Consider the following 108,127-nt stretch of genomic DNA (forward strand, 5'->3'; position numbering starts at 1 on the left):
AGAAGATGCATGAGGAAAAAGAAAAAACTCCTGAAAACACGGAAAGAAGAATGATTGTTTACAAGGTAAAAAAATGAATGAATTATTGTTTACATTGCTTGTAATAGTTGTTAAAATGTAATTGACACGGTTATTGACACGATATGTACTGCAGTTGACATGATATGTAGTGTAGTTGACATAATCATATTAGTTATTGAAACAATTAGTGTAATATAGTTGACATGATTTGTAATTGCAACTAACATTAAATTCACTGACAACAGCATCTGAACCATGTTCCGATATCTGAGATTCCACTGGCTGAAGCTAGAGAGAAACGGACTCATGCTGAAATGCGTCCTAGCCCAGTGCTACGCTCACCATTTGAAATACGAGCCGTGCATATGAAAACAACCCTGAACCCAGACGAAAGAGATATGTACTACTACATAGTAGAAACTAAAGGAACAAAAGAGTATGCACAATTTAATTCTTTGAAAAATCTCTACAATCCTTTTATATTTACATGCAGTTGACATAATTTATGAATGATATTTAAATGTTGTCTGCACGCTTTCATTTCAGTGATTTATGTGTCTACACTAATGGCTTTGTTTGGGCAAGCAAATGAGTGTTTTCATCTCTGAAACCCCATTCAGAAATCAGTACAGGTATGATTGATGTATGGGCAGCACACCTGAACTACAAGGAAAGAGAAAGGGCAAAATCGTCACCTCCGCGCCTGTTTCTGACAACATCCTCATGCGTGAGTAATCTAAATTTCTGTGTCAACTATTTGGATGACAAATTTCACTAACAAAAAAATGTTAAATGCAGTATATGAATATAACAAATCGGCAGTCTCATTGGGATCCATTACAATCCCAGAACAACTTTGTGTTGCAAATTCAACAGGAGATTAGAACAATAGAAGATTTCGATTGGAGAAAGATTGATTTGGTAACAAATTTATTTTTGTGCAAAGATCTCACAGTTTCACCTACATAGTTTTTGACAGAAGTTGTCAAATTTTTTTCTCTAATTTTATCTAACATACAATAAGGGAAGTTCTCTGTTTTTAAAAGTGGCTATTACTATCTTGTGGTATTCTGGATGAGGATGAACAAAATTGAGATAATTGATAGTGCCAAACCACCTAGAGACAAGAATCCCTTGGAAAAGTATAGCTTTGATGTTGCAATACTGGTATGCTTTTTTAAATATAGCTAACATTATGTTTTGATTTTTGTTGACATAATTTATGTATCTTGCTAAAATGCATTGTATGCAAATTTTAATTTAGTTGTTTATATATTTGCAGAAAGATATGTTTGAGGCATACTTTATAGAGAATAACATGACAGATCTATCACAAAATATAAAGAAATCTCCTTACAAGGTTATTCCTTTAGATTGGGCCACGAGCACCAATAAAGAAGACAGCGGTGTTTATATGATGAGACATATGGAGACATACTTTGGCAGGAAGGGAAGGGAATGGGATATTGGCTTTACTCCACGCGGCTTGAAGATTCTACAGGTACTCAGAGGAAGATATTGCGAAGCAATGCTTACATCAGAGAGCAACAAGAAGTGTATGGATATGATATGTCATGCTAACATCTAGATGAATGCAAACAAGCAAAGATTATCTGCATTACAGAACAAGTACAAGGAATGGTTTAGCCGTAGAACCAATAAGTAAACAGCTGTTTTATTTTGATTTGAACAAAAACTCGTTTGAATATTTGATGTTATCATATTTTTTAGATGGATGTGTAAAACAATTATCATATATCGATTTGAACTATGCAGCCTGTAATAATATATCAACTATGAAATCAGTAAAGCAACTTCAATAGTAATGTCAACAACTTGAATTTTATGTCAATAGCTCAAAAACAATTGTTTTAACTAAAAAAATGTACAGCTATTTTTCTTCATTTTTTAATTTTAAATATGTACTGGCATCATTATCATAAAAAATATGTTAATAATTTCCATATAAAAACTCAACAAATGTGAACAGCTTGTCAATAGGCTTCATATAAAATTTCAGATAACTCAATATTTTGAACATATTGATGAATTATGGTCATACAATACATTTCAGTATAAAGCAAATTAAATGTGAAAAACAAAAAAGAAAATATAAATAAACTCTATGTAATGCCAATAACTAAATAATTGTCATGTCAACTGCCTTTTTTTCAAATATTAACAATGTCAACTGCCTTTTTTTATAATAAAACGGATGAAAAAAAATATAATTCAAAACCATCTACTCTACAAACTATTCCGCTAAGTCATAAAAAAGCAGAATAATAAATATTTCTCTAACACCTACTCTCTCACACATAGATTACCGCTCAAAGAAATTTCTGCTACTCTCTAATATTCAAACCCTTCGTCTAACCGATTTCATCTCTTTTCTAAGTTTCTAAATCGATTTAGAGTATTAGGAATGTCAACAGAAGAAAGAAACACAAGTGATTCAGTATCGTCGACCGTTCCTGGAAAAATGACGTCAGAAATGGAGGTCAACAGCAAATCAACAGATAGTACTGAAACGACTCATTCAGGTTAAAGATTTCTTTGGTTTATTAATTGTATGACTTCAATTTCACTTTTGAAAAACACAGTTTGATTATTCAAAAGATTTTATTTTTAGGTTTCATTATTTAATTATCTGATGAGTTCGACTTTTGCTTTTTTAAAACAGCAGCAGAATATTTCTGAGGTTAAGTAGTATGTATTTAAATTTTTATGATTATTGACATTAAAAGATGTCTGTTGACATAGTAGTATTGACATTTTATAAAATAAATGTTAACATAATGTATGCTTGTTTGAATTCCTGTTGACATAGTCATATGGTTCCTATAAAATAGATATGTTCTGTACAAACAAACGTGAATTCATATGTGAAGTGTAAGAAGATTACAAAGTATATCAATAGGTTATGATGACAATTGTCATATGTATGATTGTAATTGCTATAAATTTTGAAATGATAATACTGTATTGTTGACATTTTGTTGAAATAGTGATATTGACATTTTATACAATAATTATTGACATAATGTGAGCTTGTTTGAATGGTTGTCAAGATAGTTATATGGTTAACATTATATTACTGTATTTTTAACATTTTTATTATACTTGCTTTTAAACCAGAAAAAAAGAGCACAACAAAAAGAAAAAGAAGTACATCAATTGATGGGGATGAGTTGATTAGATCTGAGATTAGAAGTAAAAGAAACATTGACAAGAGACCATTAATTGCTTCTGAGATTAGAAGTAAAAAACAGAATGAAATGTATACAGAGGCTAAGGAACAGAAAAAGAAAAGTAATTTCTTTTCTAAAAGGCTTCTAGTTAAAAGGAAGACGTGGTATTTTATTGAAACACTGAGAAAATTGAATGAGGCCCAGATTAATGCTGTCAAGGACATGGGTTTTGGGAATGTTTTTCATTTCAACATCGATTACATTCCTACCTATTTGGCATTTGAATTGGTGAAATGTTTTGATGAAAAAGAGTGCAAGATAAAGCTAAATAATATGAGGAGTGTTAGTATAACAGAGGACGATGTGGAGCTGGTATACGGATTTCCAAAAGGTAGGATAAATTACTCCTAAAAGTAATGCGTCTTTCATGAGAGATATAGTCAAACATTGTGAAATAAAAGAAGGACGAAATGTTAGCCATAAAGCTGTGGAAGAGCTTATGTTAAAAGATAGTGAAGGAGGACCATGGTTCAAAAGATTGTTCTTGTTACTATTAGAATCAGGATTGATTGAGCCATCAACATGTGGAACAATAAAGTCTAAGATTGGGGAAATAGTTGACGATCTGGGCAATATTCGAAATGTCAACTGGTGTTCGTATACATTGTCTGTTCTGAAGTTTGCAAAGGAAAATTGGTCAAAGAAAAAGATGAATGCTTTTGCAGGACAACTTCCTTTGCTCATGGTATGTTTTACGTTTCACATTAAAGATTATTAATAGTGAACATAATTTTGTATATGTAGTTGATATAGCTTATAATTGTTATTGATATGTATTTTATGTGCAGCTCTGCTATATGGATAGAGTTTTACAAGCCAAACGTTCAGTTCCTCGCACATTCCCATTAATGAAAGGCTGGACAAGCACACATCTCCAGGCTAGGGAAGATAAGGAGATAGATGTGGGAATATTTGGTAACGGACTTATCTTCAGAAGATATGTCCGTAATCTGGAGCAGGAGCAGGAGCAGGAGCCTCAACAACAGATTCCACACGTAGTTGACAGTGGGGTTGGGTCTTCCCAAAACGTTGTCCCAAAAGATATCATGCAGAATGTAATGAAATACATTCTACTAATAAATTATGGGAAGACCAATCTAGTAAAAACCCTTGAAGAAGTTCCTACACATGTCAAAACTAATCATCTATTTGGATTAGTGTGTGATATTGCTAGATCTGCAATTAGAAGCCCAACAACTTCTGTTCAATCTGTGGAAGACAAGTGTGTAAAATTGGCAGAGTCATTTCTTCAAGACAAAAATGAGGAATTTGACAACTGTAAAACAATCTGTGAAGCACTAGTTACTGTTGAAAAGAAAAAGGAAGCACTTGAAGATTTGACTAAATTTCAAACTTTTAAATGGAGAGATTGCTATAACAAAGTAAGTACATCATTTTGTTTGCATACCTTTTCTCTAAGTTGAAATTAATTTATTATTAATTATAAATAACCTTTTCAATAGACTGCTGAAGAAGAAGTACGTGAACAACAACAAAGTGAAGGACAAGAAGAACAAGAAGGATCAAAAGAGGACAACACATGTGGCATCAATAATGAATCAGCGTCTCCTATATCACCTCCTGTACTAGAGTCTGATAACAAGGAGAGTGAGACAGAAAACCAGAAAGACCTTGAACAGATACAATTTACAGTTACTATCTTAAACTATACAGATATTCTGCATTTTATAGAAAAAAATATAATTAACATAACATAATGTGTTTCAATTGAAATAACAGGAAGATAAGGAGAACCAAGATGACACACATGGTGAACCGGACAGAGAAAATCCACTGGATAAAGGAGATAATATTGTTGAGGTAACTAAAACTAAGATTAAATTGTATATTATTTTTATAAAATAAGTGAAGTGTTGTTGACATGACTTGATAGTGTAGTTGATATAAGTTATAATAATTATTGACATGGCTTCTACGTATAGTTGACATGGACCATTTTATTTACATACATTTCTCAAAGTTGAAATTAATTTAATATTAATTATAAATTACTATTTCAATAGACTACTAATGAAAAAGTACATGAAGAACAAGATAATGAAGAACAAGAAGAAGGAGAAGCATCAAAAGAGGAAACAACATGTGGTGTCAATAATGAATCAGAGTCTCCTATGTCAACACTTGTACTAGAATCTGGTAATAAGAGGAGTGAGATAGAAAATCAGAAAGATCTTGTACAGGTACAATTTACAATAATTATCTTAAACTCTAAAGATATTCTGCATATTATAGATAAAAATATAATTGACATAACGTAATATATTTCAGTTGAAACAACTTGAAGATAAGGAGAATGAAGATGACACACATGTTGAAACGGACAGAGAAAATCAAATGGATAAAGAAGATAATATTGTTGAGGTAAGTATAACTAAAATCCATTATATTATTTTTATAAAATGAAAGAAATGTTGTTGACATGACTTGATAGTGTAGTTGATATGATTTATAATAATTATTGACATGGCTTTTACGTGTAATTGACATAACTTATAAGTGTTGTTGACATAGCCTCTATGAGTAGTTAACATATTATGTACTGTAGTTGACAAGAGAAAGAAACAAAATCCATATCCCTACATTGCCAGTTTCTGATTCTAAAGGGATGAGCCAAATCTCGTCTTTTGTTATTTAGAATTAATTATAAATTACTAATTTAATAGGCTGTTAAAGAAAAATAAGAAGAAGGAACAAAAGAAGACACAGTGGGTGATAACAATAGTAAATCAGCCTCTACTATTTCACCACCAGCTGCAAGTTCAATGGATGACGCACATGTTGAAATGAACAAAGCAAAGCAACAGGAGAAAGGAAAAGAGAAAGAAGAGAATATTGTTAAAGTAAAGTAACTGAAACTAAAATTAGATATTGTATTGTTTTTATGAAATGGTTTGAAAGTGTGGTTGACAGTTGTTTATAATTGTTATTGACATGATTTGTATGTGTAGTTGACATGTCTTATAATTGTTGTTGATGTGAATTTTATTTGCTGTTAACATGTATCTTTGTGTAGCAGACATAGTATGTACTGTAATTTATATAACTCGTATGTGCGGTTGACATGATATGCACCATAGTTGACATAATTATACTAGTTGTTGACATGATTTTTAATTGAAACTAACATGAATTTTATTTGCACTGACAGAAGACTGTTGTTCCATGCTCTGAGATTCCACTGACAGAAGCTAGTGCGAAAGAGTCTGATGATAAAACGCATTCCGACCCATTCCTAGGCTCTCCAGTTGACATAAGAGCTGTAGATACAAAAACATACCTGGAATCTTATGAAAGAACTGTCTACTACTATATACTAGAAACAGAAGGAACAGATGAGTATGCATTATTTAATTATTTCATTGATCTAAAAAGTATTTTTAGTTTTCTATGTAGTAAACATAATTTATAAATATTGTTCATATGTCATTTGTATAACTTCATTTCAGAAATCCATGCGTTTATGAAGATGATTTTACTTGGACGACCAAGAAATTGTTTTTATCACTGAAGCCCCATGTTGAAATTAATGTGGGTGTAATAAACGCGTGGGCTTCACACCTGAACAACAGAGAAAATGAAAGGCCAAAAACATCACTTTCACGCTTGTTTATGAGTACATCTCCATGTGTAAGTAATCTTAAATTATATGTAAACTGTTTGAGTCAGATGTCTCCCTAACCAAATATGTTAATTGCAGAACTTCAATGTAACAAATCGGCAGGAAAATTGGGATGCTTTGACAGCAAAGAGAAATTTTATTTCTCAGATAGATAATGAGGTTGAAAGAAGACCAGATTTCAACTGGAGAAAAATTGATTTGGTAATAAGATCTAAAAATGATATCTATGTTAGAATGTGAACAAGTATTCTATGTATATAATTATATATTTCATGTCATACAGGTCTTCTTCCCAATTTGTGCAGATAACCATTACTACCTTGTAGTATATTGGATGAAGAAAAACATCATTGACATCATAGATAATATAAAGCCACTTAAAGATACAGATCCGTTGAAGAATTATGACATTGATATTGGCTATTCTCTACATTGTGTTGAAATGCTTTATACATGTAGTTTAATTTAATTATTTATATATTTTGCAGAAAGATATGTTCGAAGGATACTTCATAGAGAAGAAATTGCTAGATCTTTCAGAAAATATAAACAAGTCTTCATTCAACTTCTGAATTTAGAATGGGCAACAACCACAAACATAAAGGACTGCGGTGTCTATTTGATGAGGCACATGGAGACCTATGTTGGAAAAAAGGGCAGTGATTGGGATATCGGCTTCTCTGCGCGTAGTCTGAAGATTATCCAAATACTCAGGGGAAGATATTGCTGCACGATGATTGCATCAATTTACAATAACCAGAGATCAACAATGTTACAACTAGCTCGTGATTGGATGGAAGCAAACATGGACAAATTGTATAAGCTAGACAACAAATACAAGAAGTTGTTTAGTTGTAGAAAGAGGAAGTGAACAAAAACAGATTTTAATGTTTGATGTTAACTTATATTTTGGATTTGTTTTAAAATGATTATTATGCATTCTGACTTTTGGTGACATGGCTAGTATTTGTAGTTGACATGACTTAAAATTGTTATCAACATGTTTTCTATGTATTATTCACATGGATACGTAAAACAGTTATCACAATATATTATTTTTATAAAATGAGTGAAGTGTTGTTGACATGACTTGATAGTGTAGTTGATATGAGTTATAATAATTATTGATATGGTTTCTACGTGTAGTTGGCATAATTTATAAGTGTAGTTGACATGGCCTCTATGAGTAGTTGACATAACTTATAAGTGTAGTTGACATGGCCTCTACGAGTAGTTGACATATTATGTACTGTAGTTGACATTACTTTTATGACAACATATGAACCGTAGTTGACATGGCAAGAATTTGTAGTTGACATGAATTTTATGTCCATTGAAAAAGAAAAGCCAACAACTTCAACATTTGAACAACATTGAAAAAAAACCTATGCAATCTTTAATAATATGTCAACTATGAAATCAGTACAACAACTTAAATAGAAATGTCAACAACTTGAATTGAATGTCAACAGCTCAAAAACAATTCTTGTAACTAAAAAATATTTACACCTATTTTTCTTAATTTTTAAATTTTAAATATGTACTGGTAAGATTATCATAAAAAACATGTTAATAGTTTCCATATAAAAATTCAACATTTTGTCTATACCTTAATTATCAAATGTCAATAACTTATTGGAAAAATTTGAACTTCTTATCAATAGGCTTCATATAAAATTTCAGAAAACTCAATATTTGGAACAAATTTATATAAAGCAAATTAAATGTCAAAAACAAAAAAGAAAATATAAATCATGTCAACTGCCTTTTTTTTAATTCAAAACCCTCTATTCTACAAACTATTTCCCTAGCTCACAAAAAAGCATAGTAATAAATGCCAACAAGAGAGAGATGAGCTACACTCTATTCTATCTTCTTCTCTCTCACAAATAGATTACCGCTCAAAAAATTTCGACTACTATCTCATATACAAACCCTACATCTACTCGACTTCATCTCTTTTCTAGATTTCTAAATCGATTAAGAGTATTAGGAATGTCAACCGGACAAAAAAACACAAGTGATTCAACTGGATCGTCGGGCTTTCCTGTAAAAACGACATCAGAAACGGAGGTCAACACCAAATCAACAAATAGTACTGAAACGACTCATTCAGGTTAAAGATTTCTTTCGTTTATTAATTGTATGACTTCAATTTCAGTTTTTTAAAACACAGTTTTATTATCTAAAAGATTTTATTTTTAGGTTTCATTATTTAATAATCTGATGAGTTCGACTTTTGCTTTTTTAAAACACCAGAAGAATAATTTTGAGGTTAAGTAGTATGTATTTAAATTTTTATGATTATTGACATTAGAAGATGTCTGTTGACATAGTAGTATTGGCATTTTATAAAATAAATGTTAACATAATGTATATCTCTGCAAATAGATATGTTCTGTAGAAACAAACGTGAATTCATATGTGAAGTGTCAGAGGATTACAAAATATATCAACAGGGTATGATGGCAATTGTCATATGTATGATTGTAGTTGCTATAAATTTTGAAATGATAATACTGTATTGTTGACATTTTATACAATAATTATTGATATAATGTGAGCTTGTTTAAATGGCTGTGAAGATAGTTATATGGTTGATATAAACTAGATTTGTTGTATTTAGAAAGGATTGTTTATGTTAAACAACATATGACTGCACTTGTCATATATAGGGTTGTAGTTTCTATTAATTTTGATATTATATTACTGTATTGTTGACATTATTATTGTACTTGCTTTTTAAACCAGAAAAAAAGAACACAACAAAAAGAAAAAGAAGTACATCAATTGATGAGGATGAGTTGATTACATCTGAGATTAGAAGTAAAAGAAAAAATGACAAGAGAAAATTAATTGCTTTTGAGACTAAAAGCAAAAAACAGAATGAAATGTATACAGAAGCTAAGGAACAGAAAAAGAAAAGTAATTTCTTTTCTAAAAGGCTTCTAGTCAAAAGGAAGACGTGGTATTTTATTGAAACACTGAGAAAATTGAATGAGGCCCAGATTAATGCTGTCAAGGATATGGGTTTTGGGAATGTTTTTCATTTCAACATCGATTACATTCCTACCTATTTGGCATTTGAATTGGTGAAATATTTTGATGAAAAAGAGTGCAAGATAAAGCTAAATAATAAGAGGAGTGCTAGTATAACAGAGGACGATGTGGAGCTGGTATACAGATTTCCGAGAGGTAGGATAAATTACTCCAGAGATAACTGTAAAAGTAATGCGTCTTTCATGAGAGATATAGCCAAACATTGTGAAATAAAAGAAGGACGAAATGTTAGCCATAAAGCTGTGGAAGAGCTTATGTTAGAAGATAGTGAAGGAGAGCCATGGTTCAAAAGATTGTTCTTGTTACTATTAGAATCAGGATTGATTGAGCCATCAACATGTGGAACAATAAAGTCTAAGATTGGGGAAATAGTTGACGATCTGGACAATATTCGAAATGTCAACTGGTGTTCATATACATTGTCTGTTCTGAAGTTTGCAAAGGAAAATTGGTCAAAGAAAAAGATGAATGCTTTTGCAGGACCACTTCCTTTGCTCATGGTATGTTTTATGTTTCACATTAAAGATTATTAATAGTGAATATAATGTAAACATATATCAACATATGTCGTGACATATGTCACTGATTTAGCATTTGTTGATATATGTTTCTCATAGTTGACACTGGATTACTCCTACAGTTTACAAAGTAAACACATAATGCTGTATATGTAGTTGATATAGCTTATAATTGTATGTATTTTATATGCAGCTCTGCTACATGGATAGAGTTTTACAAGCCAAACGTTCAGTTCCTCGCACATTCCCATTAATGAAAGGCTGGACAAGCACACATATCCAGGCTAGGGAAGATCGGGAGATAGATGTGGGAATATTTGGTAATGGAGTTATATTCAGAAGATATATCGATGAACCGGAGCAGGAGCAGGAGCAGGAGCCTCAACAACAGATTCCCCATGTAGTTGACAGTGAGGTTGGGTCTTCCCAAAGTGTTGTTCAAAAAGATATCATGCAGAATATAATGAAATACATTCAAATGATGAACTATGGGAAGACCAATCTAGTAAAAACCCTTGAAGAAGTTCCTACACATGTCAAAACTAATCATCTATTTGGATTAGTGTGTGATATTGCTAGATCTGCAATTAGAAGCCCAACAACTTCTGTTCAATCTGTGGAAGACAAGTGTGTAAAATTGGCAAAGTCATTTGTTCAAGATAAAGATGAGACATTCGACAACTGTAAAACAATATGTGAATCACTAGTTAATTTCGAAAAGAAAAAGGAAGCACTTGACGATTTGACAGAATTTCCAACTTTCAAATGGAGAGATTGCTATAACAAAGTAAGTACATCATTTTGTTTACATACATTTTCTCTAAGTTGAAATTAATTTAATATTAATTATAAATTACTATTTCAATAGACTACTGAAGAAGAAGTACACGAAGAACAACAAAGTGAAGAACAAGAAAATGAAGAACGACAAGGATCAAAAGAGTACAACACATGTGGCGTCAACAATGAATTAGCGTCTCCTATATCACCACCTGTAATAGAATCTGATAACAAAGGGAGTGAGACAGAAAATCAGAAAGATCTTGAACAGGTAGAATTTACAATAACTATATTAAACTATAAAGATATTCTGCATATTGTAAGTAAAAAATAATTGACATAACGTAATATATTTCAATTGAAACAACAGGAAGATAAGGAGAATCAAGATGACACCAACGTTGAAACAGAGAGAGAAAACCCACTGGATAAAGAAGATAATATTGTTGAGGTAACTAAAACTAAAATTAAATAGTATATTATTTTTATAAAATGAGTGAAGTGTTGTTGACATGACTTGATAGTGTAGTTGATATGAGTTATAATAATTATTGATATGGCTTCTACGTGTAGTTGACATAACTTATAAGTGTAGTTGACATGGCCTCTATGAGTAGTTGACATATTATGTACCGTAGTTGACATAACTTATAAGTGTAGTTAACATGGCCTCTATGAGAAGTTGACATATTATGTACTGTAGTTGACATTACTTTTATGACAAGATAAGAACCGTAGTTGACATGGCAAGAATTTGTAGTTGACATGAATTTTATGTCCACTGAAAATAGAATATTGCTTCATTATCTCAGATTGCACTTCCAGAAGATAAAAACAAATCAGAACTCAACACAGCAGAAGTAAATGATGTTGATATACTGTCATACCTCGAAGTTCATGAAAGAGATCTCTACTACTACATAGTAGAAACTGGAAGAATAGATGAGTATGTATAATTTAGTTTTCTAAACAGTTGACAAGATTTATGATTGTTGTTCATATATTATTTTTATAACTTCATTTCAGGAATACATGTGTGTATGATGATGATTTTACTTGGGCATCCGAGGAATTGTTCAACTCACTGAAGCCCCATGAAAAAATCAAATCTGGTGTTATTGACCGATGGGTTTCACATTTGAACAACATTGAAAAAGAAAAGCTAACAACTTCACCTGCACGCTTTTTCATGACAACATCTCCAACGGTAAGTAATCTAAAAATTTATATAAAATATTTGAATTACAGATCTCCTTAACCAAATATGTTAATTGCAGAATTTCAATGTTATAAATCGGCCATAAAGTTGGAATACTATGATGGCTACGAACAAATTCATTGATGAAATAGAGAATGAGATTCAAAAAAGACTAGAATTTGATTGGAGAAACATTGATTTGGTAATCAGATCTAACAATTAAATTTTTGAGAAAATATTAGGATGTGTTCTTTGAATGTAATTTTATCTTCAATGTCATATATGTCTTCTTTCCAATCTGGGAACACCGACGTTACTACCTGGTAGTATTTTGGCTGAAACAAAGTAAGATTGAGATCATAGACAACAAAAAAGTTAATGGCATAGAAGCATTAGAGGAGTATGGACATGAAATTGGTTTACTGGTATGATTTTTTTTTTATTATTGAAACAGTCTCTACATTCTGTTGATATAATTTATGCACAATGTTAAAATGTTTTTTATTTGTAGTTTTATTTATTTATTAATATATTTGCGGAAAGATATGTTGGAGGCATACTACAAAAAGAAGAACTTGTTAGAGATATTCAAAAATATTAACAAGTCTTACATCGATATTCTTTCCTTGAAGTGGGCCAGAAGCAGTAACATAAAGGACTGTGGTGTCTATATAATGAGACACATGGAAACTTATGTTGGAAAAAAAGATAGTGAATGGAATGTTGGCTTCTCTGCACACAATATAAAGATACTCCAGGTACTGCGTGGAAGATATTGCTACAACTTGATTGCATCAACTTACAACAACCAGAGAGTGCCCATTTTAGAAGTAGCTGATGCATGGATCGAAGAAAACAAGCACAGATTGAATAGTTTAAACAACAAATACAAAAAGTGGTTTGTTAATAGAAAGTAGTGAAATAAAATTTGGGTTGTATTTAACGTTTAATGTTGTTAACTTTCTTGTTTTGGGATGGATTTCAAAACAGCTACTACTGTGGTTTCTAACTTTTGAACTTATGAAAATGTATATTTTCTGTTAATTTTGTTATGATTCACATGACTTATTATTATTGTTGATATGGCTTATAATTGTTATTGACATGACTCATAATTGTTGTTGACATAATTCTATAGATACTTAAAATAGTAAATAATATAGTTGACACAACTTTAACGTGTAATTGACATGACATTTATGTATCATTGACACTATATGCACCATAGTTGATATAATTGTTATTAACATGACTTATAATTGGTGTTGACATGGCTTATACTTATTGTTGACACAGTTCTGTGCATAGTTGACATGACTTATAATTGTTGTTAAAATGATTCTGTGCGTAATTGACATAGTATGTAACGTAATTGAAATAGGTCTATGCGTAGTTGACATGACTGACATGATTCAATTTGTAGTTAAAATACTATGTAATATAGTATACATGCTTATATGTGTAGTTGACACGGCTCTAACGTGTAGTTGACATGAATTTTATGTACCGTTGAAACGATATGCACAAAAGTTGATATAATTGTAAAACTAATATAGTTAACATGGCTTAAAACATAGTTGACATGACTAGTATATGCCGTTGACACGAAGTTCACCATAGTTGACATAATTATATTAGTTGTTGACATGGCTAGTACGTATAGTTAACATGGTTTGTAACATAATTGACATAACTTGTACGTGTAGTTGACACGATATGTAGCGTTGTTGACATGACTGGTATGTGCCGTTGACACGATGTGCATCATAGTTGACATAATTATATTACTTGTTGACATGACCAGTATATATAGTTGACTTAATTTTTAAGTGGTTGACATGTGCACATTAAAAATATGAAGGAGCATGAAAGCAAGGCATGTCCAACTTGTATTGAAATGTCAACACTTTGTATAAAGGTGTACAACTCAGAAAACAAATCTTATAATTAAAAAAACAGAATCATAAATAGATGTCAATAGAGATTAAAATCAGATATAAACAACAAATGAGAAAATGTCAATAATTTGTAGTCTATGTCAACAAATAAAAAAAAAACCCTGACTATTAAAAAAAAAAAACAATCATGTCTCCTTTCTGCCACAACTTCTAGCATTATGATCAGTAACTTTGTGACACTTTCCACAACGCCTATGAGGTTTATTTGCTTTTTCAATTGCTTTCTCTATGCTTGACTTAATCCTGCTTTTCTCGTCACTTGCACCTCCTTTTGTACTAACCACATCTGGAGCATGGGCAGTTATTTCTTCAGGAACAGCAATACCATATATGTTCATGATTGAATCATTTTTATCAAGAGAAGACGATCCAGCACAGTCATCTTTAAAGATTTGAGGACCAATACCCGTAAGCAAATTATCCAAAGCAATCAAATGATCTTTATTTCTAAAAGCACGCTGATATAGACCAAAGTAACGACCATGACACCTGTTAGCAATCTTTAGTTTGTCATCTTTGTTAGAACCTGCGCACATATAAAATGTCAACAGCATATATAAGATGTCAACAGTCTATATAAGATATGTCAACAGCTTAAACAACACATGCTAAAACTTAAACTGAAATATGTATAGAAAACAGTTTGCATACCTCTGTCAGACGCACTTTCATCAATTGTGAGACCATGAACTGCCTTTAGTAATTCACTTTTAAGCCAACGGTTACCAACATATTTCTCTAGAATATTGTTGACATCTTTGTTTCTGAGGATGAAAAAAAGGTGGCTGCAGAGATAACCACACCTTAAAAATAGTTTACACTCACATTCATATGACTCAGTCTCTATCTCATGTCTAACTGTAAAGATCTTCTTTCTAGCATCAAAACTTTGAAGACCTCGATGTTCTCCAATGTGGACATGCTAATCATCCGACAACTCTTATCAGACTCAACAATCAAATCTTGTACCACTCTAAACATCCTATCTGTGTAAACAGATCCCAATTGCTTCTCAAATGCTAAATCAGTGACATATTTTGGAGTGATTACAGAATCATAATAGTCAAGCCTTTCAGTTTGATTCCTTTGAGCATCAATGGCATTGTTATACTGGAGAGTGAAGTCAGCAAAATTGAACAACGGTTTCGAGTACCTCTTAAAAAAACTGTTTTCAGATTCTGAAAAAGATGTTGTTCTCATTAAAGAACCCATAGGAACATCTCTAAAGAAGGTTGGGATCCACATCTGTCTGATCAAAAACATATCCTTAAACCACTTATGATCTTCTACACTATATTTTTCAACAATACTAGTCCATAATATATCAAACTCATCTGGATCTAACAACTCTGACCAAACACAAGACTTAAATTCCTTACTAAACTTTTCTCTATCAGAAATTGATTTAGGTATCTTCTCAAAATAACTTGCTCATAATATGCCACATACAGAAACGATGCCTTGTACCAGGTAATACCTTCTCAATGGCAAGCCTCATTCCCCAATCTTGATCAGTGATTATAATTCTTGGAGCAACACCCATGCATTCAACAAATACAGTGAAAAGCCATGAAAATGCATCACAATTCTCACCGGATACGAAACCAGCTCCAAACGCAATAGCACACCCATGATTGTCTTTCCCAGTAAATGGACCAAACACCATACAATACCTATTGAACAAATACATCAACACAAAACATCAATAATGTCAATTATAGGTATATGCTATGTCAACTATTAAATCAGAAATGATGCAAAGTACAAATGTATCATATGTCAACTACCATATCAACTACTATCTATGTCAATTACTAAGTATAATAAATAAACTACATGTTTGTTGAATATGTTGTATCAAATGCTACAACATCTCCAAACATGTGGTAATGCTTCCGAGACTCAGCATCAGACCAGAATAAGCTCACTAACTTATTATCTTCAGGTGATAATTGATATTTGTAAAAAAAGCCTTCACAAATTCTCTTCTTCTCTTGCATCTGATTTAGGATCATTTGCACATCCACTTCTTTTAATTTCTCTTTAATATCACGTGAACAATTCCTAACATCAGTCAACATACACCCAACAACATCATAACCACCGAAAAACTCTTTTAATAAGTTAAAAGTAGAGGTAGGACCGATGTTAGCTTTGGTGCAATCTTCAACAAACTTGTGATGAACATCATTCAAACTCCGATTACCTTTCTTAAATCTCTTATGATCTTTGACAACCATAGTATGATTGTGTTCCTCAACAAACTGATGCACAAGGTAATACTTATCACCAAAATCAGAAAAAAACTTAAAACTAATTCTCGCTACACATCCACACCTTTTGGTGCCACGTCTACGTCTCTTCTTTGAAGATACTACACATTACCATCCTCAGATACATTAACATCAACATCCAACGAATCTACTATATGAAATCCTTGTCTATTGCAAACAATATACTGAAAAATAATAACACCACCACTAGACCTATTTCCAAATCTTCGACAATCAAAACAACACTCCTGAGCATACTTTTCATAAAATGAAATTCCTTCCTCAAGAGAAGAAAATTTTTGACCTTCATAAGGCCTCAACTCAGGCTTGCAAATTGGAATAACAGACCCTACAACATAGAATATTTACCAAGGAACATAAATCATGTCAACAGATTTTCAAGTCATGTCAACAGAGAACAAATCAACAACATAACAGCTTTAGTTATCTCTAAAGAGGTGGCTGCACTCTTGTAAAATTCTTAGACAATTGTTATAAGTTATGTAAGCCAAAATATCAGAACATGCTTCAAATTACCAGGATCAAAATGTCCAGTTTAATTAGAATACACCGATTGAAACACATGATGTCAACAGAATAATTAACAAGTACACATAAATCATGTCAACAGAGCATAAATCACCAACATAACACAACAAAATAATGTTAATAAAACAGAAAGTGAACAAAGAGCATGACAACAACGCAGAATATTTACCAAGGAACATAAATCATGTCAACAGATTTTCAAGTCATGTCAACAGAGCATAAATCAGCAACATAACACAAAAATATCATCTTAATGAAAATCAAATCAAACTACCTCCACCATTCATAAATCATGCCATCAGATTTTCAAGTCACGTCAACGCAAATCAAAAGACTTACGTAAATTACCCCTATTGTTATCTCTAAAGAGGTGGCTGCACTCTTGTAAAATTCTTAGACAATTGTTATAAGTTATGTAAGCCAAAATATCAGAACAAGCTTCAAATTACAAGGATCAAAATGTCCAGTTTAATTAGAATACACTGATTGAAACACACAATGTCAATAGAATAATTAACAAGTACACATAAATCATGTCAACAGAGCATAAATCACCAACATAACACAACAAAATAATGTTAATGAAACAGAAAGTGAACAAAGAGCATGGCAACAACACAGAATATTTACCAAGGAACATAAATCATGTCAACAGATTTTCAAGTCACGTCAACAGAGTATAAATAAACAACATAACACAACAAAATAATGTTAATGAAACAGAATGTTAACAAAGAGCTCATAACCCATACTTTTCCCTTGAAAGCTCACAACTGATTAAGAAAAGAGGGTTAAATAGTCTACACCTAAAGTATCCATAGATTCCAAACTCAACCATGTTTCTCAACCTTCTAAGTATTTATGGTCTTTTGCTTAGCCAATAACTAACTGATTTTTTAAAGTCAAGTTAAGGACTCTGATTATGGTCATATCATATGGACTTTTACATTCAAGAAAATCCAACAAAACATTGATCCACTAAGACTAACATTTATTTCCTCGGTCAAGAATTATTGAGCTGATTTCTCAAGTAGCTTCAGATAAATCAGAAAATTACGCCTACAGTTATATCTAAAGACGTGGCTGCACTCTTGTAAAATTATTAGACAATTGATATAAGTTATGTAAACCAAAATATCAGAACATGCTTCACAATACCAGGATCAAAATGTCCAATTTAATTAGAATACACCAATTCAAACACACTATGTCAACAGAATAATTAACAAGTAAACATAAATCATGTCAACAGAACATAAATCACCAACATAACACAACAAAATAATGTTAATGAAACAGAATGTCCACAAAGAGCATAACAACAACACAGAATATTTACCAACTAACATAAATCATGTCAACAGAGCATAAATCACCAACATAACACAAAAAATTCATGTTAATGAAAATCAAACAAAACTACCTCCACCATTCGTCGACGTAGACTCGGAATAAGATGAAGAATCCATCAAATAACACTTAGCTGTTGATTATGAACTGAAATCGAACCTGGAGATGAGAAAATTAAAAAAAAAAACTAATTAGGAACAAATTTAACTGGGCATCAACAAATAAAGGATAAAAACAGAATAAAAGTGGGTATAATCGACCGAAAAACGTCAAAATCAACAGAGAAATCCGTCGAAAATCCGTCGAACTGGTCGTCTGTTTTTCGAAAATTGAATCGCAAATCAGATATCGTTGAAATCGTTGAAATCGTCTGAGTCAAATTTTGTGAATCAATTGAATCATAAATCGTTAAAATAGATTCAATCAGTGATATGATTGAATCGTTAAATTCTCAGCAGAATCGCTACTCTCACTTGAATATGATGAAGAACCCTAAATTAAAACGCGAAAAGACCATTATGCCCTTTCATATTAACTAATCTAATAATATTTATTGTGTGGCAAAATCTGGACCACTCATTTAATAAAAATGAGTGGCTGATATTGCATCTCATTTCTCAATTAGCCTAAATAATCTCAACTGATCATGATCCTATATATATATATATATATATAGGGATGTATTAAGATGACAACCCTCTTTATTGTAATACCATACCACCATTTTAGGCCATTGGATCTGAAAATCGTGTGCTTGTCATGCTGCCACGTGTAAAAACACGGAGGGGTAAAATAGGAAATTTATAATTTTACGTTACCAGATTGCAGTGCTTTTCATTAAATATTGCAGTCTTACCACAACAATATTGCAGTTTACCACGACTGCAATATCTAATACAGTAGACTGCAATATCTAATATTGTACACTGCAAACCCGTGTTTTTTCACGAAACTTAATCCTAGGCGTCCATAAACGAGATCTAACGGACTATATTGGTGGTATGGTGTTATCCTATCTATGGTGGCACCCTAGTGCACCCCTATATATATATATATATATGGTTGCGTTATATTGCTAATTATTTAAATTGCTAACTCTGCTAACTCATCAATGCAGTGTATTAAAAATGTCAACGCGGTGACATTAAAATGTCAACACATAATATCAACACGTTATATTGAAGTTCAACAAAATCGTGTGTTGACATTTTAATGTCACTGCGTTGACATTTTTAATACATTGCGTTGATGATTTAGCAAGTTAGCAACTTAAGAAAGTTAGCAATTGATCACACCACCTATATATATATATATACAGGGGAGTGTTACATTGCTAACTCATAACTTAATTGCTAACTACAACTAAATAATAGCCATTAGATATTCAAATTAAGGGCTTAGATCATTAATCCCTAAATGTCAATACGATCAACGAAAAACGTCAATAAAGCCATATGATTAATTCCAATAAATATCAATAGGGGTATTAATGTCAATTAACTACATGTCTAGTTATAACTAACTTTTAAAAAAAATCCCAAAACTTTAAATTCATATAACATATATCAAATTAAAGATAATTTCATAAAGATTCCAACGATATATATACATGCATATGTTCCGACGTCAAAATTTGAAAAAAAATTCAAAATTGTTTAATTTTTTCGTACAAGCAGGAATGTCAACATACTATATAAAATATGTCAATATAATACATGTAGAATGTCAATATAAGCAATGGGTTAACATTCTTAAAGCATTGTGTTGATATTCTCAAAGCGTTGCGTTGATATTTTCGAAACACTATATTGACATTTTTATACAAAACCCTAATTTAGGGTTTTTTTTATCTTTTTTGATTTTATTAATAAAAACGAAAATTACACGTGGCAAATTGTAGACCACACGTTTTCTAAAATCCTATGGCCTTAAATTAGTTGTAGTTAGCAATTAAATGATGAGTTAGCAATTGATCACTCCCCTATATATATATATATATAATAATTAAAAAAAAAAAGGGAGTACTAGTTTGTGATTCTTGATGAGGTTGAGATTTTGAAGAAAGAGATATGGCAAAAAAGGGCCCCAACATTTTTTACTTTTCTGATATAGTAGTAACAAGAATCAAGACAAATAATTTAAGAGTAACTAAGATAAGGTTAACATTTTCATTTGCAATATGCAGTGGTTTTTTAGCTCACAGAGTTGTTACTTGAAACATCCATTATTCAAAATTCAAATAAACCAGAACAAAGAAAAACCAATGTTGAAAGAAACATACAAACAAAAAGCACACAAACAGAAACAATAACACAAGAAAATGCGAAGGTTATTATGGATGTTTTGGGGGTGCAATTCAAAGTGGCATAGTGTCCCTCACATGAAAGTTGAAGTTGTAATAATTGACGCCAGTGTAAATACCATCAACCAGATCAGTATAAACAATCTTGCCATCAGTGGAACTCCTGTCTTCCTGAGTGTAATGATAAGGAATATTGCAGGTGCCCCTTGTTCCGACATAATCGACTGTAATCGAACTCTTGGCAGGCACCGGAACCGTCCCAGAGGCCGTAATCGACGTCGTATTTGTGGTGGTGTTATCCCACTGGAACGCCCCATTGATCTCATAACTCACCGTAACCGACGCCTTCTCAATGAAGGGCAGCCCCGCTTCGATGGTGCTGCTGATCCCTGCCTTTAGCGACACGCTGCGGCTGAAAGTATAAGATTTCTCGTCTGTATACGTTACTGACACCTGCATCGAAGCCTCCTCGTCTTTATCGTTTATAAGCGTGGATGAGCCCGCCAGGTAAGGCACCTCATCGAAGATCCTCGCGTACTCCATCTGATACACCACGTTGTAGATCTTCCTCCCCACCACGGACTCCTCCACCGCCATGATCGCTTCCTTCGTGATCGTTGAAGCTGACGCCGTTACCCCATTCCCAAAAATTCCAACGTTCGTATTATGGATGCAGAATTTATCGGTGTCAGCGCTGCGTAGCGCGATTGAATTTTCATCGATTTTGACCGGCCAGAAATTGATCCGAGGAGTAATGACAGGAGTGAAGCTGACCTGATAAGGCGACGTTGTATCTACTGAGCAGTAAACTCCTGGTGAAGCCCATTCCTGCGTCATCCGGACTTGTCCGTCCGGCATCATCTCCACCACGAAGCTGGAATATTCGTCGTTAGGATCTTCGGAAGCGAACTGCAGAATTTGCAAAACTGATGTCATATATTTACCGTTGTCTCCCTTAAAAGCGACCTTAGCCGGCAGTTTAACTAATGTGTTCCAATCCACAAAAGTTAGGTAACTTTTATCATCGTCACCGCTGTTTTCGCTCAAGTAGAAGGCCTTGCTCGAGCCATCTACAGACACGCGCCCTCCGCTCTGGACGTGCCTCAGGTAGAACACGCAATTGCTGTTGACCTCAACGGGCTCGAACAAGGTGCAGGAGGTCTTTGTCACGTCCTCCTCGGGCTGGTCGGATTTAGCAACGATGAATTTGTCGTTTTCTTTCCGCTGCCAGTACCTGTTGAAATAGCCGAATCGTATGTTAACGTAGTTGGTGTGGGTAGGAGAACGCTCGACTTCAATCTTGACGAGCGTGCTGAATACGTTGTCTTCTCCGAGAAGCACGGAGCCACCGTCGGCCTTGAAGTACGCATTTCCTTTGTCACTGTAAGCCTTTGATTTGATGACGACCAACTTTGGAAGCGTGGCTGCGAGTACACTAGTTGTTGCCATGTTTCTTCAACCAAAAATGTGAACAAAATGATACTCCATGTTAAATTAATTACCAAATTTTAACTAAAATAGCCACTTAAATTTATGTCAATTTTGGTCCTAAATATGAATATTTCACTTTTTTGGAAACACAGGTCCATAACAAACGAAAATGTCGACGAAGTAGTCCTTTTTTTTTGACGGCTCTGTCAAAAAACTAACAGTCAACTCTAATTGCACAATGTCATGACCGTTAGTTTTTCGACGGACACGTCCAAAAAGGACCACTCCGACAAGGATTTCATTTATTATGGACCTGACCTGTTTTCAAAAAGTGAATGTTTTGGACCAAATTCATATTTTGGTCATATGTTTAGGACCAAAATTGACCTTTTATGTCTAATAGTGTGAAAAATATACATATCTATAGATAGGGATGATCTGTTTTTAATTTTCTTAAGTTGCTAACTCTGTTAACTCATGAATACAGTGTATTAAAAATGTCAACACGGTGATATTGAAATGTCAACATAAACTTAATTGATATTTTAATACACCGAGTTTATATTTATATTTAAAATGTCAACACAAATTTGTGTTGACATTTTTTATACACTGCGCTGAAGAATTAACAAGTTAGCATATAAGAAAAAGTTAGCATTACAACTCACATATTCAATATATATGTAATAAATCGATCTCTAATTAGGTTCATTTTATTGTGAAAATGTAAATAATTGTTAAGTCGAGTTTGATGATTTTATAGATTACTATCCCTAATATAAATTGTGTTGATAATATTAAGTTAATAGACCTAAATGTATAAAATAAAACAAAAATACTAACATGAATTAAACAAGAATATATAGTACTACAACATTTCTGTATGCATGTATAAATATTCCAAAAATTAAAAGACTCACAAAGATCTTGAGTTGCAACAAGTATTTGGTTGTGCAAAGAAACTGTTTCGTCGACACTCTATTTGTAGATAAATTTGTGGGGACATTTCATCCAAGCCCATGCTTTTATTGCGGCTGCTGGACCATTTTAATAATGTGATTTTTAAATTATAATATTTTTTGTAAAGAAATAGTATAATATAATCTAATTGACACACGTGAACCTACAAATGAATTATATCTAGATCAGTTATTCTAGACCTCTCAATCTTACTGGGTAGATGGATATGTGATTAATGATCTTATCTACATAAATGTATTTATTAATCACTACAATGATGCGAATTTAGGATGAAATTATTGATAAATTATTAAGTAAGTATTCCCATCGTCTCGGTTTAAGTGAGACATTTTCATTTTTGGCTGAACAGATTTAGGTAGTGGTGTTAAGTGAATTAAATTATTATACTCCCTCCGGCCCACTCTTAGTGACACGTTTTTTTTTTTTTTTTTTGATATCTCACCCTAAATGACACATTTTTAAGTTTAGAAACATCACCCTATCTACTTTTCCTCTCTTTTACTTCATTTTCTTTACTTTACTCATAAAACAGCACTACATAAGATCTCGTGTCGAATTAGAAATACTCCACTTAGAGTGAGGCGAATGGAGTAATAATTTATGTAAGAGAAAGAATAAACTAAGAAAGAGAAAGAGATAATAAAGTCAAAGAGAGATTAAAGTACGAAAGAGAAAGAGAGAAAAAGTAGTAAAATATATACTCCCTTCGTTCCATAGTAATGGAGACGTTTCTTTTCGGCACGGAGATTAAGAAAAATTGTGTTAGGTGAATTAAGTAAAGGGAGAATAAAGTGGAAAATGAAAAAGGTAGAGAGATGGAGAGATAATAAAGTAACAGAGAGTAAAGTAGGTGTGGAAAAATGTGTTGACTTTTACTAAAAAGGGAAATGACTCTATTACTATGGAACGTACTAAAATGGCAAATTGACTTTATTACTATGGAACGAAGGGAGTATTTAAGAAAGAAAGATAGAGAAATAAAGAATAAAGTAAGAGAAAGATTAAAATAAGAAAGAGAAATAGAAATAAAGTAAGAGAGCTAAGAGTATAAAGTAGGAGAGATGAGTGAGTTAATTATTGCCATAAAAAGAAACGTCTCCCTTATATTGGTAAGTACCAAAAAGAAATAGGACTCACTTAGGCTGGGACGGAAGGAGCTTCGTCTATCGAAGTTGATCCACTTTCTTTTTTAATTTGTCTTAATCAAGATGATTCATTGCTAAAAATAAAAATACATTTATTTCTACTTTATTTATTATCTCTTACTTTATTATCTCCAATCAACACACAAAATTAATTGCATATAATACTTGTGTTATTTATATGTATGCGATATCATTACACTACATTAGGTGCTGGGTGCAAATTAAGCTGTGTATTACTAGTGTTTTATCAATTCAACCTTTTGGATGTGATAAAAAAACAAATTAATCTGGCGAAGACTTATTTCAATGAGGATTTCCTACTCCAATAAGACCTCTACACCACACCTAGATGAGCCATTGTACTACCATATCTGTATGTTGGTAAGAAAATTTAAAAAAAAAAAGAAAAAAGAAGAAGAAGATAGAGATGGATTAAAAATGTCTTGTCCACAAAATTAGTCCATTTTATATTTTTTGAAATATTTTTACTACAAATTAACTATTAATGGAGTAATAAAGTGAGATCCACCTAATGAATGGGAGAGATCGTGGTGCGCCGGGGCCCACCAGAGATTTGGTCTTTCCAAATTGGCCAAAACTATTTATAATTTTGCATATTAGGATAAAAGAACCCATGTCGAAAAAGGAAAGGTTGAGGATGATTCCAACCGTCAAATTTCAAAAATGTTAAATACTTAATAATATATACTAGTTGTATTTATTACAAATTGGACCATAGGCGATGTTTTATATGCTAAGTTGCTAACTATGACGCCAAAAAAATTGGACCACGATAAAAAAAAAAAAACAAAAAAAAAGGGATTGGGCGAAGGATGCCGACAACCACAGCCGATGGAACAGCTCATCTACATTTTTAATGTTGGATTTGATCGGAGATAATGTTGGTTGAAGATCGCAAAGATTGAGCAAGAATTGAGATGTGTATTCGAAATTGGGAGAGAAAAGAATTACAGCTCAAATTGGGGAAAAACACGTTTTTAGCTAGACTCTCTCTACTCACTTGCTAATTCTGTTTTAAGCTAAGCAGCTAAGTAACTAAAAACAAATCCTATGGCTAGGATATAATCCTAACTAAACAATCAATCTAACGGTCCATAGGCTTTCCCAGCTGATCTCCTCAACACTTACCATTTCCCTTTGTTTCTTTCTGCATTAGTCATTGCATCTAAGCAATTAACCTTTACAAATCTCCACCTTCATTGCTTGGATGAAAACATCAGACATCACAGCCTGCACAAACCCACCAACCTCAGACAAAGCTCAAATTTTTCCCTAGGCAGTGGTTTGGTCAGCATGTCTGCTGCGTTCACTGCTGTATCAACCTTGAACAGCTTCACCCTCCCGTTCTCTACTTCTTCCCTCACGAAATGCAACTGCACATCAATGTGCTTGCTGCGCTCATGGAAGACTTGGTGCTTTGCTAAGCTCAAAGCACCATTGTTATCACAACCTATGGCAACTGCATGCTGCTCCACCCCAAAGTCAGTAGCAATCCCTTTCAACCATACACTTTCTTTCAAAGCTGTTGTTAAGGCAATGTACTCTGCTTCGGTTGTGGATAGAGCCACCACATTCTGCAAGCTCGACTTCCAACTCACAGCTGCACCGAACATGGTGAAGATGTACCCCGATTGTGATTTTCTGGTATCAACACTTCCTGCGAAATCACTATCACATAAACCTATAAGAGCATCCTTCTCAGTGTAAGTACTGCTCTTGAACAGAATCCCAATATTTCCAGCTCCTTTGAGATATCTAAGGATCCACCTTAAAGCTTGTCAATGCTCCTTTCCATGATTGCTCATGTACCTGCTTGTGCAACTAATTGCCTGTGCCACATCTGGCCTAGTCCCAATCATGGCATACATCACACTCCCCACAATATTAGCATATGGGATAGTCTCCATTTCCAACCTTTCTTCTTTATTCTTTGGTGTTTGCTCCACAGATAGCCTGAAATGCTGAGCCATGGGAGTAGTTGTTATCTTGGAATTATCCATTCTGAATCTCTTCAAAACTCTTGAGATATAGTCACTCTGATCCAGCCACATTTCTCTCTTTTCTATGTTCCTCACAATATTCATGCCAAGAATTCGTTTGGCTCTGCCTAGATCCTTCATATCAAATGTCAAGCTTAAATCATCTTTAACTTTTTGAACTTCAAGCTTTGAGGCACCTGCTACTAGTATATCATCAACATATAAAAGCAAATAGGCAACAGTGGCTCCCCCCTTCTTCTTGATATACACACATTCATCATAGCTAGACCTCATAAAGCCATTGCTGAGCACATAGTCATCAAACTTCTTATGCCACTGCCTACTAGCTTGCTTCAAACCATATATGCTCTTTTTAAGTAGACAAACTTTGTTCTCCATTCCCGGCTTAATAAAACCTTCTGGCTGACACATGTATATAGTTTCCTCCAAGTTCCCATGCAAAAACGCAGTTTTCACATCCATCTGCTCAAGCTCCCAGTCCATCCTAGCCACAACCGCCAACAAGATCCTAATTGATGTGTGTTTTACAACTGGTGAAAACACTTCATTATAGTCAATACCATGCTCTTGTGCCCCGAGCTACCAACCTTGCTTTGAATCTAACTTTTTGGTTATCTGCAGATTCAAACTTCTTTTTAAACAACCACTTGCAGCTCACTAGCTTCCTGCCCTCCACCTTATCTACCAGGTGCCATTCTTGATAAGAGAATCAATCTCATCAATCATGGCTTTCAACCATTTGTCTCTTTCTCTACAATTCATTGCTTCCTAGTATGAACTAGGCTCTGAAAACTCAATCTCTTCTGCCACACACAAGGCAAAATACAACAATTCAGAATCTGCATACTTGGCTGGAGGTCTTATGTTTTTCCTTCTTTCTCTATCTTTGGTCAACTGGTAGTTCCTCAGATCAGGTTGCACAACCTCATTCTCAGCACTATCTTCATCAGACTGCAATTCCACAACTTCATCACACTCTTGAGTCTCCACCTCAAAATAAGAGGTCTGCTGAGAATTCTGGCTCTGCTTATCAAGCTTCTTGAAGGGCATATCAGCCTCTACAAAGGTCACATCTTTGCTCACCAAAATCTTGTTGTTCCCTGGCTCTATACACCAGAGCCTATACCCTTTCACTCCTTGTTGATAACCCAGCATTACACATCTTAGAGCTCTTGCATCCAACTTGGTCTGCTTCACATATGCAAAGGCTTTGCATCCAAATGTCTTGAGATGAGAATAGTCTCCATAGCTTCAATACCATCTCAGATCTGATCTGGAGTGTCCCCATCAATGGTGAAAGATGAGCATTTATTGATCAATTTCACTGCAGTAGCCACAGCCTCTGCCCAAAACCTTTTCTCCATGCCTGAGGTAAACAACATACACCTGACCCTTTCCATAATAGTTCTATTAGCCCTCTCCGCAACCCCACTTTGTTGGGGGTTCAGTGGGACAGTTCGGTGTCTTTTTATACCCTTGCTTTGACAAAACAACTCAAAATCTTTCGACAAGAACTCTAAGCCATTGTCAGTTCTAAGGCACTTCACCACACAACCCTTCTCTTTCTCCACCACAGCACACCAATCTTTAAACTTAGAGAAAGCTTTAGATTTTTCTTTGAGTATGTAGACCCAAAACTTCCTAGAGTAGTCATCTATTATGCTCATATAGTACTTCCCTCCTCCAACAGACAACACAGGGGAAGGTCCCCATAAATCACTATGAATATAGTCAAGAGGGGCCTTGGAAGTATGTTTACCTCTCTGATATGGGAGTTTCTTAGCCTTTCCCAAAATGCATTCCTCACAGGGTTTGCCATGCATCTCAGTTGTGCCTTGGATGACTTCCCTTTTTCAAGAGCTCTTTAATGCTCCCATCGGCTGGGTGCCCCAATCTCATATGCCAAACTTCCATTGAATCTGAGTTAACTGCATTGGATTGATTTTCAGCCTTAATAGCTAATCCACATAGGTAATATAGACTGCCATTCCTCTTTCCCTTTAGCATCAGAACTCCTTTTCTCAAGACTTTCATGCTTCCATCAACAGAATGGAAAGAACACCCTTTTCTCTCCAATAGTCCTAGTGAAATCAGGTTTCTTTTCACCTCGGGGATATACCTCACTTCACTTAAGATGGCAGTTGATCCATTATCCAATCTAAACCAGATCTTTCCAATTCCTTGAATTTGACAGACTTGATTATTGCCTAACACCACAGAGCCATCGGCCTCAGAAATCTCCACAAACAAATCAAGCCTCGGACACATATGAAGGCAGCACCCGGAGTCTAGAATCCAAGCCTCCTCACACAATTTCTCCATGATGTTCAGAGCGTGTGGAGACTCCTGCTCCTGCACACAATCAGAACTCAGCTTAGGTGGACCAGCTTCTTGCGCCTGCTTTCTTTTCCACGCAAAGCAGTCCTTCTTCAAGTGACCCGGCTTCTTGCACCAATGGCAAGAACGCGTCTCCTTTTGATCATTGCTACTAGCTCTGGGGACTTCTTTATCTTTCTTGAATGGCTTCTTGCCCTTGAATTTCTTTATATTCAAACTCTCTGGCGTTGCATCACTGGCCTTATCTCCATTTCGATGGAGCTCCTTGGCTCTCCGAGCGGATTGCACCTGCGACAAAATGACAGTCCCCTCCCTTCCAAACAAGATCGCGTCCCTCATCTGGTCATACATCTTCGGCAGAGCATTCAAGAGTAATATGGCCTTGTCTTCTTCATCGAGCTTAACATCGATATTCTCGAGGTCATCGACGGCCTTGTTAAAATCCTCCAATTGTTCCATGATGTTCTTCTCCTCCGTAAACCTATATGAATACAATCCCTGCTTCATAAAAAGACGATTAGCAAGCAATTTAGTCATATACAGATCTTTGCACTTCTCAAGAATACCCAACGCCGTGGTCTCCTTAGACACTTCCCGCAGAACTTTATCCCTAAGACTCAAAACCACCACGCTATGCGCTTTAGCGAGAACCTCCGCCCGCTTACTCTTGGCTTTGTCGTCGAGAACCACCGTCGGATCACCCTTATTCAATGCATCTGCCAATCCCTGTTGAATTAGCATCGCCTTAATCTTCATCCTCCATAGACCGAAGTCATTCTGCCGGTAAACTTCTCCGCTTCAAATTTGGAAGCCATTACAATCGATCTAGGGCTCAATCGATTAAGAACAGAACAGCACCTCCACCGTTCCCACAGACGCTGCCACTTGTTGGATTTGATCGGAGATAATGTTGGTTGAAGATCGCAAAGATTGAGCAAGAATTGAGATGTGTATTCGAAATTGGGAGAGAAAAGAATTACAACTCAAATTGGGGAAAAACACGTTTTTAGCTAGACTCTCTCTACTCACTTGCTAATTCTGTTTTAAGCTAAGCAGCTAAGTAACTAAAAACAAATCCTATGGCTAGGATATAATCCTAACTAAACAATCAATCTAACGGTCCATAGGCTTTCCCAGCTGATCTCCTCAACACTAAAAATTTCCCTTTGTTTCTTTCTGCATTAGTCATTGCATCTAAGCAATTAACCTTTACATTTAATATATTGTAGATTGAAATGAAGTTTGGAATAAAGTAAATAAGTTAAGATTTATCTTTATGCTATGTAATTTTTTAAGCAATATTAATATACTCCCTTGTCCCCATTATTTTTGCATTTAAAAAAAAAATTGGACTTTCCCTATTAAATGACTCATTTTATTTACTCCCGCCGTTCACAACAAATAGACAAAATTGCAAAAGGCACGAGTTTTAATGCATGGTAAAGTAAGAGAAAAGCGGAAAATATGGTGGAAGTACTGTTAGTGGATTGTGAGATCCACATTTAAAAATTAAAATGGTGTGTATGGTTAGTATTGGTTTAAAACTTTTCATTTTTAGAATTAGTCTAATTTTGGTGGACAGGCCAAAAATAGTAAAACTTGTCTATTTTTGTGGACGGAGGAAGTACTACTATTTTTAATAAAAGAATCATATACTTCTATTAACTTATTTCACTTACCTTTTATTTTAAAATTAATATTTAAAAATAAAATTCGCATTCCTGTAGCTATTTCAAAATAGCTATAAATCCAAAAGCTAAGCACATAAACTATTCTAATCTTTTTTCTTTGTTGTTGTGCATGGAGTCACTATTTAAATTGTGTTTGATGCATAGAAAATATTATTAATATAAATTAAATTATAGTAATCCTTTTCTTAATTGGTAGTACTCCTATAATTCCATTACATTAAAAATATTTTCATGAATCACTTTTATAGTACTCCTTAATTTTATCATTTTAGTTAATTCCATAAAAATAATTTTTTTTATTTTTGTAATATTCCAACGAGAGTTGGTTTCAGGCCCATTAATCATGAATTGAGGGTAATTAGTTATTGGGTCTAGAGGTGCCCACGGTTCAGGAACCAGTGGTTACGGTTCGAAATCATCGGTTCCGATTTTGGAAATTGTTGAACCGGAACCGAACCGTGAGGTTGTTTCACGGTTCCGGTTTCAAAACCGCCGGTTTCGGTTTCGGTTCCGAACCGGCGGTTTTCCGGTGGGTTTTTTCAGTTTTTCACGGTTCCGAGCCTTCGGTTTTTTGCGGCTCCGCTTGGTTTCACGGTTTTTTCGGCGGTTTTTCGCGGTTCCGGTTCTGAACCGCCCGAAACCGGTGGTTCCGGTACGGTTTCGGTTCGAAAATTTTTGAACCTGAACCGAACCACGGTTCAAAAATCGACGGTTTCGATTCGGATAAATTCTCACGGTTTCGGTTTTAACCACCGGTTCGATAAACCTTGGGCAGGTCTAAATATTAGTTAATATTTAGCTCTTCAGTTAACGTGCCAATTATTAATGAGGCAATTTTTTTTGAGGAAAATGTCTGAATTAAATAAGGGACCAATTATTAATGAGGCATTTTCCTCATGTTATTCTTTTCAAACATGACAAAAGATATTATTTTGTTTTCGGTATAAATATAAGAGCTGTATTTGTTATTTAGCCGTTGTATTAAGAAGCAATATTCAATAATAAAAGTAATAAAGCTAACATAACATTTCTGTATATATAAACCATCAATCAAACTAAACACTCCAAAATATTAAGAGACTTACAAGTTACAAAGGATTGAAACTGATTTGAGTTGCAAAGATGATTTGGGATATTGTTTTGTGGTTTATTCTTTTTCTTGAAACGCATCGACTATATGTATAGATAAATTTTCTGGGGACATTTCATCCATAATATAATAAAGTGATTTTTTAAATTAAATAGTACGTAATAGAATTATTTTTGTGAAGAAATATGAGATAAATTAATTTAACTGGCACACATGAATTTTATTATCTTCACAAATATTTAATTAATTAATTAATACACGCGCAACTACTGTGAATTCAATGATAATATATAGGGAACGGATCCTCTGCTGTGGTGAGAACACAGCAGAGGATGCTGTGCTTCCAAACGACGCCGTATAAGAGCTTTTTACGATTCAACTTTCTGCTCAAAACTTCTTTCTCCCTTCTTTATTTCTATATTCTGCAACGTACATAAGAAATCACTTCTCCATCTCTGTATTCTCTCTATAAAACAACTATAGTCCTCATCTAAAAACTTCAATAATATTACCTTTGATCATTCTCTATCAAAAAAGTATTTTTATTAGCTCCCATGGATTTTTTTTTTGTCTGATTATACAGTTGGACGAGAAAATCAGATGCCAAACTTTCAGCCAAATAACACCTATCATTCAATTGCTCTACGAAAACACTTGAGAGAATGGATACGTTTGGGATTTATTTAAAAAATAAAATAGTTGCTGTTCAATCAAAATTTAAAATTTGATCTTAGTAACCTCAGAAATTTGATCTTAGTAACTTCAGTTTTACTTCGTATCTTGCTTGATATGTATAAGAAGATCTTAGCATCTAATGAGTTTTGTTTATCTGCTTCCTACTTTGATCTCATTTCTATTAGCAAAAATGATTGGACAAAAATAATCCAAATATACTTGTTTAAAAACATGAATACTCTATATGAAAAATTACATTTGAGGCATGATCAGGTGTTTTGAAGAAAAATACATTTGTAGTAGAAAAATCAAACACCTGGACTTATCGGAAAGAGCGAGCTTTTGAAGAAAAAAGAAAAATATGGAGAGTACAGATTAAAGAAGATGAGATGTTTAGCGGTGGAAGAGATAAGATGAAGGTAATTATTCAATCTCATTAATGACGTATAGAAAAGAAAAAAGAAAGTAGGGAAAGAGAGTAAAATTGCTGTGCAGAATAAAAAATGTAGCAGCACTTCTATTAGTTCATTTAGTTGAATTGTAAAAAGCTCTTATACGGCGTCGTTTGAAAGCAAAGCCTCTGCTGTGTTCTCACCACAGCAGAGGATCCGTTCCCTAATATATATGTATGCGAGACCATTACAAGTAGTGGCAGAGCCACGGTGGGGCCAGGGGTGCCCAAGGCCCCCCAAGCCATTTGAACGTTTACTATATAATATATACTCCCTCCTTCCATAAAAAATAGATCACTTTGTGTATGACACGGGTTTTAATGTAGAATTGGTAAAGTAAGAGAGAAGAGGAGAAAAAATAGATAAAGTAAGAGAGATAGAGAGAAAAAGTGAGTAAAGTATGAGAGAGGGAAGAAAAAGTGGGAAAAGTATAAGAGATAAACTTTCTATTTTTAGAAAGTGATCTATTTTTTTGGACGTCCCAAAATGACAAAAGTGATCTATTTTTTGTGGACGGAGGGAGTATATGCTTTATTAATAATATCACTAGTCAGCCTAGTTGGTGTGAACATTGGTCATTCATTCGCGAGGTACCATGATCGATTCTTGTTCGTGTCATATTTATTCTCAAATGCTTAACTTTTGGATTTATATAATGATTTTTATAGATAATTATTTAACTCTGTGGCAGTATAAATATGTAATGATTTTTATAGATAATTATTTAACTCTACGGCGGTATAAATATGTAATAAAATAAGTAAAATCAATTTTAAAGGTATATTTAGTTCATTTGTAGCTTTATTTTTAAATATTTTAAATTAGTAATTCTTATTGATTTTTGTCATATTCATTTAGAGTAATAGTATTGATTTTCTGACAATAGTATTTTCATTGATTTTCTCTCTTGATTTTTCATAAACGATTTTCTCTCTAGTGATTTTTCATAAATGATTTAAATATGTATTCATAAAGAATGATATTTATAATTTAAGAATAGAAAATAATTCTATAGATATGTAAAGATATAATCTAATCCTAGTAAAATTAATATCAATGCTATGCTCTTTAAAAAAATATTCATAGTTTTCTCATTATCTATTTCTCACGCACAGACTTTTTCTGTAGCTTATGTTCGAGTTATTTCCGATATTGAACATGCTCAATAAATTTTAAAACTCTCTCCGTTAATGAAAAAAGTCTCATTAAATGTTCATAAAAAATAGTTACATTTATAAAAATGAAAATTTTCATCGCATACTTTACCTCATTTTCCCTCGTCTGTCTTACTCTACCCATATTTTTATACATTTTCTCTCTTATTTTACCAAGTTCTCATTAAAACTCTTGTCGTCTACAAATGAGCCTATTTTTTGCGGACGAAGGGAGTATTTGTTTGGGGCCATCGTTAAAAGTCTGGCTCCGCCATTGATTACAAGTGTTGATGCAAATTCAACTCATATATTGATGAACAATAAAAATTGAAAACAAGTATAACTATTAATGCAAGTCATTATTTGCACTGGTCAAATATGAGACGTCTATTAAAGATACAATGAAGTAATTGACACTCTGTGAATCTACAAACTAATTACTCGTTATATCTAATTTAGCTATTCTGGATCTCTCAATCTATTAGGCAGATGGATTTGTGATGATAGTATATCTTATTTACATAAATATTTATTTCTTTTCCAATTTTCCAAAGATAGGAACTTTTGAACGCTACCTATTTTAATGCTATGAGGATAAAAGGAAAAATGTGTCAGTGTGAAAAGACTCCTGCTTCATAAAGAGAGAGAATTTTTTAAATTGAAAAGTGTTTTTATTTTTAGAAAATAGGATAATTTTGAATACAAGTGTTGCAATCGAAAATAGTATGAGCTAAAGATCAATTTCAGATCCAATCCAAATTTAAGTCAACTGTGTATAATTGAATATCAATAAAACAGCCTACTTCAAATATGGGCCTAGGCTGGGTTGAAGCTCAATCTAGTTGGGCCTTCTTCGAATTATATGACCTACATGCATTAAATTTACCACTTATTTTCATTTTCGTCCGTCCTTAAAAATTTATCATATTTCACTTTTACAATTTTTAGTAGTGAACCTCTCATTCCACTAACTCATTCTTACGGATGTCAGTGTAGCCCGCAACCCGTGGGCTGACCCGAATAGCCCGCCAAATTTATATGGTTAGGGTTGAAATTTTCTAGCCCGATAAAATTAAAACCCGACTAGCCCGCACCCGATTAACCTGCAACCAGTTAGGGCCATACCCGAAAAAATTTCTATTATTCTATTTTTTTACTCTTAATTCAACAATTTATTGATTAATTTTATAATATAGATAACTCAAAAAATATCTTTCAATTTTATATTAAATATACAATTACATATTGAATTTTTATTAATATAATAATTGATAAATAAATTATAAATTTCAAATTCATAAAAATAATATTTAAATTTCTAAAATTTTACCTTAATCCAAACAATATGTAGTGTTGGATATCTTTGACTTAAAAGTTAAAAAATCATAATCTATCCAAAAGAGTAAAACACATTTATAGGGTGTAGTGAACATTTGAACTGACCCGTCAACAAACTCCCCATTTTTCTCATAAATTTCCACAATCACAACATTTCCATGGTGCGACGAAAGTGTGGCCACACTTTTCGTCCACGAGACCGGCCGACTAGCAAGGACGGCTCCCGATCCCCTCGTGTACACAGCCTGGTAGGGTTTGCGGCCCATACTCAGACTCGAATTCGTTTAACATATCCATAGCCATATAGCCCAATGGAGCGAACTCTCAAACTGGGCATCAGGCGCACAATATCACAACAAAACAGACATAGGCCTGGCATAACAGTTAAACCACCCTTATTTCTCCACATTCATAAATTTGCACATAAAAGAGTTTAAGAGTAAAGCCCACCTCGACTGCTTAGATTTCAAGTAAGTTCTTTCCCTTGTTATCCGGCTTCGCAACTGAGGTTTCATCTTTTTATTCACATAGGCACATATCACAAATCAGATTCAATACAAACTCTTAACTCATGCATGTCTCAACGTTTTTCCCTTTTCCCACCCACCGATCTATTTTAGCATCATTAATCAATCAAGGTCACGTTCATCGCATAAGTTCCATTCGCATCTCAAATCTAGATCTAACATCAACATATGTCACACAAGAGTATTTTGCCATCATACACACACCACACAAACACCACACGCACATACACACACATACATGTTCTCCGTATCCCCTTTATCCCACTTTCACTCAATAAGATGCATGAGAGTCCAAGAATACCGATTAATCGGTTAGAAAGAAGAGGAATCGAGTAGAAAGAAGAAGATAAATATAAGAATACCTTATGAGAAAAACGAACGGTAGAAATTAAGTATTAGACTCGGTTCTTCAAGATTCTTGATCAAACTTCAATTCTTCTTCAAAAGATGACAAAGTAGAGAAGAAAAATTGGATAGAGTGGAGAAGAAAGAGGGGGCGTGTAGTATGGGTGGGGGGCGAAAATTATGCGGGCTAGGTTTAGGGGTTTCTCTTATTTATAGAGTTCAATAAGATCTTTAGAATATTTGGTAAGATTTCATTCTCCACAATTAAATAAAACAATATTATGGAGTAGGGAAGAAGAAATACCAAAAATAAGCTCTAGGGCAAAATCCCATGTAATTTTCGAAAATTAGGCTCTTAATTAGCCAAGATTTCGTTTTTGAATATTTTACGGAGTAGAATAAAATATCACGGAGCAAAATAAAAATAAGAATTCTCCCAACTAGGGATTGAAATAGGCGTGTAGTAGCCTTTTTAAATAAGGCATGGATTTTGAATATTAACTAAAATAAGATATGGCAAGATCTTTTGAGGTATGGAAAGATTTGGTAGAATATTTTAATTCTAGGTATGGAAGGAGATCAAATAAGGGATCAATTAAAATAAAATAAATTCCTCCTTCCCAAAGCTAGGTGATTTTCGAAAATCACCCTAATATTAATAAGGCTCGATTTTCCCAATAAGAAATAGGAAAATAATTGGGTCTTGGATTTAATTTGGATAATTATCCCAAGAATTAAATTAAATCCGGAAAAATAGAATTCCTTCTCCAAAAGTCCAAGGGTTCGAAAATCTCATTATTTAGGTGGCTAGTATATATGGAAATTTTTCTCTAATATTCTCACTCACCCTTAAACAATTAATTTGCCTCATAATTTAATAAATCACATGCCACATCACATAGTCAACAATTTTGACTTTTCAAACTTCCCGGTCAAAGAAACTCATGCAATAAATTCAATTATCAAATAATTCACATCTCCCACGTCATCAATAATAAATTCTAGGGCTCTAAAATTAGGGTTCGGAAATTCGGGATGTTACAATGTATCTGGCAACAACATAGGGAAACCAAAGTTGAGATACGAAACAAAGCACACAGACAACAACACAAATAAAAAAAAATAAAAAGGCAAAGATGAGCAGTGGATGTTTTTGGGTAGAGCAGTGTTGTTGGTGATCAGAGTGGCTTAGTCTCTTTGACGTGAAAGTTGAAGTTGTAATAGCTGACGCCAGTGTAAATACCATCAGCCAGATCAGTATATATAACTTGGCCGTCAAAGGAACTCCTGTCCTCCTGAGTGTAATGATAAGGAATATTGCAGGTCCCTCTCGTTCCGACGTAATCCACTGTAACGCTACTCTTCCCCGGTACAGGAACCGTACCGGTGGCTGTAATCGAGGTAGTAGTCGTGGTGGTACGGATAGGACACCGAAGAGGGTTGGAGTGGATGCTGGTAGGTCTGCGGCGGCTGCTGGTATTGCTGGGGCGGCTGCCATGGATTGTCCCAGCATGTTGGCGGGTGTGGTTGGGCGATTTGCAGGGGCAGTGTGTACTCCGGATCTGGATAGGAGTACCCAAATTGCACGTCTTGTCTCTGGGGTTACCAACACGATGTGGGGCTCGGCATGGGCAGTGGCAAGGAGAACTGTCTGTCGAATTGGCGATGATGGTAAGCGGTGTAGGTGTATGACATGATGGCAGAAATATGGAGGAAGAGATTCGATGAAAGCACCAGATGATACGAGGTAACTCGTATCGGGGGATAACTGCGAGAGATCGCGGAGAAGATATTGGTTCGTTCGCCGGGAGAATCCCGTCGAGCAGCCAATTATCGTTCAACTAGGGTTGAGCAAGAAAATAAATTGCAGGAATGAAAGAGACGTTAAAAATAAGATAATTCTGATATATTCATTGGATTGAAGAAAATAACAATGTCACCTATTTATATTAGGAGTATTCTAAGTTAATGAGAAAGAAATAAATCTAACTTACTGAACAAGAAATAAATATGCTAGAAAGATATGATAGCTAAATAATTAATAAGATACGAGGGATATTCTTGAAGATATTCCCGTATCATGGTATCCCACTGTAACGTCCCGCTGATCTCGTAATGCACAGTAATCATCGCTTTTTCAATGAAGGGCAGACCCGCTTCGATGCTCGCAAACACACCCGCAGTCAAAGACACACTGCGGGTAAAGCTATAAGATTTCTGATCTTCATACGTAATCGAGACCGCCATGTTAGCCTCCTCCGCCTTGCTGTTGATAAGCGTGGCCGAGACGGCCAAGTAAGGCACCTCGTCGAAAATCCGAGCGTACTCCATCTAATACACCACGTTGTAGATCTTTCTCCCCACCACGGACTCATGCACTTCCATTATTGCTTCTTTTATGAGTGAGGTAGCGGAAGCACTCAGCCCTTCGATCTCGCTTTCCGGGCTCTGGCCTTTGAGACGGCGACAGTAGTTTTTGTTGTCCACACTGCGGATTGCGATTGATGTTTCGTCGCTTTTGATAGGCTGGAATTTTTTCCGATCAGGAATAATACCCATAACAACCCATGAACTAATCGTCTATGAGATGACCCAGTAAGTCCCCTGTTGGATAGCGGTGGTGCACACCCGAACTCCACATTGGGAGAATTCTTCTTTTGTTCTAGGGTGTTAATTGCATTCCATCTTAATGAAGAAGAATAGATTTGTTCCCACTCAGGGAGTGACGCATAAGCATTATGCGTCACTGTAAATGAAACGCATAACTCTCGTGCGTTTTTATAGGGTGACGCATAACACTGATGCGTCTTTTAAACCAAACACATAAGAATATTGCCTTTTATAGTGACGCATAACGATTATGCGTCTTTAAGTGGTGACGCATAACCATTATGCGTCTTTGCTTAATGACGCACAAATGTTATGCGTCTTTCAACTGTTTAAATCCGGCAGAAGCAGCGTGCAGAACACATCCAAATCGCGGAGCAAGAAGAAGCGGCGACTTTCAAGCTTTCACCGGCGAAATACTATCCTTTTCCGGCGGATTTCAACCATTTGTAAACATATTCCAGTAATTGTTCTTCTATTTCACTACATTCTTCTTTTATTGCTTTGTTTGTCTAGGTTTTCCCAAAATTAGGGTTTATGATGAAATTGATGAATTTAGGGTCGATTTTTGTTGTTTTGTTGCCTATTTGTGTGTTTTACATGTATATAATGCAATGGGGAGAAGTAATTGATTCAATTTTTGTAATTGTGCCCCTTTTTACAAAGCTAAAAATTGAATCTTGGTTATGTTGCAATTTATAGCTAAACACAATTATATATAGTACTATGTTGTTAAAAATCCAAGGGTGAATCCTTACGAGTAGGTGCTAAAATGCGATCCAAGAGTTGCTCTGCCATTGTCAAGAATCAAAAGTGTTATTAGTGATGAAATTGCATATCTTAATAAACATTGTAAACAATAGTTATTAGTTTTCTTACCCCATATTGTGGACTTTTTGAAATAAAAGTATTGGATTTCAAAGCCGTACAAGAAATATTGGAATATAGTTTTTTACTTTAATTGAAGTTGCAATTTAAGTTGGATTATTGAGTTTTTATGATAAAATTTGAATCTTGATTGTGTTTTACAATATTTTTCAAATTTTTGTTATAGTTACTCATTATTATATCTTACTAAAGATTGTAGTTATTGGATATGTAGATTTTCAACTTATGCCATGTTGTATGATTGATGATATCAAGCAGATGGCATCTTCAAGTTCTGAAAGATAGTTATGCTATGGACCTGAGGATCCATCACTACTCTTTCATCAAAATGAACACATTTCAGCCTCATGATATAATGCACACCTCCCTCTCGTACTTCACCACATGAGTTCTTACATGATCCAAAAACCACGACCAACTGTCATTGGTTTCTTCATCCACCACAGCATATGCAATAGGCAAGCATGTTTTGTTAGCATCAAAACCACAAGCAACAAGCAGCTTACCTTTAAATCTTCCTTGGAGGTGAGTCCCGTCTATTGTTAAAACTGGTGCTGCCTTCTGGAAAGCATGTATTGCAGGCCCAAATGCCCAGAAAACATAGTTAAACACATTTGTACGTCTCTGACTCAACAGCTCGTTGTGCTTCCACTCAACAATTGTGCCCGCATTATGTGACTAGAGTTCAAACATGTAGCTTGGCAACTGCCTGAATGATTCCTCCCATCCACCATATACAAACTCTATAACCTTTCTCTTTGCATACCATGCCTTCTTATAACTGATCGACACACCAAATCTGTCTTGAACATCAGCTATTATTGAGAAGACCTTGAAATCGGCACATTGTCGCACATGATGTCGAATACACAGAGCAATCATTGCTGATGAGAAGTTAGCATGATCTCTGTTAGCACGATGGCCTACACGAGTATGTCGACCCACCCACTTTCTAACTTCCCACGTATCGTCATGCGCCCTTTGTGTAACTGAAATCTCCCACTTACATTCCATCGATTTTTCAGCGTTGGTGGTGCTGATGATGCCTATACTTGTTGCTGTCGTTCCTGCTGGGAATTTGCATACGGCATGCCACCTTCTTAATTTGCTCTCGACGACCTTTAACTGTTTATCCTGCCACAAACTCCACATAGTTATAGCAGTCTTCACATGAAGCTTGGAATCAAATTTTGTTCCCAACACAATCCGATGCGGTTCTTTCTCATCCCAATACAAATCGATGTGTTCATTATCAACAACATCATCAGATACTCCAAAAGGATGACTTGGTAATTCGCGAAAGAATTTCAACCCCTTAGTGTTGTATTCCGAAAGTGGTTTTTCACCTTGTACAACAGGTTTACATGGTATTATCTCATCATCAGAAGAACCATCACCATCATCAGAAGAACCATCACCATCATAGAGATCGGGTTCTGGCTCAGTATCAGATAGTGCTGTTGGCTCATTAAGAACATCTGCAACATCTACCTCATCATTCAATCCAACACCAACATCAACAGCATCTACAACATCTCTCTGCTCATTCATACTATGATCAAAGTTCATATGTTCACCCTTCGCAGATGATCCAATACCACAGTCAGAGCTCATAAGTTCAACCCTCGCAGATGATCCAATACCACAGTCAGAGCTCATAAGTTCAACCCTCGCAGATGATCCAATACAACAATCAACAACCGGTGAGATTTCTGAACTTCTTACAGGTGAATACTCAACAAATAATTCAATACATCCACTTGAATTTTGAGCATTGTTGAACATAAACATTACACTTTCATCATTGCAAATCACAGAACATGTATAACTCATACCGGAAGCAAAGACTATACATTGTCTCCACAATACTTCAATAGTGTGTTGGTTCATATCTATTCTCATCGCATCAAATATCATTGCTATCAATTCAGAATAGGAAACACACGAATTTAATACGATGGAGCTCCTCGCACGAGTTGGATCATAACCAATACCCATATGTAGTAGTTGAACTACTCTACCACCCCAATACAAACTCACAAATACTTGCATGATTTCTGCATCAAAAACATTTTCCAAAAACAACAATTAGGGACATTTTTTCTATAAGCCCTAATTTAATAAATTGGGTAAAACTAACAAATGAAAACAAAATAAACATGAATAATGATGAATGTAGCTAAATTGAAGAACAATTACTGGAACTTATGGATAAAATGTTGGAAATCGACCGAAATCGCCGGACATCACCGGAAATCGCATACACCCGTGAGGAATTGGAAGCGAAATCTGTTCTGGTCTGCGCGCTGCTTCTGCCGGATTTAAACAGTTGAAAGACGCATAACAGTTATGCGTCATTAAGCAAAGACGCATAATGGTTATGCGTCACCACTTAAAGACGCATAATCGTTATGCGTCACTATAAAACGCAATATTCTTATGCGTTTGGTTTAAAAGACGCATCAGTGTTATGCGTCACCCTATAAAAACGCACGAGAGTTATGTGTTTCATTTACAGTGACGCATAATGCTTATGCGTCACTCCCTGAGTGGGAACAAATCTATTCTTCTTCATTAAGATGGAATGCAATTAACACCCTAGAACAAAAGAAGAATTCTCCCCACATTAGTATGATATTGTTAGCTTTGGGCAAAGCCCTCACGGTTTTGCTCTTGGGGTACACCCCAAAAGGCCGCATACTAATAGAGTTGGGGTAGCCATTATATATGCTTGCAACTCTTGTCCATTCTCCGATGTGGGATATGGTTTGCTCTACTACAATTCTTCCCTCAAACCAAGACCACCAGACCACAGACCACATGAGTGCCTCATGTTACAGGTCACCAGGTCACCCACATGTCTTGGTCGAGCTCACGCAGAGACATCGGAGAACTTGCAAGCGCAACCACCGAACCCCGAGCCACACAGGCCCAGCCCTTAACCAGGGCTCAGATACCACTGTTGGGTATCGGTGATGCACACCCGAACTCCACATTAGTATGATATTGTCCGCTTTGGGCAAAGCCCTCACGGTTTTGCTCTTGGGGTACACCCCAAAAGGCCTCATACTAATGGAGTTGGGGTAGCCATTATATATGCTTCCAACTCTGGTCCATTCTCCGATGTGGAATATGGTTTGCTCTACCACATCCCCATTACGAGACATGTAGATAGGGCTGTCAAAATGGTCGGGAATTGGATAGCCGAAATTTGTTTAATCTATTGGTTTTAAATTTAAGAAATTATGCATTTATTTTAATATTTAAAAAATTTAATTAAAAGTTTGTAATTAAAATTCAAAATCAAGATTGGATATCCGAATTTGACAGGCCTACCTGTAGATGACGTTATCTGGACATGCCCATCCGGGTGCTGCTCCACTAGGAAGCTGGAGTTTTCGTCGTTGGGATCGTCGGATATGAACTGCAAGCTTCCTGACTGATCACTGAGATACTTGCTGTTATCCCCCTTGAACGCCACCGCGGAGGCAGTTTAACCAATGTGTTCATATCCACAAAGGTTAGGTAACTTCTCTTATCAATATAGCCCGGATCTCCATTCGAGTAGAAGGTGAGGATCGGGCCCTCTAACATCACGCGCCCTCTGCTCTGGACGTGCCTCAAGTAGAAGGTCCCGCTGTCGTCAACCGGAAGTGGCTCGAACAAGGTACAAGTGGGCTTCGTGATGTCCTCTTCTGGCTGGTCGATTTCGCCAACAATTTCGCCCGTGGCAGGGTTCCGCCCCCAGTAGAGGTTGAAATAGCTGAACCGGAGGTGGACGTAAGTGCTGTTGCTGCCTGTGGAACGCTCCACTTCTATCTTCGCCAGCGTGCTAAAAACATCCTCATCTCCCACGGCTATGCTCCCGGCCTTATGCGCGCCGTTAAAGTATGCGGTGAGGTTTCGACTGTTGTCGTATTTCGATTTGAGCACGATCACCTTTGGAAGCGTGACTGCACCCAATACACTAGTTGCCATCCTGAAAATGAATAACCAAAATTTAATTACCAACAAAACCATAAATTAAACTAATTAGTACTGTAGTAATGGAGCTTAAATTAAATCAAATCAAAGAATGATTACAAAGATTTAGAGAAGATGGAATGATTTTCTTGATTCTTGCTCTCTGTGATTTTCTACAAATGGTACGACTCTATTTATAGATCAAGTTTAAGGCTCTTCTATACTTGGTAGTTAGATAATTGTGTTAAACCGGAAAAGAACTAAGTTGGTTTTCTCTTTCCAAATTTTGATGTTATTACCGATCTCCATTCTACTAACTTTTTTAACCTTCTTTTTTACTACTATATTTCTTATTCTCCGTCCCACAAAAATATGCACTCTTTCTTTTTAGTTCGTTCCATAAGAATATGCATTATATAATTTTGGAAAGTCTCTTCTCTCTAATGAGGTGGGACCCAGTCACATTTTGTTATAAAATTAATTAGTACTCCTTCCGTCCCCAAAGAATATGCACTTTGGGTTCGGCAAGATTTTTAATTTGCAAAATTGGTAAAGTAAGAGAGAGGTAGAGAGAAAAAAGTGACTAAAGTACTGTTATTGGAGAATGGGTCTCACCTCATTAGAGAGAAAATAGTTTCTAAAATTGGAAAGTGCATATTCTTGTGGAACAGACTAAAAAGGAAATAGTGCATATTCTTTTGGAACGGAGGGAGTACTACTTAAGGTATGACACACATTCCACAAACGTTTTCAACCAACTTTTCATTACATTCTTAAAACTCGTGCCCTCATAGAAAAATATGCCATATTCTTTTTTTATGGCCTGGTCTCATAAATTTAGTCAATATCTATTTATAAAAACTTTTTTTTTCTTTCTCTCCGTATTAATATTCTCACTTGAATCTATCATGGATTTTAAGAAATGTTAAGGGAAAGTACATGGATAAAAGTTAATGAAGTATGAGTCTCACTTACACTATATACTCCTTATGTATATCATTTAAAGAGTCCTTTTTGATTCGACACGAGTTTTAAGAAATTGTTTGAATTTGTGAAGAAAAATAAAGGGAGAAAGTGAGTGGAACGTGAGACCCATTTTTAATACTTCCTCCGTCCCCGATTAGGAGTCACACTTTTCCATTTCGGTTCGTCCCCAATTAAGAGTCACACTTCATTTTTACCATAAATAGTAAGTATGTCCTACATTCCACTAGCTCAATTTACTCACATTTTATTATAAAACCAATATTAAAAAAATAGGTCCCACATTCCACTAACTTTTTCAACCAACTTTTCTTTACATTTCTTAAAACTCGTGTCCGGTCAAAGTGTGACTCCTAATCGGGGACGGAGGGAGTTAGTTTTGTACTAATATTAGTAGAACTAGAATTTGGGATCAGCATGCTAAAAGTAAAATAAAGTAAGGGTTGGTTTGGTTTGCCATATAATATTGCTCTTGAAAAGGTATGGCCTCTGGAAAATGTATGCTTTACTGAAGCAGCCTCGTACATAATTATTGTTTGGTTTGTAAATTAGAATTTCATGATGCAGCCAATTTTGTGTTTGGTTTGGCGGCAATAACCTAGTGGGAAATTAAAATGACTTAGTTACTCATTAAATTGGAGTGCAGCGTGAGTGAAACCTTGTGAAGAAATGAGGGTATAAAAGTAAACTTATTTTACTAAATGGACCACTGTTCAAAACCAATTTAGGTATCGGAGGGGGTAGGTGCTGATATGAAAAGTGTGCATTTCAACATTTATTGCTTGGGCCTTCATCAATTAGGCAGGCCAAATAATTTTGTTTTATGACAATCCAAATGTAGGAAAAAAGGCCCTCTAGAATCAGCTAAATGCCCTTATGGCAAACCAAACACACCCTAAATGAATCTATTAACAATCCAAAATATTAATCCAAAATATTAAATGACTCTTTAAATAGTGAATTTTGAAAGTATTAATTTTAAAATAATTATGAATATAATGAATTAGCAGAACGTGGAACTTTCTAGTTATTACTATTTCTAGAAAATAAAGAATTGAGATTTTCACTCACGTACTAATTGAAATGAAAAAAGAACTTTTGTTTTTGCATAGACGGGTTTTAGTTTTCATTGTCAGGGTGGGGCCCATGGTACCAAAATTTTAAAACATTTTCAAAGTATATTTTAGTATTTTATATATTAAAGTTATAATTTTTGTATAGAAGTAATTTTTATAAAATTATTTAAATTTGAGAATTTGAAATTGTTACCTCTCGTAGCTTTTAATTTGGATCATATACGTGAAAGGTCTAGCTCGACCACAATATGGGCAAGTTTTCATTAATATAAAAGGAAAAAAAGTTTTCCACTGGATAATACTATCTCCGTTCACAAAAATATTAAGTTATTAATGATTAGTCTATTTAATGTTAATTAAGATTTAGTTACAATTTAAAATTAAGTAATTTTGCAAATCTATCAGCTTTCATTAAAATTTATTAAACAAATGGAAAAACCGTATTGCCATACTTATAAAATATTTATACAAAATTTAAGTACTTTTTGTTCTTTTTAATAAGTATTTAAGGTCATCCTTATTTTATTAATTGGCTTCTTATAATGTTATGCGAGTATTATTTATATAATAACTTTGTTTTATTGGTCTATTCTTCTACATATAACGTACTGTCGGCCGAAAAAATTAAAAATGTCATTGCTAACCTTTAGGAATTAAAAAAAAATACTACCGAACTGTATAAATAGCACTCCTTTGGATTAAAAAAATAAAAAGTTGTTTTGTCTTCGTTCAAAGTTAGCTTGTGCTCTCTCCTTGCATATATAAAAATTGCTTATCGTAGGATTGGATGAACTAATGAAAAATACAATAATATATTATAGAAAAATCTTATAATACTACAATTCAAGCGACACTACTATCTTCACATCAAAATTATCAATAAGCTTTCTAAATTACATTATATAGTACTCCCTCCGTCCCGCTTTAGAAGTCCCGGTTGAGTCGGACACATGTTTTAAGAAAAAAGTGTTTGAGTGTAATAAATAAATATTGTAGTGGATGTTGGGACCCACTTTTAATTGAGTGTCCAATAAATAAATGTTATAGTGGATGTTGAGACCCACTTTTAACACTTTTTTATTAGTTGTAGTGGATTTTGGGACCCACTTTTAACACTTTGTAGACATTTTTTATTAATTTATCTTAACCGGGACTCCTAAAGCGGGACGGATGGAGTATTATTTACTACTCCCTTCGTCCCATAAAAAATGTCACACTTTCCTTTTTAGTTTGTCCTACAAAAGATATCATATTTCCTTTTTTGGAAAAAGTTCTCTCTCATATGAATATAAAAGTTATATTTTATCTCTCTATTTAACACACAAAACAAAACCTCCTAAAATTTCGTACTGTCCCACAACTGTGACATCTTTTGTGGGACGGAAGGAGTATATATCAAATAGTAATATGTTAAGCTACGTCTAAATTTAAATAAAATATAGTACATAATTACAAGTTTATAGAGAATATCATGAGGAAACTGCATTAGTAAGTAATGGTCGGTCCCTTATTAAATTCAGACCTTACCCTCTAAACAAATTAAAAATTATGCACTTTTGTCCATTGTGGCAGCCCACTAGCCAAAATAAGAAAATGTGATCATGATTAATAAATACAAGAGGAAAATAGTTAGTTAAATCACGTTTAAAATCGTGATCTTTTGGATTAAAAACAAAAGATTGTTTTGTCTTCATTCGGCGTTGGTTTAATAAATTTTTCCAAATCTGAGAGTAAGAAACAAAAGCATCTTCGTTTACCTATTTTCCACTCGTTCATAATAATTGAGACCAACCATATTTTATTTATGTATTGCCTTCCACTCAATCGGAATGGTTTAAAATTGATAATAATTGAGGCCGGCCATAATATATTTATTTATACCTATTAATTTTAGGCATCTAGGGTTTATATAGGGTTGTTAAAGTGGTGACAGTAGCTAGATAGATTTTTATTCATGAATTATAATCATTTGGATTGAAAAACAGATGGTTTTTTGTCGTCATCCGGCGTTAGTCTCTCCTTCCATCAATAATCAATATTAATAGGTTTCATGTCGTGTGCTATGAAATTTAATTTTAATAAAAATGATTGAAAAAATTTAGATAAATAAAAAATCCAACTTAATAAAAATTTGATACATCCTGCTTTTTTGTGTTGTTTTTTCTCTCTTTTTAGGAGAGTCGGTAGTATCTAGGATTGGGCGAACATGTGTTTCTCTCTTGTGTTTTCTAACTTTTCTTTTAGTTTTGTGATATATTTTTTTGGTATTCACATTTTAGCAAAAGATTATAAAAAAATTCAACAAAGCCGTTTATTTTCATCATTTTAGAAATGAAAGGTCATTTATACGATGAAAGTGGAGATGACCAACCACATCACACTTGTGATTGATTACATAATCATAACAATAACCATATATTATATTTTTTGTGCTTTGCACTGTAAAAGTAAGAAGTCGGTAGTGAAAATGTTTAGTTAGTGTGCTTATAATAAAATTATTTTTAAATCTATGTGCAGTGAATCGATCTTATCTTGCTATATAATTTCTTAACATTTTCAGGTAGAAGAAAGAAAGAAACATGACAACTAGTGCAGTACTGTCAGACACGCTTCCAAGATACATCGTGATCAAATCCAAACTTCACAGCGACAAAGGCAATGCATACTTCAACGCAGACGGTGGCTCCGTGCTCGTCGGAGAAGATGACGTTTACAGCACGCTCGTCAAGATTGAAGTCGAGAAAGCAACGGTAAACGAAAAGTATGTTAACCTGCGATTCGGTTATTTCAACAGGTTCTGGCAGCGGAAAGAAAACGACAAATTCATCGTTGCTGAATCCGACCAGCCTGAGGAGGACGTCACAAAGTCCACTTGTACCTTGTTCGAGCCAGTCAAGGTTGATGACGACGGCGTCTTCTACCTGACACACGTCCAGAGCGGAGGGCGCGTGTGATATGAATTTGATTCCGATCCTAACTAGAATTTGATAAATTTGAGAGCTTCCCTAGTTGAGGTGCTAGGGTTTGAGAGAATTAGGGTTGAGACAATAGGTAAATTTTTATTACTTATTTCTCAAGACTCGATCTATGGGAATTCTATAATATATAGAATTCCCCCTGCTTGATTCGGACTTACGATTCGGGAAAGAATCAAGAAGAAAACCCGAAAAGATTTGACTCTATCTTGCTAAACAAAAAGAAGATACTAAATCAAACAAAAATATCTCTAAGAAATAAATAAACGTAAATAACTCAAGCTAATCACTTAGGCACATAATCCTTGTATTTGCTGGGCGGGCCTGCATTACGCTTCAGACGGTCTTTCTTGGGCTGGGTCTGCTTCTTCACGGTCTTGGCTCTTCCAGCGAGATTCTGGTTCGTCTCTGCACTAGCTGTCACGATCCCTTGACTAGTGTCTTGTTCCTCCTCTTGAACGATTGTTGGCTGAGGTCCGTTGCTCGACGATGAGTTCCTATCAACTCCCCCATCGACGAGAACCACCTTGTCCTCAAGGTGAAGATCCGGGAAATGTTCTTTGAGGAGCACAACTGACTCCCACGACGGAACGGCGCCCGCGTCCGACGACCAGCCGACCAACCATTGTTCCTGGGGTACCCCATCAACGAGGACTGTGCGAGAGGCCGTCGCACAGATCGGTGTGTCGCATGGGTCGCTGCGATGAAACACGGCTGGTAGAGATGCCGTGGCCGAAATAAATGGCACATACTTCTTCAAAAGAGATACATGGAATACATTATGGATCTTGCTATCCGCCGGCAAAAGCAGACGATATGCCACCTTCCCGATTCGCTCCATTATCTCATAAGGACCATAGTATCGCCGTGCTAGCTTGTTCGAAGTCGGCCGACCCACCGAAAGCTGGCGATAAGGCTGCAAACGCAGCAGAACACGGTCGCCAACATTGAATTCCACATCCCGACGACGGCTATTGGCGAACTCTGCCATAGAATCCTGAGCTCGCGCGATACGGCGCTTTAACTTCGCAAGAGTATCCTGTCGTTCAGTCAACAGCTCCTGAACTGCTGTGTTGTGTGACGGGCGAGGATACGTCGCAAACAGATTAGGAGGTTCCCTCCCATACAAAGCCTGAAATGGAGACATGCCAAGGCTGGCGTTGATGCTGCAATTTAGAGCCAATTCGGCCCAGGGAAGGAGATCAAACCACCGCGCAGGTCTGTCAAAAACGAAGGCGCGCAAATATTGTTCCAGGGCCCTATTCGTCACCTCCGACTGGCCGTCTGTCTGGGGATGGTACGCTATTGTAAACTGTAATTTCGTCCCACTAAGCTTCAGAAGTTCCCCCCAGAATTCGCTCATAAATATGGAGTCTCGATCAGACAACAGCTTCGCCGGGAACCCATGCAACTTGACCACAGTATTAACGAAGAGGCGTGCTACACGCGGTGCGTCAAAACCCGTCTTCAAAGCCCCAAAGTGGGCGTACTTCGACAAACGATCCACGACCACCATAACCGCTGTATAACCATTCGAGGGGGGAAGCCCGACGATGAAATCCATGGACGCGGCCTCCCAAACCATGCCCGGTATGGGTAACGGCTGAATCAGACCGTTCGGCTTGTCGCGGGTGTACTTCGTTGATTGGCACGTAAAACACGCGGCCACATAATCGCGAACGTCACGACGGAGGCCCAGCCAATAAAACACGGCGGACACGCAGGCTAACGTTCTCTGCACACCGGGGTGGCCCGCCGCGGGAGAGTCGTGACACTCCGCAAGGATAGCTGACCGCGCAAGGGAATCGCGGCTAACATAAACCCGCGTCTTGAAATAGAGGATGCTATCCCTAACAGAAATATGCGGTGGAGCATCTCCTGAAGCTACTGCCCGGTGGAGAGCCAGCAGATCGGGCAGCTGCTCGTTTTCACGGCGAATCATCTCAATCACAGCCGGAATAGGACGAGCATAGAGGGAGAACAACTTAGCGGCAGTGTCGGGGCTGTCATCATCCCGCCGCGATAAGGCATCTGCCACTTTATTAGACGCCCCCGATTTGTATTCAATGGAGAATTTGAAACCCATCAACTTGCGGACGTAGAATTGTTGATCGGGAGTCTGCACCACCTGTGCAAGGAGCTCGCGAAGGCTGCGCTGGTCCGTCCTGATAATAAATTCGCGACCCAAGAGGTACTGTCGCCATTTTTGAACCGCTTCCACGATGGCATACAACTCCTTATGGTAGGTAGATGCTACGCGTCGGCGAGGCCCCAACTTCTTACTAAAGTATGCCAACGGGTGTCCCTGTTGCATCAATACTGCCCCAACTCCAAAGTCGGATGCATCCGTTTCTATCACAAACTGCAGAGAGAAATCTGGAAGTCGCAGAACCGGGGTCGAACTCATTGCCTCTTTGAGTGCGGTAAAGCTCGCTGCTGCCTGCTCGCTCCAATTAAAGGAGTCCTTTTTTAATAATTCAGTGAGTGGTGCTGCGATGACGGAGTAGTTCTTCACAAATCTACGATAGTACCCCGTCAAGCCCAAAAATCCGCGTAGGCGTTTAACATTGGTGGGTTGCGGCCACACAAGCATAGCCTCGATCTTTGACGGATCGACCCAAAGCTCACCGGCCGAGATAATGTGACCCAAGTAGTCAATTGTCGAAACACCGAAAGCACACTTCGTCTTCTTTATAAAAAAGGAGTTATCCCTTAGAATGGCCAATACTTCGCGGAGATGGGCGACGTGCTCCTCTGCCGAGCTGCTGTAGACGAGTATATCGTCAAAAAATACTATCACAAAGCGGCGAAGGAGGGGCTTGAAGATCCCATTCATCGCTGCCTGGAATGTGGAATGGGCATTTGTCAGGCCGAACGGCATCACTAAAAATTCAAAGTGGCCGTCATGGGTACGAAAGGCAGTCTTGTGATGTCACCTACATGCATTCTAATCTGGTGATATCCCGAACGAAGGTCCAGTTTCGAGAAAACCACCGCTGCGTGTAGCTCGTCGAACAGCTCATCCGCTGTCGGGATTGGAAAGTGGTCTGGAGTTGTCGCCGCATTTAGAGCGCGGTAGTCGACACAAAACCGAAACGTGCCGTCCTTTTTGCGAACCAGGAGAACAGGGGAGGAAAAGGGGCTGGTGCTGTGTTGAATGACGCCCTGAGATAACATCTCCTTAACTTGACGCTCAATCTCTGCCTTCTGGAAATAGGGATAACGGTAAGGACGCACATTGATTGGCTTACCCGTACTCGACAAGTGAATCCTGTGATCCCAGCATCGGGCGGGTGGAAGACCCGACGGGGCGTCAAATACCCCAGCAAATTCATCGATAGCAGCCTGTAGCGCGGGGTTCACAGAAGGAGATGGTGTGGCGTCGGGGGTGGTGTCCGTTGCCGGTCCCATGTCCAAGGGGATAATCTCAAAAATATCTGATTCACGGTCCTGGCCAATGAGGGAGAACAGGCTGTTGTAGGATATCCTCTTAGGTGGAATGTCCTCACCCTGCAACAGGATCGACATATTTTTCCACATGAATTCCATGGAAAGATCGCGGAAATCGATCGCCACTTTACCCAAAACCTGAAGCCATTGCACCCCGAGGATGACGTCCGGGCCTTCTACTTGCAAAAGGAACAGGTCAATATCAAACCGATGGCCCTGCAGAGAGATAGGTGTGTTGAGACTAACATAATCGCATCGCAACGATGCACCATTGCCAACAAAAACCCGAAAAGGAGAAATAGTGTGAAGCGAAAGACTTAGCTTTTCCGCGACGGCGGGCTTGATGAAATTATGGGTGCTGCCGCCGTCAATCAACACTGACACCGGTGCCTCTTAAATGATGCCCGTCACTCAGATGGAACGGGGTCTGAGCTTGGGCCCAATAACCAGAATGCGAGAGACATCCCCTGAGATAACCATATTCTCGGCCTCCATGGTCTCAGGCTCTTCCTCGTCGTCGGATAATGGTTCCTCCACGTCATCCTCACCCATAAGAGCATAGAATTTCTTGCTGCAAACGTGGGATCTGGAGTACGGTTCCGGGCAATACCAGCAAAGTCCCCTTTTCGTGCGGTCAGCACGTTCCGCCTCCGAGACACGAACCACTGGATAATCAGTTGGTGCCTGCGAATCGCGCTGGGTTCGGGTTGGAGTTGGCGGCAGACGAGTGCTGTCGAGGGATTTCTGGGCAGAAGGCTGCTGTTTTTGGTTCAGCCTGAAGTCGCGAGGCTGCCAAGCTGATCGGGAACCGGTTGTTGTCGCGGCCTAACACGCCGCAAGCTGTTGCGCGAGCGCGATAGCGTCGCTGAGAGACGCAGGCCGGCGAGTCAAGAGCTCATGCTTGAGATTAGGCGATAAACCCGCAATAAACAAGGAGGTCAGGGTGCCATCCCCAACGTGTGATACCTTTCGGAGGATTGGCTCAAATTCGGTGAGGTACGTCTCCAAAGACCCTTTCTGGCGTAGAGTCGCCAATCGCCCGACATAATCCTCATACAAATCCGGATCAAAGCGGCGTTTGATATCGAGTAGAAACTCGTCCCATCCACGACCGTTATTGTTAGACTCCCACCAATCAAACCATTCCTCAGCCGCGTCATCCAATAGGAACTCCGTAAGGTACAAACGGTCCGCGAGAGACGTGAAAGTGTGATTATAAAACTTTTGGATTTTTTTGATCCACATGACCACACCCTCACCATTGAATCGGGGTGGGTCCATCTTCAGCTTAGGCCGAGAGTCTTGATTAAACCCCACCGGTTTAATTGTCGTCGATGTCGGCACTTGCCAGCCACGAGTGGTCGTAAGCGTCGGGCCAGCAGCCGCCGCTTCGGGGGGTTTCTTTCCCAGGTTCTCGACGGCCGTCAGTAGACGCGTCATGTGTTCATCCATCCTTTTATTCCACGAGGTCTGTTGTCGCTCGAAGGCCTCCTGAGTGAAGCGGTTGGACTGGATCTTCTTCTCGTCACCAGCGATACGAACTTTGATATCGAACATGCTCTGGCCAAGTTCCTCAATCGTGTAGGCCAGGGGGGTTTCCCTACCGGTGTGTGCTTCGTCGGATGCCATAGCCACGGTAGTAATCAGCGGGGGAAGAGAGGCTCAATGAAGCGCCAGTTGATATGAATTTGATTCCGATCCTAACTAGAATTTGATAAATTTGAGAGCTTCCCTAGTTGAGGTGCTAGGGTTTGAGAGAATTAGGGTTGAGACAATAGGTAAATTTTTATTACTTATTTCTCGAGACTCGATCTATGGGAATTCTATAATATATAGAATTCCCCTGCTTGATTCGGACTTACGATTCGGGAAAGAATCAAGAAGAAAACCCGAAAAGATTTGACTCTATCTTGATAAACAAAAAGAAGATACTAAATCAAACAAAAATATCTCTAAGAAATAAATAAACGTAAATAACTCAAGCTAATCACTTAGGCACATAATCCTTGTATTTGCTGGGCAGGCCTGCATTACGCTTCAGACGGTCTTTCTTGGGCTGGGTCTGCTTCTTCACGGTCTTGGCTCTTCCAGCGAGATTCTGGTTCGTCTCTGCACTAGCTGTCACGATCCCTTGACTAGTGTCTTGTTCCTCCTCTTGAACGATTGTTGGCTGAGGTCCGTTGCTCGACGATGAGTTCCTATCAGCGTGTCGGTAGACGCCTCGACCATGGCCTTTTACGTGGATGATACATCATCCGTCCTTGAAAAGTATGAACTATTTCCTTATTAGTTCATTTTATTTACAACTTATAGCATTACACTATAATACTAATGATATGGAACCTACTCTCCACTAAGAGCATCCACAGTGGTGGACTAGCCCAAGCCCTAGCCGCCGGCGAACGGCTAGGCCTTCTGCATGCTAGTTCACCATTGCGTGCCCTAATCGTTTGGACGAAAAAAAACACCCTAGAGCTAGGGCGTGGACGAAATCAGCTAGCCAATTATTTTTATTTTTTATTTTTTTAATTTCTATGAACTAAACTATGTTTTTTTTTTGTCTAATTCATTTTTTTTGTTGTAGTTTTTGTTGTTTTTTTCTCAAATTTATTTAAATTGCTAGGGCATTGGTTAGGCTACTGCTAGTTTATTGCTAGGCTGTTGCTAGTCCATGATGATGTGGCAGGAGGAGTTTGGGCTCGGCTATTGCTAGTACACAACCACCGTCGATGCTCTAACACTACTTACAATATATTATTTATCATTTTTTTACTTTACCAATTATACAATAAAATCTGTGTTGAAACATACGTTCATACTTTTCCGGGGACGAAGAGAGTAAAAGTAACCTAACTTTAGTGGATTGGAACACATTGGTGAAACTGCCCGCGCAAGTAGCGTTCAAAGGGAATAACGGCAAGTATCTCACACCAGGGTCGGGCGCGTTGAAATTCGACGCCCAGGATCCGAACTACGAGTATTCGAGCTGCACAGTAGAGCTGAGGCCGGATTGACATGTCCAAATAAAGCAGAACTCGGATGTTGGAAATCTCTACTGGGCGATAGAGTGGCATTCATGGCTAAATGCTATGCTTGACTCCGTTGACAAGAATATATTCTGGCCAGTCAAAATCGACGAAAATTCAATAGCGCTCCGCAGCAGGGAGACCAACAAATTCTGCCAGCGGCTCACGACCACAGCTGACTATATCGTGCATGGCCTAAGCGCGTCGTCCGCGACGATCACGAACGAAGCAATAATGGAAGTGCAAGAACTGGTGCGGGTGAGGAAGATCTACACTGAGATACAAGATGGAGTATGCTCGGATTTTCAACGAGGCGCCTTACTTGGTAGGCTCGGCCACGCTTACTAACGACGACGCTGAGGAGGCTTCGATGCAAGTGTCGGTTACGTACACGGATGAAAAATCTTATACTTTTAGCCGGAGCTTATCGTTGACAGCTGGGATCAGCGCGAGCATCGAAGCTGGCGTGCCATTCATTGAGAAGGCGTCGATTACAGTGAATTACGAGATAAATGGGACGTTTCAGTGGGATGAAACCACAACAACTACGACGTCGGTTACAGCCACCGGGACCGTTCCTGTGCCTGGGAGGAGCACGGTTATTGTGGATTATGTCGGGACGAGAGGCACGTGCAATGTTCCTTACTCTTACACTCAGGAAGACAAGAGTTCCATGGATGGCCAAATTGTTTATACTAATCAGGTTGATGGTATTTACACTGGCGTCAATTATTACAACTTCAACTTTCATGTCAGAGATACTCTGCCACTCTGAACTCCTAAAAGCATCCAATCTTTGCCTTTTTATTTCCTGAAATTGTTGTTCATGTTTGTGTGCTTTGTTTTGTAAGGTTGTTACACCCCTTTGGTTTCCTTTCCTTTGTATGAATAATGAATCATTCTGGTTGATTTGGATCGTGGACGCTGTCTGGAAATTCCTTTCTAGCTTTTCATCAAACAGTTTCTGCCTGAATGTAACTTACCAGTTATGATCCCGATTCGATGAGATAACAGCGCTATCTATAAATTAAATAGAGAAGAAACGAGATTTGAGAACCAACTAAGAAAAAGGATAAATTGTGCAGCCGATATTAAGTTTAGGCGTGGAATTTGTTCGACGAAATGCTTCAAACGAAGTGTTTTTGTACAAAGACTGCGAAATGGGCCTTAAATTCCTAGTCGATTAAATAGAAAATACTGTGAAAAATACTGCAATAAAATAAGCAATTAATTAAAAACAATTACTATATAGTAATAAACTGAATGATTGTTTTTGACGAAATGAATTGGCACATAGAAAATTATTTCGAAACAAATGTTTTCTTTATTCAAATCATTAACTTTAATTTTAACTCACTTACGAAATTCCATTCGAGCATTTCATCGAACAATTTCTGGGCTAGAATGTGAGTAAGCAGTATTACATTCAAGAGGACGTAATCCCGATTTGATGGTAACACTTTTATCAAGAAAGAGAATCTTGGAGAAGAAAGACTTGGATTGGAACCAACCAACGATAGAGTCTGGGCCCCGAGAACATATATTTACACCAAAAGAATTTACCTATATATGTTCGATCAAATGCTTCAAAGGAATTGTGTATTTTATTGAGCGAATGGGCCTTAATATTCAGTGAGTTATAATGGGCCATTAACTGCAATGGGCCTGAATATGAATATCTATAATGTGTTTCGCTTTTGTTAATCTATCCCTTTATTTTTGCTATTTTGATCCGTTCATAAAAATTATTCCATAGTTAACTTATATCATTTGAAATTCTTATTATATTTAATGATGTTAGTTCAATATCTATTTACTTTATTTTAATGTTTTTTTCTCTTAAAATTTGTGTCGATCTCTAAAATATTATTTTTGAAAACGTAGACGAGAGAGTATTAACTTCCATAGTAGTCTATAATTAATTAATCTAGAGTGATCTAAATAACAAATTAGTCCTAGTCAAGCAAATCATTGTTATACATCGCTTTATACCAGAATGTGACAGGCCAATTTGCATTTTTCATTGGAAGATCATGGGTGTTAGAGCATAAAATTAATGAATAAATATTTAATATTTTAATAGGATAGAGAATAAAATTTAAGAGAAAAATCAAATAAAAAAAAAACAAAAAGAGAAGATAAAATACAAGAAAAAAAAAGTAAAAGAGATGAAATATGTTATTTTTTAAACATTAATAAAATTATCCTAACATGGCACAACCAAATTAGATAAAATATAATCATCGATAAAAATTCATTAAAATTCTCTGTAAATAATTTCTGATATTTCCACATTTTACACAAACTAAAAATTAATTATCCCACAAATTTTCTTATATTTTGTTTACACTATCGGAGCTCATAAGTCTAAATCATCGAAATTATATTACTCCAATATTGTCAAAAATCTCTTCAATCATCCGAATATCTTAGCTCACAAAAATTTGCAGATTTTACACATTATATTTTAATTAGAAAATTAAAATATACAAATAGTTTCTGTAAATTTTATTATATTACTATGTTTTAATTGATTGTACATCTTATATATAATTAAAAGAAAATTTATGTACTAGTTTGCGGTTATTGATGAAAATAAAAATTATACGTATTCAATTTAGTGTCATGAATATTCATGAAAAAATTAATGCGAAATCGAGTGCTTCCTTTTTCCACTAAATATTGTCCAAGTTGTTTTTTTTTTCCACTTTTTAGAAAAAGACCTCACTTTCCAATAACTCATTACACTCACATTTTATTATAGATAAAATTAATATTTCATCTGTTCCAAGATAAGCGAGTCATATTCCTTTTTGGAATGTCCCGCTATAAGTAAGTCATTTCCCTATTTAGCAAAAAATACGTTCTCTTACTTTATTCTCCACCTACTTTATTCTCTTTTACTTCTCTACTTTTATCTCTCATACTTTACGATTAAATATCAATTTCTTAAATCTCGTACCCATAAGAAGTGCTTCGCTTATATAAAAGCGAGACTCACATTGCCCTAACTTTTTTCCCATCCTCTTTCCTTCATGGAGTATATAGTTCTTAAACTCAATCAGTCAAATGTGGTCAATATTTTACGGACGAAAAGAGTAATAAAAAACTAAATAAAAAATTAATTCTAACTGCAAGACAACTATAAAAAGTTATCGAATAGAATCAAATCAAGCATTGAAAAGTCACATAAACAAATGTAGTAGGAGTACACAAGTAGGAAATATTCAAAATTCAAATGAAGCAGAACGATGCATACAACCTGGGATCATCAGATACATTATATGTATCTGGAAATTATTATCAAAGCAACAACGTACGGAAACCAAATTAAGTCGAAACAAATCACACAAACATAAACAACATGAACAACATAAAGAAAAAGGAAGCAAATTAGATTGATCGAGTTATTGCCATCTTTCTTCACCTGAAAATAAATCAAAATCAATAACCCATAATTAATGCATATTTGGAGTATATAAATAAATTGCAAAGTACTAGGTTCAGCCACAAAAGCAGTAACGAAACATAGCTAATTCATATACTACTACTACATAGCTAGCTTGAGTAAAAGATAGTAGTAAGGAATTACTGAAATTCTGAGGTATGAAGCGCTGATTTTCTTGTTTCAAGTTATGTCGTAATTTTACAGAAATTAGAGGACGCTATTTAAAGATAACAATCTGAAATTTTTAAGCTCTTTCTTTAATTTACGACGTGGGACCGGATATTTGCAATTAAACTAAGACCATAAACTCTCTTCTTTCTACAAAAATCAGATTGAATTGAACACTAAAAACAACAAGGCGGCCTCCAATTATTACTCCATCGTCCCCCAAATTTTGCCATAGTTTGACTGAACACGGGTTTTAAGAAATGTAATGCAAAGTAGGTTTAAAAAGTTGGTCGGATGTGTGTTTTAATTTTAAAGTATTAGTTTTATAATAAAATATGAATAAGAATAAATTAGTGGAATATGGAATCCACTGCCAAAAATGGTAAAAAGTGAAATGTGACAAATTTTGTGGGACGGACGGAAATGGAAAAAATGTGACAAAATTTCAGGGACAAAAACTTGATCAGTGCCGAGTCAAAGTGGGACAATATTTGGGGAACGGAGGGGGTAGTATCTAAAGACTAAAAGAGACACCCTCATAGACAAATGAAATATTTTATAATTTTGTAGTTCAAGTGGACTTTCACCTAACTTTTATCATTTTAAACCGGCCATAAAAAATGTACTTACATTAGTACAAGAATAAAGCGATTTCTAATTTCAACAAAGCTTTATAGGTTTGTTCAATTTAATTAGTTTAGAGTTTAGCATATAGCCCCATCATATTTGTGATTATGTGCAATTTACAAATAGAGTAATCCACATTTCGTGGCTCTGTACTTGCAAAATATCTTTTGCGGTCCCTAGATTATTCCATTTGCTCGTTTCAAGTGATTTTTCACTTTTTGACCAAATTTTCGGACAAAAATGCCCCCAAAAGTCTATAGAGCATTTTTGTACACTCACTCTCTAAAAGTAGAGCTTAAAAATGTACTCCCTCCAGAGTCCCGTTTTTTCCATTTTAGTCCGTCTGCGCATAGAAGTCCCGGTTTATTTTTACTATAAATAGTTAAATGGTCTCATCTTCAACTAACTCATTCCACTCACTGTTCATTTAAAACTAATATATACAATTAGGACCCCTACTCCACTAACTTTTTTCCACTCACTTTTCTTAAAATTTCTTAAAACCCATGCCGCCAAGAAATAGGACTCCTAATAGCAGACGGAGGGAGTAATTCACTCTCTAAAGTGCATATTTTATTTATAAAATCAAATAATACATAGGGGTGTGTTAAGGATGAAGTTCCTTAAAAAAAAAAGGATGAAGTTCCTTAGCTCGGATAATTTGCGTCGAACGTCGCAGGAGCTGTTGCCCAACGATCACTCCGGCGTCAAATTTAGGGATAAACGGTAGTCGCGGGAGCTTTTCCCGTCGATCAAACCAAACAAAGAGAGTAGAACACAATAAAAGGAAAATAAGATAATTTGATATTTCTTGAATGCTTGAGAATAATACAATGACTCCCATTTATAAGACTAATACCATAATACCTAACTTAGTGACCAAGCAAATAATCATAAGCAAATAAGGAAAGATATGGAAAATAATTGATAGACAAATTAATAGAGATATGGAGATATCTCGTATCAACTCCCTCACGGTTAAAATCCACCTTGTTCTCAAGGTGGAAACCACGAAGCAAGAGGCGGTGATTGGTTCTCCTTGAGGCGACTTTTGTTGATCCCATACTCTCATCGCACCTCGTAGATCTGATTGGTTTGGAGCTCTGAATAGAAACTGAGCTTCCCTTGAACTCAAGAACATGGGCCGATTCTTCATAAGTTTGGAAGATTCCGCAGAAATCAGAATTCCCCTCTTGAATCTCTTTTGAGGATCATAGTAGCTAGAGACAACCAATAGCATTCTGAGCTTCTCCATCATTAGAAAATGTAAGACTTCCCAAACGGAAGCTGAAGTAGGTAACATCAGGTTAGCAACTAACATCCCAATATTGGGTACCGGCCTTGAACTTATAGGATTCAGCTGACCTGATATGGTCCATTTTTTTAATACCTTCTGTATTATACCCTCTACTTTCAGATCATATGAATCATGAGTCGTACGTTTCAGTATTTGGTAAAACTCGCCGACTCCGGTTCGACCAGCTCCTTCAAGCCACAAGGTTGCCATGGATTTATCTCTCGAGGCACAATATGGGCTTGATAAATTCGTATTATCCATAACAATGCCTGTTGCGAGTAGAATCCTTGCCCGTGCAATATCTCAGTGGGAGTCTTCGCAAAATTTTCAGCAATTGAATTCAGGAAAGCTAGAAGGGCTTCATCGTAGTCCCCAGGATCAAACTGAAATCTGCTCTCATCAGATCGTATACTTTGAGTAGTTAACTCATCTTGCCGTGCAGTTGATATATCAAGAATTGCAACATCACCTAGCTGAAGTCCAACCACCTTTAAATTCTTGAAACCAACTTCATAAATCCATTTGACTCCAAGTGCAACATCAACCAATATATCATATTGCAAAGATTTCATTGATGAGTACAAATTCTCCATCTCCAAAAATTTAGTTGAAATATAGATTGAATCTTCCAAGGCTTCATCCAGGCTCTCCTCCAAGTTCCTTTTGAAGGTTTGAACTACATTAATAACCAAATTCTTCTTAAAAAACAAAGTGACTCCATGTAATAACTTGGCACTCTTCTCTGCGAACCTTGATAACTGTCTTGTTCCATAAACCTGTCTATTGAACAGTCTACCTTCGCAGTTTTTCTCCTCTGGATAGCAGATTCTGACTGACCAAGGATCAACAATACACAGTCTACCTTCGCAGTTTTTCTCCTCTGGATAGCAGATTCTGACTGACCAAGGATCAACAATACAGTCTTCTTCTTTGTAGTCCTCGACAGTGGCTCAATTGATGATTGATAAATTGCAGATTTATGTGCCTGCAACACCTCGCCAACATCCTCAACCTGCCCTGCCCGAAGATCGTGCTTGTTCTTATTCAGCGGCAAAACAGGGGGCTCGTCAACGCGTCCATGGATTCCCAAACACGGCGTGTCACTGCGAGGTGGGATCAACCGAGCATCGGGGTCGAGCATTGTTGAACGATTACTAATAATTGCATCATCACCGCCATTGGAGATGACCATGTTTCTAGGGGTATCCTCTGTTGAATTAATGTGGCCTTTATTCTTTGGGCTTGGTTTATTTGTGTCTGGGCTGATATTCTTATTGGACTTAGCCCAGAAGCCCAATCTCTTAGTAAGGGCAGCTGGATGGCTGCCACGTGTCTCCTCCACCCGGATTGAGTCTGCTGGCCGTTGGATTGAGGGATGGTGTGTTATGTGAGAGGAGAGCCGTGTGTTTCCTATTACTCTCATTCTTTACACTCTCTCTCTTAGAAACTCTCTGCCTTCTCTCTTCGATCTGCGATTGCGTTTGCCTGTTGATTCTTTGAGAATCTTCACCATTCTTGTGTGGATATTCAAGTGTGGTGGTGTTTTGAAGGCAACTGCTTCGGTTGCTTGTTGTGTGAGAACTAGGGTTTCTGTTCTGAGGCGTTCTAGTGACTTAATCCGGTGGAAAGGAGTGGTGTGGTGAAGGTATCAACGCTGTGAGGGTAGACTCCAGTTGATTCATCGTTGCTCCCTTGGATTTGATTTCTAGTAGAATAGATCTGGCTATGTGGCGGGCTCTGAGCCATACTTTGTGATCTATTCTTGTTCAGTTCCTCTTTTTGTGTGATTTACTTGTATTTGATCCGAGAGGATCTTGTGTTGTAAATCTAACACGTTTCTTGAGTGTGCAGGTACTCCAAGAAGTCAAGGTTCCTCAAGAACCCTAGATAGTTCTTGTTACTGTAATTGTAATAGTAGTAAGGGCTCCTTTGTTGTAACTTGTACCCATATCAGTCGCGTGGTTGGAGTTTGACTGAGCTCCCTTAATGAAGAACAAAGAGGTCTTGGTAATTAGTGAATCCGACCCTAATCTGATCCCTACAATGGTATCAGAGCCACGGGGGGATTAGGGCGGCACGCCAAGTCGCATAAGGAGGTGGGCAAGTGGAATCCTCCTTCGAGTGAGGGTTCGCTCTGGTAAATTGGCTTTATCTCCTGGTTTCTTTATTTTTTTTTATTTTTTTCGTTTAGTGCCACTATAGGCTTGGGATCTTGTTTTCTGGTAGATAGTCTCTGGCAAAGACTTAGGTCTTTCTGTGCTTTCTGTGTTTTTTTCTGTGTTGCTTCCGCTGGTTCTTGTGCTCTGTGATCTTGTGATCTCATTTTACTTGACCACCAAGCACCTATACTGCCCAAGTGACCCCCTGCGCCCTCCACAAGTGAGTGATTGCGAGCTGGGATAGCCTTGGCCAGTGTTGCTCGTGACAGTCAAGGATTTGAGGTCCTTTCTGTTGTGTGAAAGCTGTGTACCTGTTCCTGTGTTTGCTGGTGGATGTCTGTGTGTTCTCAGGTGTGTAAGTTTGTGTGTTTTAGCCTTGCCTCCTGTGTTCTTGCAAAACTTGTTGTAATAATGTCTCAGCCTGTGAGTTTGGTTCCTTATAATGGTAAAAATGATTTTGCTATTTGGAAACAGAAAATGAAGTGTGTTTTAATTCAACAAAAAGTTTTCAAAGTTGTTGATGACTCCTTACCTGAGGATACTGCTCAGGATAGGAAAGATGAAATGAATGAGTTGGCTAGGGCCACTATTGTGTTAAATTTGTCTGATTCTGTGATTAGAAAAGTTGATCATGTTGAATCTGCTTCTGAAATGTGGAAATTGCTTGATACTTTGTTTACTGAAACCTCTATATCCTCAAGGATGTATTTGCTTGAAAAATTGTTTAAGTTTAAGCTTGATCTTACTAAGGATATAGATGATAATGTTGATAGGTTTCAGAAGCTTGTTCAGGATATTAAAAGATCTGGTGACACCACAATAGATGCTTACACTAGTATTGCCCTAATGAATGCCATTCCTGACTCTTATAGTGATGTTAAAGCTGCCATTAAGTATGGCAGAGACTCTGCTCCTCTAGATTTAATTGTTAGCTCCCTAAAATCTAAGGAACTTGAACTTAGGGAAAGAGCTGCTGATAAGAATGTCTATAACAAAGTTCTTAATGTTAGAGGTAGGTCTAAAACCAGAGGGGGAAATGAATCAGGTAGTGGTTCTAACTCAGGTAATAATGGCAAGAAAAAGTATAGATCTAGGTCCAGAAGTAAGGATCCTAAGACCTATAGGAAGTGTTTTAACTGTGAGGATGTTGGGCACTATAAAAAGGAGTGCACTAAACCTAAAAAGAATAAATTCCAGAATAATAATTCCCAGGTTGAACCTCTTGTCAATGTGGCTACCTATGATAACATGAATGATTCTGTGTTCATGGTGCATGATCTGCCTCTTGTGAATGCTTCTCCTGCTTGCCCCTTTACTACTAATGAATGGTTATGTGACTCTGGGTGTACTTATCATGTGAGTCCTTTCAAGGAAGTGTAATCTGAGCTAAAACCTGTAACTAAAACTTTTGTGTCAATGGCTGATGACAAGAAATGTGAAATTCTTGGTATTGGCACTGTGTGTTTGAAGTTTGATAATGGTTATGTGCTTAACTTGAAGGATGTGAGATATGTTCCAGATCTGTGTTATAACCTTATGTCTTGTACTGCTCTTGAAAATGAGGGTCTGGGGGGAAAGTGGGGAGAAGGCTGCATGAAAATCTGCAAAGGATCTATGTGTCTGTTCAAAGCTAACAAAAAATGTGGTTTATATGTCTGTACTGCTGTGCCTCTTTCATGTGAAAAAGCTTATGCCAATGTTGTTAAAAATGATAGAACCATGCTGTGGCATAATAGGCTTGGTCACATGAGTGCTAAAGGTCTAAGTATTCTGAAAAAGCATGCCATCCTGTCTGATAATGATGTCCAAAGTGAGTTGCCCTTTTGTGATTCTTGTGTGCTGGGTAAACAGCATAGGGTTTCATTCCCTACTACTCCTGCACCTGCTAATATAAGTAAATGCATTCTGGAATACTTGCATATGGATGTTTGGGGTCCTGCTTCTGTGTCTTCTCACTCTGGTTGTGTATACTTCTTATCTGTGATTGATGATTTTTCAAGAAAAGTTTGGTGTTTTTTGATGAGACACAAGTCTGATGTCTTTGAAAAGCTTAAAACTTGGAAAATCTTGATAGAAACTCAAACTGGTAAGAAAATTAAGGCTATTAGAACTGATAATGGTCTGGAGTTCTGCAATAATCAGATGGATGACTTATGTGATGGTTTTGGAATTAAAAGACATAAAACTGTGCCATATACTCCCCAGCAAAATGGGGTTGCTGAAAGAATGAATAGAACTCTTCTTGAAAAAGTAAGATGCATGCTATCTAAGTCTGGTTTGTCTAAAAAATTTTGGGGTGAGGCCTTATTAACTGCTACTTATTTGGTGAATAGGTCTCCTTCTGTGCCCTTGGTTGGTCAGTGTCCTGAATATGTGTTCTATGGAAAACCTCTTAATTTTTCTCACCTAAGGGTCTTTGGCTGCTCTGCTTTTGTGCATCACAAGTCTGATAAACTTGAGCCTAGGTCTAGGAAAGGTGTTTTCCTAGGGTACCCTGAGGGTGTTAAAGGTTATAGGGTCTGGCTTAGGGATGAACCTGGGTTTAAGGTCATCATAAGCAGAGATGTAGTCTTCAATGAAGATGAATTCCCCTGCTTAAGATTGACAAGTACCCCAGATCCCATAGATGTGGACAATGAGCCTCTTAGTGAGGTGGAGTCCACAGACTCACTCACTGCTGTGAAGCCTCTCAATGATGCTTCAAGTGAGGTGGAGCAGTCCTTCTGGAACACCTATCCAGCCTATATGCCTGATGAGACACCTAATGAAGGACACCAAAATGATGTTCAAAATGATGTGACTTCTCAAAATGTTTGTGACAATCTGCCTGATATGCATGATAGTCCTGCTAGAAATTTTCCTCCTGTCCCTGTTCAAAATGTGATTAATAGCCCTGCTGGTATTCAGAATGCCATTGAAGTTTCTAACTTACAGGATTATGTGCTTGCTAGAGATAGAGCTAGAAGAACTAATGTTAAGAAACCTGTTAAGTATGATGGCTTTGTGGGTTTAGTTGCTCTTATAAACTTAGCTTTCAATGTTCATGAGTCAGATGGGGATGAACCCCAAACTTACAAGCAAGCTACTAAATCTAAATTTTGGAGTCAGTGGCATAAAGCCATGGTGGAGGAAATGCACTCTTTAAAAATTAACCTTACTTGGATTCTTGTACCTTTGCCTCCTGGTGTATCTGTGGTTGATTGCAGGTGGCTTTATAAATTGAAAAATGAGGTGGAGGGCCTTAGGTACAAGGCTAGACTAGTGGCAAAAGGCTTTACCCAACAAGAGGGGGTAGATTATACAGAGATTTTTGCCCCTGTTGTTAAATTTACCACTGTGAGATTAATGCTTGCCTTATGTGCTCATTTTAATTGGGAATTAAAACAGATGGATGTTAAGACTGCCTTCTTGCATGGTGAGTTAGATAAACCTATTTACATGAAACAACCTGAAGGCTTTGTTGACCCCAAATTTCCTAATCATGTGTGTTTATTGAAGAAGGCCCTATATGGTTTGAAGCAATCTCCCAGGCAGTGGAACATCAAGTTCAATAATTGTATGCATAAGTTAGGCTTTGTTAGAAGTACCTTTGATGCATGCTTGTATATTAAAGATCTTGCTTCAGTTCCTGTGTTTCTGTTGTTATATGTGGATGATATGCTTATTATGGGACCTTGTTTGAAAACTATTAAGGCTGTGCAATCTTCTCTGAGTGATAACTTTGATATGAAAGACTTGGGAGATGCTCAGAAAATTCTTGGCATATGCATTGTGAGAGATAGGAAACAATGTTCTCTTGTTCTGCATCAGGAACCTTATGTGTATAAAGTGTTGAAGAAATTTAACATGTTTGATGCTAAGCCTGCTTCTGTTCCCCTTGCTGCTCATTTTATGTTGAGTAAAGATATGTGCCCTAAGTCTCAGCTTGATATTGATGCCATGAAGAAAGTCCCTTATGCTAATGCTATTGGATCAGTGATGTACTTGATGGTCAGCACTAGGCCTGACATTGCCTATGCTGTGTCTTGCCTTAGTAGATATATGGCAAATCCTGGTTCTGTTCATTGGGAGGCTTTGAAGTGGCTTCTAAGATATCTTAAGCACACTGCCAAGTATGGGCTGTGTTACTCTAAATGTGATGATGGTGTTTTACTAACTGGTTTTGTGAATTCCAACTATGCTAATGACAGAGATAAGAGGAAGTCAACTACCTCCTATGTGTTTACTGTTTGCAGGTCATGTGTTAGTTGGAAATCACAGCTGCAGCATATTGTGGCCTTGTCTACTACTGAGTCAGAATATATTGCTATCACTGAGGCAATGAAAGAAGCTGTTTGGTTAAAGGGAGTTCTCTCTGAACTTAAGTTTGTGAATGAAACTCCTACTGTGTTTTCTGATTCTCAATCTGCTATTCAGTTGTGTAAAAACCCTGTTTTTCATGATAGGACAAAACATATTGATGTGAGATTTCATTACATTAGAGATATTGTTGAGAAAGGTGAAATTTTTCTACAAAAGGTGCACACTGACAAAAACCCTGCTGATATGGGGACTAAATGCTTGCCTGTTGATAAATTGCTCACTTGCATTAGGATTTTGCATTTTGATTGTGGTTAGCATGTGCATGTCCCGGGGGTAAGTCCTAAGTGACTCTGTGAGCCTTGGCTCTTTGAGATCACTAAGGCATGAAAGACCTACAAGACTAGTTGATTTACTAGTAGGTGATCTTCTTGTAATCTTGTTAGGCAATGCTTTGGTTATTTCCTTGACTAATGAGCATTAATGCTCTTTGGTGTCAGGATCTAACCTTGTGGGCTGTGATGAAAATGCCTAAGCTTTTAGTCCATGATTGGTTTTCTAGAATAAAAGTCCAAGGTGGAGTATGTTGAATTAATGTGGCCTATATTCTTTGGGCTTGGTTTATTTGTGTTTGGGCTGATATTCTTATTGGACTTAGCCCAGAAGCCCAATCTCTTAGTAAGGGCAGCTGGATGGCTGCCACGTGTCTCCTCCACCCGGATTGAGTCTGCTGGCCGTTGGATTGAGGGTTGGTGTGTTATGTGAGAGGAGAGCCGTGTGTTTCCTATTACTCTCATTCTTTACACTCTCTCTCTTAGAAACTCTCTGCCTTCTCTCTTCGATCTGCGATTGCGTTTGCCTGTTGATTCTTTGAGAATCTTCACCATTCTTGTGTGGATATTCAAGTGTGGTGGTGTTTTGAAGGCAACTGCTTCGGTTGCTTGTTGTGTGAGAACTAGGGTTTCTGTTCTGAGGCGTTCTAGTGACTTAATCCGGTGGAAAGGAGTGGTGTGGTGAAGGTATCAACGCTGTGAGGGTAGACTCAGTTGATTCATCGTTGCTCCCTTGGATTTGATTTCTAGTAGAATAGATCTGGCTATGTGGCGGGCTCTGAGCCATACTTTGTGATCTATTCTTGTTCAGTTCCTCTTTTTGTGTGATTTACTTGTATTTGATCCGAGAGGATCTTGTGTTGTAAATTTAACACGTTTCTTGAGTGTGCAGGTACTCCAAGAAGTCAAGGTTCCTCAAGAACCCTAGATAGTTCTTGTTACTGTAATTGTAATAGTAGTAAGGGCTCCTTTGTTGTAACTTGTACCCATATCAGTCGCGTGGTTGGAGTTTGACTGAGCTCCCTTAATGAAGAACAAAGAGGTCTTGGTAATTAGTGAATCCGACCCTAATCTGATCCCTACATCCTCACCACTATTTGTCTTGTCAGTGACGAAGTTCTTCTCTATTGCAGCGAGTATTCCGGTGGTGACGCAACATAAGACAGGCCCGGATCGGATGGGCGCAACCCCCACGATTGTTTGGTGGGCAGCTGCTGACGACCGTTCGATGGGTGAGTGATCGAATGCAACGATGGCTGCCAATCCTGGTCTCCCTGTTGGTGAGAGGGCGTAAGGGGTAAATAGACCTCTGAATTGTATTGCGGTGCACCATAAGGCAGTCCCGGATCGGGTGGGCGCAACTCCCACGATTGTTTGGGGGGAAGCTGTTGCCACTCCATGTAACTGTGCTGTCGCGGCTGTTGAATGGACGAATTGAAGCTCACATAGGGCTGTTGTCCATATGCCTCAGTTGGCGGCTGTTGGTCGCCAATGGCGTCAAATCTCTTGTTTAATCTGTTGCAGATAGCCATTATCCGGTCACATAGGGAAGATAGATAGATTTCTTCGTTGGAAGTCATTGATGGACGATGAGATCGAAGTGAAAGCAAGCACCAATTGTTAAGGATGAAGTTCCTTAACTCAGATAATTTGCGTCGAACGTCGCGGAAGCTATTGCCCGACAATCACTCCGGCGTCAAATTTAGGGATAAAAGGTAGTCGCCGAAGCTTTGCCGGTCGATCAAACCAAGAACGATATGATAAAAGCGTAAAGATAAAATAAAAGGAAGATTGATATTTTTGAATGCTTGAGAATAATACAATGACTCACATTTATAAGACTAATACCCTAATACCTAACTTAGTGACCAAGCAAATAATCATAAGCAAATAAGGAAAGATATGGAAAATAATTGATAGACAAATTAATAGAGATATGGAGATATCTCGTATCAGGGTGTGTTACGATGACACAAATTTTCAAGTGACAACGTACCACCAATCTCGTGTTGCTACGTGGTACGTTATCCAGCAATATTCATTAGTAGGCGTTTTAGATGGATTTATAGATTGCATGATATTAATAGGTGGATTGCAGTTTTTGTCCGAAAATCTAATAATAAAAGTGAAAAAACACCTAAAACGAACAAGTGATATAGTTTGGGGAAAGCAAAAGATATTTTACAAGTATAGGGACTACAAAAATTCGTTGCTGAAAGTATAGAGCCTCAAAATAAAATCCAGGTTTACTCTTACAAATATAACAACATTATTAACCTGCGTGGCTGCATCCTCGAATTATGTGACAGATTTTATAAGTTTGTCGTATGTATTCATAAAGACCAATACCACATGCATGAAAGAGCATCTCTACGACTACGAGATCACGTGACTGTGATTAAAATATAGCTAGTGAAATTTATTCGATTTATGCTTAGCTAGCTAGCTAGTGCGCCTACAATAAAATAGGAGTATGCATTTATATATAGTGGGTCGATCTTATCTTGCTATTTATTTTAGCTCTACGGTTAGTTAGGTTCATTTTCTCATTTAACTTCATGAAAATAATTGAGACTTCATAATATTTCAAAATTTTAAAAGTCATACTATAACATAAAGAACTGATCAAATTACATGAAAAATACTAACATTTGTTAAAATTTTGTGATTTTAGAGACCAATATCCCTTTAAATTATTGAGAGGTCTAATATATTCACAATGCTATTGATACATTTTAATTATTTAAAGATATAAAAAATAATGATCAATTTTTCATGATTTTATGAGAACTAAACATATGATAAAAGTTTTATAAGTTTGTCGTAGTCCGAGCTGATGTACGAAAATTACACATTAAACAAATATCCTAGGAAAAAAGTATAAGAAAGAAACACCCTCATTGAAAAATGAAATAAATTAAAGTTCAATTGGTCTTATATTAAACATAATTTAGTGTACGGGATCGCATCTTTTCATTATATTATGATCCAAAGTATAAATATTTCTCGTGAATTTGATTCCTTTAGTCGGAAATTAATGACAGATATTAGAATAATTCACGGAAAATAATAAAGACAAAAAACCATGTGCTTGTGTTTCGACATTGAAAACGTGTGCAAATTAGTACTAGGTAGTTTTTCCAATGAATAAAGGTGATTGTGGGTACATGATGCACTTAAAATTTAAATAAAATTATATTAATTTATGAATCAATTTTATTATTAATTATATTATACTATTATCAATTTTAAGAAAAACCCACCTATATTCTAAGCTTATTTGCAAATATTTATGCAATATTAAATAAGTAGTTAATCTTTACTTGAAAATATAAATAATTTAACTAACAAAAAGGATAAATTGTGCACCCGATATTAAGTTTAAGCGTGAAATTTGTTCAACGAAATGCTTCAAAGGAAGTGTTTGGGTATAGAGACAACGAAATGGGCCTTAAATTGCCCAAGTGTTTCGGAATGAACTTCGTTTTGACCCAATAAAAAAGAAAAAACAGTAAAAAGCTCAAATAAAAGAAGTAGATTAATGAAAATTAATTATAATAAGCTGAATGCTGGTTATTGACCAAATGAATTGGCACATAGAAATTCATTTCGAAAAAGGCGTTATCTTTATTTAAATCAATAAGTTTAATTTTAACTTAACTGCTTACGAGATTCCGGTTCGAGCATTTCATCGAACAATTTCTGGGCTAGGATGTGACTAAGCAGTATTACACGCAAGTGGACGTAATCCCGATTTGATGGTAACATCTTTTTCAAGAAATAGAATCTGAGAGAAGAAATAATCGGATAGGAACCAACTAACGACAGAATCTGTGAACCTGTATATGTTGAGCGTAGAACTTGTTCGATAAAATGCTTCAAAAGAATTGTGTATTGTATTGAGGGAGTCCGTAATGGGCCATAATTGCTTTAGTTCATAATGGGCCTTAAATTGCCTTAGTCTATAATGGGCCTGAATACTAATTTCCATAATGGGTCGCACTCTTGACAATTCATCAGTGTCTTTTTTCCTATTTCACTGTTCATCAGATTAATTAACTTTTATCGGGCAAAACCTTTTAACTACTCCCTCCGTTTTTTCACAGTTGAGTCGTTTTTCTATTTCAGGAAGTTTCTTCATAATTGAATCATTTCCATATATGGTAACTTTTTTCTCTTTCTTACTTTATTCTCTCTACTTTATTATACTTTATTCTCCCTACCTTTTTCCTCTCTCTTATTTTTTTATCTATTTATTTAACACACCCAACATTTATTTCTAAAACTTCGTGCCAAAAAGCTCCGCCTCAACTATGAAGAAACAGAAGAAGTATATAATTTCGATTATCTACTAGCACTATTTTTACTATTTTTTCTCTCTAGTTCTCTAATACGTTACCATTTTTGTTATAAACACTCGGATCATCTCCAAATTTTTTAGTTTTGGAAAGCATAGAGGAGAGAGTATTAACTTTCATAAAAGTTTAAGATTAATTAATATAGATTATAGAGTGATCTAAATGAGTAAATAACAAATTTGTCCTAGTCAAGTACTATATCATTGTTTTACGTCACTTATACCAGAATGTGACGGGCCAATAGTATTTTTCATTGGAACATAGTGGATGATAGAGCTCAATATTATTGGATGAGTAAAATTTTAATCTTTCTTTGTTCCAAATTACTTACTATTTCATTTTAGCACAATAATTAATAAATAAATATTTAATATTTTTAATGAACAAAGAATAAATATTTTCAAATTCTCTTCAATCATGCGAATTTAGCTCACAAAATTTTGCAAATTTTACATATTATTTTTATTAGAAATTTAAAATATAAATAGTTTATGCAAATTTTATTAAATTATTCAATAAATTTTAATTGAGTGTACATCTTATACTCCTTCCGTCCCCAAAGTGTATGAACAATAGATTCAACACAAATTTTAATAAATAAGGGGAAAAGTAAGAGACATAGAGAAAGAGTAGTGGGAATAATGTTAGTAGAAAGTAAGGTTCATATTATTGTAATTATAATGATATAAGTTTTTAATGGTAATGATATAAGTTATAAATAAAATGATGTGTAGGGTAGTATGTTGTTTGAATTTTTTAATATTAGAAAGTTATACTCCCTCCGTTCCATAGTAATAGGGGTGTTTTTCCATTTTCGTCTGTTCCATAGTAATAGAGTCATTTCCCTTTTTTACTAGTCAACACGTTTTTCCACAGCTACTTTACTCTCTCTTACTTTTTTCTATCTTCATCTCTCTACCTTTTTCATTTTTTACTTTATTCTCTCTTTAGTTAACTCACCTAACACAATTTTTCTTAATCTCCGTGCCGAAAATTTTTGCCTCCATTACTATGGAACGGAGGGAGTACTAGAGATGGACGAAAAAGAAAATAGTTCATACTCTTTGGAGACGGAGGAAGTATATATAATTATAAAAAAATAATTTATTAAGTATAGTTTGTGGTTATTGATGAAAATAAAAATTAGTGTCATGAATATTCATGAAAAAATTAATGCGAAATCACATGGATTTGCCGAGGATAAATAAATGCAAAATCTTTGTTTTCCCTACAATCGAAATGGTTTGAATTAAATAAATGCAAAATCTTTGTTGCCTAAAATTCAAATTTCCGACAAATCACTCAACAACACCTTAAACATGTCCTAGATTCTTCTTCTACTCCTCATCTTCCACCCTCTCTCTCTCTCTCATATTCAAGTCGTAGAGTGTTAGCCCAAGACATCGGTTTCATTTCAATCTCGAAACGTTGCATCTTGATGAATCATTAATTAGATTTCTTGACCACTCGCTCCAAATTTATTGAATGGCCACAGCATAAAAAACCTCACTTTTTGCTGCTGCAGAGCTCCAAATCGTCTTACTTTTCTTCATTCGCGACTTTGTCAACAAAATCAGCTGCAAAATCTTATCTTTTTGAAGCATTTTGGCTCTGCAATATTGCAAGCTCAGAACTTCTCTTTTGGTAAGTATACTTTACCTTTTTGCTTATTTGCTGATGTTTTCTGATTCTGATTTGTGTTAGATTTTTTTGATTGAATCTATAATTTTGTCAATTACATACATATGATATGAAATGCTGAATCTTTACTGATTTGTTCTTAGCTAATTGCTCTTGATTAGAAAGTGCTTTTAATTATTCAAGGCTGTGATTTTACTTTTTTGTAATTAGGGCTGATTTTGCGAAGGCAAGAGCAATTGCTAGTTCTTCAATTAAGGATGCTATCAAAATCTGGTCTTTTTAAAAAAGCATTTCTAATTCCAAATTTCTTGCCTTTTGGATTCTGTATAAAAAGATGTTATGCTGAATCTCTAGTTATTTATTCTTTGCTAATTGCTCTTGTATAGAATGTGCTTTTGATTATTCAAGGTTGTGATTTTATTTTTGTGCAGGTGCCTTACCTTAAATTAGGGTTGATTTTACCCAATTGTTGAATTGAAGATGCTACCAAAAGTGGGAAGTTCTAGTTTGTTGGAGGAAGGGAAAGAGTCTAGTGTTAGAGCCACAAACCAATCTCACCGCCCTTTCCCACTGCGTCTACTTCAGTTTCTCTTGCTCTTACTGGGATTAGGAATACTCGTTTCGTTTCTCAGTATGTACGCCAGCCGGCATCTCAAGTTGCAGAACGATGCTCCCGTGATTCACTCGAGTTTCCAGCCCTGTGTCGAAGAGCCATTGAGCCTAAGAAGCTGGATTAGACCTCCTGCTAACCTTTTGCACAAGATGAATGACACGGAGCTCTTTTGGCGAGCGTCGTTTGTGCCCAAGATTAAAAAGTACCCCTTCAAACGAACGCCCAAGATTGCATTCATGTTCTTGGCCAAAGGCAACTTGCCTCTTGCACCTCTTTGGGAGAGGTTTTTTAAGGGGAACGAGAAGCTGTACTCGATCCATGTTCATTCGTTGCCTTCCTATCAGCCGGATTTTCAACGCACATCAGTTTTTTATGGCAGGCACATTCCGAGCCAGGTATGATCTCATCAAAATCTGATTTTTGGTTCGAATATTTCCTGTTTTTTTGCTGAGATACATGCTAATTAGACTCTATTCTCTAATAAATCAATTTTTGATAGTTAGAGTGAAAATGAAACAAGTTCCTATAATGAACAATTAAACCTAATGGAAGTTGGCGTTATACAAAGTTGGGTTTTTTCTACATTTTCTGACCAATATAGATCAATGTGTATATAACAGAATAAAATCTTTTATCAGCACACAATTTTCCTTTAGTTCTTGCAATAAGAAGTACCGGAACTGCAGCTCGATGGCCCTTATAGTTCTAAGAGTAGTTTCGAACCAGGATTTCTCGTTGATCCGTTATACATTGCTGAATATGCTTGTCCAGAAATGTCAATTAGTATAGTCTTAAGAAGTAGTAATTGATGAATTTTCTCATTGTCATTCTTACAATTGGTTTCAGGTAATTAACGTATTTTACTCTATTATGCACCACTAAGCTACGAAGAGGCTTGAGGTCTCGGTCTCAGTATAGATGATGTAGCAAACACTTTGTTAGATTGACTCTGTTGATTCATATCCCTGCTTTTGTTTCTTTAGGCTGTTGAGTGGGGAAGGATGAGTATGTGCGACGCCGAGAGGCGTCTCCTCGCCAACGCTCTGCTCGACATCTCCAACGAGTGGTTCGTCCTTCTCTCAGAGGCCTGCATTCCTCTCCAGAGCTTCAGCATTGTCTACCGCTACATATCCCGATCCCGGTCCAGCTTCATGGGCGCGTTCGACGAGCCCGGCCCCTACGGCCGAGGCCGCTACAACCGCAACATGTCGCCCCTGATCAACCTCACCGACTGGCGGAAAGGCTCCCAGTGGTTCGAGGTCAACCGGAAACTGGCCGTAGACGTCGTCGCCGACACCACGTACTACCCCTCGTTCGAGCAGTTCTGCCGGCCGTCCTGCTACGTGGACGAGCACTACTTCCCGACAATGCTGAGCATCAAGTCTCCTCATCTGCTGGCGAACAGGAGCCTCACGTGGGTCGACTGGTCGAGGGGCGGGGCCCACCCAGCGACGTTCGGGAAAGCCGACCTAACGGCGGAGTTCTTCAAGAAGATCTCTGAAGGTCAGCCATGCTTGTACAATAACCAGCCTACTTCAGTGTGTTTCCTATTTGCTAGGAAAATTGCCCCTAGTGCTTTGGATCATTTATTAGAAAACTCTTCCAAATTCTTTGGGTATTGAGAGAATATTATTTTGTGACTCCATTTTTTTGATATTTTTAGATATAGGAGAGGATTATAGATGTGAGATTTAAATCAATAATCTAGCATGATTCTAGCTGAGATTATTTGTATTTTTGTCTTCTTGTAGTGAAATCATAGCATAGAGAGAGAATGATTTTAATGTTATGTTGTTTTGCCATTCTATCTAGTTTGAATGAGGATTTGAAATTATCATCTTTGTTGTTGTTTTTATTGCAATCTTTGTATTCTATTCAACAAAATAAATTAATATTTCTGTGGAGTATAATTCACATAAGAGAGTTGCATTTTATTTATTTTTTTGGCAAAAGACAATGTAAGAAAATTAAATTTATTTTGATTGAACACCTTGATTAATTCACTTTTATGAACTTTTTTCAAGTTTATTGTTCCCTAAATATCAATTTCTACATGAACTTTTTCTAAGTTGGTTTCTTGACTAAATATCAATAATCAATATTTACATGAACTGAACAGATCATCTTTGAAGTAATTATGAACCAATAAGGAAACGTCTTACCAACTATAAGTTGCTAGTTGGTTGCATTTATTTGTATCATGTTATCCATGGTTTCTTTTCTCAGTCTATACATTTTTTGAATTCATAATTAGAAAACCATGGCTCTGGTCCAATACAAGCCTAACCACAAATTTTATGCATCAACTAATCAAACACTCCTAATATCACAAATTTACACAATGAGGACTCAATCAAGGCTATATATCTTGCATCTTCTACACTTGCTCAGGATTATTGAAAAGATGTTACCTGCATTATTCGAGCCGAAAACTCAGACCGAGATTGTCTACGACTCATCGACATAGATCACAGCTCATCGTGGCGGTGTCCATTACCGGTAGGATTTCCCGTCTGGCTCTCAAGAAGGTACCTAACAGCCAGTGACGCGTGTAGGGCAGCGCCAACAGGAAGCGCGTCCTCGTTGAAATTGTAGTAGGGTGAGTGCAGCAGAGCTGACCGTTCCTGTGCTGCCTCGTCTTTTGTTCCGAGTATAAAGAAGTAACCGGGTATCCTCTCCTGGTAAAAGGAGAAATCCTCTGCTCCCATCACAGGATTGTAATCTGTAACTTTGGAAATGCCAAGCATGTCGACTGCAACTCGTTGGAAGTGTTTGTGGAGCTCTTTGTCATTCACGGTAGGGGGATACATGGGCAAGTCTTCGTTGTTGAAGGTGACGGTCGCGTTGCATCTTTGCACAGCAGCTTGCCCGACAATGACCTGCGATTTCAGACACAAACAATGACCGCGGAACGGATGGAGATGAAAAGAAACGCCCGACACGTTACCTCCTCGATTCTCTGCTTCAGATACAGTAAGCTCTTCACTGAAAAGGCACGAAACGTGCCACCAATGGCAACCGAGTCCGGTATGACATTGAATGCGCCTCCTCCTTGGAATTTAGCAACTGTAACCACCTGTTGAGACGACTCTTGTGTTAAACGGGATCATGGAATCTGAAGCTGGCGTTTGAGAGAATGTTGGAAGGTGAAACCAAACATTCAATTCACGCACATAGGAATCAGCTAGAGAGTACCTGAGAGTCGAGAGGATCAGATTCCCGGGAGACGAGCTGTTGTAAGCTGACTATCACATTTGAAGCAGCTAATATGGGGTCGATTGCCTGCTGAGGAATGGCTGCGTGGCCGCCTTTTCCGCTTATCTCAGCTTGAAACCTGCCACTGCCAGCAGCGAGCGGACCAGGCCTGCACGCCACCTGACCGAGAGGCACAAGAGGGTCGTTATGCAGGCCGAATATTGCCTGGACATTATCGATAGATCCAGATTCGATCATCTTCTTTGCTCCTCCACCTCCTTCTTCAGCTGGTTGGAAAACAAGAACAACAGTTCCCTGTGGCCTCCAAGTAGATCAACAGAACTAACGAACATCAGAATGCCAGAAGCAAGAATTCGAGCTCAATTCATATACAGATGCACAAGTTCTCTACTCGATTAACCTTCACCCCTTCTTTCTATGTTATACAGATCATCTTAAGAACATGCAATAGCAAATGAACAAAGACGAGATATACATGATTCGGTCAAAACCTACATCCACAGGAAGAAGGTAACAATACACATTGATTCACAATCCAAGACTTTACAAGAAGAATACAATCCACAAGATCAAGAAAGTAGAACTCTCACTATCTAACATAAAACCCCTCAAAATCTCGACTGATGTCTCACGCTTATAGCTCACCTATCTAAGCTCGGTATATCGACTTTTCTATGTCTATTTGAACCACATCACATCCATAATTGATAGATTATAACAACTATCACAAAATGCATCCATAATTTCTAGATTCAATTCATCTAGAAATAGATCCTTTCACCTAATGAACACTACTCCACATAACAGAGAAAACTATCAAACTGCAAATCAATCAAAGAGCAAAAACCTTCAACAAATGGTGATGCTCTTGAAGAATCCTCGCAGCTCCAAGAAGCATTGTAACATGACCATCATGCCCACAGGCATGCATCTTCCCGTCATTTTTACTCTTGTACTCAGATTCCACCATTTCCTACAAAATAAACCACCAAAAGTTCAATCTTTACCTGTGTGATCTCCCAAAACTTCAATCTTTAACTGTGTGATCTCCCAAAAATTCACTTTAACCATTCAACCTAAAATAATCCACCAAAAAAAAAAGTCAAAGATGGGCAAACCTGCATAGCAAGTGCATCCATGTCTGCCCTAATTGCAACAAAAGGGGGCTGCCCTGAACCGACAAATCCAAGCAAACCAGTTCCAGCAACAGGGTGCTTACATGAAATCCCCATATTCTCAAGCTCTTGCTTGATTAGATTACTGGTCTCGAATTCTTGATAGGCAAGCTCCGGATTCTGGTGTATTTTTCTCCTAATTCTCACCATCCAATCAAAGGTCTCGGCTTTTTTGGCGAAGTTGAGGAAATTTTGGGGGATTTCGGAGAGCTCTTTTGGAGTTGGATTCGAGTCTGCTGAAGTGGGTTTGTAGAAAAACAAGGAAGCAATGCAAATCAAGAAAGCCCATCTGGAGTAACTCATGGCTGTTTGATTCTTGTTTCTTGATAAAAAAGGAGTCTTTACGCCCTCCAACGATATGTAGAGAAGATGGGAGTGTGGAGTGTTTAACCGAACTTAAAATTGCTTGATTAAGGCATTAGCTGATGCTTCTTAGTCTTCTTTCTGCCACTCCATCTTTGGCAAAAAACAATAAATATTGTATAGTGCGGTGTTGTAGCTTTCATCACTTTTTAAATTAAAATATTTATTGAAACTCAAGTATATTTTGTACAGGCAACAAATATTTAATACTGTACGTTGTAATAATACTAGAACAGACACAACAAAATCATGTGCATCTATAGCTCGGCACGACAATTAATGCACGTGCGTCAAATAGTTCAATAAATTTAGGCTAAGATTTGACTTAGATATAGAATGGCTTGGAAGAAAACTTTGCGTAGGAAAAACAAGGTTTTCATCGGCATATATTAGAGTTATTTTTCATGTACATAATTAGTACTTCTTCTATTCTTTGTTAATGAGTCATTTTTCTATTTCAGAAAATTCTAAGATAATTGAATATCAATCAAAAATCCATTTTATCATTTGGAGTGTCCTAAATAAAGTCCCACTTTTTAAATAGAATTCACATTCCACAAAATCATTCAACTCACATTTTTTTATTTTTTATAAAACTACTAGTTTAAAAATAACTCAGAATTCAACTAAATATGAGAAAATGTGATTTTAAAAGAATTTGTAAATTTGATAATCTTGAAGCACACACTTATCTCAAGAATCAAGTATAAAGCATTAATACTTGGAACGAAACAAATACTATTGAAATAAGCACCACAATGATACAAATGACATACTTTTGAGGGTTCAAAACTAGTAGGGCCTCTTAAAAGATGTCAATACATAATTCTAGTAACAGAAAAGTCCACTCTCTTCACATACCAAGTCACGTCGTGTAGGCTTTGATCGAGACAAGTATAATTGTGCGGTAGGCCCAGGTTCCATCTCTCGCCAAGGCTAAAAACCATCTGTGTAGATTAGTTGCACATTTAATGAGCTAAAGAAGCAAAGCCTTACATGCCAATCGAACCGTCTTTAGCTTAATTTTGTATCCTTTAAGATTCTGTTTTGTCAGCCAAGTAGTGCTCGATCAAATCATCTTCATCCACTGCACGCGTAAAATGCATGTCAAACCATTTTATAGAGGGATGGGAGATGGGGAGTATGATTAAAAGGATGACTCACCTTCGAAGTCATCATCATCAAAGTCAATATCTTCGTCAATATCTTCATCTTCTTCAGTAGCAGCTGCACCACCTTTCTGGATGCAGCCAATTGATCCAAGAACAACTTGTTATTAATTTAATCTATGCATATGCCAACTAAAATGTATGCTTTACTGGTATTGTCTAGAACAAAAATTGCACACAAATACACTCACAAGTATAAATGTCTTGCATATTTAGATAAATAAAAAAGTTGCATTGTTATATGATGTCTGCAGAATATAGACAAATGTAATGGGCTGGAAGGAGAAAATACCGCAGATGCCCTTCCACTTTCAAACCACTGTCTGCCTGTAAGTCTCTTGTCCTTCGGGGCAGCAAGTGCAGAATCCGGGATTAGCCTAAAATGGTAAAAAGAAGAAAAACATATTTACATAGCACGAATATCCTTCTTTTAGAAGTGACTGCATTAGCAAATTACTAATTCCTCCATCTTAGGTTATCTTGTTATCGAAGTTATAGCCTAAGGCCCCCCCACCAACATCTTGCATCTGTATTTTCCTCTTAGGTGCAAGCATAGTGTACAAAAATACAGCCTATTCACTGGCTCTATTAAATACTCAGCTAAACTAAAATCAAGAGATAATCATGTCTTGGTAGCTTGCCCTAGAAGGCATTCACAGGATTCGAACTCATGATCCAATCATGAGATTGACCATGCCACCAACTAGACCACCAGAGTGGGGTCCCATAATTCATGTTTTCATGGGATTAAAGAGAGGTGTCAGATTATGAAACTCACTTGGCTCTTTCAAGAGCTAATTCTGCTTCAAATTTCTCCCGCCATACCAAAAATGAGTCAACAGTAACAGGTTCTCCATGAGGTATAATAACCTGAAATGAATCAGCACTAAAATATTAAATCAAATGTAGTAAGCAGGAGTGGTTTGATAAAAATTTCCCATGAGATTATTATTTTTCAAATTTTGACAAATTAATGATCCCTATAACAAGAAATCCAACATATCCCTAGTACATCGTTTTTAAATGGTTCAGTAGGCAACACAAGATTATGTAATTTACGTCAATCCTCAAAACTGACACTATCATACTCAAAGAGCACAGAATGAACTGCCAGCTAGTGTAAATCCACTATTTCGACTTGTAGCTCCCTTTTGATGGAAGATGCAAAAATCTTTAGAAAATACAGAATGCATGAGACCACCCTTGCAGTATGGCACGAGGAAGTATGAATCATGAAAAATAATACGGCATGAATGGCACAAGTTTCTGAAAAGAAGCGCTGTTTACAAACACATTTAGCTCAGAAAACAAGAGTACCTCATCTTTAGCTGCCTCATCCTCCCCATCATCATCATCCCCAGCATCTTGGGCAAATCTTTCAGAAAGCCATTCCTTAGCTGACGTGACCAAAGTGTAAACCATTGCCATACCAAGATTTTCTGCCGCCTGTGAAAAAAGCATTATAAAATACCTTGAGGTGCAGCCGTGGGTAAGAGTTAAGACTCAAAAATATATGGAGATCAAGATAGCAGTTTTCATGATTGAACAGAGTAGAAACATTGTCACGTTAAATTCTTGCATTCTCCCAGCACAGGGCTTCCACCTTTACTTTCATATAATCCGTCTAGTCAAGTTCTATGCATAATACTTAAACTCATCCGGTCACTTGTAGCTGAACTGAATGAAACTCCAGAGAGCCATCTTGATACGTAATATTTTGTGATAAAAACATATCATAAACATACATTAAATGATGTTACATGCAAGTTTAGGTCTCACCTCTTGTTCAAGCTTCTCTTTGAGAGCTCTAAGATCTGATGTCTGAATTCCTTTCAAACTGAAAAAATATCATTAAACTCTTCAGATATAGAGAATTTCAACTGAAATTGCTGGAAGTTTTGACAAAGTACGTTGACGTTGAAGGTGTAGACTTAAGTTCTACCAAAATCTGAAATATGATTGGGCATTTACTGCTAAACAAGTGAATCAACACAGACATAAAAAAATCCACAACATCAGATATACGTGACCTTTTGCAATTGAGAAGTGGAGGTTCATCGGGATAGTTTTCTGTGTGTGAGAAAATCAAGGCCAGCCGTACTGCCAAAAAAATGCAGGGAGTGTTTAGATTCTAATGAAAAAGTAATCATTGAGTTATGACCGCTAGCAGATCATCTTAACAAGAACAAAGGTGGCAAGGAAGTTTTAGAACCTGATGGGATATTTGAATCATCTGCCTCATCATCCTGTTGAAATAAAGTAGCAAACAGGACCAAAGCAATGAGCAATACAACTTAAAGGTTGACTCATTAAGGTTAACCAAGAAATGTTTACCTGAGGACAGATGGTTATCTCAAAGCAACGATTTGAAGTGTTCAGACCACTTTCACTTGAATGAATTTCTGGTAGAAGCAATTCACTAGAACTGATTAAGTTATAGGAATTAGGTGACTGGCTTACCCATAACAAAAGGGAAATGAAAAGGACAGCACGAAAAAAGACCTTTAAACTCATCCATAAGGATTGCTTCCAAGGCTTCAATTTCCATGTCCTGCTCCTGCTTATAGTCTGCTAAAAACATTGCCAAAAATTAAACCAGAAATTAGATGTTTTGCAAAAAAAAAAAGTCATAACTAGATGTCCAAACCAAACCACACCAATGCAAATTTAGAGAGTAATAATCATGTTCACAAAACACAAAATCCGAAGCCATTCTTTTGGATGCATTGCTTTAGCTGCAAATATATATACACACATATGCATATATTTTATTCCAACACAAGCACCATAACAGAGTAATAAACAAATTCCATCAAAATCTACCGAAACCAATTCATATTTCCCTATTTGATATTTTCCCCAGCAGTTGCACCAGCTATCCATACCCAACAAATTGGACAAATTCTGAAATTTCGAATTCACAAGAAAGAGAAAACATTCAAAATTGAACATAACGTATCATGTCACTGAGAGAGACAGCTCGCTCCTCAACAAAGAATGGATAGAACTATTAGCTCAAAGCCATCCCAAAACCTCATTGCATGAGGAAAAAGTTGAAACCATGGAAACAAAAACTATTCCCCGTAAAATAGCGAGAAATCAAGGAGTGACTCGGTGCAGAAATCAGGACGAACCCTAACATTCAATCTCCATAAGCAACAAAAGCTCGATTTAATTTCGCCGAACAGTACCTGTCATGGCTCCGTTGATGAATTGCCCTTCCAATTCCTTCAATCGCAGAGAAAAATAGCGAATAAAACTTCACGCACACAAAATTTTTGAGAGAGAGAGATCAAAAAACCCTAATCAGAACAGGGAAGAGGGGAGCGGGACCTACACACACTATCTTTCTAATCTGCTGTGGTCAGCTTCACAGAACCACATACCCAAATTCACCTGAAATCAATCACAGCCGTCCAAAAATATCTTGATGAGACAAATTTCTTGCATGTAAGACAGGTGTAGCGGAATTAATCTACAACTTGCCGTGCCTGATTACACCACTTCTCCTTTTCCTACTTCAAAATTAAAAAATGTAAAAAAGTTTTTATTAGGATTTTCATCAAACACTCTCTCTCTCTCTCCCTCTCTCCATGAGCACTGCTCTGTTTTTATTGTACACAGATACTAAAAAGGTAGCTGGCTGCGATTCCATTTTACAAAACAGCACAAGTATCTCTCTCTCTCTCTCTGCTATTGCATGTTTCATCATCCTTGCTGCCGTCACACACAGAGACACACACTTCTCTCCCTTTTCCAGTTGTTTCTGAGCTTCTACGAAGCTAATTGTTTGATGATAAAATCCGAACCGCTTTGGAAAAGGAACAGCAGAGCTTTCTCTTTGAATGTGAGCTGAAACAGTTAATTGATTCCGGTTTCCCATGAAAACGAGGAAACAAACTTTTTTCCGGCGAATTTCCATCGCCAGATCTAGCGCTCTCTTTCTTCTCCCGATTAGCCTGCGTTGTCGCTGAAACTATTGATCTAATTTTCCCCAAATAGCCCTTTCCAATCATTTCTAGCTTTCAACTAATTTTTGTTTCTGGTTCTGTTTTTATCCCTTCAATGTTCTAGATATTAGAAGTGATTTGGGGTTTGAGATTTTACTTTGAGGGCTTTGTTTGATGGTGTTTTGCTATTTTTTCAATTGGGTTTGAGTTGTGTAATTTTGTTGGGTTTTGGCTTCTGAATGGGGAGCTCCAGCGAGGAGCCTAGTAAGGCCATTGATATATCTGTGGGAGGGTTGGTTTGGGTTCGCCGGAGGAACGGTTCGTGGTGGCCCGGCCGTATTCTCGGCCCCGAAGAACTCCCCGAGGGTTGTGTGCCGACGCCCAGATCAGGGACCCCTGTAAAGCTCCTTGGTAGAGAGGATGCTAGTGTGTAAGTATCAAGTTGAACCCTAATTTATATTTCCTTGATTGGATTATATGATTATATTGAATGCTGATTGTGTGTTCAGTCTCATAAATGGTTCTGATTATGAGGAGAGGTTCTTATTTATATTCCTTGATTGAATTGTATGATATATTGAATGCTGATTGTGTGTTCAGTCACATAAATGGCTGTGATGATAATTGAGTTTCGGTGAAGTGATTTTATATGTGGCTTACTATTTCTGTTGATAATGGTAACCATGAAAGTTCCAAACTTTTATTTGACTGAGAAACAGACTTTTTTCTCCATTTTCTCTAGAAATGGAAAAGAAAGATAATTGGGTTATATATGATGTGGATTTCTCCCATTTGTTATCTTATAAGTGTAGTTGAAGTATATTGTTCATGTGTCAATTCACATTGTTGTCTCTTTGGTTATTTGTTGCTGTATCCACATGTTTTCGGAGGGTATTTAGCTAATGTGTTGTTAGGATTCTTGATTCAGTCACCAAAAGGTAATACTGTTCCTTAATGATTGTTTCACTCTATAATGGAGAAGATTATTTCGTGCTGTGGTAGTAGAGTTTTGGTCCAACAGATACATACGGCACTTTCATTTTATATAGCTTATAGTATTTGATGGTCTGTTGTTAATGTTTTTGTTACTAACCACTAATTAAGAATTTAGAATGGACTATCTGTGCTACAATTTGCATGTCTTATAAAGCACTGATTTTGCATTTCACAAACGCTCTAGTGTGTGCAAGTTCTTACATCAAACTTTTTCTTTGTGTGTTCATCGGCGCCAAAATTTGTTGTTTGCAACTTTTAATCAGAAACTGTAACTATCTTCATGTCTTTCATGCTGATTGTATATTGATCTAAGTTCTTGTCAATTCTCTTGCAGGGATTGGTATAATCTAGAGAAATCAAAACGAGTGAAAGCTTTTCGATGTGGGGAGTATGATGATTGCATTGAGAAAGCTAAGGCATCTGCTTCTCAGCTTTCCAAAAAGGCAGTCAAATATGCTCGAAGAGAAGATGCTATCTTGCACGCACTTGAACTGGAAAGTGCTCGTCTTGGGCAAAGTTTGCCTTCTGAACAAAATTCACAAGCTGGGGAACAACCTCATGCTGAAGAATCACCTTCTTCATCCCATCATGTTGAGGAAGATGTCAATGAGGATTTAAGTATTCCCGGAGATGATCCAGATTCACCCCCAGAACTATCACATTCCGGGGTTTCGTTTGAGGAACCATATCTCGCAGGTGCAATTAAGGAAAAGCGGAAGCGGTGGAGAACTCCAAATGATTCAGACGATGGAAGCGAAGGAGTAAAGCGCATGAAAGGGCTTGAGGACCTGGGGATGGGTGTGTCGTCTTCAACAAGAAGAAAGAGATCTCAGGTTGCACACGTCTCTGAATCCCTGAAAAAGAAAAACCGACGCCGCCCACTCTCAAAAGTTCTGGAATGTACTGAAATGGTATCTGCTCCTGTTGTTCCTGATCAACAGTCTAGTCCTGCTGGGTCAATAGTTCCTGAAGTATCCGAGAGCAAGGTTTCTGAACTAGAATCGAATGAATCAAAGATAAACAACTCTCTTGCAATGAATAACAATTCAGACAGTACTGGAGTTTCGTGCGAGAATGCGATGTCGTTGAGTACACATAGACATGCAGATGCAGATGCTTCCCTTCAATCCAAACCGAAGGAGAATGAAATTTCCAGCATGCTAGGGATTCCAGAGAATGGATCTTCAAACAGGTTGTCCGATGTGCCTCTCGTTGCTGAAGAAAAGCTATCTGCAGGTATAATATATGTGCTTTGTGTATAGCTATTGGTTTTGTTTGTCATTAGATTTATTCAACTACATGCGGATTGGTGACTTATACAACTTCAGCTGTGGATTCTTTGCGTTATCTATGGTTCTTTTTACTTCTGCAGGTTTATCCACAACTGATAACGGTGCATTGCAAAAGGCTCAGGTTGGCGCTGGAGCCCAGTCGAGCCAAAGTAGTCATGTTGAGACAGTGTCTTTGGGAAATGAGGAGCGCAATGAGACGGGTTCTACTAGTTCAGGGACTGTTGATGTTCATGACATCGGCCAGAGGATGGAGAAAGGTACCTCAGAGTGGCAGTTGAAAGGAAAGAGGAATTCTCGTTCGAGGAAAGTGGATGTGGACGATGAGGCTGATACAGAGGTGGCTGGTCTCAGGCGGGATAGCTTTGTAGCCAGCTCTAGTAGGAAAGTAGACCCTAACCGGGTTGGTGGATCTCTCATTTCAGATATGCAGCTCGAAGAATTTCGTGGGTGGAGCCGGAACGCTCCTCATAAAGACTCTCATACAAGAGGATCAACGACTGACCTTTCTGCGCCCCAGAGGCTGCTCCCCTATCGTCAGTCTCGTTCGACGGTTAACCCGAAGTATGACTCTTCCGATTTTTCTCTCAGGCACCATACTGCAGGTTCCGGCTTGTATGATGTCAATGTGGAGGTGAAAACCAGCTTCCGGCAGCAGGGCGTCCCGTATATCTCTCTGATGAGCAAATTACACGGCCAGCCCATCATCGGCCACCCACTGTCGGTCGAGGTATTGGACGATGGCTTTTGTGATGACATACTCGGTGTTTCTGAATGTCACAGCAGCAGCTCTGAGCTGGACGGCAAACTGAGTAACGGCCACTCTTTTCTTCAAAGTGACGACACGGCCTATGATCAGAATCCACGCGGGAGGCCGCCCATCAACCGTCGTTCGGGGACAAAGCGCCCAAAAGCAAGGAGGAGGAACGGGCTCTCGTCGAAGAAGATCAGGACTTTGTCTTCGCTAACTAGTGCTCACAGGCAAAGCCAAGCACAGAAGCAGCCGAGGGCTGGGAAGCTCAAGGCTCCTTCTATAGCATGTGTTCCGTTAAACGTAGTTTTCAGTAGAATAAATGCAGCCTTGAACAGCTCGATGCAGCCTGCGCCTCGTCTTGCTGCAACTTGCGGTGTCTGAAGATCATCGGGCGCGGCTCGGTTGGTCGGAAATGTAGCAATGGGGTTTGTACGATTAAGCTCTATGCATTGGTTTTTAGTGTGGAAATATACAAGGCTTTGGCTGTGTATAGTGTATTGATTAGATTCAGCTTGTAAAAGCATTCAGAATTATGGATTATTAACTGACTTTTTAATTTCTGCATTTCGTTCTGTAAATCATATTCCTCCCTTAAAAATAGCATATTTTTAGCATGTTTTATAGCAACCAATTGATTGATACAATTGAATCAATTAATGTCAATATTATCTTCAAAATTATGTTAACTTGACTGATGATATGAAAACATTAAAGAGGGAATAAGTGGATTGATATTAATGTTTTTTATAAAAAAAAATTTATTCACGTATAATAGTGTTTCGACCATTAAAAAAATAAAAAATATAAAAAAGCCCTCATTTAACTCATGTGTAAATATATAAAATGAGGAATTTTAGGGGTATTTAGGTAAATAATTTATAATTCATGTGTAATCATTTTTAAAGAATCGTAATGATAATCATTCTTAAATAATTCAACAATTGTAGGGATAGAATTAACTAATTTATTTTATTTTCCTATAATAACTAATTTATTTTGTTTTCCTATAATTAATCCATGAATATGGAATTAAATTTAATTAATTATTATAATCTATTCCAAAATGCAAGTGGTAGTTAAATAATTTATAATTCAATTATAATAATTTTTAAAAGAATCGTAATTGTAATCATTTTTAAATAATCATTTGTTGTTTTCATTTACAATTAATCCATGAATATGATTTTAATATAATTCAACTGTGATCATTTTAAAGAATCATAATTATAATCATTTTTAAATAATCATAATTTAACACAAATTTGAATTCCATAATTATAAGGATAGAATTTAACTAATTTATTTTGTTTCCCTATAATTAATTCATAAATATGGTGTTAAATTTAATTAATTATTTCTATAATCTATTGGCATGGGAATAATGGCTTGGCGTGATTTGTGGAAGGAGATCATGGGAAGTTGGAAACCTCCCATATTCTCATTTTTGTTGTTATAAAAGGCAAGAAATTGTAATTAAATTGCACATCAATAAAAGCATTTTCAATTTCCACTCAAGCTCTCTATATTTTAGAGTGTGTTTTAGGAGAGTTATATGCTCGATTCTCGGAGCTCCATCAACTTCATTGATGTCTAGCGGATTTGATATGCTTCTACGTGCTATGAGAAAGTAGTTTTATTTACGTGGACAATATGTTTCTCAAGTCAACTTATAGTTTGGTTTAATTTATTATTTTTATTGTAATTTTCATTCCACTAATTGTTATTTTTTTTCCTTCGATTGTAATAGTTAAAGTACCATCTTTTAATGATTTAAGAATTTTTTCTCGTTATATTTATAAACTTACTTTTACATATGTATAAATGTTTTATAATAATTCTAAACTTTCAATAATTGATAATATATTATTTGCAAATTTACTTCATTTATTATTATATATGTTTACAAGATTAAATTGTTGTATACATATTTATTTATATTATTTCTTTTTTTAGTTCAAATTAGTAAGTAATTAATCTCCGCGCTATGCACGGGAGTTATACTAATTTTATTAGTTTGTGTCTATTAACCAATAACCCCTAAATATAGATTGATACAATTGATGTCAATCTTATTTCAAAATTATGTTAGCCTTGTTGATTTATAAAAATCAACTTTTAAAGGGCCAATTGTTTAACTACAAAGATATAAAAGAGGGATTAAGTTTATCAAAACTAATGTTTTTAGTATGGTTTTTATAATTTTGTTAAGACTAGATTACAACTTTATGTAAGCTCGATTTGGTTCATATTCCTTTGTGTATTGGACTAAAAATTGCCAATGACTAATAAAAATCATGGTTTTACACTTAATCTAGATTAGGAAAATTACAAGAACTAATGTATTTTCTTCAAAAAGTACATATGTACATATTTATACAAACATTTCAAATCATAGGCAAACAACATAGACAGATTCACTATCTTTGGTACATAACACATCTCGTTGCATACAAAATTCTCAAATAACAATCAACATGTTATTTGATTTCTTTCTTCACACCTTGCACTATATTCTTCAACTATCAAGAGCATTAATTTACCCCTCTAATTAACATAAGCTATACTACAAAACAGTCTGTTCCGTGGCACCGGACACTCTGACCTTTTCCGGGCAGATCATCGGATATAGGTAAGAGTCGGATCGTTTGAACGACGAGGTCTCAGAACCGGCTCCGATTCTGGTGTATCTTCCTTCCTAGGCATCCTTTTTGGATTCTTGAGACCTTACTTCCTCGAACCATTTCTCGTCACCGGAAAGGTTTTTCAAGAGTTGTCTAGTACACACCTGTTCCGCTTGACTGGCATTTTTCATCCGAGCGGCTTTCACCCACGCGGGCTCCTGAATTCAAGCAAAAACGAGTTAGCGCAATCAGGAGGGAAAATGCACGTGTAGAAGTAGAAATCATCGGCCTACTTCTGGGACAATGCGAGAAAATCCAAATTTGATAAACAAGAGCGCGTGTTCCATGACTAGGATTGCAGCAAGCCCGGGCGATAATTTCCAGTTCCCTTCGCGGTCGTACATGCACACTAGAAGCGCGCTATTAGTGCAGATCGACATCACTATCAGAAACTGAAAATGGAACACAACCCGAGTTCAGAAATATCACGAGCCGATATAAGATGATAGAAAACGAAACATGTCATGATTCGGGTTGGCCAAGAAAAGAGTACTATACCTGAAAAATATTCAACCACGCCCCAAGCGTTTCTTCAGCGCGAGGTATGGGCCGTCTCATCATAGCAAGCAACTTCAAAGCATCAGCTCTAATTTCTGTGATGTTATTCTGAGAATCAACGCAAAAATAAGAGATCATAAGCAACACTTTCACACAATAAATGCTAAATTAATAACTACCATTGCTGCGAAGGCGAATGCAAGAGGAAATGCACAAGCAAACATCATGATCATTCCGAACTGCAGCACCAACTCGAGAAAATCTGCCAGAAGTTACTCATTTTTTAGTATCCGAAACAACTCAATCAAACTCGGGGATGTTCAAATAACCAGTAACGTAATCTATAGATATCATATATTACCGTCAAAAAGTCCATCTTCGATTTCCTGGCCTATACTTGCGTTATAAGCAGGTTTAAGATATTCCTTCTCGACCCGAGTAAAGGTGCGTGACTTGCCGGTTGACGACCCTTTGTCTCGCTTTACCTTGTTCCTTCAAGTGGTGATATGCAGCTCACTTGTTTCAGATACAAACTCGATTACCTCGGAGGTGGACTAGAAGGCTAGTAAAACATTAAGAAGGCGAATATACCTGACAGCTCTGTATTTCCTGAAGCTGTACGACAAATACGGAATAGAATTTTCCAGTAGATTCTCAATCACCTGAAACACAGTTACCCGGCCAGCACAAGAATAAGAAATCGAAAATGACTAAATAAAGCAAAATTTGCAGAAAGAAATATGCCGATTAATCGATTTTTACCTCGTACATAACCAGACGTTGGATTAGAACTTGCCGGAGAGTTGTTATATTGCGATGCAGTAGAGCATGATAAAATACTCCAATGTACGATTGCATGAAATAGAGGCCAAATACCTGCGTAGGACAAAAATAAGTGTCGAATAGCTTTCAGATGACAAAGACTGTGGCCATCTCTTTATATACCTTGTATACTAAGCTGTTTGTTTTGTTCTCTGGAGTGTCGAATTTTTCGTATTTAATAAGTTTCACGGCGATCTTGCCACCTATTCTTGTGAAGTACTGGATCACGAAGAGGTAAACTGCTGTTAAACCAAACCTGGGGAATAGCAAGAAAGGAGAACGTTAATAATAAAATCTGAATTCGAGGAAATTGGAGACGAGAGGGCACAAAAATTAGGGCAATATGAAAAGAAAATTTACTAATGATCGAGTATTCTTCATTCAACAACCTAAGTTCCTTTTTAATGAGGAACGGAAAATGCCCGGAGTTATAAAATAAAGCAATGAAGAAGCAATTTGATCAAGTGCTTACTTTAGAGCATCTGCTCCAAGAACCTCGTAGAGATGAGCATAAGTTAACTCGAAAGGTAGCTGGAGACATATGATGCTCAGTATAATGAAGGCGTCGTTTCTTACTCTTAGCAGCCAACTAAACCACTCATCCCTCTGGAAATTCGCCTTCTCTTTTATTCTGTCTGCGTTTTGTTTCCTCATGTGTTCCGAGGGAAACCGAGACAAGCTTGGCTCAGTTTTCATAGATCTATATTCGGATTCCGAAGAGTATGAATTATATATCTGCAGCCTGAACCACACAGACAAAGAAGATGTAATACGGGAAAGGAGAGATAATATGATGTCATTCGAGTAATACAGTATACACACCTCGCTGAAACGGCTGCGTTCTTACGTTTCCAGAATTGGAAAAACAGGACAACCCATGATATCAGGGACATGAAGAAAAACGGAAGAACAGCAAACTGCAACGATCTAAATAGAGGGAGAGGATTTGAGCTTCTCGCAGTTGATTTAAGTCGACAGAAGTTCAGAAACAGCACAAAGTTCCAGATTTTACCCGAAATCAAACAACTGCACAGCTAGGCCCATCGATGCCGGAAAAAGTAACCACCTAGTGTACATTCCAAGGAACGTAAAATAGGTGGCGATCTGCACGATATTCATTCCTTATTATAAATTCTGATAGAACGGGCCTCTTTGTATGATAAAGCAAAGTTATGTTCAACTACTGGGAATTAGCATTTACCTTCATCCCGTAATATGCACATATATCATCGATTGGCTGTTGCGTGACGTCTGACCAGTTCATCGCCCAACTCCTTAGAAGTTGCTTCCGCTTTTTTTCATCTAGGAAGAACATGGATAACAGTTGTTTGCAATATCTGAAATGTTTTCGAACAACTATAAACACATAAGATATAATAGTACCATGCAATGGGAATACTTCTTTGACGATGCCCATTGCCTCTAATTTCCGGACTAGAGATTCACCCGGTTTCCAGTGTTCCTCTTTAGTGTCAGATCTCAGCACCACAGCCGACTCTCCGGTGTTCACCTGCCACATTCTGCTTTAATCAGCATAGAATTGGAAGGAGATCGCAACTAGATTGAATCGATTTACATCAGAATTCAACCCTCTAACTTTTAGAACGAAAGGGGAAGGAGCTCAACGGAACTATCACAGTAGAGGCAAACCACGCGGAATTACTATATGAACAATAGATAACCCCTTCACGGAGTTACAGTAACATTGATTTAAATGAGTTTTAAGTAGATAAGGCATGTGTGACTTACAATCCCATATATTATGTGATTGTAGCAATGGAATCGTTCGCACCAACTGAACAAGGAGCCATCTGGTAGCTTAATGAAAGCTGCAGCCTCCTCCCATTCAAATGGAAGATCCATCCCTGAAGGCAGCAAGGGTCATTGCAGCAATAAAAGCCACAGGATATATGCTAAAATGAGAGCTAATCGAATCAATCACCTATACAAGTAGGCTTTCTGAACTGCAACGCAGCAGCAGCCCTTCCAATGACATCATCCGAAGTTGCCAACTGCAAACCAGTGCAAAATCAACCTTGTTTCGTATCACATGCAATTTTCGCAGACAATCACAAAGCCAAGAACTCCCAACTTATGCAGCTGTTTTTAATCAAAACATGCAAGTTTCGCAGACAATCACAAAGCCAAGAACTCCCAACTTATACAAATCAACAATGCAGCAAACTTTGGCAAATGCTATATCTACATTTCCAGACAAGAAATACTCATAAATCAAGCAAAATATGACTAATTAAGAACTACAAACTTATATAAATCAACAATGCAGCAAAAATTGACAAAAATCATCAACATTTCCTGACATGCAATACTCATAAATCAGGCAAAATGCGAGCAAGTCATACAATAGCTAATGAAAAGATTGAAACTTGGCAAGTCATACATTTATAATAAAAGCTTACAAAAATATTACCTTGAGGAATTCATTTTGAAGGCCAACATCTCTTTCAACGATGAACCCTCTTTGCCTGAGCTCTTCAACAAGAATATCAACACAATCAGCTCCCTCTCTCTCATTCTCATCCCCTCTGTTCTCACCCCATTTGGGAACCACCAGTGCTATCTCAAACAAACACCCTTCTTCTTCCCTATCAGTGTCGGTCATTTCAAACACCCCAACCAAGAAAAAAGCAGCACCTCTGAATAAAAATATTAAATTCCCTTCAATAAATCAACATACAAGCAAAAGGGGGGGCCCTCTTTCTCCTCCTTCCCTCTCATAACTACACATACTCCCTCCTCAAGAAATGTCAAAACCTACACGAATCTTGAGCAGCAGGCCTCCTTGTTTTTGTCAAAAACAGAAGAGATGAACAATGAGAAAAAAATGGGAAACAAACAGAAACCAGGTGTCTGTGCTACCGGAAACCAAGAAAATAGGTGTACTTGTAATAGACACACGAGCTCAGGGAGGGACAGGCCTACACGTGGCAATCAAGACTGCTAATTTTTGCCTCTATTAGGAAAATTAATGAAACCCAAATAACCAATTTGAGGGAAAGCTAACAATGCAAAAAGGGGGAGAATTGGATTTCAACACCATACCTCTTTCTGCCTCAGTATTGCAGAATGTGAGAATGGCAATGGAAAAATGAAACTTTTGGAGTAAAAAAATGTTCTTTTACAAGTGGCCCTTTTCGCATCTCGATCCATGCAACTGAAGGCATAATTTATGTTCAACCATTAAATTTGAGAATACGAATGTTATCAAGACGCCGCCTTTTTTTCATATAACCCTTTTTCAAAGATCGTTTTTTTAATTTTGGAGTCTTTCCTAATTTTCAAGAAGCTAAAATTATGGTATATTCCGAATCATTCAGAAATCAGATTTATGAAGGTAAGGCGAAAAAAAAAAATGAATGTGTCCTAGATTTCACGATTCAAAATTTCAAATTTTTGGTCCAAGCTTTGTTTTTTTCTGGTATTACTATTCAAATAATCCTACTTTTGTTAATCATTTGGAATTTGGATTATGTGGGATGAAATAATGATATGTTACGAGTCAAATCAAAGATTGAAAAATTTTGATGGCAAAAAATGATAAAATTAAAATTTAAAAGCTGGCTAGGGATGATAGAAGAAGTAATCTCAAATATACACATAATGAGGTTCATCTATACATTAGGTTATGCGTAGGTTAATAGAGTGATGTTGCTAATAATGTAGCAATGTGGTAATATGATGAAAAAAGCTGCTACATTAACATCAAAATTTAATGGAAATTAATATCCAATTAAATCGTGCGAAATTTAGTTGCACGCATCGTTTTATTGATTAATAATACCGCTATATACCACCGTCATTTTATTACTAATTCAAATCAGAAATGAAATAGTATTGCAAAAAGAATGTATTTACTCCATCCTATTTTTTAAAATATTTATTTTCAAAGTTATTTAGAATAATTTTACTTTGTCAATAATAAAGATGCACTAAAAATTCTTAAAAAGTAATGGACGCGGAGTATTTATTTGGCCGAGTAATTAGAAATAATTTGACACGCGTAAATAGGAAACAACTCACCAATTCAAATTTCAAAACACGCAGTTAGCCGACAATCCATCCAATCAGAGCGCAAAATTCCAAGCCCCGACCCATTTCATCATAATCCGGATCCAACATATCCCCCTAATTGGATGAGAAAATATCTTCCTCTGCATCCGTCGCACCAGATCACAACACCAAAAGCGAAGAAAATTTAAAGGAACCCCAGATTCTCCCCCAAAATTCAGAAATCCATCGATTCAAATCCCTAATTTTTTCAAATCATCTCTCTAGAAATCGCGATGGGCAACGCCGAGAAGCTGATGCAGCAGATCATGGAGCTGAAATTCACGTCGAAGAGCCTGCAGCGGCAGGCGCGGAAGTGCGAGAAGGAGGAGAAGGCGGAGAAATTGAAGGTGAAGAAGGCGATCGAGAAGGGAAACATGGACGGCGCCCGGATCTACGCCGAGAACTCCATCCGCAAGCGCAACGAGCAGATGAATTACCTCCGCCTCTCCTCCCGCCTCGACGCCGTCGTCGCCCGCCTCGACACGCAGGCGAAGATGACCTCCATCAGCAAGTCCATGGGCAGCATCGTCAAATCGCTCGAGTCAACCCTCGCCACCGGAAACCTGCAGAAGATGTCGGAGACGATGGATCAGTTCGAGCGCCAGTTCGTCAACATGGAGGTGCAGGCCGAATTTATGGAGAGCTCCATGGCCGGCAGCACCTCGCTCTCCACCCCCGAGGGCGACGTCAACAGCCTTATGCAGCAGGTCGCCGACGACTACGGCCTTGAGGTGTCCGTCGGCCTCCCCCAGCCAGCTGCGCACGCTGTCACCGTCAAAAACAGCGAGAAGGTCGACGAGGACGATCTCACCAGGCGCCTCGCCGAGCTTAAGGCGCGCGGCTAGGGTTTTGAGCTGGTTTGGGGATTATTTCGATGTTTATATACAATCAATGCTGGATTTCTCAAAATTATCTCATATAATGTGTATAATTTTCAAGTGACAATGCGTTTCTGTTGTGTGTTTTTGTTCTAATCAAATTTCTGTTGCTGATTTATCAATGGCTGATGATTGATTTGATATAATGTGTATAACTTGATCATCTGCCTTTTTAAAAATTTGTTTTTTGGCTGTGAGATTGTGGGTGATGTGAAAAGATTTTCCAGATTTTGATAAACTAGGAATTTATTGATTTTGATTGATGACTTGGGGAAAAAAATGGTTTCTTTTAACAATATTGATGCAGGTTTGAATTCTGTTCTGATGCATTGATGAATTTGATAACTTGATTGAATATGCTTTTTCAAAAGTCCAACATTGGCTCTTGATTTATTTTTTGGCTTTGAGATTGATGAAGGCCAAAAACAGAAAACAAAAGATCTTGAAAAAAGAATCAAACTTGGAACCAGTTTTTGTTCCTGTAATGTTTGTACAATTCTTCTTTATCTATTAAGAAACCACAACTACTTTTCATGGCTTGATGGTGAAGGAGAAGTAGATGAAGCTTCATTACCACCTTCAACTGGCTCATTGCAATGATCTTCCTGTCTTAGCATATGAAATAGTTGGAGCGCCGACCATGCGAAATTATCACACGTTGCATTTGCCTCCATTATTGTTGCCTCAGCCAAGGCCTGCTCACCAGCATCTGCACCATTTTGCACCAAATCTTGAGCTTCAATTAGGCCATGATGGAATTTTGGTCGGCAGCTAATCGGAGGAGGAATGAAGGGGACAAACGTATCATTGCGTTCATATGTTGAGGAGTTCTGACTTGATGATTGGTCGGCATATGTTGAGGCAGGAACAACAACAGGGTTCGGACTCGATTGGCACACATATGTTGGCTCACTGTGTTGATAAAGTAGTTGATCAGGTATGACAAGAGGGTGGTTCTGTCTTGATGATTCGACAAATGTTGAGGCAGGAACAGCAACGGGGCTCTGACTCGATGAGGCCACAATTGTTGGCTTACTGTTGATAGCCATATCATTGTATTGGTAAAGTCGTTGATCAAGATCATGACGGTGGTTCTGTCTTGATGAATCGACAAATGTTGCCTCGTTGATTTGATTCCCCTTGACACCATTGCTTGATGCTGGATCAGGAGACACAGATGAAGCTTCATTTGTGGAGAGCTGCGGTTGTGGGTTCTGATGCAAGGGAAAAACAGATTCATTAGTCGGGAAGGGCATGCGACTGAGCTCAGCCAGACGCCCATCGCTCATCAGAAGCTTCTCGTAGTGCTTATCAAGCGCTCCAGGAGGGAACGTAGCTTCATGCTTCCTGTTATATTCAATCCATTAGTGAAATGAAATACGAGATTGAAATATGTAAACACATACCTGCAAAGTTGGGCTTGGCCATTAGTGAAATCATCAGCCGGCTCCCATTTAGTTTGTTTTCGCGGCTGAGGAGAGATTTCGCGGAAGAAGAGAGGAGGCTTAGCCAACTGCATAGTACTTTACCAGTCATGTTCAAGCCATCACAAAGCTAATAAAGATGATATATGCGGAAAATGAGACCTCAACTCGAAGACATCCGGATTGATTAGGGATCATAACAGCCTCAATAGCAGTGATATCAGACAAACAAACTTCCATTTTGGTCTTCAAAGGCCCATTGAGAAACTCCCACACCAACTTCTTCATGCCATAGTAGAATTTGGCAGTCAAGTCTCCTTTGAGGTTAGAATCCCTCTACCAAGAACAAATGATATTTTATATTCCAAAATCATAGATTGAAGACATGTTGTGTTAGTGTGTAATACATACATATATACCTTCCAGTTTCCTACAATGAAGGTAGTGATTGGGGATTTGGAAGCCGCCATCTTAACCTTATGATGGTGAGATTCTGCAGACCGAGACCTCGGAGGAAGCTTCGAGTTAATCTCCTACAAACATCTTAGTTAGTCGCGCGCGCACAGTACATAAACTGCAAACAATACACTCACTCACACAAACAACTGAAAATATATGGAACAATGATGGAAATTTGGTTTATCTATATTTATGTTACCAAACAAACAATTTGAAATTAGAATGATCAGTTACTGAATTATATCAAATAAAACATCTGAAATGGAATTAGACTTCTCAATTCCAGTCACAATTTCAATTCCAATTCAAACTAACACTTGAAGAAATGGCTATCCTAATTCGATTTTCGACCGTGAGTTTCAAAAGGGTGTGAAATCATAGGCAAGAAAACACATAACATAAATTCCTTTTTCTCCCTTTCCATTCAAGATAAAACCCTGATTAATCCAACTCCAAATTCAAGTAATGATGGAGATAGAACTACAACATATCCACAACATATTCAGATCTATCAAAATCGGAAAATCCCCTAAAAATCATGATTCATTCACCTGAAATCACACACACGCACACACGAGAGAGAGAGAGAGAGGAACCTCCAAAGTAAAGGGACATTTAGTGCATTGAGAGTCATCCTCCTCCATGTTGAATTGACGATTGTATGCTTAAATTGGTGATCGATCAGCTCGTGAAGGAGAAGAAAGGCGAAGGAGAGCTTTGGGCTACCAGATTCTTGAATCTTGAGAGAGAGAAAGATAAGCACAAGGGCGTATCTTATCTGGATTGTGAGAGGATGATAAGTAGGCCTACTTATGTATACACTTATCGCCATTTTAATGATGGCGGGAAATATTTATTTAGTTCGTGAGTTCCACAACTAATTTTACTTTATACTAGTTCTTTTTAATTTCATATATAATAACTTAACTACAAATATGATTTTTATTAAAATAAAAGTTACACAGTTAAAATAAAGTAAAATTAGAAGAATATCAAAGTTAGTTATATAATCTACTTATTTTAATTAAATAGAAAAGTAGTAAGTAAATGTCAAAACGTGTTTTGAAGATTCTATTTTATAGAAGGAAAAAAAATCAAAACTAATTAAAATCAAATCATGCTTGCATCATATATTACTATAGAAAATATTCCTATTATTAACTCTTATTTAGATAAGTTTTATCCTTGTCATGATAATATTTTCCGCGGATAATATTTTCCGACGTCATTACAAAGGGTGATTAGTTTACTTATAAAAGTGAGCTACTTATTTATCCTCTTTTACTACGGTTATGAATCTCTTTTCTCTTTCTCCCTCTCTCTCAAAAATCTAGTAACCCAAAGGTCAAATCGATCACCAATTTACGCATACAATCGCAAACTTCGTATGGACGACTCTCAACGCACTTGTCTCCTTAATAATCTGATGGTTTCTCTCTCTCTAATCTCTCTCTATATTTATATATGTAATATATATATACACACGCGCGAGTGTGTGTGAGTTTAGGGGAATGAATCATTATTTTTCAATAGCTATCTCCCTGAATTTGAAGTTGATAAAGGAATTTATATAATGTGTGATTTACAACTGTTGTTTGAATTTGATTTTTGGGTTAGTCTAGTACCATAAAATTGGAATTGTGATAGCGTTGGAATTGAATTAACAGTGAATTCTAATTCAATTTCTTGTTCTGTTAATTTAAGTACTTAACACTTCATCCATCCCTTAAAGATAGCAATTTTAGGGGCGACACGAGTAATTTTAATGCGAAAGAGTTATTAGTGGATAATTATATCCACATCATTTATTAGTGACTATTTCATGGTACGAATTAAATAGGAAAAGAAGCTTAATTTTTTTGTTTAATAAGCTAAAAAACCATCCAAATTTTTACACTGACTTATAATTGGTGTTTGTTTATAGGACCCAAACTTGCTGCCCCTTGGATTGCGAATGGTGAGAAGCGACTCTTTGCTCAATTTGCCGCGATCAATAGAAGAAGACAATGTGCATATTGTGGGATCTCACCATGATAAGGCTAAGATGAAGCCTACCATACCTTCATATTTCCCCATCAACACATTTACTGTAGGAAACTGGAAGGTATATACTACACTTTCTGTTCCATAGCAGTAGAATCATTTTGCCATTTTGGTACGTTTCATAATAGTGAAGTCATTTCCTTTTTTATCAACTTTGATTTCGAATCCAAAAAATCTCTGTGTTCTTGGCAGAGGGAGTCCAGCCGCCAAGGCGACATGACCGCCAAAGTCTACTATGGCAAGAAGAAGTTGGTGTGGGAGTTTCTTGATGGGCCACTGAAGAGCAAAATGGAAGTTTCTTGGTCTGATATCACTGCTATCGAGGCTGCTACGAACCCTAATCAACCAGGATTTCTTCGAGTTGAGGTCTCATTTTCGGCATATATTCATCTATATTAGCTTTGTGATGAATTGAATATGACTAGTTGAACTAATGTGCAGTTGGCGAACCCTCCTTTCTTTTTCCGAGAAATCCCACCTCAGCCCAAAATGCATTGTACTTGGGAACCGGCTGGTGATTTCACCGGTGGACAAGCCAAAGTCTGCAAGTATATATATATATACATACATATTTCAATCTCGTATTTCATTCCCTAATCAGCGCATATGTTTATTAAGATTGAATAAATATAACAGGAGATATGAAGCTACTTTCCCTCCCGGGGCACTTGATAAACAATACGAGAAGCTTCTGCTAAACGATATGCGTTTAGCTCAGCTCAGCCGCAAGCTAACTTCTACCGTCATAGCATCAAATGGTATAGTAACTAACTAACTATCTATATATGAGTAGTTTTTAGCCATTTCTACTCATATTAATTATACCAATCCCAAATATATATATTCTCTTGTAGCACCAAGCTATGTTGTGGGCTCATCAAGTCAAAACCCTATAGTTATTTCGGATCAGCAGCTTTATGAATACGACGATATGGCTGTCGACAATGAGCCAACATTTTCCGGCTTATCATCAAGTGATCAGAACCTCTATGTTGTTCCTCCGAGTAGCTGGCCACCAATATTCCAACACGACACGAGTGAAACACAATATTTGATGCAAAATGGGAATGATTTCGATTGGGAATGAAGCAAGGCCATGAAGAGTTGCATATATTACTGAAATAGGTGTAGCAATTGTGATCAAGTTTGACATTCTTTAGTGTTATGGATGAATATACTAACTAGGAGTAGTTATGTAGACTTAGAATTTTAATTATGGAACTTTATTAATTATAATTGTTTATTTTAATGAAAATCATATTTTCTATCATATACATAAGGGCATTGGATATTTGGATTCAAAGAGTATTATATTCTTAATAGTAATAATTTTATTACTAACTTTTATTTCGATAAGGCACTTTCTCCAATTAATCTTAATTAAGCTTCCATTATTTATTTAATTGAAACGATTAAACGAAATCTAATTAAAATAATGAATGATTCATAACAGTAGAAGTTAATATAGTCTCTTAAAGAACTTAAAAAATATTTCCCGCCATGATTACACGGGCGATAAGTGCATATATAAGTAGAACTACTTATCATCCTCTCACAATCCAGATAAGATACGCCCCTTCACTTATCTTTCTCTCTCTCAAGATTCAAGAATCTGTTAACCCAAACCTCTCCTTCGCCTTTCTTCTACTTCACGAGCTCATCGATCACCAATTCAGCATGGACGAGGAGGACGACTCTCAATGCACTAAATGTCCCTATACTTTGGAGGTTTCTCTCTCTCTCTCTCTCTCTCTAGTGTGTGTGTCTGTGTGTGTGAGTTCAGGTGAATGAATCATGATTTTTAAGGTTTTTCCGATTTGATTTCTGAATATGTTGTGGATATGTTGTAATTCTATCTCCATTTTATTGGAATTTAGAGTTGGATTAATCAGGGTTAAATCTTGAATAGAAAGGGAAAAGAGGAATTGTTGTATGTGCTTTCTTGCCTATGATTTCACACCCTTTTATGATAGCCATTTCTCCGAGTGTTTTTTAACTGAAATTTGGAATTGTGATTGGAGTTGAGAATTCTATTTCAATGTCAAATAGTCTAGTATTTGTTAACATTAAGTAATTGATTATTCTAATTTCAAATTGTTTGTTTGATAAGCTAAATGTTGACAAACCAAATTTTAACATTATATTGATTTTAATGAATGTGTCTCTACATTATTATTCAATATAATTTCAGTGTTGTATTGTTCGTATTTTATGTATTGTGCGCACGACTAACTAAGATACTTGTAGGAGATAATGTCGAAGCCTCCTTTGGGATTCCGATCGGTAGCTACCGAGCCTTTTCGCAAATTGGTGGAATCCACACTCTCAAAATCAGCAGCAGACAATGTAGGTGTGAGATCTCAAAATAATAAGGATAATTTGAAGGCTTCCAATTTCCCAATCACTACCTTCACTGTAGGAAACTGGAAGGTATATTTACACACTAATACAACATTTCTTCAATCCATGATTTTGGAATATAAAAAATCATCTGTTCTTGGCAGATGTATTCTAACCTCGAAGGCGACTTGACTGCCAAAATATACTATGCCAGGAAGAAGTTGGTGTGGGAGTTTCTAAATGGGCCTTTGAAGAGCAAAATGGAAGTTTGTTGGTCTGATATCACTGCTATTGAGGCGGTTATGAACCCTAATCAACCCGGATGTCTTCGAATTGAGGTCTCATTTTCCGCATATATCATCTTTATTAGCTTTGTGATGGCTTGAATATGACTAGTTAAAGTACTATGCAGTTGGCTAAGCCTCCTCTCTTCTTCCGAGAAATCCCTCCTCAGCCGCGAAAACAAACTAAATGGGAGCCGGCTGATGATTTCACTAACGGCCAAGCCCAAATTTGCCGGTATGTGTTTACATATTTCAATCTCGTATTTCATTTCACTTACGGATTGAATATAACAGGAAGCATGAAGCTACGTTCCCTCCTGGGGCACTTGATAAGCACTATGAGAAGCTTCTGATGAGCGATGGGCGTCTGGCTGAGCTCAGTCGCAGGCCCTTCCCGACCGATGAATCTGTTTTTCCCTTGCAACAGACCCCACAACAGCAGCTCTCCACAAATGAAGCTTCATCTGTTTCTCCTGATCCACCATCAAAGCCATGAAGAGTTGTTGTGCTTTCTTATGAATGGTGAATAATATTGGAACAAACAAAACAGGAACTAAAACTGGTTCCATGTTTGATTCTTTTTAAATCTTGTTTCAAGTTTGAAGATCCTTTGTTTTTGTCAATTTAATTCCTTATGGCTTTTACATGAAGATGTCCTCAGAGAAAAGTTTGTCATAAAGAAAATCCTATCTATCTATACATATATAAAGAGGGAGTTTTAGTGTTATTTACAAAACTGCCATTTTAATTTAAAAAATAAAAATTTAATAGAATTGGTTTTTGTTAATAAATTTGTCCATCTTAATTTGCCGTTTCAGAAAATTATCATAATCTTAATTAGGCTAATGTTACATTATTTAAAAGGTCAATTTAATCAATCGACATTATTTGAAACGTCTAAACAATTACTACAATTGATTTAAGTTTTAATAGTGGACATACTAAAAGTCACTCTGGGAAGAATACCAAAAGCTATAAAGATCTTCTATAAATTCCAATGTAATTGTGACAAATTCACCAAGCCGATCGAGGAGGTCAGCACAGAAGCCAAGCTTTGTTTATTTGAGTGCTACAATAGCAGTGTGAAGGAAGCATAGATGAAGGAGGAAGAGAGAAAAGGGAGAGAATGTAGGGGCGCTGATTTCTTAATATTCTAACCCTAGAGATTGTATTTATATCATTAGGTTGTTGGTTGTTGGAGGAGAAATGAACAAATAAGTTTCTTGCAGCTTAATTATTTTTGTTTTTTAGTTTTCAACATCATAATGATTAATGAGTTTTATCTTATACTGTAGATGATTAAAAATTGCGTTGACGATAGTTTTTTTGTATTATGTATTTTAGGTACAAAATTGCAGGAGTATATTATTGATGGATTAGTGATTAACTTAAAAGTAAAGATATATTTAGCCATCAGTTAATTAAAAGCAAAATAATACTATATTTTTTATGTGTTTACAATTTGTGTTAGGTATCCAAAATATTTTAATTAATATCCATGAGTGTATTTACTATATAAGTGATTTTTCCCGTGCATAATTATTTTTAATGTCATATGGAGTACTACTCCCTCCGTCCCAAGGTATTAGATCAACTTTTCTTTTTGGGATGTCCCAACATATTAGACTAATTTCCTTTTTTAGTAAAAACATCTATCTTATTTTATTCTCCACCTACTTTTCTCTCTCTTCTCTCCCCTACTTTTTCACTCTCTCATACTTTACTCTCTCCACTTTAACTATTTAAATATCAATTCCTTAAATCATGTGCCCAAAAGAAATGAGTCTAATACTCCGGGACGGAGGGAGTACTACATTTTGGAATAAATACAATGTGTCATGTATATCATTGTTTTTTAATTTATTTAATTAATTTATAATTTTAATTATTGTTTGGAAAAATTAACAAAAATGCCATTGTTGTTAATTTAAATGCATATTATAACTTTTAATCACAATTAAGTTATAGCTAATAGAGTTATAAGGAAATGGAAGCTAATGGGGTTGCAACAAAGAAATGGAAAGCCAAAAGACTCAACGATCCCATAAACTATAATAATTGGTGGATTTGGCACTCACTATAAGCAATTACTAAATCATAAATGAGCCAAACGAAACGCATGTGAAGAGTTGATTTTCTTGCTTGCTGTATCCTATCAATTTCTAATTACACACTTCCTAGATCCAGTAAATCAACTAGATCACAAGGTCTAGAGACTCACAAGACTGGAAGTCTGGTCGTTGGTACGCAAGCAAACCTTCAAAACCCTCAACCACAGATACTAAACTAGCACAGGGAAGTAGGGATCGATCCCACAGAGATGGACTCGTAAAATACATGCGTAGAGAATTGGAAACTATTTTTGGGTTGGCTGCTGCCACGCATATTTTGGGTTGAGGAATTTAACTAAGTGAATTTGGAAATAAAGTATGCTATGCTAACTGCTAGATCTAGGCAAAAAATGAATTATGTATAAGAACTAAATCAAATCAACTACTAGATCTGGGACTTCTACGAACATCTCTAGACCAAGGAGATTAAAACAAGTGGGGACCAAACTCTGAAAAAGGTAAGTACGGACAGAATCGAATCTGCAGCCTAACTAACTAAAGCATCAACTGAAAATGACTTCATCTTCTTCAACGAACACAAATAAATGCAGAGATCGAGAAAAACAAACTCAGATGTAGATTGGAAACATAATTTTAACGGTAAACGAAACAACGACGGAAATCACACTACTAGACGAAGCAAACCAAGCAGAACAAAATCCCCATAATCTCATGCACAAATTTCACCTCCCCTGTTCAGATCCACACTTCGGATGCTAAATCCACTCCGGATCCAAGCATCAGAACAAAAATCCAACCGAACACAACTTCAATACCACGATTCTCGAATCTCCTAAAATATTCAGCAACAAATTCAAGAGAACATCTCAAATAAACAAACCAAAATAGCAAGCATCATAATAATCAACACGAAATCTAACTTCATCAAAGCAAATCAAATGTAAATAGAACGGATAAACTGATTCAGCAACAAAACAACAAGCTCGACTTCCAAACGTGAAGTTCGAGACTGAACTGAGTACCAAACAGAAATTTTAAAAGAACAATTGTTTCTTCGCCCTCAAGGGACGGTGATGCACTGATACGAGACTCCTGAAAACGAAAACCACCCCAAATTTCCCATATCCCTAGTGTGTGTGCTAAGAGCGTGACTGTGTGTGGAGTGTAACCGATCTGCCATTCTTGTTGCGCACTCCTTTATTTATAAGCTTCGAGGTGGGGCCCAGCGAGGTATTGATTGACTTGATTGCCCTCAGCTTTTGGCTTCCTTCCTCTAGCTTTTCCTCGTGATTCCGTTCCTGCTCCTCGCTAGATATCCTCCTCCAGCATCTCCTGGATCTAGCGCTACACACACACCTGGCTTAACAAAACTTGTTAGATCCAGCAGAAATGTGATGTTTTTCACTACATAACCAATGCATGAAATTAGCCTTATCAAACTGCTCACACTTAAACCATACTTGTCCTCAAGTATAAAGACAAGAAGAAAAGAAGAATAAGGCGAATTTCAAGCATGGTTATCCCCTTGACCGACTCTACAGACTCTAGACAAAACTCCTACACCTAGACACAACTGAGGCAAAGCTAGACACTAAAACAAAGAGTACATAATCACATAGGATGAAAACATATAAACACATATGCATGAACTGGTTTCAACTTTTAGACAACCGTCCCCACAAGATTAAGGTCAATCCAACAGGCTGCACTCCTCCAAATAGGCCTTTTTCTCCCCTCTACCTAGCCAATCTGTCAGCTCGTCAAGATAGCCTTTTACTTCCCCAATTGTTAGATTCACTCGATCGCTCATTCCTTACCAGGGATGTTAGGACCGATTCTCTCTTAAGTTATTGCCAAACCACTGAAACCTCGGGTTATGAGAATTCCTCCTTCTATCCTCCGTCACTATCCCCCTTTTTTTCTTTTTTTTTTTTTTTTCTTTCTGGACTTCGTCCAGCTTATACCTCCTTGATTTCCTGGACTTCGTCCAGCTTATACCTCCTTGATTTCCTGGACTTCGTCCAGCTTATACCTCCTTGATTTTTTTCTCTCTTTTTATTTCCTCCTCTGGACTTCGTCCAGCTTATACCTCCAGATTTTATGATTATATATTTTCTCCTTTCCCCCTTTTTTATTTATATTTTTTTTTTTTTCTTCTCTTTTCCTTCAGCATTCAGTGGCAGACTTTTGACATATGTTAGCTCTAAGTGTTATCACAGGCTTATAACTCACCTCTAGAGTAGGGCTTCACAACTGAGCAAGTAAAGGCATTTACTATCGTTCTCGCTTCATTCAGATTGGTTCGGCTTACTAAAGAATCAGGCTTCTAAGTTGGAATACCTCCTATTTTCAATTGCTCTCCCTAAGGGAATCTGCCGTATTATATCCACTAGTTCATGCGACACACCCCTAGACCTACGACTCCTCAAAGCATAATAACACTGCATTGATTCCTCTCCCCCTCCCACTTCACTCAAGCTTGTCCTCAAGCCATCGTCGTGAAGGGGGGAAAACAGAGAATTCAATGCAGAATTAAACAACAATTTCACTTCTCACACTTAGACCGAGCAACGGGCTAAGTGGGAGAAGAATAAACCAACAGAAAACATAGAACTTCTCACACTTAGACCAAGCATTGGGCTAAGTGGGAGAAGATAGCATAAAACACAGCAACGCATGGAAATAAAACACAGAAAAAGAAACACAAAAACTAAAATTTACTTGGTCTGGGGAAATTGCTCATTTCTGGGGCTGGCTCCCGCGAGAGCCAGACGGTGGTGGAACACTGGGGCGGTTTGTTTTCACTTTCTTCTTCGCTGGTTGCTCCAGCTCTTCCTTTCCTTCTGCAGCTTGATCGAGTCCTGGTTTCCTCATTAGCATTTTCGTCCTCGGTGGATTTGGAACTTTCTCGGGAATAGTCGGGGTGGTCAACTGCTGGAATGGCTTGATCGAGGGACTGCTGTGGATGATCTTCTGTGCCTCGCCACTTGACCCAGGAGTCGACTTCGACTGGGTCAAGGGAAGCGTCTGATGCAGCCATTTCAACATCCGCGTAGATATCTCCACAGCTTCCGCCACTCTTTCACTTTGTTTGGCACATTTCGTGGCCAAATCTGCTACGTTGCTGCTCAGAACTTTTACTTCTTCCCGACTCCCATTGAGTTCCTTCATCATCTCCTTTTTCATCAGTTGCATTTCCTTTTTCATGTCCTGCACCTCCTTCCTAAGCTCTTCCACCTCTTCACTTGGCATGGCCTCCTCAGCTTCCTCCGGCTCCGCCTTCGCTTTATCTCCCAGCGAATAGAAGTAAGTCTTGTTGCCTTGAGTTTGCAACAAGCCCTTGTTGAAGAAGTAGTCTACGCTGAAAACCTCTGGGCGGTCGCACATCACGACCTCGGGAGCAAGCTCGGCGATCTTCACCTCAATGTTTCGTTGCAGGTAGGCGCCGATGAGGTGGCAAGTATACATGTGGCGTGAGGGATTGCTCGTCATCTGGTGACAGGCCTGAGCCAGCCAATATCCCAAATGTACCTTGATGCCATTGGCCATGCACCAAGTGAAATATAGGTCGGTGGTTGTAAGAGCGGCATTTGCTGTCCCCATCAGATTGTAGCTGATAAAAGTTTGGGCGAAACGAAGGATGCG

The 108,127-nt window shown here is 37.0% G+C and overlaps 9 protein-coding genes and 3 pseudogenes across 16 annotated transcripts; 6 read left to right on the forward strand and 6 right to left on the reverse strand.

Moving 5' to 3' along the window:
- Nucleotides 1-20,732: 20,732 nt before the first annotated feature.
- LOC125206511 (uncharacterized) lies at nt 20,733-22,366 on the reverse strand. Its single transcript, XM_048105761.2, has one exon. It carries the CDS (start codon nt 22,347-22,349, stop codon nt 20,955-20,957), a length of 1,395 nt encoding a protein of 464 aa, XP_047961718.2. The 5' UTR covers nt 22,350-22,366; the 3' UTR covers nt 20,733-20,954.
- Nucleotides 22,367-37,265: 14,899 nt separating this feature from the next.
- Nucleotides 37,266-43,560, reverse strand: LOC148923494 (uncharacterized; annotated as a pseudogene).
- Nucleotides 43,561-48,184: 4,624 nt separating this feature from the next.
- LOC148923495 (uncharacterized) lies at nt 48,185-55,831 on the forward strand (annotated as a pseudogene).
- A 17,193-nt stretch (nt 55,832-73,024) lies between these two features.
- LOC125203784 (glycosyltransferase BC10-like) lies at nt 73,025-75,837 on the forward strand. The gene is made up of 3 exons (XM_048102227.2): nt 73,025-73,388; nt 73,817-74,393; nt 74,982-75,837. Exons 2-3 carry the CDS (start codon nt 73,866-73,868, stop codon nt 75,618-75,620), a joined length of 1,167 nt encoding a protein of 388 aa, XP_047958184.1. The 5' UTR covers nt 73,025-73,388; nt 73,817-73,865; the 3' UTR covers nt 75,621-75,837.
- A 307-nt stretch (nt 75,838-76,144) lies between these two features.
- Nucleotides 76,145-78,861, reverse strand: LOC125207659 (IAA-amino acid hydrolase ILR1-like 4). Its single transcript, XM_048107093.2, has 5 exons — nt 78,333-78,861; nt 78,062-78,187; nt 77,194-77,508; nt 76,946-77,074; nt 76,145-76,877 (listed from the first exon to the last, which is right to left on the reverse strand). Exons 1-5 carry the CDS (start codon nt 78,690-78,692, stop codon nt 76,467-76,469), a joined length of 1,341 nt encoding a protein of 446 aa, XP_047963050.1. The 5' UTR covers nt 78,693-78,861; the 3' UTR covers nt 76,145-76,466.
- Nucleotides 78,862-79,473: 612 nt separating this feature from the next.
- Nucleotides 79,474-83,249, reverse strand: LOC125207660 (uncharacterized). Of its 3 annotated transcripts, none has more exons than XM_089062074.1 (11): nt 83,113-83,249; nt 82,424-82,489; nt 82,256-82,323; nt 82,134-82,167; nt 81,952-82,021; nt 81,701-81,758; nt 81,239-81,367; nt 80,700-80,791; nt 80,214-80,298; nt 79,917-79,992; nt 79,474-79,839 (listed from the first exon to the last, which is right to left on the reverse strand). In XM_089062074.1, exons 1-11 carry the CDS (start codon nt 83,117-83,119, stop codon nt 79,787-79,789), a joined length of 738 nt encoding a protein of 245 aa, XP_088918200.1. In that variant the 5' UTR covers nt 83,120-83,249; the 3' UTR covers nt 79,474-79,786. The 3 variants fall into 3 exon arrangements, with proteins under 3 accessions (XP_088918200.1, XP_088918201.1, XP_088918199.1); XM_089062075.1 differs by having other exon boundaries at nt 79,917-79,988; nt 82,424-82,492; nt 83,113-83,220; XM_089062073.1 differs by having other exon boundaries at nt 82,424-82,492; nt 83,113-83,213.
- Nucleotides 83,250-83,471: 222 nt separating this feature from the next.
- LOC125207658 (uncharacterized protein At1g51745-like) lies at nt 83,472-87,474 on the forward strand. The gene is made up of 3 exons (XM_048107092.2): nt 83,472-84,301; nt 85,202-86,103; nt 86,240-87,474. The coding sequence occupies exons 1-3, from the start codon at nt 84,111-84,113 to the stop codon at nt 87,289-87,291; spliced, it is 2,145 nt and encodes a 714-aa protein (XP_047963049.1). The 5' UTR covers nt 83,472-84,110; the 3' UTR covers nt 87,292-87,474.
- A 1,761-nt stretch (nt 87,475-89,235) lies between these two features.
- On the reverse strand, nt 89,236-94,199 carry LOC125204279 (anoctamin-like protein Os01g0706700). Of its 6 annotated transcripts, none has more exons than XM_048102883.2 (18): nt 93,975-94,199; nt 93,610-93,713; nt 93,343-93,517; nt 92,854-92,923; nt 92,661-92,776; nt 92,295-92,421; nt 92,113-92,213; nt 91,924-92,015; nt 91,734-91,838; nt 91,384-91,653; nt 91,035-91,167; nt 90,852-90,965; nt 90,681-90,751; nt 90,451-90,581; nt 90,269-90,351; nt 90,090-90,197; nt 89,825-89,983; nt 89,236-89,749 (listed from the first exon to the last, which is right to left on the reverse strand). In XM_048102883.2, exons 2-18 carry the CDS (start codon nt 93,648-93,650, stop codon nt 89,606-89,608), a joined length of 2,040 nt encoding a protein of 679 aa, XP_047958840.1. In that variant the 5' UTR covers nt 93,651-93,713; nt 93,975-94,199; the 3' UTR covers nt 89,236-89,605. The 6 variants fall into 6 exon arrangements, with proteins under 6 accessions (XP_047958840.1, XP_088916384.1, XP_047958838.1 ...); XM_089060258.1 differs by having other exon boundaries at nt 93,610-93,850; XM_048102881.2 differs by having other exon boundaries at nt 93,610-93,885.
- A 944-nt stretch (nt 94,200-95,143) lies between these two features.
- LOC125206053 (ESCRT-related protein CHMP1B pseudogene) lies at nt 95,144-95,978 on the forward strand (annotated as a pseudogene).
- A 91-nt stretch (nt 95,979-96,069) lies between these two features.
- Nucleotides 96,070-97,754, reverse strand: LOC148923496 (uncharacterized). Its single transcript, XM_089061509.1, has 4 exons — nt 97,704-97,754; nt 97,447-97,620; nt 97,267-97,373; nt 96,070-97,207 (listed from the first exon to the last, which is right to left on the reverse strand). Exons 1-4 carry the CDS (start codon nt 97,752-97,754, stop codon nt 96,385-96,387), a joined length of 1,155 nt encoding a protein of 384 aa, XP_088917635.1. The 3' UTR covers nt 96,070-96,384.
- Nucleotides 97,755-98,404: 650 nt separating this feature from the next.
- LOC125206509 (uncharacterized) lies at nt 98,405-100,873 on the forward strand. The gene is made up of 6 exons (XM_048105758.1): nt 98,405-98,557; nt 99,668-99,847; nt 99,979-100,152; nt 100,228-100,334; nt 100,423-100,544; nt 100,641-100,873. The coding sequence occupies exons 1-6, from the start codon at nt 98,405-98,407 to the stop codon at nt 100,871-100,873; spliced, it is 969 nt and encodes a 322-aa protein (XP_047961715.1).
- Nucleotides 100,874-102,039: 1,166 nt separating this feature from the next.
- LOC125206508 (uncharacterized) lies at nt 102,040-102,906 on the forward strand. Its single transcript, XM_048105757.1, has 4 exons — nt 102,040-102,216; nt 102,291-102,464; nt 102,539-102,645; nt 102,705-102,906. Exons 1-4 carry the CDS (start codon nt 102,040-102,042, stop codon nt 102,904-102,906), a joined length of 660 nt encoding a protein of 219 aa, XP_047961714.1.
- The last annotated feature ends 5,221 nt before the right edge of the window (nt 102,907-108,127 follow it).

The sequence above is a fragment of the Salvia hispanica genome, chromosome 6 (genome assembly GCF_029641045.1).
Source record: "Salvia hispanica isolate PSC_SH4W2 chromosome 6, Shi_PSC_v1, whole genome shotgun sequence".
Classification (NCBI taxonomy): domain Eukaryota; kingdom Viridiplantae; phylum Streptophyta; class Magnoliopsida; order Lamiales; family Lamiaceae; genus Salvia; species Salvia hispanica.

Excerpts from the sequence above, each read along its gene's own strand:
- LOC125203784 (XM_048102227.2), top strand. The coding sequence starts at position 73,866 with ATGCTACCAAAAGTGGGAAGTTCTAGTTTGTTGGAGGAAGGGAAAGAG. Across the intron at positions 74,394-74,981 it reads GCAGGCACATTCCGAGCCAG|GCTGTTGAGTGGGGAAGGAT; the intron begins GTATGATCTCAT and ends TTGTTTCTTTAG.
- LOC125206509 (XM_048105758.1), top strand. The coding sequence starts at position 98,405 with ATGCTTAAATTGGTGATCGATCAGCTCGTGAAGGAGAAGAAAGGCGAA. Across the intron at positions 100,335-100,422 it reads GGACAAGCCAAAGTCTGCAA|GAGATATGAAGCTACTTTCC; the intron begins GTATATATATAT and ends TAAATATAACAG. Across the intron at positions 100,545-100,640 it reads TACCGTCATAGCATCAAATG|CACCAAGCTATGTTGTGGGC; the intron begins GTATAGTAACTA and ends ATTCTCTTGTAG.
- LOC125207660 (XM_089062073.1), bottom strand. Across the intron at positions 82,324-82,423 it reads CCTTATGGATGAGTTTAAAG|AAATTCATTCAAGTGAAAGT; the intron begins GTCTTTTTTCGT and ends TGCTTCTACCAG. Across the intron at positions 80,299-80,699 it reads TTAGCTCTTGAAAGAGCCAA|GCTAATCCCGGATTCTGCAC; the intron begins GTGAGTTTCATA and ends TTACCATTTTAG.
- LOC125206511 (XM_048105761.2), bottom strand. The coding sequence starts at position 22,349 with ATGGCAACAACTAGTGTACTCGCAGCCACGCTTCCAAAGTTGGTCGTC.
- LOC125207658 (XM_048107092.2), top strand. The coding sequence starts at position 84,111 with ATGGGGAGCTCCAGCGAGGAGCCTAGTAAGGCCATTGATATATCTGTG. Across the intron at positions 84,302-85,201 it reads GGTAGAGAGGATGCTAGTGT|GGATTGGTATAATCTAGAGA; the intron begins GTAAGTATCAAG and ends ATTCTCTTGCAG. Across the intron at positions 86,104-86,239 it reads TGAAGAAAAGCTATCTGCAG|GTTTATCCACAACTGATAAC; the intron begins GTATAATATATG and ends TTACTTCTGCAG.
- LOC125206508 (XM_048105757.1), top strand. The coding sequence starts at position 102,040 with ATGTCGAAGCCTCCTTTGGGATTCCGATCGGTAGCTACCGAGCCTTTT. Across the intron at positions 102,217-102,290 it reads TCACTGTAGGAAACTGGAAG|ATGTATTCTAACCTCGAAGG; the intron begins GTATATTTACAC and ends TGTTCTTGGCAG. Across the intron at positions 102,646-102,704 it reads GGCCAAGCCCAAATTTGCCG|GAAGCATGAAGCTACGTTCC; the intron begins GTATGTGTTTAC and ends TGAATATAACAG.
- LOC125204279 (XM_048102883.2), bottom strand. The coding sequence starts at position 93,650 with ATGAGAGGGAAGGAGGAGAAAGAGGGCCCCCCCTTTTGCTT. Across the intron at positions 92,016-92,112 it reads GTGCATATTACGGGATGAAG|ATCGCCACCTATTTTACGTT; the intron begins GTAAATGCTAAT and ends AATATCGTGCAG. Across the intron at positions 90,966-91,034 it reads CAAACAGCTTAGTATACAAG|GTATTTGGCCTCTATTTCAT; the intron begins GTATATAAAGAG and ends TGTCCTACGCAG.
- LOC148923496 (XM_089061509.1), bottom strand. The coding sequence starts at position 97,754 with ATGGCGGCTTCCAAATCCCCAATCACTACCTTCATTGTAGGAAACTGG. Across the intron at positions 97,621-97,703 it reads TCATTGTAGGAAACTGGAAG|AGGGATTCTAACCTCAAAGG; the intron begins GTATATATGTAT and ends TGTTCTTGGTAG. Across the intron at positions 97,374-97,446 it reads CCGGATGTCTTCGAGTTGAG|TTGGCTAAGCCTCCTCTCTT; the intron begins GTCTCATTTTCC and ends AGTACTATGCAG.
- LOC125207659 (XM_048107093.2), bottom strand. The coding sequence starts at position 78,692 with ATGAGTTACTCCAGATGGGCTTTCTTGATTTGCATTGCTTCCTTGTTT. Across the intron at positions 77,509-78,061 it reads AGCATCACCATTTGTTGAAG|GGAACTGTTGTTCTTGTTTT; the intron begins GTTTTTGCTCTT and ends TGGAGGCCACAG. Across the intron at positions 76,878-76,945 it reads TGAAGCAGAGAATCGAGGAG|GTCATTGTCGGGCAAGCTGC; the intron begins GTAACGTGTCGG and ends CTGAAATCGCAG.